The sequence below is a fragment of the Lissotriton helveticus genome, chromosome 4_1 (genome assembly GCF_964261635.1).
Source record: "Lissotriton helveticus chromosome 4_1, aLisHel1.1, whole genome shotgun sequence".
Taxonomy (NCBI): Eukaryota; Metazoa; Chordata; class Amphibia; order Caudata; family Salamandridae; genus Lissotriton; species Lissotriton helveticus.
Window position 1 is genome coordinate 27755476 of NC_136063.1, and position 144179 is coordinate 27899654.

Consider the following 144179-nt stretch of genomic DNA (forward strand, 5'->3'; position numbering starts at 1 on the left):
AGAACGGAGAGTGGTATTCTAAGTGCTGCTTATGCCGTTTGTACTGTGGCAGAAGTGTTGGAAGCATCTTGTCTAAAGGGAATACATTCTGCTCAAGTAGCGGAACTGATTGCTTTGATACGAGCATGCGAATTGGGAAAAGAGGTGAAGGTAACCATAGTGACTGATAGTCAATACGGTTACGGAGTTGTTCATGATTATGGACCGCTTTGGTCCCAAAGAGCCTATTTGACTTCTGCAGGAACACCTATTCGGAATGCTGAATTTGTGAAAACACTAATAGATGTAATTTATTTACGTGAGAAAATAGATGTTGTAAAATGTTCAGCCCATAAAGAGAGTGAGGATTGCATTACTCGTGGAAATAATTATGTGGATGCAATTGCAAAGCATTATGCGAAAAATCAAATTTCAATCAATCGAGAAAAGCTTAAAGAACATGTTCTGAGTAATTTAATGCTAACTACTGTAGTTGAGACTTGGCAGGAAGTGAAACAGATACAGGAGGAGGCAGAAGCAAAAGAAAAATATGTTTGGCTAAGAGCAGGATGCAGACAAAAAGAGGAAGATGAAATTTGGGTTTACAAAGATGAAAGACCAGTAATGCCCCATAGCATGATTTCAGACATGGCACGAATGTACCATGGTCAGGCCCACATTGGTAGAGATGCTATGATTCGTCTCTTTTGACAGACTTGGTACAATCCCAAGTTTAGGATGATTTCTGGGAGCCTATGCCAAAGGTGTTTGGTATGTCAGCAATTCAACCCAAACAGGAGAACTGTTGTAAGTTTGGGAACCATAGGACGGGAGGGTGGTCTGTTTACAAGGGTTCAGATGGATTTTATGGAGTTGCCCCCATGCAACAGGCTTAGGTATATTCTTGTAATAATCTGTTTGTTCTCCCGATGGGTGTAAGCTTTCCCCACGAGGAGGAACGATGGGTTGACTGTTGCTAAACTGTTTTTACATGAGATAATACCACGTTTTGGTTTCCCGGTGTCGATTGAGTCAGACCGTGGACCTCATTTCCAAAACGAACTCATGCAAATGATCTGTGAAGCTCTGGACATTCGCCAGAAGCTACATTGTGCTTACAGACCTGAGGCTTCAGGAGTAGTGGAACAGGTGAATCGAACAATTAAGAACAGAATTGCAAAAATGTGTCTGGCAACTGGACTTAAGTGGCCAGATGCCTTGCCGCTTGTCTTGATGACACTAAGAAGCATACCTGACAGGAAAACTGGACTAAGTCCACATGAGATTTTGATGGGCAGGGTGATGAGGCAGCCCTATGTACCTGTTGATAAGTTGTTGACAATTAATGATGACATCATACTGGATTACTGCAAAAATCTGTCTGATGTGGTAACTTCTGTGCTCCACCAGGTGGGAACTGAGTCAAATTCCAAAGAGAAAAATCCAGCTCATGATCTAGTCCCTGGAGACTGGGTACGAGTGAAAGTGCATCACAGGAGAAATTGCTTGGTACCTCGGTGGCAGAAATCACACCAGGTTATCTTGGTCAGTACGACTGCAGTCAAGTGTGCTGGACTGAAGAGGTGGGTGCATGTGAGCCACACCATTCGTGTGCCTGCACCTGAATACCCATATGACGGTGAAAGTACAACTGACTCTGATTCTGAAGCTGAACCAGAAAAAACTCTAGATACTGAAGATTGACAGGAAAGTCGACATCTGGAAGTATCAGAAGCCAGTTCTGCATCTGATGGTGAAGGTGAAAGGGAAGTTGTGGAGATACCAGATTCTGAAGATCAATCTGAAGATCGAGAATTGGTAGAGACAGACATCAGTAAAGATGCAAAAGAAAGTGAAGACAAAGTTGTTGAAGAAGAGAAAACTGAGGAGCAATCTGAAAACTCTGAAAGCAGGTGCGGAAATCCTGAGACTGGGGGAGAGGAAGTAACTCACGATAAGGATGAGATTCCAAGTACCAGTTATGAAGGTGTTCCTAACAGAGTAACAGAAAAGAAAGCTGGATCCGATGAAGACAAAGACATTGTGAAAAGTATAATCAATGATACAGTTGAAGATACTGAAAGTGAAACTGATGACAGTGCAGATGAAACTGCATTAAGAAAAAGTCCAAGGAAAAGAGCGTGGAGAGTGGAGCATAACACAGTAGAGCCAAAGACAAAGAAAGTCTGTAAACGAGACAATTTGCCTAAGGAAACTGGTGGATTGAAAGTTAAACTAGTGAACAAAACAAAAGAGCCAGAAGAGCAAGTGAATGAGATTTCCAGCCAGAAAGAAACACTGGGAAAGAATATAGAAATTATTCAAAGGCCAAAAAGAGTAAGAAGACCAAACCAGAAGTACACATCACCTGAGTGGACATATATTGTCCTACCACCAATTGTTGAGGTTAATAGCAGCCAAGGAAACCTGTACTACCCAAAGACTATTGGGAAAAGTGAGTAAAGAAGTCAACTTAAGAGAAAAGAAATAGGTGCTCAAAGTATATGATAATAAGTAAAATTCTGAAGTCCTGTGAGACGGATATTTTAAATATAGAAGAGGTCAGAGTTGACATAAGGTTGAAGAAAACCTGTTAGAAAAACTAACTATAGTATAATTTAGAATAGAATTGACATAAGGTCGAAGAAAACTTGTTAGTGAATTGAGTGGTGTATAACTCATAGGTGACGCTAGCTCGAAGAAATTGTGTTAGAGAAATATGGCTATCAGTAACCATAAAACAAAATGTTCTATTTTAGAAAATGGTGTAGATGCTGCTCAATATGCATGGGATTGTTGATAATATTATGGGTATTTTTAGCTATTGTTATTCCTTTCCAAGATAGTTTAAAGAAATTAAAACCAAATGTGAGTTTAAATAAGCCAAGTGAGAAAGAAAAAGTTCATGAGAATCATGTGTACAAACCGGAGGTACATCAGGATAGGTCAATCAGTGACTACACAAAGAATACATTTTCAAAGTTATTACTTGAGTATATTAAAACTATGAATGTTGATGATTGTTATGTTTGTGTAAAATTACCAGCATCAGTGTCAGAAGGGATGACCTATCATCACCTTCCTCTAACATATGGAGTAACTTGTAGTGTAATTGCAAGTTTGTTTTATCAGACTGGGAAATTGGACTTTCATTATTCTAATGTAGATGACTTTTTGCAAAAGTAAAAATTGACAGTGCATTGAACAAAAGGAAACCTGCAAAAGAGATGGGAGAGTATTTTTTAGAATGAGATGAGTTGACACATGAATATGCTTTTAATAATATTTTGACATGTAAAATGAGGATTGGAGAGAAAACATTTCTGAATATGTTGAAGAAAGAAGGGTTGCTTATAAACGAAGTGAGAAAGTAAAACATGTGAAATCTAAATACTGGACATTTAATGATGAGAATCTTGATGATAAAAATGTGAATGTGGCTATGAATTAGATACTCCAATGTTAGGGAAATTTGTATTAGGAGAGACAATACTATGTATGATAAATGTTTTGTGGGTGCAAGTCAATGCAAAGACACCTATAGAATTATAGTGGGTTGGGGATTTAAAGGAGGAAATGATCCTGTTATCCCGGGTATATATTTCATCTGTGGGAATAGAGCTAACTATAGGTTACCAAACCATTGGTATGGGACCTGTTATGTGGGCTTGGTCTTTACTAAAAATTTTCATGTAGATAGAGGTACTAATGGAAAGCATGAGATAGGTAAAGTTTTAAGTCGAAAAAGAAGAGAGAGGTTAATGGAAATCATAGGTGATGTTTTCGAAGCACTGATACCAGCAGTGGGTATTTCGTTTAATGCAAATAGATTTCGAAAATTGTCCACAATAGTTGATAGTTTGTCAACAGACACCGCAGGAGGATTCCTGATGGTTGATACTGAAATGGTTGCTATGAGAGCTATGGTAATGCAAAATCGACTTGCCCTTGATATACTTTTAGCAAAAGAGGGAGGAGTCTGTGGAATATTAAAAGTGCAACATTGGGGGCGTGGCCAAGATGGCGACGGAGTAGGACGTGCTTTGGTCCCCTCCGGCGCCAGGCCCTAAAAATAGCCTTGAATAGCACTGACCCCGGGTGCCCACCTGGGGTTTTGGGCTGCTCCGGAGCCTACTTACTGTGGCGTCCGGCGGAGGTGTGCTCTCCAGCGGTCCCTGGGCTCGCAATAGCGAGACGGAGTCGGCGGCGGTGTCCGGAGCCTGAGTGACGCTGCGGCCTGAGACACGCAGAGGCAGCGTGAAGACCTTGACGGGAGCCCGGCGGACCATACTGGTGGGAGCACCGGGACCCGGTACCACGGAGTGGCGGGGAGCCAGCGGCGACGTGAAGAGGCCTGATCGGCGCTGTGGTCCTGGCGCCGGGGAGGGGGCGGAGCAATCGAGGCCGTGGTCTGCGGCCTAGCTGACGGACGTTCTGCCCTGCTGCCGAGGCCCTCGTCCGGGGCTCCCGACCTGTGGAGAGTGGTGGTGGCGGCCCTGTGGAGACTGTGGTGGGCCCCCCCATGAACACTGGCAGAGTCGGATCCTCTGTCTGGGACCCACGAGGTTTGGCCAGCCGGACCTGTTGATTGAAGGCCACAGCCAGGACGTGGGACGCCGTAGCGCTTGGGCCCCTTAAGGATAGTGGCACAGCAGAGTGGAAGCGGGTGAGCAGTGGGTCCTTAAAACCTGTGGACGCAATCGCTGAGAGCCTTGTGGAGGCTGCTGACCGGCCATTTAGCTCTGGTTTGGTCCCCCCCTACGTCTCGGGGACTGAGTTTATTGGAACGAGACTGGGCCTGTGTGACCGGCAGGGAGGGGAGAGGCTGGACCCCCTGCACGTTCGGCACCGCTGAGGCTGCGGACAGATACTAGTGGGAGCTGGTGCTGCGAGGGCTTTCCCTACTGATCCGGACCTGCTTGCCGAGTGGGCACATTTGGAGGCGTTAGCTGAAGCTGGGGCTTTGGGTGCACGGAGAGGGATCGAGGTAGTGGCACCCTCTAGAGGCTACCCTAGTGTGGAAGGCGCTGCGCGTGGAACCCCCCTGGGAGGCGACAGAGGCTGCAATGTCTACCGTTTCGTGCAAGGGGAAGAATGGTAGGGACGGCCAGCCGAAGACCGGCCAGCATCCGGCATCACCTGGTCCGAGCTCCTCTCCCAAGAGATCTGACGACGAGGCCCCAGCCACCAAAACTTTTAAGACTGACCTCTTCAAATCCATCAAGGAGGATATCTCGGACCTCCGAGTGCAATTGACGTCTGACCTTTGGGAGGTGAGACGAGACGTGGATGGCATTGGGGAAAGAGTGGCCACGTTGGAAGATCACAATATCAGCATGGCGAATGACGTCCACCAACTGCAACAGGACGTGCTGAGGCTTACGGAGCAGAACTTGGACTTGCAGGCCCACGCCGAGGATTTAGAGAACCGCTAGAGAACCGCTCCCGGAGGAATAACATTCGCATACGGGCCGTTCCGTGGGATGGCGAGGCAGGAGACTTACGGGGATACGTGCAGGAGCTCTTTCTACAAATCCTGGCCGAGGATGACGTACAGGAGATTCGGATGGACCGTGTCCATAGAGTTGGACTGCCCCGACGGGGAGGGGGACCGCCTCCGGATATAATGGTCTGTATCTACGATTTTCAGCTAAAGGAGAGGATCCTCAGGAAGGCGCGAGACATTACTAACCTGCAGTTCCGAGAACACCGCCCGCAACTCTATCAGGATCTAGCGGCCACGACTCTTCAGAAACGGCGAGATTTCAGGCCGGTGACGGCGTTTCTTCGGAATCGTAGCATCCCTTACTCCTGGGGCCTCCCTTTCCGCATAGTCTCCCGGTGGCAGAATAAGTTAGTGCAGCTTCGCTCCTTACAGGCTGCAAAGGAGCTACTAGGCATTGAGGATGAAGACCCGGCATCAAGGGCGAGCAGCCCCTCGACGAGGAGACGACGTCAATCCTCCTCTTGGCACAGAGTGGGTTCAGCATCGGAGCGCGGGAGGCCTGATCGAGCTACCAGCCTACAGGAGAGGGGCGATGCGGTAGCTTCCGTCGCCTCCGCGACACTGACGACTTCACAGCAGAGCTCCAGGGCGGCCTGACTTATGGGCTGTTGATCAATGGGCGCCGGAGGGGCTCGTGCACTCAAGTTCCGTGGGTATGAAGGTACTTTGCGAGAAGACACCCCGGACCGAGGCCATGGGAGTCCCACATGGGTTCTCATGCCCACTTCCTGGTGACTGTTCGGTGCGCTGCACTGATCTGGGACGCTTCGTTGAATCTACTAAGTATCTTTGTTTGATTTTGAATTGGGGTTTGGGTTGGGGGGAGTCACTGGGGGTGTTGTGGGAGGTTTGGTGGAGGGGGGAGGGTGGGCAGGGAGGTGGTGGCGCCTGGTATGACTGTGCGGTATGTCCTTGTTGCGCTGTGTGCATGCTCCTGGAGCTCTTGCGTGTTTGGCCTTTGGGAGTGCTTGAAGCTTGGGAGGCCTTTGTTGCTGGCCTTGAGTTGAGGGAGGTGGACAAGGGCTCAGAATTCGGTAGAGATCCTGTACTGAGATTGTCTACGGACTGGATGGGTAGGCTTCTTGCTTGCTGGAGTGAGTGGATGACAATTGCAGTGAATGTGAAGGGGAGGACCCTAACCTTCCGTTATGCCGCTTAGCATTAAGACATGGAATGTCAAGGGACTCAACTCTCCTCAAAAGCGCCAAAAAGTGTGGAAATATATTTCTGACCATCATTTAGATATTGTGGGACTCCAGGAGACCCACCTGGCGCGTAAGGACGAACTCCGCCTGCGCCATAGGCAGTTCCCACTGGTCTATAGGTCATCTGCTTCCACCAAACATAAGGGTGTGGCGCTTCTCTTTCGAGCTTCTATACATTTCCAACCCTTGGGGGTTAGCAGGGACAAGGAGGGGAGGTGGCTTATGGTCAAGGGAGTGCTTGCTGGTGTAACGTGTACGTTTGTGGTGATATATGTCCCCAATACGGGGCAGAATGCCTTTCTCCGTGCTGTGCTTGATAAGGCGGGGGATTTTGCTGACGGCCTTATGGTACTTATGGGGGACTTCAATATGATTTGGGACAGAGACCTGGATGGCTCGGGGACGCAACGGGCGGGTGCTGGGGTCTTTTCCACTGAGAATCAAACTGTAATGGGTGAACTTGGCTTGGTTGATGGCTGGAGGTTTCTGCACCCCCAATCGCGCGACTACATGTTTTTCTCCCATGTTCATCACACTTACTCCAGGCTTGACCATATCTTTGTGAGCCAGGCACTTCAGGGAGCGAGTCGAGACTCTAGCATATTCCCTTTGTCTGTTTCGGACCACAGCCTGCTGGTTGTGGGGTTGCACTGGCCCTCCGGGGGTGACAGGGTGAAGAAATGGTATTTCCCGCCGGCTCTGGTCAGGGATGACGCCTCCTGCAGGGCATTGCGCAAAGCACTAAGGGAGTTCTGGACCCTTAACCCGGCGTCAGACACTTCCCTCTTTAACACCTGGGATGCGTGTAAGGCCTCCATCAGGGGCACATGCCTTCAACTAAATGCTAACCTCAATAAGTTGAGGCGGAAAGAAAGGGAGGAATTAGAGGCGGAATTAGTTACCTTGGAGCAGGCCCACAAGAACAAGCCATCTAGGCTCACGCTAAGGCCACTGTCTGCAGTGCGGGGTAAGCTGAAGGCCCATTACGCCAATCGGGCGGAATTTACCTTGCTTCGGCTTCGGTGCATTTTCTACTCCCAGGGGAATAAGGTAGGCAGACATCTGGCTCGTCAGCTGCGTGATAAGCGGGAAAGGGAGTATATAGGTGGCATACTGGACGCCTCGGGGACGCCCTGCCACGATGATGCGGATAAGGCCCGTCTCTTTGGCCGGTTCTATGAGACATTGTATAAAGGAGATTCCCTTGATCAGGCGGCGCAGGATCGCTTTCTGGCTGCCGTCCCCATTCCACGGGTCTCGAAAGAATGGAATGAACAGCTTATGGCCCCCATCTCTAGAGAGGAGGTATTGGAGACTATCGGAGACCTCAAGCTCCACAAAGCTCCCGGTCCAGATGGGTACACGGCATTGTTCTACAAGACCTTTGCTACGGAACTTTGCGAGTTCCTGGTACCCCTCTTCAACGAAATGGCAGCCTTGGGTTGCACCACAGGCTCCATGTCCGAGGCGGTGATCTCGGTGATCCCTAAACCGGGGAAGGACTTGTCCAAATGCTCGTCTTATCGCCCGATAGCTCTGCTCAATATAGACGCTAAGCTATACTCCGCCATTCTGGCACGTAGACTCTGGGATTTGATGCCGGCCATTATTCACCCGGACCAGTCGGGATTCATCAAGGGGCGTCAAACGCACGACAACTTGCGAAGGGTGATTCACCTCATTGAAAAGGCCTCGAGGTTCCGTCTCCCAGCCGTCCTGGTGGGGCTCGATGCGGAAAAAGCTTTTGACCGGGTGGACTGGAACTTCATGTTCCGCACTCTGGAAGCCTTTGGGTTTTCGCACCAATTCATCACCATGATCCGAGCGAATTACAGCACTCCGTGCTCCAGAGTGATGGTTAATGGGCACCGTTCCGCTAGCTTCGCCCACACCAGGGGCACGAGACAGGGGTGTCCTCTTTCTCCCCTGCTCTTTGCCTTAAGCATCGAACCCCTGGCCATTGCAATGCGTGAACGGGAGCAGATAAAGGGACTCCCCTTTTCAGGAGAACAGCATAAAATCTCCCTTTTTGCGGACGATGTGCTGCTTTCTGTAGGAGACCCGGCGCACTCTCTGCCGCACATTTGTACTCTGCTGTCCGACTATGAGGAGGTGGCCGGATTCAAGGTGAACTTCGACAAATCGTTTACCTTGAACTTAACGCTCCCGACTGCCGAGCTGGAACGCTTGCGACCGCTTACACCACTGGCTTGGGCATCGGCCTCCCTCCTTTACCTGGGGGTTCGATTGACACCTTCTATTGACACCCTGTTCGCTGCGAACTTTCCGCCCATGTTAGCGGCGGTGAGAGTTGACCTGGACCGCTGGAAGCCGAAATACATTACTTGGCTGGGTGGAATCCACGCCGTTAAGATGGTCCTCCTGCCTAAATTTTTATACCTTTTTCAGGCCCTCCCCATTCCGATGGAGTTATATTTCTTTCGACGATTGAAGACCCTCATACTGAAATTCATCTGGCAGGGGGGCCGGGCGCGCCTCGCTTATGCAACTTTGAGGCGCCCGCGGGAGGAGGGTGGAGTGGGCCTCCCAGATATGCACCTGTACAACAAGGCCGCACAATTGAGGGTCATGGTAGAGTGGTCGCAACAGGAATCTGAAAAACACTGGCTACACATGGATAGGAGTGTAGCTGGGAGGTCGATATGGGACCTGGCTTGGAAGCCCAAACCAGACAGACCTAAGAATGCCTACATCAGCACCCCCACTAGCACTGTTCTAAAGGTATGGGACACGGTGTCAGGGGACGAACGCTGGACGTCGTTCCCCTCCCCCTTCACTCCGTTGCACTTCAATCCGGCTTTCCCGCCGGCGCTGCAGGAAGGACAGTTTCGGCCCTGGAGAGAGGGCGGATGTAGGGCCCTTACCCACCTATTTCATGGCACGGAACCCCTCACATTCTCCAACTGTATGAGGGACTATGGTCTGCAGCCCACGGAACGCTTTCGTTATGCCCAACTGATTCACTGGGCGACCTCCCCTGGTCTAAGAGAGGCAGCTACGAGACCGCCCTCGCCCTTTGAGTCCTTCCTTTTACGGACTGCTACAATGAAGGGAACGATCTCCTTTCTGTATAAGCTCCTGATCAGCACGATGGTCTCCCCTCGTCCCCGCTATATGGAACACTGGGAGGGACAGCTGGGTAGGGACGTAGAGGACGGCGAATGGAAGGGACTCTGGAGGGACATTAAGACCCACAATCACTCAGCGGATCTCCGCGATGCCCATTACAAGACTATGTTTGATTGGTACCTTTACCCCTCGAAACTCCACCGCATATTCCCAGCGACCACGGATCGCTGCTGGAGGGGCTGTGGCCTACTAGGAGATTTTCGCCACATCTGGTGGGACTGTCCAATCATTCGACCCTTTTGGACCGAAATTCTGTCACATATCAGAGAAATGTTGGGGTACCCGATTCCGGACTCCTTATCCTTTGTCGTCTTGTGTCTCCGAGATCCACTGCTGGAACATCAAACAAAAGCAGACAAACAGATTATGTGGCTATGTCTCGGAGCGGCCAAACTTACCCTGGCTGCGGCCTGGAAAAAATCAGAGGCCCCGGCTATGTCGCTATGGCACGCAAGACTATGGAGGTTGATGAGCATGGAGAGAATGGCAGATATTTTCTTGGGCAACTTTAAGAACTTTATGTTCCGATGGGGTCCGCTTGTCAGATTCCTATTGAATGGTTTACCTTCTGCTGTTTGCCCGTCAGCTTTGCGAGCGCTCCACCTTTTCCAGGTTTGACTGCATGATTGTTGTGATTGCGTAGGGCAGGGAGATTCTGTTGGCTGGCGCCACCACATGGGGGGGAGGGTGGGACATCGGGGAGGGGGGAAGGGAAGGGTTTTTAGGGGGGTTTTGTTATTGTTGCAGCCTAGCTTGCTGGGGGGGACCCTAGCTTTCCCGGGGGCCATCCCGAGGACCTTAGTAAACTGCGATGATGCCTTCTCGAGAAAACCTCGGCGGAGACGAGGTGGCACTCCGGGTAGTTGGAACCCCTAGCTACCAATGACTCACTTGATCCCGCTCTATGCGGTGAAATGTACCCCGTAGCTCTGACTGGATACGTCGGGAGTATTGCTGGATTATAATGTTTGAAACTGCAATGTTGCCGCCTGTTGTCTCTCTGTCTTTCATTCTTTTTTTTCGACTACAATAAAAAACAACTTTTACAAAAAAAAAAGTGCAACATTGTTGTACTTATATTCCAGATAAAAGTCAAAATCTTGAGAAGTATATAATAATTATTACAGATTTACATAAAGAAATTGAACCACTGGAGGTTGAAGGTGTTCTTGAAAAATTGGGTAAAAGTTTTTCAGCAATTAAGCATTTGTTCCAAGAAATAGGTTGTTCAATTATAGGTAAAATACGAATTCCAATAACAATTTTAGTGATAGTCATTTTCCTGATAAGATTATGCTGTATATGCAAAGGTTGGGGAGATTTTAGAAAAGCAATATAGAAGACAATACAAGAACGAAATGCAAGGGAAAGAGAAAAGAATGACATAGAAATGGAAGAAATAAGAGAGAAAATTTTAAAGATATAAAAGAGAAAGATTCTAGAGCAAAGATTGTACTAATGTGAAGAATTCGAAAAATGTTCTGCTAAATTTTTCAAAATTTTGAGAGATGTTTGGTGATTTACAGCCTGATTCATGTACGGGCCGTTTTGCTTGTCCCTAATAGCGAGTAATAGCGACTCGCTATTGAGGAAACGCAAAACGGCATTCATGTACTTTTCGGTGAAAAAATAGCGACTCGCACGCGGGCGCTAAATCCATTAGCGACCAACTAAAAACGCAGAAAAATCGCTATTCCCGGCTACCTGCGTCGGGATAGCGACTCGCAATCCCGTGCGATCGGGATAGCGACTCGCAATCCCGTGCGATCGGGAATGCGACTCGCATTCTCGCGCGATCGGGAAAACGGGAAGTCGCTTTCCGAGCACAGTGATGACATCACAACCAGGAAGCAGGCAGTTCCCACCCCCAAACACCACAGCGAGGCAAACCTCCGAGGGAGCAAGTCGGAAGCAGACGCTAAACCAGCTATAGCGACTTCTCTACCGACTGAAATAGCGACATATCTCCTGCCATGTCTGAGGAAGCTGTCCCTGGCCCCAGCAACAGCGCAGGATGAAAGCGAAAGCTCAAGTTCTCAGAGCAGGAGCTCGAGAACCTCATTGAAGGGGTGGTGGCCAACCATGACCGGCTCTTTGGTACCAACTCCAGAAAGGTCCCAGAGCAGGACAAGCGGAGGATCTGGCTGGGTATAGCCGCCAGCGTGAACTCGGTGGGTGTGGCCGATAGGTCATTGGAGGAGCTAAAGAAATGCTGGTATGACCTCCGAGGTCGTGCCAAGGAGAGGGTGGCGGAGCGCCTCGGAGAGGCATCGGGCACTGGAGGTGGCGGACCGACAGTCCCACCCAACACACCCTTGGAGGACCAGGTCGAGGACACCCTTGACAGGGAGACGTGCATTGGCGTGACCCCTCTGGACTCCTCCCGCCTCACCCAAGACACCCAAGGTAAGTGGCATGCGACTGCGACCCTGTCCCCTATGACCGTCCCTGACCAAATAGGCTCACTTATTGGCCCTTAGTCATGCCTTTGTTGCGCATCAGGGAATGCCCTGAAGCATTGTGGGAGATGTAGTATGTCCACAATGTAGTAGTACCCCAATGCAGCCAGACAGGTCCCAAAGTACGCAAATCCACAGCCATCCAGGGAATGTCACCCAGCATGCATGTAACATCAGCACGTCTGACAGTCACATGCAACTAATGAGTATCCACTTACCCTCACAGGTGGCGCAGACAGCAGTGACAGCGAGAGGCTGCTGATAGATGAGGAGGCCCAGGAGGAGGAATCACTACCAGAAACCCAGCCACCAGCCCCTGCCGCTGCAACAACACCAGCAGCCAGGCCCCCCACCGTTGTGGCCCCTGCATCTAGCATCCCACCCGCAGCCAAGGCCAGGCCCCCCACCGTTGCTGCATCTGGATCTGCAGCCCCACCCGCAGCCAAGGCCAGGCCCCCCACCGTTGCTGCATCTGGATCTGCAGCCCCACCCGCAGCCAGAGCCAGGCCCCCCACCGTTGCTGCATCTGGATCTGCAGCCCCACCCGCAGCCAGAGCCAGGCACCCCACTAATGTGCCCCCAGTCCCTGCCGCACCAGCAACGCCTGCTGCAACACCACCTGCAGCTGGTGCCAATAGATCTGGGCCTGCGACAGCGGCAACACCGCGGGCAATCAGCAGGAGGGGCAATGGACATCGCTATGCCTGCATGAGCGTTGAGAGACGCATGCTCCGTATCCACCAGCGCCAGTCACAGCAGCAAGGTGCCATCCAGCTCCAGCTGCACAAAATTGGGCGCAATGTGGCGGGAGTTGGAGAGCGCATGGACCGCATGACGGCGGCCATGGGCCGCATGACCGCAGCCATGGAGGAGAACACTGCTGCGCTGCTCAAGCACCGCAGTGTAGCGAGCCGGCGCCACCACCAGCTGATGAGCCGGCTGTCGGCCTATAGCAGGTCGAATTATGTGGCAGCAAATGCCACCACCCAGTTGTCGCGGCGCTCTCTCACCCAGCAGCACCAACTAGTGCAGTGCTGTGAGGACATCACCAGGGTCCTGGAGCACCTAACAACCGCGGTGACGGCACTACACACACCTGCGCTACCGGCCACTGTAGGGGGCGACGATGCCAGTGAGGGTGCCTCCAGCGTGAGCAGCCAGTCGGCCACACTGGTCCCGCCACCTAGGCGCAGCACCAGGGCAACGCCTGGTACAGGTGCCCAAGAAGAGGAAGAGCCTCAGAGGCGCTTGGGCATTACGCGCAGGAGGCGCCATTGACACTGTCTGCATTACACTGGCACAGGCTGACGCTAAGCCTGCCAAGTACATGCAGACTGCAGTATGACGCAATACTGGTATTTGTAAATAGTTGGACTGATTACCTTTTTGTTGTGAATGAAACAAATATATTTATTTTGCTGCACACATTAGCCTTGTGTAATCATTACATTTTGCATGCAATTGTGATATGTGGGGTGGGGGAAGAGGGTGGCCTAGAAATTGTTCGCTGTGATGTGGTTGCGACGTCTGTGGCCTTCAGCTGGGTTCTCCCCGCGTGCATGGTGCACATGTGCTGGTGGCCGGTCGTCCCCTTCAGATTCACTGCCTGAGATGTCAACAGGTATCCGGCGCTTGGTTGCAATGTTATGGAGCATTGCACAGACAGCCACAATGCGGCAGCACGCAGCAGGACTGTAATACATGGCCCCACCTGTCTTGTGCAGTATACGGAACCTGCTCTTGAGCAGGCCAAATGTCCTTTCTATACAGTTCCTTGTCCGGATGTGCGCAACATTGTAGCGCCGTTGCTGAGGTGTGGCAGGGTTGAGGTAAGGGGTCAGGAGGTATTCCCGTAGGGCGTAGCCACTGTCACCTGAATGAGAGGAGCAGATGTTGATTGCCTGTGCAGCTCAGTGACTTCATTGCAATGTGACATTGTCGACAAAGTGTACTTACCAAGTAGGTGTCCTTCCCCAAACTCTCCTCTGAGCAGTCGTGTGTGGAGTCCACTGTGCCTGAAGATAAAGGAATCATGGGTACTCCCTGGGTACTATGCGACAATGTCAGTGATGATGGTCTTGGCATTGCAGACCATCTGTATGTTGAGGGAGTGGTAGGACTTCCGGTTGCGGTACATATACTCCGTGGCAGCTGGTGGGCAGATGGCGACGTGGGTACAGTCGATGCAGCCGAGGACATGGGGAAAATGGGCTACATTGTAAAATTGTAGTTTTGTCAGGTCCAATTCCTGTTGGCTCGTGGGAAATGTGATGTGGCGGTGGAGCTGGGTGAGCATGGCGTCAACAAAAGTGTGTAGGCAGCGTGACATGGTGGGCTGGGATATCCCCCCAGCAGCCGCTACTATGCCCTGGAAACTGCCGGAGGCCAGGAGGTGCAGGCTGCACAATACCTGCACATGTGTAGGCACAGAATTGTTTCGCCTTGTTGGGTGCTGCATGAGGGGGTCAAGTTCTTGTATCAGCCAGGTGATCATTTCCCCATTCAGCCTGTATTTGGCATAAATCTGTTCTCTGGTTTGGCCCAGCAAGGTGACCCCTGCCGGTAGATCCTTTCCTGCCTCATGCGTCTCCTCCGTGCTGCTCGCTGTAGCCTTCGCCGCCTCACCACCATGTACATTCCTGGCATTGTGGAACGCCTACTGCTGTTGCTGAATGTCCTTATGTGTGATTGGTCAGGCCTGGACCTGTTGGTGATTGGCCAACTGTTTTTCAAATTTTACTTAATCATGGCTTTTATGGTTACCACCTGCTTTGAGTTGTCCTTAATTTGCGCAGCGCAAAAATGCGATTTTGGGGTTTTCCGCAATTGTTTATTTTTCATGAATGCCGATTGAGAATAAATTGCGTTTAGCTATTCATTTAGCAGATTCCGTGGTTGGTCGCTATTTCCGTATCGCTAATGCGCGACTACCGGGACTCTGCGACTATTATAGCGTAATCGCTATTTTAATCGCTATTCTGTGTTTGCGAAATCGCTATTTTGTACTTGAATGCCGATTCCGTCTTTTGCACCCGCAATTGCATTTTCGCAGCCATTGCGGGCGCAATTTCGCTTCATGAATCAGGCTGAAAATCACCACATGAGAGAATTGATGGAGCAAAGGGATAAAACAAAATTTTGTGTACCCCTTGTAAAATCAATGTTCCATAACGTTAACATTTACTAATGATGTGTTGTGGTGAAATAATCAATAATAGTATAAGATGCACACACATGCACACGTGGGAATACTAATTGTGCTTGCATGAAGCAATATAATTAACTAATTTGTATTATTATTGTGATGTGAACTAATGCACAGCTTAAATAGAAATAAACGCAATATGAATATGCTTATTGTACATGATATTGTGCCAGAAAGTTGTTGGATATGTAAGTATGAAACTCATTTATGTGGCTTACTTGCTAGGTAATAACTAATAGGGAAACATTAGTATGACGGGAGGTAAACAGAAGGGCTTTAGTTCCATATTTAACATGAATTTGTGTTTGTTTCTATGATAGTTCCAAAAGTGGCCTCTGAGGCCTAGTGAAAACATGGCTGCTCTGGTAAATTGCGAGCAAGTGCTGGACTGCCCATGCGCGCCCAACGCCTGCAAGCGAGAGTGAACTGCCTGTGCTCGGATGGGAAGTTCAAGGCTACTGTGCTCTGGAAGTCAGGATGGTTGCCCAAACATGGACAGTCGAGTGTTCTAAATGTGGGAAAGAAATGTGAAGTTACAAGTCAAGGAAGTGACCAGGCCAAAGACTGTCCTAAACAATACCCCTTTATTAAAATGCTGATTCACCATGAATATGATGTTGTAATGGTGAGGAGATGCTCACCCATCCAAAATGTGTCCAATCAGAACCCGAGTTGGTGATGTTAGATACTTTTTAGATAGATTAAGTTAGGAAATTAGTGTATAAAAACCCCTGATTTTGCTGAGAGAGGGTCGCTCTTTCGATTTCATCTCGAAGTGCTGTCGGTTTGCAGATCGATTCCTGGATGTAAGACTCTTTGATTTATTTCTTGTTTTCTTTGCAGGACTGGAGGATAAGATGAGGGCGTTCGTTAGGGATGCTATGAGAGAATGAATTTGGAACTATCTATTCTATACTAAATTTTCAACTGATCTATAAGATAAATGACTATTTCTTGAGCTCTAAATAAAATGATCATTCTGAAATAAAGTTTTACTGAATAAAGATTTAATTAATGCCTAAATGTCAGACATATTAAAGTTTTGCTTTTAATAAAATTAGGAAAATCGAATATTAAAGCTGGTCTTGCAATTTTTCCTACGCCTGATTTTCTTTCTAGCAGATCCATTGCCACTATGGTGGTGTGTCTGAATAAAATTAATGTTTGTTAAAACCATGGTAAATTGCTTTAAACTATAGATGTAAATAAATGTCTAGTTAAATAGGTTTAGACACTCTGCCAATGTTACAGCATTACTCCTTGTTACTTCACCAATCCCTGGAGTCAAATTAAATGAAAAGAGAAAGTGTGCAGTGTTATGGTCCCCACTGGAGAATAAATGTGTGTTCTGAGGTTTCAGGGAAAGGTGATGCTGATTTAGAATTTATTTTTGGAGTTCCGCTGTAGCAGGCTCAGCATCCCCCAACATCACAAGTAATCTATCATAGCTTCCTCCGAGCAATGGGTGAGCACAGCTCCCTCCGCCATCACCATAACTTATTACAGCATCCTTAGAATACTGGGTGGGCTCAGTATCCCCCACCATCCCCAGTAATTTTCCACAGCTTCCTCCAAGCAATGGGTGAGGCCAGCTCACTCCAGCATCCCCATAACTTATTACAGCATCCTTCGAAGTCCGGGTGGGCTCAGCTCCTTCCACGATCATCAGTAATCTACCATAGCTTCCTCCAAGCAATGGGTGAGCCCTGAACACTGACTGAACCCTTCTCCATTCAAACAATAGCAAACTCACTAATGAATCCTGTGACAGCAGCATCCTGACATTCACTGATTCCATCTCTAATGGTTATTTCTGGTCTCACAACTGCAGCTGTAGCATCCTGTAAACATTTATTGGCCCCAGGGCTAGCAGTCCAACATTTTAATACGCTGTATCCAGACGACAGTCCTGTGACACAACATTGACACTCTACATGTGGCCAACCACACACATGAAGGTTTCTGTCAAAGAAGGACAAATGTGGGGGTCCCGTACCTGTGCCAACCACACGCTGTCAGAGCCCATGAAGGTTTCTATCAAAGCAGGACAAACATGATGGTTCCTTACCTCTGCCAGCTTCACAGCCTTCTCTGGGATTTCAATCTTTGGGAAAGAGTACATCGCTCCCTGGACCGGGTTGCATTGGATTCCGGGTGCCTTATTCAGGATTTCCTCCATCAGAGAGGCCTTCTCTGCGAGGTTACTTAGAACTTTCTTCCTCTCCTGCAGTGTGGAATGACAAAGCACACACTCAATCATGGCGTTATTACATACATCTAGCATCACGCTTCGTTATGTTCATCGCACACTAAGCACTGAAGACAAGATGTTCCTCAGCCCCAGTGGTAGGAGTGATCAGAAGATATGGAGAACCTCGCACTAGAGAGCGGATCTGTAATCAGATTCCTCAAAATTTAGGTTGTGGAGACCAGTTTTTATACAGTAATTTTTAACTTTACTGGTGGAAGAGGAGTCTTTGGAGTCCCAATACACCATTTGCACTATAGAATGGGGGGAGTGTCCTCCAATAAATTTAGAATGTGAGAAATAATGAAAGGGCTATCACTCAATGACTCTGGAATATAAAAATTAACAACAGGAATATCACTCAATGAGAAGTCAATAGAGTTACCTTGGCCTCCTTCTTCGCTCTGTGTTCAGTCAAGAAAATCGCTCAGTTCCTTCCGTTGTTCTATTAAGGACCGTTATTATTGCTCTAATTCTATCTAGAATGAACTATTGTAACGGTCAGTACCAGAATCTACCAAGATAATCATTGAATAAACTTTAAGTCCTACAAAACGCAGTAGCTCGTATGCTGGCAACGGTCCCTAGATACGGATCGGTCTCCAAAGCCCTAAAAAAACTACATTGTCTCCTGGTAGAAAAACAAGACCTCTGCATGACCAATAATGCTCTCCATAACCGTGGCCCTGCTTATTTGAAAAATGGATTTAGATGGTACTGCCACGGAGGACATCTTTGCTGATGCTCAGCAAGATATCTGATAGTTCCCACCACAGACTGGCCACCCGGTGAGCTAGGAGCCTAGTGTGTTGTATTGCCCGGAACTGGAATAAGTTACTGTTGGGGTTACAAATGGCCCCCTCTTTACCAAAGTTTAGGAAGGACTTAAAGACTTGGCTTTTCAGGCATTATTGGTATCCCCATTTTTCTCTCCTGATATTTTTTCATCTCCTTTTTTGAGCAGCACCAAAGCACCCTTGGGCATTTGTTTGCACTTTATAAATAATAACATCAAATTAAAATCAAATCAGAACTCTGGAATAATAGACCTAACGGGATGAATATCATTCAATGACTCTGGGATATAAGAACTAACAGGAGGACTGTCCTTCAATGACTCTAGAATAACAGTGAGTAAATGAAAGGAATATCATTCAATGACTCTAGAATATGAAAACTAACAGGAGGAATATCATTCAATGACTCTAGAATGTGAGAACTAACAGGAGGAATATCATTCAATGACTCTAGAATGTGAGAACTCACAGGAGGAATATCATTCAATGACTCTAGAATGTGAGAAATAACAGGATGAATATAATTCAATGATTCTAGAATGTGAGCACTAACAGGAGGAATATCATTCAATGACTATGGAATGTGAGAACTAACAGGAGGAATATCATTCAATGACTCTAGAATGTGAGAACTAACAGGAGGAATATCATGTGATGACTTTAGAGTAACAGTGAGTAAATGAAAGGAATATCATTCAATGACTCTAGAATAACAGTGAGTCAATAAAAGGAATATCATTCAATGACTCTAGAATAACAGTGAGTAAATGAAAGGAATATCATTCAATGACTCTAGAATAACAGTGAGTCAATAAAAGGAATATCATTCAATGACTCTAGAATAACAGTGAGTAAATGAAAGGAATATAATTCAATGACTTTAGAATAACAGTGAGTCAATGAAAGGAATATCATTCAATGAACTAGAATACCAGTGAGTCAATGAAAGGAATTTCATTCAATGACTCTAGAATAACAGTGAGTAAATGAAAGGAATATCATTCAATGACTCTAGAATACAAGACCTAACAGGAGGAATATCATTCAATGACTCTAGAATATGACAACTAACAGGAGGAATATCATTCAATTACTCTAGAATGTGAGAACTAACAGGAGGAACATCATTCAATGACTCTAGAATGTGAGAGCTAACAGGAGGGATATTATTCAATGACTCTAGAATAGCAGTGAGTAAATGAAAGGAATATAATTCAATGACTCTAGAATAACAGTGAGTAAATGAAAGGAATATCATTCAATGACTCTAGACTATGAAAACTAACAGGAGGAATATCATGCAACGACTCTAGAATATGAAAACTAACAGTAGGAATATCATTCAATGTCTCTAGAATGTGAGAACTAACAGGACGAATATCATTCAATGACTCTCGAATAACAGTGAGTAAATGAAAGGAACATCATTTAATGACTCTAGAATAACAGTGAGTCAATGAAAGGAATATCATTTAATGACTCTGGAACATGAGTGAGCTAATAAAAGATTTACCATTCAATGACTCAGGAACATGAATGAGGTAATGAGAAGAATATCATTTAATGAATGAGAAATATGTGTGAGATAGTTAATTGAATATCATTCAATTACTCTGGCATATGAGTGAGTGAGATAAATATCATTCAATTCCATGGGAATATGAGTGAGCTAATGAGAGGAATATCAGTGAGGGGAAACATCCAGAAATACGCCGCCAGAGCCATGCGTGCCGGAAGCCCGCAAGCGTAACCAAGGTTTTCCGAAAAACGCATTCGCTTAAACCCCCATATGCGTTTTTAAGGCAAATGCCCTCTAGTGTTTGAGATGGGCGGAGACTTGAAACAGGAACAGGAGCATTGGCACAGGAAGTGGACACAGACAGGTAAGTGGGGCTGGGGGTCACTTTCGGGGGGCGATGTCAAGTTTTAAGGGCTCACGGAGGAGGAAGGGGTCAGGTTACTTTTAAGGAGAGGACAAGATTTAAGGGCTTGGGTCTGGTGGTTGGTGGCAAGTTTTTAGGACTCGGGAAGACAAAGGGGTCAGGGTACTTTTAATGAGGGGCAAGTTTTAAGTGCTCAGGGCAGGAGAACTGGGTTGGGTAGTTTTATGGGCTGAGTTTAGAGGAGTATTTAAGGAGTGGGGCATTTTTAGGACTCAGGGCAAGTATGGGATTTGTGCCCACCTACCTGCCCCCCTTTGTGCGGGGGGCAGGTAGGGGGTTTGTAACTTACGGCTTAGGGCGGGGGGCAGGTAGGGGGTTTGTAATTTTGGTATTAGGGAAGGGTTATGCGTGTCAGAGTAGTGGCAAACTTAGCCATGCAAACAGTCTTACCATTCATGCCTTTACCATGAAATTGGGCTGTATAGGCATGTGTCGTAAATGAATGCATGGACAAGATGCACGAGTGGTTCAGACTGCGTAGTTGAGGCACAGTAGTGTGTAGTGTGTGGAGTAGTGTGGCTCACTGGTTAGAGGCAGCAGGCCTGAGAGCAGAAGTCAGCCCGGGACCAGGGTTCAATTCCCGACGCGGCAGGGTCGTGGACCTTGGTCAGCGGACTCGATAATTCTCGCTTCGGTGCTTACTCTAATCAGGGGTTCCACTCGGCAACTCTGGGCATTAGCTTGCCTAATCTCCACAACGGCCCCACCAATTCTGGGGATGCCTGGCTCCACCTTGGGGACTCCCAGCAAGGTACCATCCCACAGGGAAAGCCAGGACGGGTTCCCCAGAGTTATACAGCGCCGGGACGCCCTGTTGCTGGGGCAGCTGTGCGCTTTACAAGTATACTACATTTACATTTACATTTACATTTACATTTACATGTGGTTAAGCTTGCCTGCCTCTATCCTACAACCATTAGTGAAAGACTCAAGAACATGAGTGAGCTAATCTATAACTTAACAATGTAAATTAAGCTAATGAGAGCAACATCATTGAGTGCCAGAGGAGTATAAGGCGAGCTAATGAGCAGTTCATTCGCTTGATGATTCAAGAAGGTGTGTTCAGAGCAGTCATTGGATGGCTGAAGAGTATGAATTGAGAGAGCACCAACGGATGACTAACATGAGATGCTCTATGGAGGGGATGTCACTGATGGAAATATATTGAGGTAACAAGAGGGGCCATTAAGGAATGACTCGAGTTGTAGAGAGGACGTCATTGTAATAGGTAGGATTAGAGGTCTCGAGTAGCAGAGATGACTCAACTCCTGAGGATGCCATTGCGGAGAGGGGTTGCTGAGGTCATCGCAATATAATGGCTTTGCGTGGTACAGTCTGATGACGCAGTCATTCCACAGCCATTCTCATTTTCCACTATTCGCAGCACACCTGAATTAAATTCTGAAATGTAGGTTTTCACTCCATGTACCTCCTTCATTATTTTTAGATGTATAAAGCTAAAGGGATGTGCACTTTACACCTGACCAGTCTTTGCTCGTCTTCCCCTTGAGTCTGACTTTCACATTGACAAATAAACAAGTTCTTCAGAACAGGAACCCGGATTAATCAAACCAAACGCAAATGGCCAACTTACAGCAACAAACTGTTCGTATGAGGGGTCTCCTGGCTGAGGCGGGTTTACGATGGCATCAAGAAGAGCCTGGCCTATGGCTGGGGGGCAGAGGCGCATGGACACCAGGTTAGTGAGCTGTTGCTTCACTTCCGGGTCCATGTTGATGACCTCCATGTAACCCCCACCGACTCCACACCTAAACACACCGAGAGAAAGAGAGACAGGTGTAAGACAAAATCTGTCAGCACTGAAGAGTATAGGCTAAAAAAATCAAGTTATCATAATCCTCACTCATTATATCTTTAGACACCAGGAGGGGACCTGGCCAATGAGTTCTTGATATGTGTAAAGAAATATTAGCACATGCATCAGATATAATCCACTTCAATTTACGGAGGAAAAAGCATCACAACAGGTTTTACCTTCGCAAATTTGAAATGGGGAAAAAGATTGAACGCAAAGCGGTTTCCTGTTAAAATAATTACTCCCTGGAGAATAGCTAGAGTTTTCTTTCACCGAGGAATGTGACAATAAATCATTACAAAATTGATAACCTTTCCTTACCTTTTTTTAAACGCAAAAAACTCAACTTTTACTTTAGAAAAAATATTATTTTTTTATTGAATTTTAACAAATGTAATCAGAAGCATTGTACTTGCAACCATCTTGGTAGTACGCATAATTATTCAAAGCGATACCAAAGGGGATGATGGACGGAGCGTTTGAGCAAAACACTCACCCCCAGTCAACTGATCTGGGTTTAATCCATCACCATTCTTTAGCCCACTCTGCCACCCCAGTTCAGACATGGTCATATGCAAATCAGTCTGACCCTGTACCTCATTGGAACAGTCCAGCCCGAACTGCCAAGCCATGTCTTCCCTGGACGGGAAACAAGCATCCTAGGACTGGTTTCGGATTCATACTCCTCATCAACCAGGCTATCTTGAATCCAGTGGCCAAGTGAGCAAGGGACCCACGTCTGGGCATACCCTGCCAACTTATGGCGAACAAAGAAAAAACAAAGGAAATGATGGACGGAGTGTTGACAATACAAGCACTCACCCCCAGTCAACTGATCTGAGTTTAATCCATCACCGTTCTTTAGCCCACTCTTCCACCCCAGTTGAGACATGGCCATATGCAAATCAGTCTGACCCTGTGCCTCATGGGAACAGTCCAGCCCGAACTGCCAAGCCATGCCTTCCCTGGACCGGAAACAAGCTACAGAGGACCGGTTTCTGGCATTTCAGCCATCTTCAGCCCGGCTTGCTTGAATCCAGTGGCAAAGTGAGCAAGGGACTCACGTCTGAGCATACCCTGCCAACTTAGGTTGAACAAAGAGATACAAAAGGGGATGGTTGACGGAGCGTTGGTATCGCATAATTATTAGGCACAAAGGTTATACATTATTAGGATGTCTTACACCCATATTTTTTTCTGTTCCCTTACACCCAGTCTGAGCACTGCTCTATTCGATGTCCCCACTCTCATCTGTGGCTACGTTAGGTGCCTTGACATTAAGATGTTTCTCTATTCTTTTAATCATTCCACCTCACTTCTACAGGTCTTCATCCACCTTATTATCTTTTTTTGGTCTGTTTCATTTGTTGGCTGTCCACAACAGGCCATTACAATATATCCTTCTTCCACAGCTCCATCTGGGGGGCAGTGGGGCTGTGATGCCACCCAATTATGCATTCAGGCATCGCAAAATCAAGGGCCAACATGCATTTTCCAATTTTTCCTCTTCTATTACTTGAGGATAACTAGCAGGCACATCTGTACCGTCCCTTCCACCATGATCAGCTTGATACCTGTTAATTGCCCCTATACCCAGTGGCTTGCCGTTGGCGCGGCATACCCAGGTCATGTGCAGAAAGTCAGCTGCGTGGATCCCACATCTCCTGCACGCCACCGGTCTGGCAGGGTCGATTCCACTCAGTTTACTCACCATCAGATATGTCAGATTGAATCTTGCGTTAGGTGATATAGTCTTCTCTTCCTCACCGGCCTTTATCCAGTCCTACTCTGACTTTGCCTCGGGGAACGTGACACACAGTCTGTCCTTTGCCCTCTCAGACATGCCTCGCCTCACCTCAATCAGTGCCCTGTGTATGTATGTAGTCAAATGCCTGCTGCCTTCCAGCTCAGTCAGATGTCGCACCACCTTGAGCGCCTGTGGTTGGGCCAGCTCTGACGGCCCACATGGGCCAGTCTTATGTACTGTAGGAATTGGTCTGGTCCCACCCTGAACTGTTCCCATGCCTGCTCAAAAGTGATGAATCTCTTTTTGTAGCAGAGATCCCCCTAGGTCATGAAGCCCCCCTCATGCCACCGGGCACAGGCCTTTGCCCTTTGCCGGGCGGCGATGGGCTGCAACTTCCACAGCAGCAGTGAGTCTGCAAAGAGACTTCTTCGCAGTTTTGCTCACCACTAAGCATGGGCGAATTTTGCGAATTCGCGATCCTCGAATTTGCGGATTTGCGAATTTGCGATCCGCAAAATTGGCGAATTTTTGCTAATTTGCGGATTTTTTTATTTTTGCGTGTCTGCGGGGCTCTTGGTGTGTTCGTGGGGTGCTTTGCGTGTTTGCGGGTTTTTTTTTTGGTTCGAGACCGCGATGCGCCCTCTGGTTCATCACTGCCACCCTCTCGTTTTTTTTTGTGCCCTTCTGCCCTCTGCCCCACTCGTTTTTGTGCCCTTCTGCCCTCTGCCCCACTCGTTTTTGTGCCATTCTGCCCTCTGCCCCACTCGTTGTTGTGCCCGTGTGCCCTCTGCCCCACTCGTTGCTGTGCCCTTCTGCCCTCTGCCCCACTCTGTGACCTTCTGCCCTCTGCCCCACTCGTTGTTGTGCCCTTGTGCCCCTTGCCCCACTCGTTTTTGTGCCATTCTGCCCTCTGCCCCACTCGTTGTTGTGCCCTTGTGCCCCTTGCCCCACTCGTTTTTGTTCCATTCTGCCCTCTTCCCCACTCGTTTTTGTGCCCTTGTGCCCCTAGCCCCACTCGTTTTTGTGCCCTTGTGCCCCTAGCCCCACTCGTTTTTGTGCCATTCTACCCTCTGCCCCACTCGTTGTTGTGCCCTTGTGCCCCTTGCCCCACTTGTTTTTGTGCCATTCTGCCCTCTGCCCCACTCGTTGTTGTGCCCTTGTGCCCCTTGCCCCACTTGTTTTTGTTCCATTCTGCCCTCTTCCCCACTCGTTTTTGTGCCCTTGTGCCCCTAGCCCCACTCGTTTTTGTGCCATTCTACCCTCTGCCCCACTCGTTGTTGTGCCCTTGTGCCCCTTGCCCCACTTGTTTTTGTGCCATTCTGCCCTCTGCCCCACTCGTTGTTGTGTCCTTGTGCCCCTTGCCCCACTCGTTTTTGTGCCATTCTGCCCTCTGTCCCACTCGTTGCTGTGCCCTTCTGCCCTCTGCCCCACTCTGTGACTTTCTGCCCTCTGCCCCACTCCTGTTTTATTTTAGAATGGCGCCGGCAAGCTGCCAGCGCCATTCTAAAATAGTTACTAAGTTAGCTTCATCAGGAAGCACTAATAGATAAAATAAAGCAGGTGCTCGAGCACCTGCATTTTATCTATTAGTGCTTCCTGTTGAAGCTAACTTAGTAACTATTTTAGAATGGTGCTGGCAGCTTGCCGGCGCCGTTCTAAAATAGTTACAAGCTTGAAGCTTGAACTTTTGCCCCCCGGATCCGTTCCGCTTGCGGATTCACGGATTTTCTGCAAATTCGCGGGAATTCGCGGATTGCGAATTTGCCGAAAATCCGCAAGCGGAACGGATTTTGCGCCCATGCTTACTCACCACTTTGTGCCAGGTTCCTGCCAGCTGCCTTCCCAGAGATGGGTGGGCTTGATGGACTCCCTCACCCATTAGGAAGAGCTCCTGCAGCCCACCAGCCCCTGCCAGTAAACTTCGTTCCCAATTGGGTTCCTGCTCAAACCAGCTTACCGCATGTTGCAACTGTGTCACAAAGTAGTATAGGAAGAGATCTGGCATCCAGCCTCGCTCTGCTACTCTTCGGCCCCAGACCAGGCGGCCAAGCTTCGGGTCGAGGCAGCGGAATGCTGCCATGAGGGTTGAGCACATCACGGTTTCCATTATGTACAAGCACCAAGGAAGAGACACCACCTTTAGAATATCCACATGGACCCTAAGGGACACCATCAGCTTAACCCAGAACTCCATGGATTTCCCAAGCCTGCTCAGCAGTGCTCCTACATTTAAATCATAGTGTCACTTGAGAGGGCCCCCCTGCAAAGTACATGGAGCACACCCCTCATAACTCAGTCAAGCTCTCAAGCCAGGGAACTGTACCGAGAGGGCCTCCTGGAGCTCTCCCTTGCACTGTGGGAGCCTTTTTTATGTCACTGCTTAGTGTACAAATAGATGTGTAGAAGATATGAGTCTACCTCATAAGGACTATATGTGACGTTGGATTGAGTTTTTGTAATGTTTTGTATAATGTTTGTTTATTTTTGTATATAGTATAATTTGTATGCTTGCATTATAACTTGCAAAAAACACAGTTGATGGACAGAATGTAGAACAATGTCATACATTCACCCCAGTACAAGGATCTGGGCCTAAATCCATCGTTTTTTTGCACTCCACACCACCCTGGGTTAGACACTGGCTATATGCAAATCAGCTCTGACCCTGTGCCTCATGGGAACAGTCCAGTCCGAACTACCAAGCCATGTCTTTCCCAAAAATGATGGATTTAGGCCCAGATCTCTGTACTGGGGTGAATGTATGACATTGTTCTGCATTCTGTCCATCAACTGTGATTTTTGCAATTTCACCCCGAGTGGGCTGGGGATGCTCAGACGTGAGTCCCAGGCTCTCCACACCACTGGAGTCAAGCTATCCAGGCTGATGAAGGCTGATAGCCAGAAACCGGTCCTTGGATGCTTGTTTCCAGTCCAGGGAGGACCTGGTTTGGCAGTTCGGGCTGGACTGTTCCCATGGGGCACAGGGTCAAGACTGATTTTCATATAGCTGGGTCCAAACTGGAAAGGCATGGTGAGCAAAAAAACAATGGATTTAGGCCCAGATCTCTGTACTGGGGTGAATGTATGACATTGTTCTGCATTCTGTCCATCAGCTGTTGTTTTTGCTTTTGTCACCCTGAGTGGGACGGGTATGCTCAGACGTGAGTCCCGTGCTCTCCATGCCACTGGAATCAAGCTATCCAGGCTGATGAGGGCTGAAAGCCTGAAACCGGTCCTTGGATGCTTGTTTCCAGTCCAGGGAGGACCTGGCTTGGCAGTTCGGGCTGGACTGTTCCCATGGGGCACATGGTCAAGACTGATTTGCATATAGCTGGGTCCAAACTGGAAAGGCATGGTGAGCATAAAAACGATGGATTTAGGCCCAGATCTCTGTACTGGGGTGAATGTATGAGATTGTTCTGCATTCTGTCCATCACCTGTTGTTTTTGCTTTTGTCACCCCGAGTGGGACGGGTATGCTCAGACGTGAGTCCCGTGCTCTCCATGCCACTGGAATCAAGCTATCCAGGCTGATGAGGGCTGAAAGCCCGAAACCGGTCCTTGGATGCTTGTTTCCAGTCCAGGGAGGACCTGGCTTGGCAGTTCGGGCTGGACTGTTCCCATGGGGCACAGGGTCAAGACTGATTTGCATATAGCTGGGTCCAAACTGGAAAGGCATGGTGAGCAAAAAAAAGATGGATTTAGGCCCAGATCTCTGTACTGGGGTGAATGTATGACATTGTTCTGCATTCTGTCCATCACCTGTTGTTTTTGCTTTTGTCACGCCGAGTGGGACGGGTATGCACAGACGTGAGTCCCGTGCTCTCCATGCCACTGGAATCAAGCTATCCAGGCTGATGAGGGCTGAAAGCCCGAAACCGGTCCTTGGATGCTTGTTTCCAGTCCAGGGAGGACCTGGCTTGGCAGTTCGGGCTGGACTGTTCCCATGGGGCACAGGGTCAAGACTGATTTGCATATAGCTGGGTCCAAACTGGAAAGGCATGGTGAGCAAAAAAAACGATGGATTTAGGCCCAGATCTCTGTACTGGGGTGAATGTATGACATTGTTCTGCATTCTGTCCATCACCTGTTGTTTTTGCTTTTGTCACCCCGAGTGGGACGGGTATGCTCAGACGTGAGTCCCGTGCTCTCCATGCCACTGGAATCAAGCTATCCAGGCTGATGAGGGCTGAAAGCCCGAAACCGGTCCTTGGATGCTTGTTTCCAGTCCAGGGAGGACCTGGCTTGGCAGTTCGGGCTGGACTGTTCCCATGGGGCACAGGGTCAAGACTGATTTGCATATAGCTGGGTCCAAACTGGAAAGGCATGGTGAGCAAAAAAACGATGGATTTAGGCCCAGATCTCTGTACTGGGGTGAATGTATGACATTGTTCTGCATTCTGTCCATCACCTGTTGTTTTTGCTTTTGTCACCCAGAGTGGGACGGGTATGCTCAGACGTGAGTCCCGTGCTCTCCATGCCACTGGAATCAAGCTATCCAGGCTGATGAGGGCTGAAAGCCCGAAACCGGTCCTTGGTTGCTTGTTTCCAGTCCAGGGAGGACCTGGCTTGGCAGTTTGGGCTGGACTGTTCCCATGGGGCACAGGGTCAAGACTGATTTGCATATAGCTGGGTCCAAACTGGAAAGGCATGGTGAGCAAAAAAACGATGGATTTAGGCCCAGATCTCTGTACTGGGGTGAATGTATGACATTGTTCTGCATTCTGTCCATCACCTGTTGTTTTTGCTTTTGTCACCCCGAGTGGGACGGGTATGCTCAGACGTGAGTCCCGTGCTCTCCATGCCACTGGAATCAAGCTATCCAGGCTGATGAGGGCTGAAAGCCCGAAACCGGTCCTTGGATGCTTGTTTCCAGTCCAGGGAGGACCAGGCTTGGCAGTTCGGGCTGGACTGTTCCCATGGGGCAGAGGGTCAAGACTGATTTGCATATAGCTGGGTCCAAACTGGAAAGGCATGGTGAGCAAAAAAACGATGGATTTAGGCCCAGATCTCTGTACTGGGGTGAATGTATGACATTGTTCTGCATTCTGTCCATCACCTGTTGTTTTTGCTTTTGTCACCCCGAGTGGGACTGGTATGCTCAGACGTGAGTCCCGTGCTCTCCATGCCACTGGAATCAAGCTATCCAGGCTGATGAGGGCTGAAAGCCCGAAACCGGTCCTTGGATGCTTGTTTCCAGTCCAGGGAGGACCTGGCTTGGCAGTTCGGGCTGGACTGTTCCCATGGGGCACAGGTTCAAGACTGATTTGCATATAGCTGGGTCCAAACTGGAAAGGCATGGTGAGCAAAAAAACGATGGATTTAGGCCCAGATCTCTGTACTGGGGTGAATGTATGACATTGTTCTGCATTCTGTCCATCACCTGTTGTTTTTGCTTTTGTCTACCCGAGTGGGACGGGTATGCTCAGACGGGAGTCCCGTGCTCTCCATTCCACTGGAATCAAGCTATCCAGGCTGATGAGGGCTGAAAGCCCGAAACCGGTCCTTGGATGCTTGTTTCCAGTCCAGGGAGGACCTGGCTTGGCAGTTCGGGCTGGACTGTTCCCATGGGGCACAGGGTCAAGACTGATTTGCATATAGCTGGGTCCAAACTGGAAAGGCATGGTGAGCAAAAACACGATGGATTTAGGCCCAGATCTCTGTACTGGGGTGAATGTATGACATTGTTCTGCATTCTGTCCATCACCTGTTGTTTTTGCTTTTGTCAACCCGAGTGGGACGGGTATGCTCAGACGTGAGTCCCGTGCTCTCCATGCCACTGGAATCAAGCTATCCAGGCTGATGAGGGCTGAAAGCCCGAAACCGGTCCTTGGATGCTTGTTTCCAGTCCAGGGAGGACCTGGCTTGGCAGTTCGGGCTGGACTGTTCCCATGGGGCACAGGGTCAAGACTGATTTGCATATAGCTGGGTCCAAACTGGAAAGGCATGGTGAGCAAAAAAACGATGGATTTAGGCCCAGATCTCTGTACTGGGGTGAATGTATGACATTGTTCTGTATTCTGTCCATCACCTGTTGTTTTTGCTTTTGTCACCCCGAGTGGGACGGGTATGCTCAGACGTGAGTCCCGTGCTCTCCATGCCACTGGAATCAAGCTATCCAGGCTGATGAGGGCTGAATTTTGAATTTTGAATTTAAAAACATTTATATAGCGCGCTTATACCGTGCGGTTTCTTGGCGCTGTTGGATTGCAAGGGGACAAACAGGAGCAGAGGGAGTCTAGACATTATAGGCTAGGGAGAAGAGCAGAGTTTTGAGACCTTTCCGAAACTCGGTATAGGAGGGCGTCATACGGAGTTTCGTAGGGAGGGAGTTCCAGAATACAGGGGCGAGAACTGCAAATTTTGTTCCGCCCGCCTTTTTCTTTCTGAAACGAGGGGTAGTTAGCAGGGACAGATGAGTGGATCGAAGCTCTCTTCCCGGCGTGTAGGAAGTGATGGCGGAGCAAATGAACTCTGGGGCAGTGCCCATTTTGGCCTGAAAGGTGGTACAGCCAAGTTTAAACAGGGCTCGCTCTTTCACCGGCAGCCAGTGCAGGGCCTGCAATAAAGGGGTGACTCGATGGAATTTCGGCAGGCCGTGAATCAGGCAGGCAGCCTGGTTCTGCACTAGCTGCAAACGGTGGATGGCATAGGCTGGGGCGCCATTGTAAATGATGTTGCCATAATCAAGGCGCGAGAGCACCATAGCCATCACTATGATCTTTAAGGCAGGTAGAGAGAAGAAGCGAGAGATCTTCCTAATGGTTCTAAGGGAGAAGAAACAGGAAGAGAGAACCAAATTCACCTGGGAGTGAACAGAAAGTGAGGAGTTCAGGAAAATACCTAGGGTTTTGACTTTGGGGACAGGGAGCGGGGGGACACCAAGTGAAGAAGGCCAATGGGAAGAGGACCAGGGACTGCAACCACCTCCGGTCAAGACAAGCTCCGTCTTGTCCGGATTGAGTTTGAGGTGGTTGCAGTTCATCCAATCCTGGATGAACGACATGACGGATTGGACATTCAGGGAGGACGAGGGGGAGTGGGAAAGGTTGAAAATTAGCTGGAGGTCATCGGCGTAATTAAACACCGTGACCTCGAGCTGCTGTAACATAAAAATAAGGGGGTAGATGTATAAATTAAACAAGAGAGGGGAAAGTGAGGAACCTTGGGGGACTCCGCATACCACCCTACGAGGGGCAGCAGTGAAACCAGCTAGGTGGACTGCCTGAGCCCTACCACTCAGGAAGGACTCCAGCCAGGCGAGGGCCAGACCCTCTATGCCCGCCGCCCTGACACGGGTGAGGAGGATGGAGTGGTCCACCGTGTCAAACGCAGCGGACAGATCTAAAAGGATGAGGGCCTGCGGGATGTTGGTGTCAATGCCCTCGCGTAGGCTGTCCATTACTGAGGACACCACCTTCTCCGTAGAGTGGAGGGGGCGAAAGCCCGCCTGCCGGGGGGAGAGGCAGTGGTTAGTTTCCACATGGGAGCTCAGGGTGCTGGTTACGTAGGTTTCTAGAACCTTGCCCAGGTAGGGCAGAAGGGAGATAGGACGGTAATTGGAAGGGGATGAAGGGTCAGCACCGGGCTTTTTTAGAATAGGAATAACAGCCGCAAGTTTGTGGGCGGTGGGGACCACTCCATTACTGAGTGAGTCGTTCAGGAGTGTGAGGGGGGGAATAGGGCAGTTTAAGAAGATTTCTCTCAAGATATAGGCAGGGGCAAAGTCTAGGGGGGAGCCTGACTTTACCTTTTGAAGCAGGGGAAGGAGTGTGGCCTTGGTGAAGGGGGGAATAGACGTGAGCTTGGAAGTGACAATTGGTGGGGAGGGGTTGGTGAAGGTAGGGGAGGGGAGAGGGATGTTGGACTTAATCTTAGCGACCTTGTCAACAAAAAAGTTGTTGAGTGAGTCGCAAAGCGGTTGGGATGGGGGAATCGAAACCGTGGTTCTATTGGATGAGGCAAGCTCGTGTACTGTCGCGAAGATTTCCTTAGCTTGGGATTCCGCTTCCAATATTCTATTGGAGTAGAACAGGGTCTTAGCATCGAGGATGCCTTGCTTATACGCCTTGAGCACGGACAGATAAGTAGTTTTTTTTTCGGGGCAGTATTGTCTTCTCCATGAGCGCTCTGCTCTGCGTGCAGCCAGTTTCTTCTCCTTGAGGTCAGGGGTGAACCAGCGGTTAGCAGCATGGGCTCGCTTAACCGTTATTCGCCTCAAGGGAGCAAAGTCGTCTCCTGCCTGGGTCAGCCAGCCATCGATAGTGGCCAGTTGGGCCTTGGCAGAGAGGCCTGAAAGGTCGGGGCAGGAATTAACTAAAGATGAGCAGAAAGATGGCATATCTGCCTTACCCCATTTTCTGACCCAGATATTCTTGGGAAGGGGGGGTTTGATAGCTGGAACTAAGGAAAGGGAGAAGGAAATTAAAAAGTGGTCCGACCAGGAGCAGGGGGAAATGGTAAGGGGAGTGGTAGGAACATTCAAAGTCCAAACCTGGTCGAGCAGATGGCCATGCACATGAGTGGGGCTGTGAACATGGGAAATAAAATTAAGGCTGGTCATGAGGTCGGTGAATTCTTTGGATAGGGGACTTTCGGCGGGATCGTTGGGCCAAAAATTAAAGTCGCCCAACACCAACACTGATGAGTTGTTAACGACCAGTGTTGCGAGAACGTCCTGGAGACTGGAAATAAAAGAGGGAGTGTTGTGTGGGGGACGGTAGATGAGGACAGCGGTGAAAGGGGCCGAATAAGAGCTGGCGCGAATTATCAGACAGTCAACCTCGGAGATGGAAGGAGAGGGGAGAATCTGAAAGTGAGCGTCAGCATGAGCTATCAAGGCAACTCCCCCACCTCTAGTGCCCTCAGGTCGATCCGCACAAATGATGGAATATGAGGGAGGAAGTGCGGCTAAGACGTGAGGTAGGGAGTCAGCCTTGTACCAGGTCTCTGTTAAGAACAAGAGGTCTGGATTATAGGTGTCAAGGTAATCGAATAGCTCATGCTGATGGCTGACTGCTGATCTGGTGTTAAGAAGTGCAGCGGCGATGTTAAAGGTCGGCAAAAGGGGGGCAGGGGAAGGGGTGAGTATGGGGGCAGCGGTAGGGAGCAAGGGGGGGTAGGGGGGGGAGCAAGAAATGACGGTAGGTGGAGTAGTCGGAGGACTCGAAAGAAGACTAAGGTTTTGCAGTAGGGTGAACACATGCGGGCTGATGGTACCTGGGAGCCAGTAGGAAAGGAGGCCGGAGGATGAATATGACCGCGATGAGACATAGGGAGGTGCCCCTTGCCCCGGCCTGCCGCGGACGGGCGCAGACGGGCTGGACTCAGGCGTGACTCCGGCGAGCCTACGACGGGCCCGCTGCGCTCGTCCGCTGCGCTGACACATGGGTGGCATTTAAATGGAGGAGCAGCGTGGGGGGAGTGGCGTGGGTGGGGTTGGACGAACCAGCCCGGTCCAAGATGGCGGCCACTAGCGCTGGGAGCCTAAGGTGTTGTGAGCTGCCAGCCAGCCCCGCTGAGCCCCTAGAAGACAAGGTAGGTAGTTAGAGTTACCTGTGAATTTTCAGAGCAGGTTAGGTAAAAAGATCACAATTTTAAAAATTAATGCGTGTCACCGCTTTTCAGTCAGCGTGACAGCGCGCTAAAAGCACAATGCTCAGACACAGCCCTCAGCTCCTGTAAGCAAGCCCACTGCCACCGGGCTGCTCACAATCACTGGGGAAGTGTCAGGGTCACTCCTAAATGGAGGAGCAGCGTGGGGGGAGTGGCGTGGGTGGGGTTGGACGAACCAGCCCGGTCCAAGATGGCGGCCACTAGCGCTGGGAGCCTAAGGTGTTGTGAGCTGCCAGCCAGCCCCGCTGAGCCCCTAGAAGACAAGGTAGGTAGTTAGAGTTACCTGTGAATTTTCAGAGCAGGTTAGGTAAAAAGATCACAATTTTAAAAATTAATGCGTGTCACCGCTTTTCAGTCAGCGTGACAGCGCGCTAAAAGCACAATGCTCAGACACAGCCCTCAGCTCCTGTAAGCAAGCCCACTGCCACCGGGCTGCTCACAATCACTGAGGAAGTGTCAGGGTCACTCCTAAATGGAGGAGCAGCGTGGGGGGAGTGGCGTGGGTGGGGTTGGACGAACCAGCCCGGTCCAAGATGGCGGCCACTAGCGCTGGGAGCCTAAGGTGTTGTGAGCTGCCAGCCAGCCCCGCTGAGCCCCTAGAAGACAAGGTAGGTAGTTAGAGTTACCTGTGAATTTTCAGAGCAGGTTAGGTAAAAAGATCACAATTTTAAAAATTAATGCGTGTCACCGCTTTTCAGTCAGCGTGACAGCGCGCTAAAAGCACAATGCTCAGACACAGCCCTCAGCTCCTGTAAGCAAGCCCACTGCCACCGGGCTGCTCACAATGAAAGCCCGAAACCGGTCCTTGGATGCTTGTTTCCAGTCCAGGGAGGACCTGGCTTGGCAGTTCGGGCTGGACTGTTCCCATGGGGCACAGGGTCAAGACTAATTTGCATATAGCTGGGTCCAAACTGGAAAGGCATGGTGAGCATAAAAACGATGGATTTAGGCCCAGATCTCTGTACTGGGGTGAATGTATGACATTGTTCTGCATTCTGTCCATCACCTGTTGTTTTTGCTTTTGTCACCCCGAGTGGGACGGGTATGCTCAGACGTGAGTCCCGTGCTCTCCATGCCACTGGAATCAAGCTATCCAGGCTGATGAGGGCTGGAAGCCCAAAACCGGTCCTTGGATGCTTGTTTCCAGTCCAGGGAGGACCTGGCTTGGCAGTTCGGGCTGGACTGTTCCCATGGGGCACAGGTTCAAGACTGATTTGCATATAGCTGGGTCCAAACTGGAAAGGCATGGTGAGCAAAAACACGATGGATTTAGGCCCAGATCTCTGTACTGGGGTGAATGTATGACATTGTTCTGCATTCTGTCCATCACCTGTTGTTTTTGCTTTTGTCAACCCGAGTGGGACGGGTATGCTCAGACGTGAGTCCCGTGCTCTCCATGCCACTGGAATCAAGCTATCCAGGCTGATGAGGGCTGAAAGCCCGAAACCGGTCCTTGGATGCTTGTTTCCAGTCCAGGGAGGACCTGGCTTGGCAGTTCGGGCTGGACTGTTCCCATGGGGCACAGGGTCAAGACTGATTTGCATATAGCTGGGTCCAAACTGGAAAGGCATGGTGAGCAAAAAAACGATGGATTTAGGCCCAGATCTCTGTACTGGGGTGAATGTATGACATTGTTCTGCATTCTGTCCATCACCTGTTGTTTTTGCTTTTGTCACCCCGAGTGGGACGGGTATGCTCAGACGTGAGTCCCGTGCTCTCCATGCCACTGGAATCAAGCTATCCAGGCTGATGAGGGCTGAATTTTGAATTTTGAATTTAAAAACATTTATATAGCGCGCTTATACCGTGCGGTTTCTTGGCGCTGTTGGATTGCAAGGGGACAAACAGGAGCAGAGGGAGTCTAGACATTATAGGCTAGGGAGAAGAGCAGAGTTTTGAGACCTTTCCGAAACTCGGTATAGGAGGGCGTCATACGGAGTTTCGTAGGGAGGGAGTTCCAGAATACAGGGGCGAGAACTGCAAATTTTGTTCCGCCCGCCTTTTTCTTTCTGAAACGAGGGGTAGTTAGCAGGGACAGATGAGTGGATCGAAGCTCTCTTCCCGGCGTGTAGGAAGTGATGGCGGAGCAAATGAACTCTGGGGCAGTGCCCATTTTGGCCTGAAAGGTGGTACAGCCAAGTTTAAACAGGGCTCGCTCTTTCACCGGCAGCCAGTGCAGGGCCTGCAATAAAGGGGTGACTCGATGGAATTTCGGCAGGCCGTGAATCAGGCAGGCAGCCTGGTTCTGCACTAGCTGCAAACGGTGGATGGCATAGGCTGGGGCGCCATTGTAAATGATGTTGCCATAATCAAGGCGCGAGAGCACCATAGCCATCACTATGATCTTTAAGGCAGGTAGAGAGAAGAAGCGAGAGATCTTCCTAATGGTTCTAAGGGAGAAGAAACAGGAAGAGAGAACCAAATTCACCTGGGAGTGAACAGAAAGTGAGGAGTTCAGGAAAATACCTAGGGTTTTGACTTTGGGGACAGGGAGCGGGGGGACACCAAGTGAAGAAGGCCAATGGGAAGAGGACCAGGGACTGCAACCACCTCCGGTCAAGACAAGCTCCGTCTTGTCCGGATTGAGTTTGAGGTGGTTGCAGTTCATCCAATCCTGGATGAACGACATGACGGATTGGACATTCAGGGAGGACGAGGGGGAGTGGGAAAGGTTGAAAATTAGCTGGAGGTCATCGGCGTAATTAAACACCGTGACCTCGAGCTGCTGTAACATAAAAATAAGGGGGTAGATGTATAAATTAAACAAGAGAGGGGAAAGTGAGGAACCTTGGGGGACTCCGCATACCACCCTACGAGGGGCAGCAGTGAAACCAGCTAGGTGGACTGCCTGAGCCCTACCACTCAGGAAGGACTCCAGCCAGGCGAGGGCCAGACCCTCTATGCCCGCCGCCCTGACACGGGTGAGGAGGATGGAGTGGTCCACCGTGTCAAACGCGGCGGACAGATCTAAAAGGATGAGGGCCTGCGGGATGTTGGTGTCAATGCCCTCGCGTAGGCTGTCCATCACTGAGGACACCACCTTCTCCGTAGAGTGGAGGGGGCGAAAGCCCGCCTGCCGGGGGGAGAGGCAGTGGTTAGTTTCCACATGGGAGCTCAGGGTGCTGGTTACGTAGGTTTCTAGAACCTTGCCCAGGTAGGGCAGAAGGGAGATAGGACGGTAATTGGAAGGGGATGAAGGGTCAGCACCGGGCTTTTTTAGAATAGGAATAACAGCCGCAAGTTTGTGGGCGGTGGGGACCACTCCATTACTGAGTGAGTCGTTCAGGAGTGTGAGGGGGGGAATAGGGCAGTTTAAGAAGATTTCTCTCAAGATATAGGCAGGGGCAAAGTCTAGGGGGGAGCCTGACTTTACCTTTTGAAGCAGGGGAAGGAGTGTGGCCTTGGTGAAGGGGGGAATAGACGTGAGCTTGGAAGTGACAATTGGTGGGGAGGGGTTGGTGAAGGTAGGGGAGGGGAGAGGGATGTTGGACTTAATCTTAGCGACCTTGTCAACAAAAAAGTTGTTGAGTGAGTCGCAAAGCGGTTGGGATGGGGGAATCGAAACCGTGGTTCTATTGGATGAGGCAAGCTTGTGTACTGTCGCGAAGATTTCCTTAGCTTGGGATTCCGCTTCCAATATTCTATTGGAGTAGAACAGGGTCTTAGCATCGAGGATGCCTTGCTTATACGCCTTGAGCACGGACAGATAAGTAGTTTTTTTTTCGGGGCAGTATTGTCTTCTCCATGAGCGCTCTGCTCTGCGTGCAGCCAGTTTCTTCTCCTTGAGGTCAGGGGTGAACCAGCGGTTAGCAGCATGGGCTCGCTTAACCGTTATTCGCCTCAAGGGAGCAAAGTCGTCTCCTGCCTGGGTCAGCCAGCCATCGATAGTGGCCAGTTGGGCCTTGGCAGAGAGGCCTGAAAGGTCGGGGCAGGAATTAACTAAAGATGAGCAGAAAGATGGCATATCTGCCTTACCCCATTTTCTGACCCAGATATTCTTGGGAAGGGGGGGTTTGATAGCTGGAACTAAGGAAAGGGAGAAGGAAATTAAAAAGTGGTCCGACCAGGAGCAGGGGGAAATGGTAAGGGGAGTGGTAGGAACATTCAAAGTCCAAACCTGGTCGAGCAGATGGCCATGCACATGAGTGGGGCTGTGAACATGGGAAATAAAATTAAGGCTGGTCATGAGGTCGGTGAATTCTTTGGATAGGGGACTTTCGGCGGGATCGTTGGGCCAAAAATTAAAGTCGCCCAACACCAACACTGATGAGTTGTTAACGACCAGTGTTGCGAGAACGTCCTGGAGACTGGAAATAAAAGAGGGAGTGTTGTGTGGGGGACGGTAGATGAGGACAGCGGTGAAAGGGGCCGAATAAGAGCTGGCGCGAATTATCAGACAGTCAACCTCGGAGATGGAAGGAGAGGGGAGAATCTGAAAGTGAGCGTCAGCATGAGCTATCAAGGCAACTCCCCCACCTCTAGTGCCCTCAGGTCGATCCGCACAAATGATGGAATATGAGGGAGGAAGTGCGGCTAAGACGTGAGGTAGGGAGTCAGCCTTGTACCAGGTCTCTGTTAAGAACAAGAGGTCTGGATTATAGGTGTCAAGGTAATCGAATAGCTCATGCTGATGGCTGACTGCTGATCTGGTGTTAAGAAGTGCAGCGGCGATGTTAAAGGTCGGCAAAAGGGGGGCAGGGGAAGGGGTGAGTATGGGGGCAGCGGTAGGGAGCAAGGGGGGGTTGGGGGGGAGCAAGAAATGACGGTAGGTGGAGTAGTCGGAGGACTCGAAAGAAGACTAAGGTTTTGCAGTAGGGTGAACACATGCGGGCTGATGGTACCTGGGAGCCAGTAGGAAAGGAGGCCGGAGGATGAATATGACCGCGATGGGACATAGGGAGGTGCCCCTTGCCACGGCCTGCCGCGGACGGGCGCAGACGGGCTGGACTCAGGCGTGACTCCGGCGAGCCTACGACGGGCCCGCTGCGCTCGTCCGCTGCGCTGACACATGGGTGGCGTTTAAATGGAGGAGCAGCGTGGGGGGAGTGGCGTGGGTGGGGTTGGACGAACCAGCCCGGTCCAAGATGGCGGCCACTAGCGCTGGGAGCCTAAGGTGTTGTGAGCTGCCAGCCAGCCCCGCTGAGCCCCTAGAAGACAAGGTAGGTAGTTAGAGTTACCTGTGAATTTTCAGAGCAGGTTAGGTAAAAAGATCACAATTTTAAAAATTAATGCGTGTCACCGCTTTTCAGTCAGCGTGACAGCGCGCTAAAAGCACAATGCTCAGACACAGCCCTCAGCTCCTGTAAGCAAGCCCACTGCCACCGGGCTGCTCACAATCACTGGGGAAGTGTCAGGGTCACTCCTAAATGGAGGAGCAGCGTGGGGGGAGTGGCGTGGGTGGGGTTGGACGAACCAGCCCGGTCCAAGATGGCGGCCACTAGCGCTGGGAGCCTAAGGTGTTGTGAGCTGCCAGCCAGCCCCGCTGAGCCCCTAGAAGACAAGGTAGGTAGTTAGAGTTACCTGTGAATTTTCAGAGCAGGTTAGGTAAAAAGATCACAATTTAAAAAATTAATGCGTGTCACCGCTTTTCAGTCAGCGTGACAGCGCGCTAAAAGCACAATGCTCAGACACAGCCCTCAGCTCCTGTAAGCAAGCCCACTGCCACCGGGCTGCTCACAATGAAAGCCCGAAACCGGTCCTTGGATGCTTGTTTCCAGTCCAGGGAGGACCTGGCTTGGCAGTTCGGGCTGGACTGTTCCCATGGGGCACAGGGTCAAGACTAATTTGCATATAGCTGGGTCCAAACTGGAAAGGCATGGTGAGCATAAAAACGATGGATTTAGGCCCAGATCTCTGTACTGGGGTGAATGTATGACATTGTTCTGCATTCTGTCCATCACCTGTTGTTTTTGCTTTTGTCACCCCGAGTGGGACGGGTATGCTCAGACGTGAGTCCCGTGCTCTCCATGCCACTGGAATCAAGCTATCCAGGCTGATGAGGGCTGGAAGCCCAAAACAGGTCCTTGGATGCTTGTTTCCAGTCCAGGGAGGACCTGGCTTGGCAGTTCGGGCTGGACTGTTCCCATGGGGCACAGGGTCAAGACTGGTTTGCATATAGCTGGGTCCAAATTGGAAAGGCATGGTGAGCAAAAAACGATGGATTTAGGCCCAGATCTCTGTACTGGGGTGAATGTATGACATTGTTCTGCATTCTGTCCATCACCTGTTGTTTTTGCTTTTGTCACCCCGAGTGGGACGGGTATGCTCAGACGTGAGTCCCGTGCTCTCCATGCCACTGGAATCAAGCTATCCAGGCTGATGAGGGCTGAAAGCCCAAAACCGGTTCTTGGATGCTTGTTTCCAGTTCAGGGAGGACCTGGCTTGGCAGTTCGGGCTGGACTTTCCCATGGGGCACAGGGTCAAGACTGATTTGCATATAGCTGGGTCCAAACTGGAAAGGCATGGTGAGCAAAAAAACGATGGATTTAGGCCCAGATCTCTGTACTGGGGTGAATGTATGGCATTGTTCTGCATTCTGTCCATCACCTGTTGTTTTGCTTTTGCATTATAACTTGCAGCAACTCTATGCCTATCAGGATAACATTTGAATACTTAGAAAGATACACTAATTAAAGATCTTGTAATGTTCAAGCTGTGTTTATGATGAACTGATGCAATTCATAGAAGTAATAATAGCTGTATCTTTTCCTGCTTCACGGTCTTTTTCTGCTTTTGTATACTGCGTAGTGTATTTGTGCGATCCATGTACTGAGTTAATGGAATCGGTTGACTTCCTACCTCCGTCCCGGGCCTTGAAGGGCAATATCTCCCTCCTGCTCCAGCCACCCCAGGGGGAACAGATAACTTTTTGTTTTGGTTGTATGCAGGGCACAAGTCCTAAAAAAAGAAGTGGGGGGGATGCTCCAAGTTAGGTGGTGTCACCGGAAGTGACGTCATGACAGGAAGGGATTTCACAAACGGTAGTCTCCTCTTATTACAGGGAGACCCGGTTCATGTGGGGAGCCATGTTAACACACTGGAATGTAGCATATGAAGGCAGGTATGGACTGATAATTTCTACTTGTAATGTATCCCAATGTGTGTCAACGTGTAATAATAAATCTCAGTTTGTGATACATTTTACACGGATATATTGCCTACTGCGGCATTACGTGAGCAGTGCCTTTGTATCTAGAGTCTGCTGTCTGTCTCTATAGTGTCTGAAGTAATGAGCAGTTCATGCTACCAGTCAGCTGGAAGTGCGAAGAAAGACAAGTGCTGAACTGCTGTCAATATGTTTTTGGTGGGGGCTATTACCAGTGGACTTATTTCCTCCGTACCACCCGCTTCCTGTGCCTCATCGATGCGCAGTTGTGGCTTGGTACGTGCTGTGGCGAGTTCCTTTCAGCAGTCTGCTTGTCGGAATTGGACATGCTCAATACGGCCGGCTTTTGGGCAGGGGGGACGGCGTCCACCCGGTGAAATAAGTGGGGAGACACCGTCCACCCGCGTGGTACCCTGACTCGAGCCCTGGTTGTATGCTGACTGGACACTGCCGCAAAGTCATCCAGGTCCATCAGCAGCAGAGGCATCGCCAGTACCGCATCCCTCAAACAGACTGCCTGATCATCCTTTCAGAGGGACACCACGTATTTCTTTACATTGAGGTCAGGCCCCCGGGAGTCAATTGCATACGCAGCAGGCATGTAAGTGGTTCCATCGCCAGCTCAAATAAGACTGGAGAAGGCGGGCACCGCTGTCTGGTCCCTCTACCCAGCTTCTAGGCTTTAGAGACCACACCTGTTGTGCGGACTCTGACTTCAGGATCCCTAGATACCAGCTGCACATATTTAATATAATTAGGGCCAAAGTCCATGTGCTGTAGGACCAGCTAGAGATATTGCCATCCCACCGAGTCAAATGCCTTTTCCATGTCCAACGCGCCCACTGCCGTGGATAAGAGCCAGTCACTGAGAGCTTCACATGGCTAAGCCTTCTAATGTTACACATTGTACTCCTTCCAGGTATAAAGCCTGTCAGGTCTGGGTAGATGAGGGAACAAATTGGACTTGTTTATCAGAAACGTCTAAAACACTCACACTGGGCATGTTCAAGGGAAAGAGTTGAACTGTTTGCAGAAAAAGTCCTTTAATAATTGGTCCATTTAATAGAAATATTGTGATCATACAGATTCTGTTGAGAGAATTTCTGTCAGTCTGCATTTTGGACCGCCATCATTTTGCCAGTGGAGAAAGGAGCAAATATTTTAAACACTACAGCCTCATAAAAAAGACTTTAATGACACTGAATTTGGCTTGTGGATACAGGATTTGGCAGATCCCTACTTATCGCACTCTTGTTTTAAACTAGATTTTTCCAGATAGGAATGTAGCACGTGGGCATGCAAAGGTGCTTCATGAACACTCATGGAGAGGGACCGCGAGGCAGAATTTGACCAGGAGGACCCGAGGAATGACTTTTGCTTAAAAAGAGATACAGTAATAATTTATCAGAGAAACTTTGGAGCTGCTCCAGGACTCCAGGAGATGGAAGGATCAATGTTGTCACCAAAGGCTTGGTCTGGATTGCTGCTCCCTGGTTATGGTCAATACCTTCTAAAATGGCTGCTTGGATATCGACCATTAAGATTTTCCTGGGTATTTAGATGATGACTTGGTTTAGTTTCCATAATGGCAGTACTTCTCATCCAGATAGCCACTTCCCTGGTGCATCGAGCCGCGCATGTGTGACATCTATCAGCAGCTGACTTGCAGGTTCAGTTCAGTCATTGAAACCAACATTGTTCTAGAACTGGGGCAAATCTTGTTAGATATGTCTGTGGATTAAACTTCAGCGGTCTGAAGTTCTTTAAGAGCTTAGACCAGTCCAGATAAAAAATAATGTGTAAATGTAACCTCTTCAAACTAATTAGATATTAATTTCTCTTATTACCACATAATTTAATTTGCAATGGTTTACCACCAAACAATTCAGTCACATCAGTGCACATGAGAAAGAAAACATTAACCCCCTCCAGACTGTGATTACACCAGAGGGGACCCCTCGAGCTCACGCCGCCTCAAGCGCCTAGACAGCAGTTAGAAACAAAACCGAAACCGCAGGGCGGCGAGCATGGCACATAATTGGAGGAATAGCCCTGGATTAATATCCCATCCACCCAACGCACTCGCTATCACCCGTACGATCGACAAAGCGCTCGAGATCGAGCTTATAACGGTTTAGAACTGAAGAGGCAAAGTCACAGCAGCGCGAGGGGTATGAGATACAAAATGGCGCCCGAAAGAAAGAAACGAAAACAAGACTAAAAATGCGGGAAGAGAGCGCTAACAAACATCAGAACCAACAAGAAAAATCTCTATCCAGCGCCACAAGACAAACAAAATACGCTCCCCAAAGCACGCGCACATAAGCCAACCCAACCACTCGAGGGCAATTCGCAGCAGCATGGAGCGCCAGGGAGGTGTGCAGGGAGGAAGGGACGCAGTGCTCCGACCAAGAGCCACAAGTACCAATGCAAAATGTCGGGGTGGGGTCCCAACAAACGCCTAAGAGTAAGGGCTGTCTCACAAAAGGAAAGAACCACCCAAGAAGAAATAAAGAAGAGGCAGATAAGAGGGAGTTACGTAATTGAACTTAAGCAACATCCAGGACAAACCAAGGAGATAACAACAGCAACAACACTCCCAGAAGAGAGGAGATAAAAGCCTAGGCCACCAGAAGCAAAAACCTGCCAATGCACAATGGTGGAACAATACATAAGAGCACCGGGGGGATAAAGCACATACCAAAGACAGAACACAGCAGACAAAGAGGTGTTTGGGCTCTTAGGCCACACGTGCACAAGGGTAAAATATAAATTGCAACTGGCAACCCCATGTAGGGTGTCGAGCAAAATGGAAACAAGGAAGAGCGGGAGAACGGCATAGACAAAAGGGGCTGAACAAACAAGGCACAGAGGGAAGGGTCAAGAAATCATTAAAGAAGAAGCACCAAAACAAGAAACGACAAGGAACATGGCCAACAGAGAAATGAGACTGCAGCAGCAGCAAATGAAGAAGAGCAAAGGGGAACTGCTGACATCGGACTCGCTGATCAAACAAAAAACGTACTTAAATAGTACCCTAGAAACGATTCTTAAGAAGCTAGCGGAGGTGCATGACCTTGCAAAATCAACAAAGCTCACCACAGAAACAATCCAACTAGAGATTGCAGCAGTCAGAACCAACCTGAATTCAGTAAACATCAGACTGACAGCGGCAGAACAATGGATCAGTGATGCAGAAGACTGGTCACAGCACGAGAAAGGAAGTGAAGGCCCCAACGGAAGTAACTAGCACCCTCCAAAAACAAACAGTGGAGATGGAAGACAGGAACCATAGGGGGAACATACGGATACTCGGGATCCCAGAAGGGGCAGAGGATGCAGGAGGTCATGCTCCACATTTCTTGAAGACCTGATCCCCAAACTCGCCAACCTAAAGTTCACCCGGCAATTCGAGCTGGACAAGGCCTTCAGAGTGCCTGCGGCCAAGTCACAGACATCCCAATACACGGCCTATCATATGCAAACCCTTGAGATCACAATATACCGAGGACATATTTACCTTTGCACGCAGGAATCACCAGATCAACTGGAAAGGGCACAAAATTATCTTAACACAGGACTATTCAAATCCCACGGTGGAAACCCGTAAAGGCTTACTCGCCGTACGCCAGAAACTCAAAAACAGGAACATCCAATTCTCATTTGTAGCGCCAGCAAAATTCAAAATAATGGACAAGGGAAAAAAAGCACTTCTTCACGGATCCTCACTTTCTTCACAGATACCTAGAGGGACCACCGACACGGTCCATGGATACCTCGATTCACTGCACAGCATAGAGAGGCCCCTCGCCCGATCCTAACACTGAGGGGGCAGCTGAGTGAAACAGATCCTTAAGCAACGGGTCAACAAAAGCCTATACAACACCACTAACTCTAATAACCAGAAACAGCTATCTCACAAGCACAGAAGAAGATACAGGAGAACCAGCAGGCCAGACCACAGAGTCAGGGAGGAAGACCGAAGAAGGAAAAGTAAAACTCAGGGATTACAGCGTATCCTTTTATTTGTTGGTGCAGCCACAGTAACTACCGATTGCACCAAGATCAGAGCTAAGTGTTAAAACAAAGGAGAATTTTTTAACTTGACTTTACGAGACTACTAATCTCTGGGAGGTGGAATGGCGATCCTGCCTTCGTACCTTCCGCATTCTAATGAAGAAGGGGAAGGGCTGGAAGGGAGTTCAGAGGGAGAGGGGAGCAGTGTTAGTACATCTCAAGTACCTATTCTCTTTATTTTCCATTCTTTTCTTTTTCCAAACTCTGTATACCAATGCATGGGTCGACTTACCATTCCAGACGTCCATAGACAGGAGACTTAATTCACTTAGATACAGGCATCAGCGCAGAACCTTGAGTGTTGGGCACATAGAACCGCTGCATCACAGCAAAGCAAATGGCTAATAACAAAACCCTCACCCTCGCAGCGGACCTCAAAATAACATCTCTCAATGTCAAGGGCCTAAACCACCCCATTAAATGCAGGAAGATTGTTGATCACATAGCAAAGTCCAAAAGTGACATAGTCCTACAACAAGAAACAAAACTAGACGAGAAGACGCCAAACTAGTTAGAGCCAACTGGCTAGCGCAGATAGTGAGCTCACCAACAGATAAAAAGAGGAGGGGGTTTCTGACCCTAGACTCTAAGAGGTCGAATATAACGATAGACTCCAATATACACGACAAAGAGGGCAGGCTTCTTATAACAAACCTCTCCAGAGGGGAAGAAAGGATTCATGTAGCAAACCTATCTGGCTCCAACACAGACGACCCTACTTTCTGGACAGAGGTGTCTGACTCACTAGACAAAATCCCGCAGGACAAGCTCACTATTGTAGCTGAATACTTCAACATCCCACTAGATCCCCTAATAGACAGAAAGTCCTCCTGCCAAACCACCCCACCATCTCCCACGCAGCACTACAGCACATGTGCTCCAAATTCAATCGCAAGAATGCATGGAGGCTACAACACCCCGTCACACGGAACTATACTTTCTACCTCAACCCTCATAAGTTATACACAAGGATAGACTACATTCTAATCTCAGGGAGTCTCACACACACCTGGTTGAAGAATCTGCGATCAAACCAAGGATAGTCTCCGACCACTCAGCCATCAACCTAAAACTGAGTGGCTGTCACAATGAAGCAATCCCCAGAAGGTGGCACAATTTCGGACCCGTGCAACAAAAAGAAAATTGAGGAAGCCATAGAGGAATACATGGCCAACAATGATAACCGAGAGGTTAGCACTAATGCTCTATGGGAGGCGCTAAAAACAACTATCAGGGGCAAAATAATCAGCATTAAGGCAAGAATAAACAAGAAAATGATCCTCAGGATAACCCATCTAAAGGAGGAGATAAAAAAGTTAGAACTCGAACATATAAACGCCAAACAAGACAATGCAACTCTACTCACTCTGACACAACAAAATACTAATATAATAAAATCATAAGCGAGCGAGCAGGAACGTGGTTCAACACTTCTGGCCTCATACCTGAAGCACAAACGTAACCAGGTAGCGATCTCAACAATCACAAACTCACACAACAAAACACACACAAGACACAAAGAAATACTCGACAAGGAGGAATGCACAAGATATCTAGACGGACTGAGTCTCCCTAAGCTAGACCAAGCAGACACAGCAAGAAAAGGACAAGAAATCAGCTGCACAGAGATAGAAATGGCAGTCAAATGCCTAAAATAAAACAAGGCTCTCGGCCCAGACGGTTACACTGCAGACGTTTATAAAACCTTCCTACCCCAACTAACATCAACCTTGAAAAAGGTATTTAACCAAAAAGCATCCTCAGGGAGGATCCCACTACCTATGACAGAAGCAACAATAATAGTAATCCTGAAAGAAGGCAAAGACCACCAATTACCGAAAAACTATAGACCCATATTGCTCATCAATGTGGATTGTAAAATCTACGCCAAAATCCTGGCAGCCAGATAGAACAAGTTCCTAACCAAACTAATAAGTAATATCCAAGTCGGCTTTATGCAAAACCGATTGGCTAGCAACAATACACGTTTATTCTGCCAAGTACAACAAGTCTCAACGAGACAGACACCAGCAGTAGCCATAGCACTAGACGCAGAGAAGGCCTTCGGTAAAGTATCCTGGGCTTTCCTAGAGCAATGCATCCACACTTTTAACTTAGGGGAGGACTACATCAGAATGACAATGGCCCTGTACCAGACCTCCTCAGCACGCATCATGGTAAATAGGACTCTCTCTGACACATTCACGCTCCAACAAGGAACCAGACAAGGGTGCCCGGTCTCGCCGTCACTCTTTATCCTGGCTCTCGAAACCCTAATTCAATACATAAAACTTAACAACCACATAAAAGAGGTCACCTTTAATGGGTCGGTTGTAAAACTGTCCACCTACAGGGATGATATTCTGCTAATGACAGAGCAGCCAAAGACTTCAATGAAAGCGCTAATGTCCATGATAAAGGGATACTCAGAACTTTCAGGGTACAAGCTTAACAATGAAAAATCAGAATGTAAACCACTAAATATCTACTGCTCTAGGGACGTGCTCGCCGATTCAGGACTGGCCTGGCAGACAAGTCACATCAAATACTTAGGAATATTCTCGGCAGTGACCTGATAACCACAATACGCCACAACAGGAAACTCCTATTAGAAAAGGTAAAGAAACAATGAGAAGCTTGGTCACCTAAATTCATGACATGGTGGGGATGAATTGAAACATTAAAAATGATGATCACGCCTCTGATAAATTATCTGTCAGGCATGCTCCCAATCCTCCTAACAGATGACTTCCACCAAAAGATAGATAAAATGTGCACCAAATTCCTTTGGCGCGACAAGAAAGCGAGGATTAGTATCAAGAAATGAAGACTACCAAAAACGCAAGGGGGGGTGAAACTAGCAGATTTTAAGCTCTTCCAACTAGCCTTCCTAGCTAAACAAGGTACACACTGGGTGGCCCAGACACCAGAATACATATCAGTGTGGATACAAGTGGAAAAAGCCAATCTGAATAACTTGAACTCACTAGCTCTACTAACGTCAAACGCATACCTATACGCGAACAACCCAATCCTTAGGAATACCAAAATAGCGCCATAAAACTGGACAAAAAACTGGAGGTCAGCATAAAGATTCCAAATCAGAAGCAATATGGTTGAATAACAATATCAAATACAAAGGGAAAACTCTCAGATTCGACACATGGATAGTAAAGGGCATTTTACACCCACACCAACTGGAAAAGAAACATCACCAATTACATTCCCTGACCTGAAGACATGCCACCAACTAGAGGACTTAGATCTGTATAGATTTCTAAAGATAGAACCCGCCCTAGCAAAATCAAAAATAGCAGACACCAAACGCTCAATCTTCCAGTATGTAGCAAACATAAATAAAATAGGCCACCAAGCATCGCAACAATATAAAATACTCCGACCGCCAAAAGCCCAAACTCGACAACAAAATGAAGGGATACTAGGATAAACGTATATAGCCCCGCTAAATGAACAGGAGTGGAAAAACCTCTGGTCCTCAGCCACCCATAATAAGATCACCCCAGTCTTAGCTCAAACTAAACTCTAGTTGCTACACAAAACAGTCTGAACCCCAGCCCGCCTCCACATACTAGGCTTCAGAGATAGCCCACTCTGCTGGAACTGCAACACAGGGCAGGGGAGCTGGAACTTTTCATCTTCCAATGTCCAACACTCAAGAGTTTCTGGGGTAGGGTGTTTACTTCATAGACAATGTCTTTAAGTGCAAGATTACAAGACACTTTCCCTCACTCACCACTGCATTTATTCAAACTGACCTCCCCACAGTGGGAGAGAGAGAACTAATGGACCTACTCCTGACAGCAGCGGTCAAACTGGTGCTAACGAACTGGAAGGACAACTACAAAGGCTGGCACAACTGGGTCACCCACCTCAGAGGAACGGGCAGCCTGGCGCTGCAATACTCTTCCTGGAAAGCGTCATCCAGGGGCCTGTGGGAAGTTCTGGACAAATCCCTGGTCCCGTAGGACTCGCCATAAGAAACCGCCCGCACCCACTTACAGGCCGTGGAGTACCTACTGAGCAATGGGCATGTCAGGGACTAGAACATTCAACTCCCAAGTCAGAATGGTATATACAGCTATCTGTCTGTCCTATCCCCCTCCTCCGCTTATTCCTAACTTTCCTGTACTTTCCTGTCTTACAGCTACTTCTCTACAAAAATATAGTCTGCAAAGGGAGACCAGCCAGAAAGGTACTTTATACCATGTTTATGCCAATGGCGGTAAATCCGGATAACAAATGTATGTACTATGTATAGAAAATGTATTTAAAAAAAAAAAGAAAATGACCATACTTTCACGGTTAGTGGGTGGCCTATATCTGCGGCCTCATTTCGATTTTGTCTTTGTCACTCCACCATTTGGGGGAGTTTATGGTCACACTATACAACTAGAGGGCAATAAGGTCAAAGCAATAAATACTTATCAGATACGCCTTCCCAAGCACAGTGGCTTGACTTTGGCTATGCAAAAGCTTTTATTCTCTCTCTCTTTTTTTAATTTTTTTTTACTTTTGCCATGCCTGGGTCTGAATGTTCGGACCCATTGATCTTTAACAGACATAATGTTGATGGTTTCTTTTCTTTTCTGTTGCGTAAACAGCGGAGTAGTATTCATCAATTTTGAATAATAATGAAAGGAATGGGAATTCTTTTGTAATGTTGGGGCACCCAAATATTATTGTTATACTCTTTGTTCTTAGATTTCAAACCACTCAGATTCAAAAAGCTTAAAACGGGTGGTCCTGATGAAGGGAGATACAAGTTAGAATTTCCATTGAAACCTGCGTTGACCTGGCTGCAGTGAAATCCCAGCTGGCAACAGAATCACTAATTTCAATTATGAAATGTTATCTCCGTGATTTCACCAGTGTATGGGGATGTAGGCTGGGAAGTGTGTGCAAGCCATGTGTGTGTGAGTTTTATGCTGTGTGATATGTCAGGATGAGAGTGTGGTTGGATTATGGAGATATACTAATGGTTCTATGTGTATGTAAATTTTATTTATCTATGAGGTTAGCCTTATGCAAATATAATAAGTATATTGAAATTGTACAAATGCATATTTGCACTTTAAAAATGGTTGGTGGTTTTATTAACATGTTTTTAACTTTTGTATAATCAAAGTAAATATTAGAAAACATGTTTTCTCATAGATAACAGCAAACAAAAGAATTAAACAAAACAACAAAATTAAAAATAATACAGACAATGGTTTGATTTTTATGTATAGCAGTGGGTAGCCCATAGAGCTTTCTTTAGCCCATAGTATAGGGATATCGGTGGGAGTTTTTCTCAATATAGTGTGGGGGGCTCAGTGACCCACAAATTAAAGCTTGACTTCTTAGCTGCCTATCATGGGGGTCTCAGTGACCCCACAAATTACTGCTTGCCCCCTTATATGCCCTGCAATGGGGTCTCTGGGACCCCACAAATTAGGGCTGGCCTACTTAGCTGCCCTGTTCTGGGGGTCTCAGTGTCACCCCAATTTACTGTGTGCTCCACTAGTGACCTGTTGGACTTGGCCCTTTTGGCAGGTTCACTCCTGAACATTTTGCCTTTTAACCCCTTGTATGCTCATGACGAGCTGAGCTTGTCATGGCATACAGCGCTCGGGTGCTCATGACGAGCTCAGCTCATCATGAGCCCCACCTGCGGGGGGAGAGCCAGCGCTCCCCCCGCGGGTGCCCGATCTATTTCATTTTCACGGAGGAGGAAGAGGAAGACCTTCCCCTGCCTCCCCCCGCCCCCGGCATCAATGACGTCAGCACGCGAGGCGCGCTGACGTCATTGGAGGTTCCCTTTCTCCACCGACGCGCAGGGAAGCCATTTGCTTCCTGCGTGTCGTTGGAGAAAGAGGTGAGTTTTGGGGCTGGGAAGGGGGGGGATTGAAACGAAAGAGGCATCGGGAGAAAGGAAAGGGTTTTCCTTTCCCTTGATGTCTCTTTCTGCATTCCTGCTGCACGCGATCGTGCAGCAGGAATGCCCACTAGACACCATGGATTATTATTTTTTTTTTACATTGGCAAAGTTTGTTGGCTAGGGGAGCGGCCCCTTGGGCAAGGTCGCTCCCTTATTTGGGGGCACATATTTTCGCTTTCTCTGGCCCCCGGAGGGGGGGGGTGGGGGCAGAAGTTGCGTTCAAAAAAAACCACAGCATTTTGGGGCATTGTCTGTGCATTCGGGGAGTGGCCCCTTGGGCAAGGGTCACTCTCATTATGGGGGCCATTTTGTGCAGCCCTTTAGTTTTTTTTTGTTTTGGGGAGCATCCCCTTGGACAAGGGACGCTCCTGTGTTTGAGGGGCAATATAAATTTTACTTTTTTTTTGTTCCCTGGGGCAAAGAACAGTGGAGTGGCCCCTTGGGCAAGGGCCACTCTTTTTTGGGGGGCTATCTTGTGTGGCCCTATTGTTGTTTTAGTTTTTGGGAGCGACCCCTTGGACAAGGGTTGCTCCTCTTTAGGGGGCAATTACTTTTGCTTTGTCTGCACCCCGGGGGGCATTATTTTAATTTTATTTTTCATAGAATCCATGCATTAGGGCAAACTGGCCCCTTGGGCAAGGGTCACTTTCATTTTGGGGGCCATTTTGAGTAGCCTCAGGGGCATGGTGTAAGCTTATGGCTGCCCCGGTGGGGGGGAGAGCAAACTTTTAGAAAAATAACCATAATGGTCAGTCTGATTTGCATATGGCCATGTCTGAACTGGGTTGGTGTAGTGAGCTAAACAATGATGATGGATTAATTCAAGATCAGTTGCCTGGGGGTGAGTGTTAGATATGCGCTCCGTCTGTCATCCCCTTTGGTATCACCTGGAAGGGCAGTTCTGCTTTTTATTTTTTTTAGGGCCACTAGGGCACCAGAGTTTATTGTTCCCTTCCTTTATGGGAGGATGATTGTGGCCTTTTCTGCCCTCTTTGAGTGGCAGAGTAGCAGTCCCATCTGTTCCCAAGGGGGGCAGAAGGCAGTAGACACCAGAATTTTTGAAAAATTTCTCTTTTTAGGGGTGGCCTCAAGGGCAAGGGTTGCTCCCCTATTGATGTTATACTGTTAGGCCCACCTACCCCTTAACTTGGTATGTTGGACTAGTGTATTTTTTAAATCTAATCTCAAGCTTTAGATTCCTGTTTGCGCTTTCGACAGTGGTTGTTCTGCCGTTTTGTGAATTTGCATTTTTGTAGGTAAGAAATTTTTTGTTGTTGTATGTACTCCAAATGAGTAATATTGTAATGTTTGGATTATTTTTTGTAAGTGGTGTCTTAGTGGCATTTAGTTAGTGTATTGTGCATGAACATTTTTGTGATGTGTTTTGCATTGTCTTATGTCTATTTTTTTTCTCTTTCTTTTTTAGTGGGATATTGTTGATCCATACTGTGTCAGTGCAGACTACGTGGTGGTGAGTTTAGTTGCTTCTGGCAAGTGAGTGGTATTGTTTAGCACTGTGTAGTTTTTTTTGATAAAGGTGAATTTTGTTCATTGTGATTATAGTTGTCAACTTGTGTGTCAAGCTACCTTTGTTAGTAATCATTATGGCTAGCCGTAGAATGACTGCATAGCAGGTGGTAGGTATGCTTCTTGAATCTTCCTCAGAGCCGGATTATGACACTGACAGTGTGTCTGAGGGAGAGGAGGGAGGGGAAGATTCTGGCAGTGAGTTTTCTCTCCACATGGAATCATCGGATGATGATGAAGGTACTCTCAGTGCAGATGAAGGGCCTGTGTTAGAGGAGGACACTGCTGTGCCAATGGTGCAAGAGGCAGCTGGATTTCAGCCTGAGGCTGCTAATCTTCCTACTGGAAGTGTTGGGCTCTGGGTTGATCCGAACATGGTGCAGCCAGTGTTGTCTGCCTTTAGCGGTGATGCAGGGTGTAGAGTGGATTGTGAAAACTTTTGCCTATACAGTATTTTCAGTTATTTATGGATGATGTGTTTTTGGGTGAGATTGTTGAGCAGACTAATTTGTATGCTGAACAGTTTTTGAGGGTCAACAGTGACAAACTTAGGCCCTACTCTAGAGCTACCCGGTGGACTCCCACAAATCTGGAGGAGCTGAAGAAGTTTTTGGGATTGACTTTATTGATGGGTTTGTTAAAGAAGCTGAACCTGGCTTCATATTGGTCTACCAGTCCTTTGTTGGCAACAGCCATATTTCCAGCTGTTATGACTCGTGATCGGTATTTACTTTTGCTACGCATGTTGCATTTTGTGGATAATTCTGAGGCGTTGCCACGTATTCACCCTGACTGTGACCGTCTTTTTAAGATTTGGCCTGTTCTTGATCACTTTGTTGATCGTTTTTCAGAGATTTACATTCCTGGGAAAGACATTTCTATTGATGAGTCTTTGGTTTTGTTCAAGGGTCGTTTGGTTTTTAGGCAGTACATCCCTAGCAAGAGGGCACGCTATGGAATTAAACTGTATATTTTGTCTGAGAGTAAGACAGGGTATGTTTTTAATTTTCGTGTGTACACTGGTTGAGATTCCACTATTGACCCCCCTGGTTGTCCGTCCACTTTTGGAGTGTCAGAGAAAATTGTGTGGGATCTTGCTAGAAGACTGTTCAACCGAGGCCACCATTTGTACCTTGATAACTTCCACACTGCTGTGCAATTGTTTAAAGAATTGTTTAAAGTGGACACTTTTGCATGTGGCACAATCCGCTCTAACCGCAAAGGTTTTCCAAAGGAGCTTGTTTGCAAGAAACTTCAGAGGGGTCAGTGCAGTTCCTTACGTTGTGGCGAACTACAAGCTATGAAATTTGTGGACAGGAGGGATGTGTACATGCTGAGTACCATCCATGATGAGAGTACTTCACCTCTGCCAGTTTGGGGTCAGGTTGCTGAAGTGCACAAACCTGTGCGCATTCAGGAGTACAATAAGTACATGGGTGGTGTTGACAGAGTAGATCAGAGGTTGGAACCTTACACTGCTATTCGGAAGGCTTATGTTTTGTATAAGAAGTTGGCCATTCATTTTTTCAACTTAGCAACTTTCAATGCTTTTATTTTGTTCAAGGCGTGTTCTCCTGGGTCAAAGTTGTCCTTTCTTCAGTTTCAGCACTCTGTGATATCTAGCCTTGTTGTTGTGGAGCAAGTAAGTGTTCCTAGATTTGGAGTGGTGGAGCATGTGGCTCGATTGAAAGATCGCCACTTTCCTGATTACATTCCTCCCACATCTACAAAAGACTTTCCCACTAGGAGATGTAGAGTCTGTTGGCGAAAAGGTTTGCGGAAAGAGACTCGTCTTTACTGCCCTGGGTGTCCTTCTAATGCTGGGCTGTGTGTGCCTGCTTGTTATAGAGCTTACCACACACAAAATCATTTTTGGGAGTATCCATGAGTGGTAAAATGTACTGCCTGGTCTGTGTTTTTTAAATAATTTGTATTCTTTTTTAAGGTTGTCATTTGTGCTATGTTTTTAGTTACAGAATTTGTCTTACTAGATTTTTAACTATTTGCAATTATTTTTTTTTTAAAGTTCAAAATGTGAAGGTGTGCGTAGGCTGGCGGTGTGGGCAGAGTGGTGCTTGGCTGGCGGTGTGTGTGGAGTGGAGCTTGGCTGGATGGTGTGCGTGGAGTGGTACTTGGCTGTCTGTGCACAGAGTGGTGCTTGGCTGGCGGTGTGTGTGGAGTGGCGCTTGGCTGGATGGTGTGCGTGGAGTGGTACTTGGCTGTCTGTGCACGGAGTGGTGCTTGGCTGGCGGTGTGTGTGGAGTGGTGCTTGGCTGGATGGTGTGCATGGAGTGGTGCTTGGCTGGCAGTGTGTGTGGAGTGGCGCTTGGCTGGATGGTGTGCATGGAGTGGTACTTGGCTGTCTGTGCACAGAGTGGTGCTTGGCTGGCGGTGTGTGTGGAGTGGCGCTTGGCTGGATGGTGTGCGTGGAGTGGTACTTGGCTGTCTGTGCACGGAGTGGTGCTTGGCTGGCGGTGTGTGTGGAGTGGCGCTTGGCTGGATGGTGTGCATGGAGGGGTGCTTGGCTGGCGGTGTGTGTGGAGTGGCGCTTGGCAGGATGGTGTGCGTGGAGTGGTACTTGGCTGTCTGTGCACGGAGTGGTGCTTGGCTGGCGGTGTGTGTGGAGTGGCGCTTGGCTGGATGGTGTGCGTGGAGTGGTACTTGGCTGTCTGTGCACGGAGTGGTACTTGGCTGTCGGTGTGCACTTTGTGGTGTTTGGCTGGCGGTGTGCATGGTCTGGTACTTGGATGGTGGTGTGGGTGGACTGGCACTCGGCTGGCGGTGTGTGAGTAGTTACATTCTGTTGGTCACTACACACACTGCTAGTTTAGACGCAGTCCATCATTTTGTGTAGTTGCAGTGTCAGATATGTGGGCGTGAGAAAGTGATGGGCCCTTGAATGGCACTGTCTGCTGGTGTGAGTGTTGTAATGTGATGGGTCCGCAGCTGGCATGTTTTGTATGTGTCACACGTACGAAAGGTGTATGAATGGCCTGTAAAGAGGTTGGTGCCTTGACGTGGCTTTACAGCTCACGAGCTGTGAGTCAGTGGTTCAGTTTATCATACTTTCAATTATACGCAGTGTATTTCATTTTTGTGAAATTACTTGCGAATACAATTGTATGTACTGAATCATCACTCACCCTTGTGCCAAATCCAACCAGTATGTGTGTGTGCTTGCGGTTTAGATGGCTATCCAGTAATATTTGTTTTTTTTCTCTTTCAGAAGTGGGATGTACCTTGTCCCTTTTTGTGAATGTTGTAATATGTTGCTTTTCCTTCCGGATGGTGTCAATGGTCTGGTGTAAATCAGGTATGAAAGGTGCGTGAATGGCCTTTTTTGTGTGGGAAAGCATGGCATCACTGGGCTGACACAAATTTCCTCCCACCCAGCGTTCCCCAAGGTCTCCCGATAAAAATGGTACCTCACTTGCGTGGGTAGGCATAGTGGCTGCAACAGGAAAAGGTCAAAATCGTACGGTGGAGAATTTACAATACCCTATAGCAAAACGACCTTGAATTTTTTTGGGGGGGACACCTGAGTTTTTGGCCCGGGGCTTGGTGGGCATCTTTGGAAACTACTAAACCCAAACAGTACTGAAAACTAGACACCCGGGGGAGTCCAGGGAGGTATGGCATGCGTGGGTCCCCCAATGTTTTCCTACCCAGAAATCCCTGCAAACCTTATATTTAGGTTAAAAAACCACTTTTCCATACATTTCTGGGTGGGATCTCCCTGCCGGCACAAATGATCTACCACCCAGCGTTCCCCTTGATCTCCCGAGTAAAATGATACCTCACTTGTGTGGGTGGGCTATACGATTTGGACCTTTTCCTGTCGCAGGCACTAGGCAGACCCAGGCAAGTGAGATACCATTTTTTTCAGGAGACCCGGGGAAACGCTGGGTGGGTAGAAATTTGTTGATCCATGCAGATTCCAGAACTTTCCACCACAGAAATGTGAGGAAAATGGGTTTCGTTTGTCAATTTCTTAGCTTTGCAAGGGATTCTGGGTAACAGAACCTGGAGGTAGGCAGTCGAGTCACCCCATCCTGAAATCCCCTGGGTGTCTAGTTTTCAAAAAAGTATAGGTTTGCTAGGTTTCCCTAGGTGCCGGCAGAGCTAGGGTTCAAAAACAAAAGGTAGTCTCTTTGCCCAAAAAGGGCCCGATTTCACCGCGAAATTGAGGTGCGACAACGTTGCGTTTTGCGCTGTTTCCTGTCGCAGGCACTAGGCAGACCCAGGCAAGTGAGGTACCATTTTTTTCGGGAGACCCAGGAGAACGCTGGGTGGGTGGAAAATTGTTGATCCACGCAGATTCCAGAACTTTCCACCACAGAAATGTGAGGAAAATGCGTTTTTTTTGTCAATTTCTTAGATTTGCAAGGGATTCTGGGTAACAGAACCTGGTGGTAGGCAGTCGAGTCACCCCATCCTAAATTCCCCTGCGTGTCTAGTTTTCAAACATTTATAGGTTTGCTAGGTTTCCCTAGGTGCCGGCAGAGCTAGGGTTCAAAAACAAAAGGTAGTCTCTTTGCCCAAAAAAGGCACGATTTCACTGCAAAATTGAGGTGCGACCATGTTGCGTTTTGCGCTGTTTCCTTTCGCAGGCACTAGGCAGACCCAGGCAAGTGAGGTACCATTTTTTTCGGGAGACCAGGGGGAACGCTGGGTGGGTGGAAATTTGTTGATCCACGCAGATTCCAGAACTTTCCGCCACAGAAATGTGAGGAAAATGCATTTTTTTTGTCAATTTCTTAGCTTTGCAAGGGATTCTGGGTAACAGAACCTGGTGGTAGGCAGTCGAGTCACCCCATCCTGAATTCCCCTGGGTGTCTAGTTTTCAAAAATGTATAGGTTTGCTAGGTTTCCCTAGGTGCTGGCAGAGCTAGGGTTCAAAAACCAAAGATAGTCTCTTTGCCCAAAAAGGCCCGATTTCACTGCGAAATTGAGGTGCGACCACGCTGCGTTTTGCGCTGTTTCCTTTCGCAGGCACTAGGCAGACCCAGGCAAGTGAGGTACCATTTTTTTTGGGAGACCCGGGGGAACGCTGGGTGGGTGGAAATTTGTTGACCCACGCAGATTCCAGAACTTTCCGCCAAAGAAATGTGAGGAAAATGCATTTTTTTTGTTAATTTCTTAGCTTTGCAAGGGATTCTGGGTAACAGAACCTGGTGGTAGGCAGTCAAGTCACCCCATCCTAAATTCCCCTGGGTGTCTAGTTTTCAAAAAGGTATAGGTTTGGTAGGTTACCCTAGGTGCCGGCAGGGCTAGGGTTCAAAAACAAAAGGTAGTCTCTTTGCCCAAAAAGGGCCCGATTTCACTGCGAAATTGAGGTACGACCACGCTGCGTTTTGCGCTGTTTCCTGTCGCAGGCACTAGGCATACCCAGGCAAGTGAGGTACCATTTTTTTCGGGAGACCCGGGGGAACGCTGGGTAGGTGGAAATTTGTTGATCCATGCAGATTCCAGAACTTTCCGCCACAGAAATGTGAGGAAAATGCATTTTTTTGTCAATTTCTTAGTTTTGCAAGGGATTCTGGGTAACAGAACCTGGTGGTAGGCAGTCGAGTCACCCCATCCTAAATTTCCCTGGGTGTCTAGTTTTCAAAAATCTATAGGTTTGCTAGGTTTCCCTAGGTGCTGGCAGAGCTAGGGTTCAAAAACAAAAGGTAGTCTCTTTGCCCAAAAAGGGCCCGATTTCACCGCGAAATTCAGGTGCGACCACGTTGCGTTTTGCGCTATTTCCTGTCGCAGGCACTAGGCAGACCCAGGCAAGTGAGGTACCATTTTTTTCGAGAGACCCGGGGGAACGCTGGGGGGCTAGAAATCTGTTGATCCACACAGATTCCAGAACTTTCCATCACAGAAATGTGAGGAAAATGCATTTTGTTGTCAATTTCTTAGCTTTGCAAGGGATTCTGGGTAACAGAACCTGGTGGTAGGCAGTCGAGTCACCCCATCCTAAATTTCCCTGGGTGTCTAGTTTTCAAAAATCTATAGGTTTGCTAGGTTTCCCTAGGTGCTGGCAGAGCTAGGGTTCAAAAACAAAAGGTAGTCTCTTTGCCCAAAAAGGGCCCGATTTCACCGCGAAATTCAGGTGCGACCACGTTGCGTTTTGCGCTATTTCCTGTCGCAGGCACTAGGCAGACCCAGGCAAGTGAGGTACCATTTTTTTCGAGAGACCCGGGGGAACGCTGGGGGGCTAGAAATCTGTTGATCCACACAGATTCCAGAACTTTCCATCACAGAAATGTGAGGAAAATGCATTTTGTTGTCAATTTCTTAGTTTTGCAAGGGATTCTGGGTAACAGAACCTGGTGGTAGGCAGTCGAGTCACCCCATCCTAAATTTCCCTGGGTGTCTAGTTTTCAAAAATCTATAGGTTTGCTAGGTTTCCCTAGGTGCTGGCAGAGCTAGGGTTCAAAAACAAAAGGTAGTCTCTTTGCCCAAAAAGGGCCCGATTTCACCGCGAAATTCAGGTGCGACCACGTTGCGTTTTGCGCTATTTCCTGTCGCAGGCACTAGGCAGACCCAGGCAAGTGAGGTACCATTTTTTTCGAGAGACCCGGGGGAACGCTGGGGGGCTAGAAATCTGTTGATCCACACAGATTCCAGAACTTTCCATCACAGAAATGTGAGGAAAATGCATTTTGTTGTCAATTTCTTAGCTTTGCAAGGGATTCTGGGTAACAGAATCTGGTGGTAGGCAGTTGAGTCAACCCATCCTAAATTCCCCTGGGTGTCTAGTTTTCAAAAATGTATAGGTTTGCTAGGTTCCCCTTGATGCAGGCAGAGCTAGGGTTCAAAAACAAAAGGTAGTCTCTTTGCCCAAAAAGGGCCCGATTTAACCGCGAAATTGAGGTGCGACCACGTTGCGTTTTGAGCTGTTTCCTGTCGCAGGCACTAGGCAGACCCAGGCAAGTGAGGTACCATTTTTTTGGGGAGACCGGGGGGAACGTTGTGTGGGTGGAAAATTGTTTATCCACGCAGATTCCAGAACTTTCCAACACAGAAATGTGAGGAAAATGTGTTTTTTTTTGTCAATTTCTTAGATTTGCAAGGGATTCATGGTAACAGAACCTGGTAGTAGGCAGTCGAGTCACCCCATCCTGAATTCCCCTGGGTGTCTAATTTTCAAAAATGTATAGGTTTGCTAGGTTTCCCTTGATGCCGGCAGAGCTAGGGTTCAAAAACAAAAGGTTGTCTCTTTGCCCAAAAAGTCCCGATTTCACTGCGAAATTGAGGTGCAACCACGCTGCGTTTTGCGCTGTTTCCTTTCGCAGGCACTAGGCAGACCCAGGCAAGTGAGGTACCATTTTTTTTGGGAGACCCGGGGGAACGCTGGGTGGGTGGAAATTTGTTGAACCACGCAGATTCCAGAACTTTCCGCCAAAGAAATGTGAGGAAAATGCATTTTTTTTGTTAATTTCTTAGCTTTGCAAGGGATTCTGGGTAACAGAACCTGGTGGTAGGCAGTCGAGTCACCCCATCCTGAATTCCCCTGGGTGTCTAATTTTCAAAAATGTATAGGTTTGCTAGGTTTCCCTTGATGCCGGCAGAGCTAGGGTTCAAAAACAAAAGGTTGTCTCTTTGCCCAAAAAGGCCCGATTTCACTGCGAAATTGAGGTGCAACCACGCTGCGTTTTGCGCTGTTTCCTTTCGCAGGCACTAGGCAGACCCAGGCAAGTGAGGTACCATTTTTTTTGGGAGACCCGGGGGAACGCTGGGTGGGTGGAAATTTGTTGAACCACGCAGATTCCAGAACTTTCCGCCAAAGAAATGTGAGGAAAATGCATTTTTTTTGTTAATTTCTTAGCTTTGCAAGGGATTCTGGGTAACAGAACCTGGTGGTAGGCAGTCAAGTCACCCCATCCTAAATTCCCCTGGGTGTCTAGTTTTCAAAAAGGTATAGGTTTGCTAGGTTACCCTAGGTGCCGGCAGGGCTAGGGTTCAAAAACAAAAGGTAGTCTCTTTGCCCAAAAAGGGCCCGATTTCACTGCGAAATTGAGGTACGACCACGCTGCGTTTTGCGCTGTTTCCTGTCGCAGGCACTAGGCAGACCCAGGCAAGTGAGGTACCATTTTTTTCGGGAGACCCGGGGGAACGCTGGGTGGGTGGAAATTTGTTGACCCATGCAGGTTCCAGAACTTTCCGCCAAAGAAATGTGAGGAAAATGCATTTTTTTTGTTAATTTCTTAGCTTTGCAAGGGATTCTGGGTAACAGAACCTGGTGGTAGGCAGTTGAGTCACCCTATCCTGAATTCCCCTGGGTGTCTAGTTTTCAAAAATGTATAGTTTTGCTAGGTTTCCCTAGGTGCCGGCAGAGCTAGGGTTCAAAAACAAAAGGTAGTCTATTTGCCCAAAAAAAGCACGATTTCACAGCGAAATTGAGGTGCGACCACGTTGCGTATTGCGCTGTTTCCTGTCGCAGGCACTAGACAGACCCAGGCAAGTGAGGTATCATTTTTTTCGGGAGACCTGGGGGAACGCTCGGTGGGTGGAAATTTGTTGATCCACGCAGATTCCAGAACTTTCCAAAACAGAAAAGTGAGGAAAATGCATTTTTTTTAAATTTCTTAGATTTGCAAGGGAATCTGGGTAACATAACCTGGTGGTAGGCAGTCGAGTCACCCCATCCTGAATTCCCCTGGGTGTCTAGTTTTCAAAAATGTATAGTTTTGCTAGGTTTCCCTAGGTGGCGGCAGAGCTAGGGTACAAAACCTACAGCTAGGCACTTTGCCATAAAAGGGTCAATTTTTAACTGCAAAATTGAGGTGTGACCACATTGCATTTTGCGCCGTTTCCTGTCGCAGGCACAAGGCTGACCCACACAAGTGAGGTACCGTTTTTATCGGGAGACTTAGGGTAATTGAGATTTGTAAATCAACTGTTATTACCAATTGAGTTTTCATGCATTTCTCCCTTCCCAATGAAAGACATTGTGTAAAAAAAAAATCTTTTTAAAAATGACCAATAATTCTTATGCTTGTATGAGTATTCCCAATTTTGAAAATGTGCAATTATATACAGTTTCTAAACTCTATAATTTGTACCCAATTCAGAAATACATAGGTGTCTTTCATACAGATTTTTCCATGTATACATTTTCCAAGAAAAAGTGCACTACACCCAGTAAATAAAAAAATACCATTGAAAGTTGCTGCACAGTTTTTGGATCTGGGTTCATCGGGTTCTTGGTGAAACTACAAGTCCTATATATCCCCACAACCAGGAAGGTCTAACGGATGTAACGGTATATTGATTTCCAAGAACTGTCAAAATTACAAGAAGTTATAGGTGAAAACGTTGAGACAAAAGGCTGTTTTTTTCAACAAATTTTCAATTATTCCAATATTTAACTGTTAGTTTCTATAAAGAAACCTTCATGGATTTAGACAAATGACCCCTTTCTGAATTCAGAATTGTGTCTACTTTTCGAAAATGTATAGCTTTCCAGGATCCATTAGCTCTAAAAATAGCAAAAATAGGCTATGTCCCAGAAAAATGCCAAAACTGTGTAAAAAATGTTGGTTCTCTGACAAAAGACTGTCATTCCCTAAAAGCTGAGAAAATGGAGATTACAGCCCCACAAACCCTTTTTTGATACCATTTGCAGGGAAAAACCCAGAGGCTTTCATTTGCAGCCCGTTTTTCCCATTTTTCTGAAAAAAACTAAAATTTCACTATATTTTGGGTAATTTCTGGGACCCCTCCAAGGGAATCCACAAACCCTGGGCACCTTTAGAATCCACATGATGTTGGAAGAAAAGGACGCAAATTTGGCGTGGATACCTTATGTGGTCAAAACGTTACAGGGGCCTAAGCGCGCACTACCCCAAATCGCCAAAAAAAGGCTTAGCACAGGAGGGGAAAAGGCCTAGCAGCGAAGGGGTTAAAATGACATAATGGTAGTGATTTTTGGCCTCCTCGCACTTTAGGACTGTGGCCCAGGGTAAAGTGCTTGCGCTCTCTGAGTGCGCGGGGTGAGATTGGCCTGCCCTCCCATAGGAATGCATGGGGGATATGGGTGTCCTTGGTAATTCCTGATGCGAGAGGAGTACAGGGATGAGTTTGGTATGTGCGAACTTGTGAGAATAAATGCTGCGCAATGGTGTGCGCAGATTTATTGTGACTAGTGGAGACGTGCCACTTTTAGAAGTTGACATTTCTGTGTGCAGTGTCTGCCTGCCTGATGTGACTTGCATGTCTGGCTTGTGAGTGACAGGAGCTGGTTGGTGTGCTGGCTACAGGAGCCAGGATGAGTCTGCCCGGTGGTGAATAGGGAGATCTGCATGTAGATGGGAGGGGGGAGTTTCACCTGGGACCTGACCGAGGCTGGGCCTTCCCTCCACAATGCTGGCTCCACCCCGTGTGGTGCATCTGATGTCCCTGGCCTGTCCTGTGAATAAAGAGGGGAGCTGAGCAAATAAAGTGCTCCAGAACCAGTTGTAACTGGTTCTCCCCTTGCCCTACAGTTTTAGATGAAGGAAATAGTGGTATAAGAAGGGGGGCTGTGACCCCAGGTAAATGTTCTTGCTTGGATCCCGATAAGAGGAGGACTTGCTGCTGGTGGGGCCAAGGAGGAACCACCACGGGGACTGCCTCCTTGCTGGAGTGCCCTGTGTGCTGGCTCCTGGTCCCTACATTGCCCCCTTAATGCCCCAGGACAACCTGGACCTTGTTTTCTTCATTTTGCTTTTGCCAAGGCTTCATACAGCCTGAGAGCCTGGGGGCTGAGCAGCGCAGAGCTGCAGCCCTTGCCAAGGGAATCCCCCTAATAGGGATTCCCCCCTCCTTGTTGGCTTTTGTGGGTGTCCACCCCGCTCATTTCACTTTAATCATACGCAGGTGCTCACCCTTCGTCTTCGTTTTATTTTATTTCCTAGTTAACAAGGGAGCCACCCCACTTATTTGAGCCTCTTTGCGAGTGCCCACCCCGCTGATATATTTTTTATGCAGAGGGAACCTACCCCTCGGTGATTGTGGGTGGGTCGAGTGGACGGAAGCAGGAAGCGAAGTGCAGTCGGAAGTGAATGAGGGGCTCCCGTGAGCCTGGGAGAGCCCCACAGGCATGGTGACGGCAGCGGAGGGAGCCAGAGGGAAATTGCCGGTGCATCAGCCTGGAATCTCACTGGCTCCTCCCTAGAAGTCCCGGTCCCGAGATGGGGGACCGGGTGAAGCATTGTGCCAGGAAGGCATTGTGGGAGTTATGGGCTCCCATACACTGGAGGGTGCCCCGCTGGCAGCCGAGTACCGGCCCAAGTAGAAGTCCCCCTGTGCCGGAGCCCGGTAAGTGAGGGCTGGGCAGGGGGCGTGGCAACCTCATTCCCAGAGTGGCCCCAAATTGTAGAGGGCCCCTCTATCCCTAGGGGACAGTCTCTGCTGAAAGAGCCTGTGTGGCTCTAACCTGGCCATATTGGTTTAAAGGGCCCCAGTGGTTGTCCCCAGGCATGGTGGTGCCCGTTCTTTTTTTAATTGTTTCACAGCGGCGAATTGTTTCACAGCGGCACCGCAGTTGCGGGCCGCTGCAACATCTGTGGCAGATTCCTTTTAAGAGCCAGATGGCTCCAACCCGGGGCAATGTTATTCTGAAGGCCCTATTCCCCGTCACAGCTGCCCCGCATGTTAAAGGACAGCTGCCACGCTTCGGGGGACAGGCTTGGTCCTAGAGCCTAGGTGGCTCCAACACTTTGTAGTTATTTCAGAGCAAGATGGCTCCTACGTGGGGCATAATGTGTTTCAAGGGCAATTGAGAGCCCGTGCCTCATTTCCAGTTTCACAGCTGCCCAGCAAGTAGTGGGCAGCTGCACTGTTTAGGTCTTTCTTTTTAGGGGACATGTTTTTGAATGCAGGAGTGAGACGTACTCCTTCACCCCCATCATGACCTACACAGCTGACTCTTGGGACATAGGGCATTTGAGCCCCTTTTTTGAGATGGCCAGTTGGCCAGGGGGATTGTTACATTCATAGCGCGCCAGGCCCTAATGTGATTTATGTGCTAATGTGATGTGGTGCTAGGAAATCTTATGCATTTTGTATGTTTTACGCACTCTATTTGATATCTCTAAATATGGTTTATGATTATGAGGTTGTTTTGCATATTAAGGTTTGTGTTAATGAGATTATATTTCACTGTGTGATTTACACCCCTATTGTGAGTTATACTTAGGTGGTTAGGGTCTAATGTATTTGGACTTGTGTGATACTGTGCATATTGTAGTTTATGTCACAGGCTGATGCAAAGTACAGTGGTTGTCAGTGTTTACTGGTTGTACGTTTTATGATCTATTTTACTTTTACCAAGTTCACTTTGTGATGGTTCTGACAGTGGTCCATGTGGCCCTGTAAGCTGTACATAAAACCTTGTAAATATTGCCCTCTGCCAGTTGGCACAGTGTACATTATGTGTTTACTATTCTAATGTGTTTTGAGAATACAAAGGATATTTTTGATATACCCTTGTGCAGAGTTCCTTTTGAGGTGTGCCTGGGATGTTGTTCCTGTTGTGTGTGTGCGCAAATGCTTTACACATAGCCTCCGGGATAAGCCTGACTGCTCGTGCCAAGCTACCAAGGGGGTGAACAGGGGTTATCTTTGGCATGTAACTCCCTTGCCCTGACTAGAGTGCTGGTCTCTGCCTGACTTTGGCGCAAGCCTTAGCCAACCAGAGATCCCATTTCTAACATGACCCTATTGCGGGGTCTTGCTGGCCTCATCGGTCACTTATCATTGGAAGGGCTTGCTTTTCACCTGTCCAGGCAGGTGAGTCTTAAATAATTTGCAGTCACACATCATGGTACCCTAGGAACTATAAAACTACCCATTATCAGGGCCAGAGATAAGAATGGGTAGGCTGGGCAGTTGCCCTGGGCCCCGCACCAGTGTGACACAGTTAGGCCATTGTGGCACACACCTCTTCTTGTGCCCCCTGCCAATCCAACTGAAAGAAAGAGGTGTCATTACAATTGGGCCCACAGAGGGGGCCCCTCCCTGAGCCCTGCAGACCTGGTGTAGGGAGGCAAAGCATGGGGTGGGGGCTTCTCTTGTCCCGGGTACTAGGAGCCCTCCTGCCGGCTGCCACCACATGTCCAGCAGCTTAGCTCCATCGCAGATTGAACCCTCTCAGAGGATAAGCAACTTTCCCACCTTCAGCCTTTTCTGATCTGCAAAAGGGGTGCTTGTAGGTGGCTGAGAAAAAGGGTTTACAGCCCATTAGGAGTTTGCACAAACACTTTAAGGAGCAGGGTCATCTACTGAGATGCAAGCAGCCCTGAATGTGTCACCTTGTAAACAAATTAAAGGGACTGCCCTGATTCCCGTTCTCCCCGGGAACGTGTCGTCGAATGGTGCTCGAACCTGGAAGTGCTGTTTTACCAGCAGGCACTTACTCTCCCATGAAGCCCTTGGAGATAGAGTGGAAGGACGCCAGTTCCAGGGCGTTGGAGTACTTGGGGCCCATCTCGAACAGCACCTTCTTGAAGGAGTGGAAGGCACAACCCTGGGCGTAGACATTGTCCTGGTACACCTGGAAGACAAAGACAGGAAGGAGACAATCACCGGATGTGTTATTCCTATGAATACAACTAGGCCTCCGGCCTAATCCCTGCTCTGAGTATAAATCTCTGACGTACCAAAGCCGACTTGGCACTTTCTGCAATACCAAAATGCACCATACAGATTTGTCCTGGGGCAGAGTTCATTTGCATACACATGTCACGCCCACCACCCCCCATCCTACAGTCATGCCAACTGGGAATCTAATGAGCAAGGCTGGACTGGCTGTACCAGGAATCAAGTGTTTCACTGTGAAGCTGAAAGGTTGGGGGGCCTCTTTTGTTACTGGGGGGCGGTTTTGTAGCAGTGCTACAGTTTAAAAGCACAGCAGTATTCTTTGTATATCCAACAGTGTTAAGGCAACAATACAAGTGTCAGGATAACCAGTGATTAATGTACCTGCTGGAGAGAGAGCAGAGTTTTGCCCAGCAGCAGCTTTGCCTCATCTAATGTAGCGCAGAGGGTTAATATGCCTGCTGCAAGGGACTTGCATAGCTCATTGCGTTACTGCTTTTTGCCACACAGATCCTTTTGTCCCTCTGCAGTTCATAAGTTACAATTGTAATCTAGATTAGAAAGTTATATTTTTTGTTCCAATCTTTCAATATCTTAATTTTGCTAAAAAGGGTTTGTTTGGGTAGAAATAAATTCTTATTATCAAAGTCAAACCTAACCACAGTGTTATGTTGTGCAATTCCAAGTTAGTGCTTCTACAGACCAAACCCTCATAAAAAATGCCTACCAGTGTGGATGACATGGGAATCCTGCACCTTGTAGGCCCCTTTCCAATTATGTACCATTTTCTATACACTGATTTACACACATATGATTAATTGTCTATGTATTTGTGAGTGATGTAAAATGCTCTGACGCCCTGCACTGGTTTGAGAGGCCAATCAATCAATCATAAATACTTTTATTTGATTTGTTAAAATCCTAAAAGGGTGGAACTTACCACCATGTGATAAACATCAACATCTTTAAATCAGCGTAAAAAAGCATAAAACACGCCCCGTGCCCTAAGCGACTTTGCACAGATATACGTGATAAGTAAAAACAGGGAGAGCATTTTTAAATGTACAAAGATAAAAAGAAACAGGGGTAGCACTATCGTAAGTCAGTGGCCCTCTCATTAAAATATTGGGGTCAACAAATGACTGTTATAACTGGGGGTGCTGCACACATAAGGGCTTACATTTGATTAGACGTAACTGTCCCCTCTTGCCTCAAATAAAATGCTTGCAGTGTAGTAAAGTAACAGAGAAGGGGAGGGGGAGGAGAGTGACTGTAAAGAGAATGAAAGAGTATCTGGGTCCAGCTGCAGGGAGTCCATATGTCCCAGTTCCTCTTTTGTTGCTGCCTTTTTTTCGAGCACTTGAGCAGTAAATGCCAGGAATGTTATCGTTTTGCAGGAAAGTTGTATCGAAGACCCGCTGAGGCATTTTATCTGCAGGTCCTGACTTGTGTTTCTCTTAGGAATGGCTTCAGGAGGATCTTCCTTAGATTTTGTAAGGTCGGGCAAATACATAATAGATGCTATAACGACTCTACTCCCTTGTCAAGGAGGCGACAATCCAGAGTTGACCATGTCCGTAACTATTTTGGGGTTAGGTCTTTGCTCGGAAACCACCCCAACCTCAGTAAACTTAGTTTCCTCTTGTAGTGATCCCTGAAACATTCTTGTAAATAGTATTGTTGTTTCAGTTGACTGTATGTTGGCATCACGATCCAGGCGTGACTTTTGTCAGCCACTAATGCTTTGTCTATTTGCAACAATGCTTGTTTGACAGCTTTATTGATAGTTTGTTTAAAAGCAGTGTATGACATTGGTGAATGCAAGCTTCTTCCAGATTTAGCGATCAAAGTGATTGCCTAAGAGACTTGCATGTGGAATTTTTCGACCTCTTCCCAACACAGATGGGCAAGCATGTCATCTTCAGCGTCCCTCATACACTAGTAATATTTGGCCAGGACCCCATGTCTGGCCGGGATCTGGTTTGGTAATCCGTATGCCAGGTGTATTTGTGCTTGGGAAATATGTCGCGGAATTGAGAAGAGTTTTTAAAACAATCATGATTGGGCAAGGTTTAGCGTTTTAGAGTCCTTTCTGGCCATCATTTCCGAGCCTTATGTGATTGAAGGCAGAAATTTTGCTGCTACAACCTTTAACAAGTGACCGGTTGAACTTCCGCTTAGTTTTTTTTGTATGGTTTTGAAGGCAAATTGAAGTTGTTTTGATTTTATGTTCCCAAGGTCTAAGTGATGTTTGTACTTTAGTTGGCGATCTAGTAGGATGCCCAAATATTTGTATTCTTCCACCTGGGTTAGAGTACAAGAATTTATCCTCCAAACAAATTTTGGTTGTTTTTTACAAGAGCTTGAGAAGCATAGGACATTAGGTTGTTTTAGGTTTATTGTTATTTGAGCATTAGAGATGTACAGTGCAAGTTGAGAAATCAGTTGTTTTAAACATAGTGGAGATTGTGAGAGAAGCACAATATCATCCGCGTATTGCAGACTCGCTATGGGTGTTTGTCCCAATTTCGGTGGGTCCTCAGAACCTGCTTTGGAGTTATCCGCTCTGTTTCTCCTGTATGCTCCAGAATGGAGGGCTTACAGCTTTCTTTGATTTGGAATTACTTTATTGGGTATGAAAAAAATACATGTGAGACGGGGTTATGGAAAAATTAGAGGGATTGTTGGAGGGGGACAGTGAGAGAATCATTGACGAAACTCTATACAGATTGCCGTATCCTGGTGCACTGTAAGCTCATCATCTACTATGCTTTAAAAACTAATACAATTGAATATATAATGAAAAGTGTGTTGTAGAATGCACCATTGTTTCCCAAATTTTCTTCGGAGGAGAACAATACGAAGGCCCCTTATAGTGGTCACGATCATTTGCAATGCACCTTATCGGTGCTGGTCTGAAAAAATGTGTGTACTGCGTTCTTCACTCGCGGGTCACTAATCAATGTAGTTTAATACCAACTACTACATTCAACACTTCTGCAAACAGAACTTCATTACAACAAGGGGCCAAAAGAAAGGGGCAGTGCCAGCGGTGTACCCAAGAAATCTCGACAACAGTCCGTGCATGAAAGCGTGACCCCAAGGCCCAGATACTCGCCCACTTATATAGCTTGGCTAGAAAACTCTGGGATGGTCCTATATTAAGCACTTCAGTGCCCCATAGTGGGGGTAGTAAAATCGCATGACTCGTTCATACGGTCTGCAGTCTAATTTTGACACAAAACAATACCGAATCATATTTAGCATTCATCACTAACTACTACAGGTGCAAAAAACGTATGTATTCCTCCTTAATTTTCACTCGAAGATGTTATGTTAAGTGTTTTTGTAGAGCGCTCCAATGCCCCCCGGGGCATCTTAGCACTAGCTGATGGAAGGTGAACAGATGAGTCCGATCGTTAGAGTGTAACAAAAAGCCAGGTTTCGAGGGCCTCCTGTCAAAAGGTCAGATTGGGCTTTAATGTAAGAGGGGAGATTGTTCCAGACTTTTTAGGCTCCTAAGCACAAACCTTCTTCATCCCACTTGGAAAGTTTGAATCTAGGGACTGAAGCACGTTTGGGGTATGCAGATCTAAGAGAACAAGTTGGTGAGTAGCAAGTAATGCACTTTCAGAAAGTCAGGACTAGTTCCATGCAGAGTTTTGCACACAATAAACTCAGATGTTAATGTAATCCTCTGTCTCACCGGAAGCCGGTGAAGCTTCACAATGAATTGGGACATGGATTGGCATTTGGGACTTTGCATAGCAGTTGCGCTGCCACATCCTGTAGTCTTTGCAATTTATTCAAGACTTGACTGTGGGCATTAAGATAAAGCCCATTACAGTAGTCTATTTTTGAGAAGACTAAGGAAGTGACCACTGTTTTCTAGAAGTGGCTAGGAAAACAAGCATTGGATAGCCAATAGGTCTCGCCTTTGGGGCCTTATAAGTGTTTGGAGATAGCTATTGACTTTGTTAATGTTTTTAATATGTTTGCTCAACATATCTATAATTACACAGAGGAGGAAAAGAGGATATTGGAAATTATGCACTAAAGAATGGGTAAGGATTAAGTTGGCCACCAAGGGACGGTAGTAGATGAATGTTGTGATAGCAGGCAAAATCAATCAGACAAAAAAAGGCCATCTAAAGTGGTCTACTCTATATCTGTCAGTACACACCTAGGCGACATTCCTGGCAAGTGTGACAAGAATCCTGTGCACACGTTAAGCGAGGTGTATACATGACCCCAGACGCCAGGTCGGAAATATCACCGGCTATACGGACCGTTACCCAATTTGTGCTTACAGCCCTGAAGAGTCACTGGCTCCTTGCCCGCTTCACGAAATACGTGTCTGCTGGTCATTTGCTTTTGAAGTTACCTTTCAACAAAGGAAGATCAAATACAATCCTTTGAAGAACAAAAAGACTTTCTATCGTGTCCACTTTGTTTAATTTACTAATTATTGTTTTCTTTTGATTAAGAATGATACATGCATGCACCTCGCTTAACGTGTTTCCAAGATTCTTGTCATAATTACCAAGTGGGCCCTGGCCACTCTCTGCAGAGGTTTCGGGGTCTCCTCTGACCTTGCTGCACCGTCTTCTTTATTGTTGTTTTTTACCTAACACACACAGCTACCAGTTAAGGTGCCACACTTCCTGTACACATCAAAACCCTCCACAGAACATACAATTCCTGGCAAGTAGATATCCTGCATCTTTGTGAGGCAAAGTCCCATGCAGGTAATGATACACCTTTCAATGCCATCAATGGGTTTATTCTGGCCGAGACCAGGAATAGAATTCTTCCTCCCCAGTGCCCCCCACAAACACTCAAACAGACAGATGTGTAAGTGTGGGTTTCATATAAATATATACTTTGCACACTTTTATACATTTAATTTCATAATCTTGTAGAGCAGTGGTTCCTAAACTGTGGTCCGTGGACCCTTGTGGTCTTGTGAGGCCTACTCAGGGGGTCTGCTTCTGTTTAACTGAATTAAATAATGTTACATTTTTTTATTAAAATGTATAAAGTATGTAACTATTAAAAAAGCAAAATCAGAAATTCCAAAACGGGATCTATATTTTTTGTGAATTAATCAACTGTTGTCAATATTTCAGACTTTGGTCTATACTGGTTTTTGTATTTGTTGTGCATTTTTGTGGCGTCCAAACCTTAGAAATTGCTTAGGCTGGGGGTCCCTGACTTCCAATAAACACTCATTGGGGGTCCCTGAATTAAATTGATGATTGAATGGGGAGTCCACAGAAGTCAAAATGTTAAGAACCCCTGCTGTAGGTCAAACATTTCATCTCATCTCTAACCGTAAAAGAAGCTCATTCCCTTACAAGTGACAGAAATGCTAAGACTGTTTCATCATTTCCTGCCATGTCACTCAGAACCACATCACTGCGCACTGTCTACGTATATTGCCTATGCTAACGAGTCCCCCCACTGTTTTTTTCAGACGCCGGTCTCATAATTAGGTTTTTAGTAGTGCAGTTACATGGTTTGAAGAAGTATGCTGTTGCATACTCTAAATTGTGACGGGCACATTAACAACAATGGCCTGGCCATAGGAGCTTTTAGTACGGTCAGTGCTGTTAAGTCGAGTCTTATTGGCAGCACACTGAGGGCGCTATCGGCAGCCGTTGCTGACCATATGTCTATTAATGCTCAAACTGTATTAAAAGCAAGTAAAAGTTGCGGGAAACCAGCAACAACCCCCTCCACCGTTATGCAGTTCTTGTTTTGCTGCTGTGGCTGCGGGGTGATAAAGGGCAGACAGTTCTTCTTCTAATGTCTCGGTGCAGGGATTTATATTTGACTCTATGGTCACAAGTTCAAATCCACTTAGCCTTTCATCCTTCTGAGGTCCATAAAACGAGAACGATTGAGCTGGGTAGCAATAAACATCTGGTAAATAGCGACATTAAAACCCAATTAGTGAAGGTGCACTTTACAAAAAAAAGGTTAGTGACCTAATCTCGAGGGACATAATATTGAATGCCCAAAATATCGACTCCAAAATATCGAAGTACAGAATATAGAATCCCTACCTACAAACAGGTAAGTACTAAAATATCAAATCCAAAATATAGAATGTTAAAATATAGTAAACTAAAATATCAAATTTTTTAAAGGTATTAAAAATAATATAAAATTAATTAAATATTAAAAACAATTAAATAAAACATACTTAAAATAATGTAGAAAAGCTTAACATGTAAAAATAATAAATGTAATGTAAAATAAAGTAGAGAATTTATTGGATAGTGAGAGGGTAAAAATTACTATTCCCACTCCAGTGAGTGCAATAGTAGGGAAAGCGTTGGATAGCGTGTGTAAAAATTAATATTTCCACTCCAGTGAGTGCAACAGTAGGGAAAACGTTGGATAGCGTAGGGGTAAAAATTACTATTCCCACTCCAAAGATTGCAACAGTTGGGAAAGCGTTGGATAGCAGAGGAGGGGGTAAAAATCACTATTCCCACTCCAGAGAGTGCAACTGTAGGGAAAGCGTTGGATAGTGGAAGGGTAAAAATTACTATTCCCACTCCAGTGATTGCAACAGTAGAGAAAGCGTTGGATAGCGTAAGGGTAAAATTACTATTCACACTCCTGTGAGTGCAACAGTAGGGAAAGCGTTGGATAGCATAGAGGTAAAAATTACTATTCCCACTCCAGAGAGTGCAACAGTAGGGAAAGCGTTGGATAGCGTAGCGATAAAAATTACTATTCCCACTGCAGTGAGTGCAACAGTAGGGAAAGCGTTGGATAGCATAGGGGTAAAAATTACTATTTTCAGAGTGCAACAGTAGGGAAAGTAATGATTTAATATTAAAACATATGAAATTAATTATCAATACCAATAAAAAATGTATTAAAAATAATTACCAAATAAAAAAATTAATTAACAATAAAAAAAGTAATTGCAAATTAATAAAAAGTAATTACCAATGAATAATTATTTATCAATTAATTATCAATACATATAAATAAAACGAAATATTTACTTTATTACAATTAAATTACTTCTCACCCTTTTCCCCTATAAACAGACAAACCGCTCCAAATAATAAATAATACAATTAACATAATTAGCAATTAACCAATGAATACAAATGAATTACCAATTAATAAAAATGAATTACCAATAAATAATTAATTATCAATTAATTATCAATACATATATATAAAAATAAATATTTACTTTATTACAATTAAACTACTTCCCACCCTATTCCCCTATAAACCTACAACCCACTCCAAATAAATAATACAATTAAAATAATTATCAATTAATCAATTAATAAAAATAAATGACCAATTAATAAAAATTAATTATCAAATAATAATTAATTATCAATCAATTAATGATCAATACATATAAATGAAAATTCATATTTAGTTGACTATAATTAATTTACTTCCCACCCTATTCCCCTATAAACCCACAACCCGCTACGGACTTAAATTACACAAACATTTAATTACATAACATTTATTACCTTAAAAAATTAAACATACATTACAAAATTAATACATAATTTTAACACATATACTACCATACATATTACTAAAAAAAAATCGGTATTACGAAAGTCAATATTTTAAATTTGATATTATGGTAATCGATATTGTCTACCCCAAATTTGATATTCTGACTAACTAACTTTTGGTAATTTGATATTCTGTCCTATCTATATTTTTTAGTCAATATTCTGTCCATTTTATATTTTGGATTCTATATTTTGGTTGTTTACCGCAAAAGACACGTGTTGTATTAAAACAGCTCATACCTCATTATGCTCACATTCCACCTGTGCGCTGCCCTTTGCGACAAGAAAGATATCATCAAAATAAGCCATTCAGACCTGAAGCTGTATCTGTACCCCGTGCTGTAAGTTTACTTTTGAAACATGTACAAAATAAAAGAAAAGAAGTGCTTCACCTGACCAAATGACCTTGAACTAAAGCTTTCCGAATAATAATGTGAACATTTAACTTCATTCTCTTTTTAGTTACTAAAATCGTATTGATAACTAAAATAAACAATGTTCAGTATTGTAGCCATGTACTTCTGGCAATAATTGTACCATTAGGTTTATTAAGGATGACATATTCAGTTTGGAAAAGCTTGTGTGGTTCCTAAACCCCACTACAAACATTTAATTCAAGCCATCACAATGCATTTGTCATTCAAGAGTAGGGGTGGCGGCCATCTAACACATTCATTTCAAAGCTCTGCCATTTGTCACATTCATGGGAAGTGCTACTCATAGGTAAAGCGGGGTGTGAGGTGTCATACACTACAGGCTCTGACAGGAAGGCTTGACAGTCCGAGAAGTAAATACAATAAAAGCTTCAATGGTATCAGTGGCTAAAGATTTACAGCACATTTCTAAGGCAGACATCATTAACCGACCGCCTATAAATGCGCCTCAATATGCAACATGCTTTCCAAGGTGACTCTTGCGAGTGTAGGACAAACAACCTTGCATGCTGTGGAGGAGTCTATGTTTATATCACTGCAGATTACCTGTTTGTGGTGGTTAGAAAAGAGTAAGAAGCGTTGGTCACATGCCGCACCCGGCACACATAAAAACAAGTGGGAGGGGTGAGGGGAGTGTGGCTGAGAGCAGGGACACACAGCGTTTACCTTGCAGGAACGAGTGCGATAATTGCTAACAGATGTCGGCAAAGCTCGCTCCCGCAGGGAATCGCCAAACGTGCACGCATTGCCATTGAAAGCAATGCAATAAGTGTAAGTTTTTGGGGAAAAAGCGGATCGATTCCAAGAGGTCCCCCATAATCAGCGCATGAGCAGTGCGTAGGCGATACCTAAAAAGGAAGAATTTTTAAATCATTTTCAAAGTGAAAAAGCATCCGTGGTCCCAGCATTTACTTGATCAGTGTTGGAAAGTGTGTTGTTTTGTAAGATTTGTAAGTTCATAACCAGTGGCGGCTCCTTCACAATGGTGGAGGAGCGTCACCCCAATGGGTGGCTCAGAGCCAACAAATGTAAAATTAAACCATGTTCTTGGATTGCTTTCTTTTTCATCTGCGAGGTCTTAGCCAGTGCTGTCGGGAGGGGCAGGGCCGAGGCATGGGAGGGGTGGGGAGGAGTGCTATGTGCACTCCCCAAGTGCTCATGTGTGTTTGGCTGGCCGTCTCAGTGCGCCCAAACACACATGTGCACTTAGATTTCTACTGCTCGGGTGCATTGAGCAGCCAGGCAGCAGAAACTCCCACAGGCTCCCTGGCCTGAACAGAGCATATTTCTATCCCGCTCAGGCCAATCTCTGCACTGCTAGGCAGCATGATGATTGGATGGGAGTCTGTCTCAGGGGCTGCTCGAACCCAGGAAGAGGCTAGAAGTAAGTTAAAACAAGCATTTGCAATGCAATAGGTCTCGCATTTACGCAAGTTTGAGCTATTGGCATTGTAAATGACAATGCCTTTTATTTATGTTTTGGTTTTTAAAACATAAATAAAAGGCTCTGTTATTTCCAATACCAATAGCTTAAACTTGTGTAAATGCGAGACATATTGCATTGCAAATGCTTGTTTCCTATTGCATTAATTGGCGACGTGACAATAAAATACAGATTTAAATTTAGACACCTCAGATATTTCAAAAGATTCAGTTTGCCACATGTTGCATGACAACAGATAAGGAACCATGCTCACCTCCTTAAGTGCAAAGAATTTGAAGTAACTAAAATAGACGGCTGTGTTAAAGTTAAGGGGTCTGGTAAAAATTAAATGCTGCTGGAGTTGTTGTAAATTGGCAGCTATTAGGTTAGCATTCGCTGACGCAAGGCGAGTTTTCATTGCTATGTTGACCGGTTTTCAGAGGCCATTTCATATTCACGGCCTCCATTTTGAGTATCTACACTACCTTGTGGTCACCATGCTCTTTGTCCTACCTCTTCGCTAGTCGACATGGTCTGCCCAGCAACAGGCTATATTTAGCTTATGGTCAAGGTTCGCGCATGGGCAATCAACCCACATCTGTTACTAATCGATCACTGTTGAAAGATGTTTCCCCAACGGGTCAAGTTGTTGAACTCCTCCCACATGTTGGATGTGTTCCAAAAATGTCCTTATATGTACATGAAATCGTCTTATGTGTGTGCCGCCCACTTTTCAAACCCTTGTATGTGTATAAAAGGACCATGTGCCTTCTGTTCGGGGTGATACTTCTTGCATTACCGAAGGGTGCTGTTTGAATGTACCACCACCCCATGGGGTCTTAATAAACTTATCTTTTGTATTCCAGTTTCCGTGCCAACTTCTATTCTAAGGTATCATGAGTTATTTGCAGTGTATGTAGGTTCGTTAAAACCCGATACAACAGAGTTTTTGCGAAAACAGGACAAGTGCTTACAGCTTTCAAACAAAATATTCTATGCCCCACTCGGTAACCAAGGACATATTTCCATCTGTGGCTGACAGGCCTTTCATTCATCATAGATCGATGAAATTAAAATGACTATTAAAAATAAAAAATCTGTTACTTCTGCGCAAAAATACTTTTTGGGTGGCACATGCCTTATAAATAATAACCGTTGTTATGTATAGCTTGATGTCAGCTTTTAAAGCTAGCTGACAATTGAATATGTGATCAGACATTTTTATTTAATTCAGAATATGTATGATGTACTTCAAAAACACACTTGTAGTGACGTCACGCGAAAGCTACCAGTGCTTTATTTTCCCACTTTTTTTGTTATCATTGTACTGTGCACTGTGTCTGTCAGGAAGCACTGAGCACTGCTCTGGGGGTACAGAAGTGAGTGACTGCATCTGTCACAAGCAGCGCCTCCTGCCAGAGCCACGTGCGGTGGGACTGCTGGGGACCGGCGTCCCCTGAGCTAGCAGTAATGCCGCTGCGTGCAGAGTGTGTGTCAGTGTCCTACGGAGAGCAAAGTCTGCCATGGTGGGGATGCTACTGAGGAGTTGGTAAGGGAGCTGTGTCTCACGCGCAGTGCATGCGCCAGCTGAGCGCAGCGTGTCCTTCAGGGCCCACATACACTATATATTGGGTGTGCTGCGCTTCGGTGCAGTTTGTCTGCCAGGAAGCTGCGTCGACGGCCCACAAGGGATGGCTCAGTTGTGCCATGTGAATCCGAACGTAGCTGCGCTTTTAGAACCAGCCGCTACTCTCTGTACCACTTGCCATGCGTTCGAGTGCTGTACACTTCCAAACTAACAGGGTGCAAATACCATGAGGCAGATTTACAAGCCCCTTGCGCCTCTTTTACGCCACCGTTGTATCACTTTTGTGACGAAGCGGCAGCGCAAAAGATGCGCCATGGTGCGGCGTATTTACAAGGTGGCGCATCTCCCAGATGCGTCACCTTGTAAAGTCCTGCGCCATAAGGAGGCGTTCCGGTGCAGGAGGGAGCGTTCCAGCGCAGGAACGCCTCCTAAAAGTGGCTGAGTGAAATCTACAAAATTTCACTCAGTCACTTTTAGGCCAATGCTGCGTCACTCTAAACCCTGCGGCTGCTTGAAGCAGGCATAAGGCTTGACGCAGCATTGGAAGAATAGGCCCCCAGAGCATTGCTGGAGCTGCGTCGCGCTTGCGACGCAACTCCAGCAATGCGCCGCCTTTCCGGCACAGATGCATGACGCATCTGTCCCGTTTTTGCCACATGGTGCGCCGCAGTGTAAATGCTTGGCAGTTCGGGCTGGACTGTTCCCACGAGGCACAGGGTCAGACTGATTTGCATATAGCCATGTCTGAACTGGGGTGGCTGAGTGAACTAAAGAATGGTGATGGATTAAACCCAGATCAGTTGACTGGGGGTGAGTGTTTGATTTGTTCAAACGCTCCGTCCATCATCCCCTTTTGTATCGCTTTGTTCGCCCTAAGTCTGGCAGGGTATGCTCAGACGTGAGTCCCTTGTTCACTTGGCCACTGGATTCAAGATAGCCTGGCTGATGAGGATTATGAATCCGAAACCGGTCCCAGGATGCTTGTTTCCGGTCCAGGGAAGACATGGCTTGGCAGTTCGGGCTGGACTGTTCCCACGAGGCACAGGGTCAGACTGATTTGCATATAGCCATGTCTGAACTGGGGTGGCTGAGTGAACTAAAGAATGGTGATGGATTAAACCCAGATCAGTTGACTGGGGGTGAGTGTTTGATTTGTTCAAACGCTCCGTCCATCATCCCCTTTTGTTTCGCTTTGTCCGCCCTAAGTGTGGCAGGGTATGCTCAGACGTGAGTCCCTTATTCACTTGGCCACTGGATTCAAGATAGCCTGGCTGATGAGGATTATGAATCCGAAACCGGTCCCAGGATGCTTGTTTCCGGCCCAGGGAAGACATGGCTTGGCAGTTCGGGCTGGACTGTTCCCACGAGGCACAGGGTCAGACTGATTTGCATATAGCCATGTCTGAACTGGGGTGGCTGAGTGAACTAAAGAATGGTGATGGATTAAACCCAGATCAGTTGACTGGGGGTGAGTGTTTGATTTGTTCAAACGCTCCGTCCATCATCCCCTTTTGTATCGCTTTGTTCGCCCTAAGTCTGGCACGGTATGCTCAGACGTGAGTCCCTTGTTCACTTGGCCACGGGATTCAAGATAGCCTGGCTGATGAGGATTATGAATCCGAAACCGGTCCCAGGATGCTTGTTTCCGGTCCAGGGAAGACATGGCTTGGCAGTTCGGGCTGGACTGTTCCCACGAGGCACAGGGTCAGACTGATTTGCATATAGCCACGTCTGAACTGGGGTGGCAGAGTGGGCTAAAGAACGGTGATGGATTAAACCCAGATCTTTTGACTGGGGGTGAGTGTTTGATTTGTTCAAACGCTCCGTCCATCATCCCCTTTAGTATCGCAGTGTAAATGCGGCGCATCATGGGTGGCGGAGCTGCAGCGCACAATTTGCAGGGATGCACCAGTAATTGTAAATCTGCCCCCTCATGCGCATGTCCACCCGGCCTTCTTAGTGCACTTAGAGCTCAGGTCCATACGTTGTGTGTTGGTGCTCAGAGATAAAGTCTCCACTACGCTAAAATTAGCTTACTGTGGAGAAACCCTCAGGGAATAACCCTAGCCTTGGTGCACTTTCTGGGGTACAATCTTTAATTGGGGGCAGGTGTAATATACCCCCAGTGGTGCAACACACGCCTGAGCTATATGCGTGGTTCCCAGTTCACTGCATGTTACAGGGAGTGAGACAGCACGCATGTGCATAGGAGTTAAGTGCCGTTTATATCCCGGTGTGCAGTGGCCTCTGCAGTGCTCTGCAATGGAGTTGAATGCAGAATATCTTCCACGGGGAGGCCTCTGCTATTCATGTGCAGGTTAGTAGAGCGCCTTGATTAGGGGGTCGGTCTTCAATGCGCGTCCGGTCCAGTGCCACTCCATAACTTGAGGGCGCCGGGGGTAGTCCCCGCAGAGGCATCAGTTGCCTGTGCTCTGGCCAAGTGCTAAAAGTGGTAAAAATGTATAGACCATGGATTGCGGGTGGGGGAGGAGGGCGTGAAGCTACCGGCTGATAGGAACAAAGCAAACAAGACTTGCATACCCTTGCAGATTGAAAGCAGCATCGCCTGCATGCCAAGTGTCCTACTAAATTCAACCGTAGTGTAGCGGAGCTTGTCTGAGGTGAGCCGTGGAAGGGGAGGGTGAAAATGTACAAAAGGTACAGACCCCTTTGCAACAAGCTGGCACCATGCACGTACACCTCTCCTATACTAGGAAAGTGAAAGCTTGTTGTGCGAGCTGTACACGTGCCCATCGCCTGTCCGGGCAGAACACCATTAAACTAGGAAAGTGAAAGTTTGCCCTACTGCTGCACATCGCCTGTCCTCCGGGCGCGTGTACATCTCCTGTCCCACTTTGGATGCAAAAGCCACGACAATAGACCTCGCCAACGCGGTCAGCGCATGCGCTGCATCGCTAAGCAAGACCTAAAAAATATATGTATCTTATTTCTAACACCCCAACACCTTCCTCAGTGAACCCCCAGCCCTTCCACCTCACACTCCCTCCACCCGCCCTACCACCTTTTATTTGTGGTGGCTGCCACTGTTCCTAAAACATCAAATGAGAATAGGGGTGTGGCCAAGGTGGACAGCCACTAATCGGGAGCCCAGCATGAAGCAGTGTTGTTTTTTTTTACTGATTAGCCTATGAGAGGTCTGGGACATTATTTCTTGAATCAGTGCCAGGACACCCTGTCCTGGGGGGTGCAAAGAGTGCACTTTAGAATTGAGAAAATAAATATGAAGATTGAGATCAAAATAAAACACCTGATAGGTGCTTTACCTCATCTGCCATCAGGAAAAGGTTTTCTTCGGCAGCAAAGCGAATGACGTCCTCGATGCACTTCCTGCTCTGGACCTGGCCTGGGATCGAAAACAACAACAGAGGTGAATCATGTGCTCCTTGAGGCATCGGTCCTATAGCGCATCGCCATAAAACAGGGCTTACGGGCATGCGGCGCTACATCCGCACAATCCGTGTACTTACGGGAGAAACTTTGCAAACTTGCCAGTTCCCATTGAGAGTGATCGTTCTGACACTTCGGGTTCTTTGTACTACTAGAGGGTCCCACTCTCCTGGTCCGTCAGCCCTTCCGGTCTCCCCCATAATCCACAGCATGGAGAAACTAATAGGAGGAAGGAACGCGCCCTTTACCTTAGGGGCTCCCTGAGCTGATAATGCACACTGGGCCTCTTACTTGTGGGGCTCCCTGGTTGGATGATGCACACTGAGACCCTTACCTTTGGGGTGCGCCTAGATGAGGATGTACTAGGGACCCTTTACATAAGGGGTCCCCTGTGATGCAGAGGCCACTTGTCTGGGTGGGGTCCCGTGGGCTTCTTGTGGTGACGATGTGTACTGGGCCCCGTACCTGTGGGGTTGCTCTGCTGATTATGCACAAAGCTCCTTCACCTGTGGGGCTCCCCTGGGTTGATGACACTGGGTCTCGTAGTTCAATGATACACACTGGGCCACTTCCTTAACTGTGGAGTTCCCCTAGTTTATGCACACTAGGTCCCTTTCTTGTGGGGTTGCTTGCATTGATGATGCACAGGTTGATTCACACTGGGCCCCTTACCTGCAGGGTTCCCACAGTTTATGCACACTGGGCCCCTTACCTGTGGGGTTCCCGCAGTTCATGCACACTGGGCCCCTTACCTACAGAGTTCCCACAGTTTATGCACACTGGGCCCCTTACCTGTGGGGTTCCCGCAGTTCATGCACACTGGGCCCCTTATCTGTGGGGTTCTCACAGTTCATGCACATTGGGACCCTTATCTGTGGGGTTCTCACAGTTCATACACACTGGGCTTCTTACCTACAGAGTTCCCACAGTTTATGCACACTGGGCCCCTTACCTGTGGGGTTCCCACAGTTCATGCACACTGGGCCCCTTTTCCTCTGGAGTTCCCACAAGTCATTTACACTAGGCCCCTTACCTGTGGGGTTCCCGCAGTTCATGCACACTGGGCCCCTTACCTGTGGGATTCCCCTGGTTCATGCACACTGGGCCGCTTACCTGTGGGGTTCCCACAGTTCATTCACACTTGGCCCCTTCCCTGTGGGGTTCCCGCAGTTCATGCACACTGGGCCCCTTACCTGTGGGGTTCCCACAGTTCATTCACACTGGGCCCCTTACCTGTGGGGTTCCCACAGTTCATGCACACTGGGCCCCTTACCTGTGGGATTCCCCTGGTTCATGCACACTGGGCCGCTTAACTGTGGGGTTCCCACAGTTCATTCACACTGGGCCCCTTACCTGTGGGGTTCCCACAGTTCATTCACACTGGGCCCCTTACCTGTGGGGTTCCCACAGTTCATTCACACTGGGCCCCTTACCTGTGGGGTTCCCGCAGTTCATGCACACTGGGCCCCTTACCTGTGGGGTTCCCGCAGTTCATGCACACTGGGCCCCTTACCTGTGGGATTCCCCTGGTTCATGCACACTGGGCCCCTTACCTGTGGGATTCCCCTGGTTCATGCACACTGGGCCCTTTACCTGTTGGGTTCCCACAGTTCATTCACACTGGGCCCCTTACCTGTGGGGTTCCCACAGTTCATTCACACTGGGCCCCTTACCTGTGGGGTTCCCACAGTTCATTCACACTGGGCCCCTTCCCTGTGGGGTTCCCGCAGTTCATGCACACTGGGCCCCTTACCTGTGGGGTTCCCACAGTTCATTCACACTGGGCCCCTTACCTGTGGGGTTCCCACAGTTCATTCACACTGGGCCCCTTACCTGTGGGGTTCCCACAGTTCATTCACACTGGGCCCCTTACCTGTGGGGTTCCCGCAGTTCATTCACACTGGGCCCCTTTCCTGTGGGGTTCCCACAGTTCATTTACACTGGGCCCCTTACCTGTGGGGTTCCCGCAGTTCATGCACACTGGGCCCCTTACCTGTGGGGTTCCCACAGTTCATTCACACTGGGCCCCTTACCTGTGGGGTTCCCGCAGTTCATTCACACTGGGCCCCTTTCCTGTGGGGTTCCCACAGTTCATTTACACTAGGCCCCTTACCTGTGGTGTTCCCGCAGTTCATCCACACTGGGCCCCTTACCTGTGGGGTTCCCACAGTTCATTCACACTGGGCCCCTTACCTGTGGGGTTCCCACAGTTCATTCACACTGGGCCCCTTTCCTGTGGGGTTCCCACAGTTCATTTACACTGGGCCCCTTTCCTGTGGGGTTCCCACAGTTCATTCACACTGGGCCCCTTTCCTGTGGGGTTCCCACAGTTCATTCACACTGGGCCCCTTTCCTGTGGGGTTCCCACAGTTCATGCATACTGGGCCCCTTACCTGTGGGGTTCCCAAAGTTCATGCCCCTTTACCTGTAGTGTTCCCCTGGTTCATTCACACTGGGCCCCTTTACCTGTGGGGTTCCCACAGTTCATGCACATTGGGCCCCTTATCTATGGGGTTCTCACAGTTTATGCACACTGGGCCCCTTACCTACAGAGTTCCCACAGTTCATGCACACTGGGCCCCTTTCCTGTGGGGTTCCCACAGTTCATTTACACTGGGCCCCTTACCTGTGGGGTTCCCGCAGTTCATGCACACTGGGCCCCTTACCTGTGGGGTTCCCACAGTTCATGCACATTGGGCCCCTTATCTGTGGGGTTCTCACAGTTCATGCACATTGGGCCCCTTATCTGTGGGGTTCTCACAGTTCATGCACATTGGGCCCCTTATCTGTGGGGTTCCCACAGTTCATGCACATTGGGCCCCTTATCTGTGGGGTTCTCACAGTTCATGCACACTGGGCCCCTTACCTACAGAGTTCCCACAGTTCATGCACACTGGGCCCCTTACCTGTGGGGTTCCCGCAGTTCATGCACACTGGGCCCCTTACCTGTGGGGTTCCCACAGTTCATGCACATTGGGCCCCTTATCTGTGGGGTTCCCACAGTTCATGCACATTGGGCCCCTTATCTGTGGGGTTCTCACAGTTCATGCACATTGGGCCCCTTATCTGTGGGGTTCTCACAGTTCATGCACATTGGGCCCCTTATCTGTGGGGTTCTCACAGTTCATGCACATTGGGCCCCTTATCTGTGGGGTTCCCACAGTTCATGCACATTGGGCCCCTTATCTGTGGGGTTCTCACAGTTCATGCACACTGGGCCCCTTACCTGTGGGGTTCCCGCAGTTCATGCACATTGGGCCCCTTATCTGTGGGGTTCTCACAGTTCATGCACACTGGGCCCCTTACCTACAGAGTTCCCACAGTTCATGCACACTGGGACCCTTACCTGTGGGGTTCCCACAGTTCATGAACACCGGGCCCCTTACCTGTGGAGTTCCCTTAGTTCATGCACACTGGGCCCTATACCTGTGCGGTTCCCACAGTTCATGCACACTGGGCCCTCTACCTGTTGGGTTCCCCGGGTTGATGATGCACAGAACCTTCGGATCACAGTGTTTCCTGGCCTCATTCAGCTCCTTTCTCAGCTCTGGGAAGTTCAAGGCCCAGCAGTTCTCCTCTTCCAGGTAGCAGTTCACCTGCACGGCATCCAGCTCTGCCAGGGTTGCAGAGTACAGCGGGTACTGAGGGATGGGGATCAGGACTCCAGTCTTGGACTTGCCCTGGCCGGCTACCAGCAGCTTCAGCATTGTCTAAAGCCAGAGAAACAAGAAGAGATGGTGTGAGCCTTAGCCCTCTACTGCTCTGCATGCCTTTCATTTTTGAGGATGTAATAATAATAATATAACAATCCACATTTGTAAAGCGCACAATCACCCATAAGGGTCTCTGGGGGCCGTCGGGAAGATTAAGCAAGCTATTGCCCAGAGTCAAATGGTGCTGGGATAATCTGCCGCCAGTGCAGGGGATCGAACTGTGATCCCCAGATTGCGGACTCAGTCGCCCTAGCCGCGGAGCCACACCTCTTCCGTCATTTCTGTGACGTGCTTGGGTATACAGTCCATGACATCTCATGTGTCATCCATTGGCGACGCTATTTTGATGACATTTTTTTCATTTGGACTGGGACTGAGGACTCTTTAGACAGGTTTTGATTTGGCTTAATTCATGTTCCAATGATCTTAAATTTACTTCCAATTCAAGTAATAGTCATGTGGACTTTTTGGATCTGACCATTTTTCCACACGAAGGGACGCTGTCCACTAGATTGTTTACTAAACCCACTGCCCTCAATACTCTTTTAGAGTACTCTAGTAATCATCCGAGAGGGCTGAGGGATGGGCTTCCCTTCGGACAATTTCTATGTATTCGTAGAAATTGTTTTTTGTAAAGACAACTACTTTCGTAAGGCAGAGACCCTATCCAAAAAATTACAGCAACGTGGCTATCCACGCAAACTGATCAAGCGCTCTATGAAACGAGCATGGTATAATCACCGTGATCTACTGCTGATTCCCAAAACTAGGAAACCAATGACCCGCATACCATGTGTGACTACATTTGGTACTCGCAGTAACCAAATTTCAGGGATCATCAAGAAACACTGGCCGTTAGTTGTGGCTACAGGGATTACGCAAGAGTTGCCATTGTTTTCTTTCAAACGTGGCAAAAATCTTTGTGACCATTTGGTCCGAGCAGCTTTGCCTCAGTTTGATAGTCCAAACTTAACATCGATGTGGGGTTTAAACAAAATTGTGGGACACTACAAGTGTGGCGGCTGCCTCATGTGTGTGTCCAGTATGAACACGAAACAGTTTGTGCACGGCAACATTAAACATGATCTGCGCAATTTTTAAAAATTACAACACGTCTAACGTTGTATACGCAATTTGGTGTCCCTGTGACCTGATTTATATCGATCAAACGACCCAAAAGATCAAGACACGACTTGGGCAACATAAAAGCAGAATACGTTGCCAAACAGAAAATGGTCCCCTGGTGGCACACTATTTACAGCTTAATCATGCCCCCAGAGATATGCGCTGGCAAGTTATCGAAGTGGTAAAAATCCCTGAACGAGGTGGCAGTATTGCCAATATTTTGAGTAAGCCTGCATGTCGCTGGATGCTTCGCTGTAATAGTATCAATCTGGGTCTTAACTCTAGGGAGGAGTGTCACTCTGTTATAACAAGCTGAGTCTTAAGTATGATATTCTGTTTCTGTTAGATTAGATTTCAACATTGTATTTTGGATGCTCCAAAGTAGCCAGCTGTTCATCTTCTGATTACACATTGTGACATTGACATCTTGTCACAACTAGTGGTGTAACTTGTTTTGGATGATGTACATTGCAATTCCATGTACTGGGAATAATGATATTACAATTTAATAACATACTGGATGTTAATTGTTTGATATTATGCTTTGTTCTGTGTATAGGATACATATAATAACTGTTTCTGTATGATGTATATTCTGTTGAACCATGTACTTGTAGTGCTCCTTTGTACCTATATCTGTGTAATGTACATTTTGTCGAACTATGAACTTGGGGAGAAGTGTGGCTCAATGGTTAGAGCGGCAGACCCTGATGCAGAGGTCTGGCCCGGGACCAGGGTTCAATTCCCCGCCTCGGCGGGTCTTGGACTCAAAAATTCCACGAACCTGATAATTCTCGCCTTGGTGCCTATTCAAATCATGGAGTCCCACTCTGCAACTCTGGGCAATAGCTTGCTTAATCTCCACAATGGCCCCCACAACGCTAAGGATGCCTGGCCTCCACCTTGGGGGTGCCCAGGAGTGGACACCTCACAGGGAAAGCCAGGATGGGTTCCACAGTAGGGTGACCAACCGTCCGTAAATTTCACGGACAGTCCGTAATTTCGGCCGTTTGTCCGTGAAGGATTCTTTAACAGGTGCCTTTTGTCCGTCATTTTAACAGGGCACCGGTTGCCCCACCCTAAAGCCGGCACAGCTTGCACCCACCTCCCTTCTTCACTCAGATGCTGCACCAAAGCTCCTCAGATACTTAGCAGCATTGGAGAGGCACAGCGGGATGGCAACCCTCACACCTCCAGCCCTTGATGACCTGTTAAGAGGTGCTTCGAAGGTGACTGAGAGGGAGGGGCTGCAGGTTCAGGAGCAGCGACATCTATTCACATGCAAACAGCCCTGAATGCATCATGTCTCTGCTATTTAGAGGGGGGCTCACACATTCCATTTCTACCGAGGGCCCCAAACATCCTAGACTCGGCCAGATTATACCCCTGATTACACCAAGGCAGCATGTGCTTCTCTTCACCGAGCTTAATCACTGTCACTAAATTGTAAGCAAACCTCGGTTCTTCAAACATGCAGTCTATAATGTAATACAATAAAGAAATGGCACAATCGCACCCACACTGATTAACAAAGTATGGAGGACAATCAGTTCAATCAGTTCTCTTAGAGTATCTCCTGTAAGTACTGTACATCACAGTGGGGGATGGCATTTTGGACAGAGAGCTTAGCCTGTCTTCTCGTTGTCTTGTGCAGGAGGGGGCGAGGAGCCCAAGATGATACTAGAATACTGCATGCCCATCCCTGTGCCCACTCTGGTGGATCCTGTTCCCTCTCCTGTGATGGCTCCTGCCCTCCCCTCAGTGATGGCTCCAGTCCACCCCCCGCCTGTGATGGCTCCTGTCCCCCCATGTTGTGGCTCCAGTCCACCCCCGCCTGTGATGGCTCTTGTCCCCTCATGTTGTGGCTCCAGTCCACCACCGCCTGTGATGGCTCCTGTCCCCCCATGTTGTGGCTCCAGTCCACCCCTGCCTGTGATGGCTCTTGTCCCCCCCTGTGGTGGATCCTGTCCCCCCATGTTGTGGCTCCAGTCCACCCCTGCTTGTGATGGCTCTTGTCCCCCCCTGTGGTGGATCCTGTCCCCCCATGTTGTGGCTCCAGTCCACCCCCGCCTGTGATGGCTCTTGTCCCCCCATGTTGTGGCTCCAGTCCACCCCCGCCTGTGATGGCTCCTATCCCCCCATGTTGTGGCTCCAGTCCACCCCCGCCTGTGATGGCTCTTGTCCCCCCCTGTGGTGGATCCTGTCCCCCCATGTTGTGGCTCCAGTCCACCCCCGCCTGTGATGGCTCTTGTCCCCTCATGTTGTGGCTCCAGTCCACCACCGCCTGTGATGGCTCCTGTCCCCCCATGTTGTGGCTCCAGTCCACCCCTGCCTGTGATGGCTCTTGTCCCCCCCTGTGGTGGATCCTGTCCCCCCATGTTGTGGCTCCAGTCCACCCCTGCTTGTGATGGCTCTTGTCCCCCCCTGTGGTGGATCCTGTCCCCCCATGTTGTGGCTCCAGTCCACCCCCGCCTGTGATGGCTCTTGTCCCCCCATGTTGTGGCTCCAGTCCACCCCCGCCTGTGATGGCTCCTATCCCCCCATGTTGTGGCTCCAGTCCACCCCCGCCTGTGATGGCTCTTGTCCCCCCCTGTGGTGGATCCTGTCCCCCCATGTTGTGGCTCCAGTCCACCCCCGCCTGTGATGGCTCTTGTCCCCCCATGCTGTGGCTCCAGTCCACCCCCGCCTGTGATGGCTCCTATCCCCCCATATTGTGGCTCCAGTCCACCCCCGCCTGTGATGGCTCTTGTCCCCCCCTGTGGTGGATCCTGTCCCCCCATGTTGTGGCTCCAGTCCACCGCTGCCTGTGATGGCTCTTGTCCCCCCCTGTGGTGGATCCTGTCCCCCCATGTTGTGGCTCCAGTCCACCCCTGCCTGTGATGGCTCTTGTCCCCCCCTGTGGTGGATCCTGTCCCCCCATGTTGTGGCTCCAGTCCACCCCCGCCTGTGATGGCTCTTGTCCCCCCATGTTGTGGCTCCAGTCCACCCCCGCCTGTGATGGCTCCTATCCCCCCATGTTGTGGCTCCAGTCCACCCCGCCTGTGATGGCTCTTGTCCCCCCCCTGTGGTGGATCCTGTCTCCGCCCCCTGCCTGTGATGGCTCTTGTCCCCCCCTGTGGTGGATCCTGTCTCCGCCCTGGGTGGCTTCTGTCCCAGTCCTGGAACGGCCCCTGCAGCGAGGGTGAAGTTCTTGATGGGCCTCTTCTCAAAAGGGCTCAGCTCAAAATTAATATGGAAAGGTGGGCGAGTAAGTAAGTGAAGGGATGGGTGAATGGCTGGATGAATTAGTGAAAGGGTGAATGGATGAATGAAAGATTGAATAAATGGATAATGAGAGAGGATGGATGGATTGATGAGTGAGGGGAAGGATGGAGAGAAAATGTAAATAGCCGGATGTATGGGTGGAAGGGTAGCTGTATGATGGATGAGGGGAAAGATGGATGAGGGGAAGAATGGATGATGAGGAGAAGGATGGATGGATGAGGGGAAGGATACATGGATGGGATGGATGGATGGGTGAGGGGAAGGATGGATGATGGATGAAAGGAAGGATGGATGAGGGGAAGGATGGATGGATGAGGGGAAGGATGGATGGATGAGGGGAAGGATGGATGGATGGGGGAAGAATGGATGGATGAGGGGATGGATGGATGAGGGGAAGGATGGATAGATGGATGAGTTGAAGTATGGATGGATGAGGGGATGGATGGAGGGGAAGGATGGATGGATGGGTGGGTGAAAGGAAGGATGGATGGATGATGAGGGAAAGGATGGATGATGAGGGGAAGGATGGATGGATGGATGATGAGGGGAAGGATGGATGATGAGGGGAAGGATGGATGGATGGATGATGAGGGGGGGAAGGATGGATGGATGATGAGGGGAAGGATGGATGGATGGATGATGAGGGGGTGGGTGAAAGGACGGATGGATGGATGATGAAGGGAAGGACGGATGGATGGATGGATGATGGGTGAGTGAAAGGATGGATGGATGGATGGATGATGAGTGGGTGGGTGAAAGGATGGGTGGATGATGAGTGGGTGGGTGAAAGGATGGATGGATGGATGAGTGGATGGTAGGTGGGTGAAAGGATGGATCAGTGGATTGGATGGTAGGTGCGTGAAAGGATGGATGAGTGGGTGGGTGGATGGTGGGTGGGTGGATGGTTGGGTGGATGATGGGTGGGTCCCGCATCGTTGGAGTGTTCGTGTTGCCGCCTGGAGTTTTAAAGGGACAGCTGAGGGAAGTTTGCAACGGGGCTGCGAGCGAGCGCGCCTGCTCCCTGAGGGACTTCATCTCCCAGGAGTGAGCGCCAGCCCGGAGCAGCATCACCTGGGCCGCTCTCCCCGACCCCTCCCACCCTTCCACCGAGCACTCTTAAGCCGCATCTGCTGGGATTGAGAGCGGGACGTCTTTATGTATTTTTAGCATTTTGCTTACTGATTGGGACTGAGTACTTTGCAGCCTACCAGCCTTCCAGCCTTTCTGCCTACCTCTCGCGGAACCCGCTCCGCGGGTCCCGCATCGTTGGAGTGTTCGTGTTGCCGCCTGGAGTTTTAAAGGGACAGCTGAGGGAAGTTTGCAACGGGGCTGCGAGCGAGCGCGCCTGCTCCCTGAGGGACTTCATCTCCCAGGAGTGAGCGCCAGCCCGGAGCAGCATCACCTGGGCCGCTCTCCCCGACCCCTCCCACCCTTCCACCGAGCACTCTTAAGCCGCATCTGCTGGGATTGAGAGCGGGACGTCTTTATGTATTTTTAGCATTTTGCTTACTGATTGGGACTGAGTACTTTGCAGCCTACCAGCCTTCCAGCCTACCTCTCGCGGAACCCGCTCCGCGGGTCCCGCATCGTTGGAGTGTTCGTGTTGCCGCCTGGAGTTTTAAAGGGACAGCTGAGGGAAGTTTGCAACGGGGCTGCGAGCGAGCGCGCCTGCTCCCTGAGGGACTTCATCTCCCAGGAGTGAGCGCCAGCCCGGAGCAGCATCACCTGGGCCGCTCTCCCCGACCCCTCCCACCCTTCCACCGAGCACTCTTAAGCCGCATCTGCTGGGATTGAGAGCGGGACGTCTTTATGTATTTTTAGCATTTTGCTTACTGATTGGGACTGAGTACTTTGCAGCCTACCAGCCTTCCAGCCTTTCTGCCTACCTCTCGCGGAACCCGCTCCGCGGGTCCCGCATCGTTGGAGTGTTCGTGTTGCCGCCTGGAGTTTTAAAGGGACAGCTGAGGGAAGTTTGCAACGGGGCTGCGAGCGAGCGCGCCTGCTCCCTGAGGGACTTCATCTCCCAGGAGTGAGCGCCAGCCCGGAGCAGCATCACCTGGGCCGCTCTCCCCGACCCCTCCCACCCCTTCCACCTCTTGTGTGCAAGTCCTATATTAACTAATTACACTCCCGCAGCGCGGGAGAAGCCCGGGACAAGGGCGGGACCGTCTGTGGCCGTCCGGGGCCGCAGGAGGCCGGGCTGGGCCACCCCCTTAATATCTACAGACTCGTGTTTGGGTATAATTTATTCGTCCAGTGTTCACTAGGATCATTTAATCACTTGAGGATAGCTGGGGGGTGTGCACTATGGCGAACACCTTAAATACTTCTGCCTTACAGACCTCCATGGGTGAGGCTGATACGGCGGTCATGGGGCCCCTAGACTCGTATTTCAAACGTCTGCCCCAAGATATCGATAGGGAGATTGCCCTGGCGGAAAGACGCGCCGGGCGAAGGCTATCGATCGAGCTGATGAAAAATCCCCTCGACAAACACATAGGTCAAAGTTTCCCTGCATTGGTCACCCCGCTATCTTCTACAGTACTGCCACTCACACAAGATACACTGTATGATATATCTGTATCTAATGAGCCACTGGGTACCTCTCCTGTAGACACAGTGGTTACCACCTTATCATCAGAGCATTTAAATGGTTCTAACATAGCACTAAGAGGGCAAAACGCCATACCAAAAGCAGGTGTTCAAGCACATGCTATTAAGCCCAAAACATGCTCAAAGAGGAAGAGGGCCACAACCATAAAAAAATCCTTAGTCCCCAATCCAGCAAGGAAGGTCAGGAAGCTGGCCATTAAAACACCTATAACTAATGTCCCAGCCGAAAATCCTAGTGGGGTAACAATGGGGGAGGAATTGGTTGTCCTAATAGACGCAGAAAACCCAATGATTCCGGCACCATCAGTAATAGAAATAAACCCCATTACCATAGCAGCCCCTGGGCAAATGAGGCTTCATCCGGAATATTTATTGGATCTGGAAAAACTAATACGCTCCCTCTTAAATCCCCTTGAGACTAGACTTGAGAAGTTAGCAAAACAATTAGATCATCTTGAGCAGGCTAGCTTAGATAATTTTTTTTCAGTAAAATCACTAATTAAGTCCCATAATAAATTGGGAGAGAATGGGCTAAAAAATAAGCTAGCCGAGCAGGATTTAGGTGTCACGGTGGCCGAATTGATTCCCCCAATTGTGAGTGGGGCACCTACTCAGCAGAAACAGGGACAGAACAAAAAAAATATAGCAGTACCCCTACCTCCTGTAAACAATAGTTGCTCTGGGCGAACTAACACCAGCTGTATCAGCGCAACGGCCAATAGTACTAAGGATGCCCCCGCGGCTAACAAAAAGAGTTCACTTTTACCATCTACTATGGACCGTGACCAGGGTACACTGATAGATACAGATAAAAATCTAGGTAAGAATGTTGATGGATTAAATGGGCCGCCTGTCTCTCTGACAGTAAACAGGGGCGGTTATGTAAGGAATGGTAACCCCGCAGCCGGTGGAAATAATGCTAGTATGGTTGTGGGAAATAGTGCTCCCTTGAGTCTTGTTGCCCCAGAACGCTGCCCACCAAAACCATATGTTAATAAACCTTTAATTCGGATTCCCCCGGTTCAAGTTACCCCTGATTCTTATCCATATGTGGCCATTCTCACTAACGTCCCACCCCTACCGGATGGCCAAAGGGAAACATATGATATGTTAAAAAATAAAGCCATGCATTGGCTGCGGGTCAATAGACCCCTGCCAGGAGATGTGGACGGCCTGATCATTGGGGTTAGAAGGGTCAATTGGATTGGGAACACTCTGAAAAAGCAGGGGGGTGAGTGTATTATAATTAACTTCCAAGACCCAAGGGTAGTAGGGTTAATCACGAAACCTGGATGGAATATTAGCATTGGTGGGATTGGCGTTGTGGATTTGACCTTTTTCTATCCTAGATCTTTGTCATCTTATCCGGGGGGGAATGAGTCACTGAGAACTAGTCTGCCTCCTTGGGTAGAGGCCAGCTCTTTCCCTGCCCCCTTCTTGCGTTCACATGATGGTTATAACCAGGTTTATAACTTTGATGGTGGAGCAGGGTACATGAGATGGGGATGCTGACGGAATTCAGTTGAACTCTTTGACTCAGTTGTCCAAATGGACAGGGAAATTGTTGTGGAGTCAACTTTGTTATCTAAGGGGGATGCAATGTGTAATTTAGTAGAAGAGGTCCCAGATAGGGATTGTGGAAGTATGAGGGGGGGCAATAGGGACTGTCAGGACGGTTGGGGAGGTGATTCTGGTCCGCATTTCTATTTGGGTACAAATGACGTCAATGTGGCCAAATGTGTAAATATTGCTATGGGAGAGGGCGGTGACTGTGAGATCTTGACTAATTCACCGGTCATGGTAGTTACCGAAAGGGGGACAGGCAAAGACGATACTGCGGGGAGGTTCTTTTCATGGAACATAGCAGGTTTGGCCTCCAGATTGTTGTCTCAAGATTGGTTAGATTTTGTTAATGGGTTTGAAATGTGCCTATTCCAGGAAACATGGGCTTGTGATCCAATCTACCTGCCAGGTTATTTAAATTTCTGTATACCAGCAACTCGGGGTCCTAGGGGCAGGCCTGCGGGAGGCTTAACAGCCTGGGTCAAGCAGAATTCCCAAGTTAAAATAAAAGTTATTGATCTAGGCTGTAAGGATATACAATTACTGAGGTTTACACTAGGACAGGGCGGTGTGATAGATATCTATAACATTTACGCTAGGGGGATAAGTGCTGGGAATTCCCCCACCCTCGATGTTCTATCAACCTCCCTTGAATCCAATTCTCTTGGTAATAGAGTGGTTGTGGCAGGTGACCTGAATAGGACTTTCGAGCCTTTGGAAAATACTGAACATCCTATAGGCCAAGAGGAGGATGCTTTATGGGGCGTACCAACCCTAAACCTACCACCAGTAAAGCGCTGGACCAAGGATGTACTGCTGTTGAATTCGTTATGTCTGGAATATGGCTTGAGGGCCCTTAATGGCAGGACAAAAAGTGACCTAGGAGGAAATTGCTCATTCGACAATGGGCATAGTAAGAGTAGGATCGACTATGTCATTTGTAGTCTTGAGCTATGGTGTGGCCTGGGTGATATGGAGATAGTGGCGAGAATAGAAAGTGATCACAACCCACTCAGTGTTACCCACTCATGGTGGAGGGCTGCACCTGTTGACCTAGTGTCAGGTAGCGAAATTGTACCTGTTATAGCAAACGATTCAAGAAGGGTGAAATGGCCAAATGTGTTGGCCAATTTAGCCACTATAGAGCACATTAATCTGGGGGTGGATAATGCTATTACAGCCATGGAATCAGTATACCCTGTAACACCGGGTTCCTCTTTAATAGCAGACATCCACGACGCATTCTTTCTTTTGATAAGACCGTATTTTATCAAATCTGTTAAGGCAAATAGAAATCCACCTATCAAATTGACAAGGTGGTTTAATAAGCAGTGCAGGGCAACTAGATTGGAGTTGGGCAGGGCAATCAAAAGCAGGGATAAGGCTTTGATTAGTACTGCTAGGAAACAATATAAGGAGAATATTCGTAAGACTAAGAAGCTGTGGGACGAGGAATATTGGGAGGAGTTACTTGAGGCCTCTGGACAAAAAGACTCAAGACTCTTTTGGAAAATTATGAAATGGGGCAGAGGTGGTACGCCAAACAACCCCGATAATAATGTTAACGAAGCCTCATGGGTTGAGTATTTCCAACCCCAGTATGCGGAGAATAGGGATATAACGGACATTGAACCAATCCCTGTGGTATTTTCCAAGGGAGACCTATTCTCATCTAAAGATGCAGAACTCGTAATTTCATTACTGCGGGGGGGGAAAGCTCCAGGGCTGGATGGAATTCCCTCAGACATTTTCAAGCATGATAAGGTTCGGTGGGCAAAATATGCGACTGTGCTCGTAAATGCCCTTGCAAAAGGGGCAAAAATCCCGGATGTCTGGAAGGGGGCAATTATAATTCCGATCTTTAAGAAAGGCGATCGGTCGCTACCGGCAAATTATAGACCCATAAGTTTGCTGGCCACTATCCAGAAAGTGGTGGGTAAGATGGTGGTCGACAAACTTATGTCCTGGGTAGATGAAAACAATGCCTTATCCCCCTACCAGGCAGGATTTAGACGTGCAACCAGCACGGTCGACCAAATCTTTCGCTTCACTATGCTACGGTGGGGGACTGTACTCCTTGGTGAAGGCAGCCTTTATGTAGCATTTGTAGATCTGAGGGCTGCCTTCGATCTGGTGCCCAGGAGCAAGCTGTGGGGTGTTTTGAGCAACATAGGGGTTCCACTCGAACTACTTACATTAATAATGCGTCTCCACGAAAGCAACTTCGCTAAAGTCCAGTGGGGAAGGAACGGGGAATCTTCCATCAATTTCCCCGTTGAGCGGGGGGTACGTCAGGGTTGTGCCATGGCACCCTTGTTGTTCTCCTTGTTCATCAATGGTATTGTCGATAGGATGTTGGATGCGAGGGTCGACGCAGCTTCGCTGGCGGGCATCAGGGTTCCGATCCTGATGTTCGCCGACGATACCCTGATTGTGTCCAAAACCCCGGTAGGACTCCAGCGAGCCTTGAATATATTCGATATGTTTTGTAAAGAACGGGGTCTTGAAGTCAATGTAAACAAAACTAAGCTGATGGTCTTTGGGCAAAAGCGTCAAGTCCAACCTAGAGTATCTCTGAACAGTATTAGACTAGAGGTAGTAAATGTTTTTACTTACCTAGGGGTGGAGATATCAAGTAAACTTGGTTGGACAAGACATATTGAGAAGGCAGTTTTGAAACATCAGCAGATTTTGGGAGCGCTTCGAGTAGAACAAGCAAAATCTAAAACCAGGCCCATTAAACCTGTTCTCATGGTATACGACGCCAAAGCCTTAGGCGCAGCCCTTTACGGAGCTGAAGTCTGGGGCTTTGAGAGGTTTGATACGCTCCAAAGATCGGAGAACAGGTTTTTGAGAGGGATAACTAGTCTTCCCCAAAGTACCCCGCTAATACCACTAGGCCTGGATTTAGGAAGAAGATCGCTCAGTGATCGTGCCCGCTTAAGGCCTATCCTCTACTGGAGACGGTTGTGGACGACCCCAGAAATTAGACACTATGCCGAGGGGTTTTCTGCCCTAGTTAAATCAGATGTTTTCCATAAAATTACATGGCTAAAAAAGCTCAGGGACGTTCTTGCCGAGCTTGGTCTATCCCAACTGTGGGAAAATCCCTCTGGGGAAGTATTCCCTAGCAAAACAACTATAAAAGCTATATATTGGGATCACATTGACCAGAAGTTTTGGAGGAGTGCGACCCCAGAATCTATGGCGGGTAGGTTTATGGAAATTAAAACAAGACCTGCATTAGAACTGTATTGGGACACTTTAACTGTTCCACTAGACAGGAAATTATTTTTCCAGCTAAGGGCAGGTTCACTCCCCCTGAGGTCATTGACGTCTAACTGGGGATCCAATAGTAGTTCGTGTTGCCCGACATGTGGCGCCCCCAATGAAAGTATAGCACATTTTCTATTCTTGTGTGAGGCCTATGTAAATCCAAGAAAACTGTGGCTGGCACCTGTTTGCAGGAACCTTGGTGTCTTAAGTGGTGTCGAGGGGCTGAGAATTATTTGTTCCTCGACCGAATTGCCCATAGTAATAGGAACGGCAAAATACCTGGGGTGGGCCTGGTCCATAAGGCGGAGGTTCCTATCCCTGAATAGGCTTTGAATCTCGTTTTCTTGCTTATATGCTCGTATGAATTGCAATGCTAAATATTTGGAGGGAGATAATTATGAATTTTAGCTATAATATGCTGCTAAATGCACGTAATAACTTTTGATTGTTTAACTTTGGTTATGGTCCACATTGTGGGCGATTCGGTTTTTTAACTTGCATTTAGCTCATGTATCTTATGAGAAAGCTTATATTAACTTTTTTGTGAATATTTTATGTGTTTATACTGTGTATTTTAATCCAGAAATCAAGTGTTAATGTATGTTTAGAGTTTTTTAAATGTGCAATTTTATATGTGTGTGCTTTTATGAGTGTATAACTCGAATAAAGCTTTTTCATCATCATCATCAGCTATGCAAGTATCAATTTACTTGTAGTGATCCTCTGTACCTAGACCTGTTCAAAGGAAAACACTTTTATCACTGCACTTATCTTTTTCTGACATTTCCCTTTATCGATTGGGAACTGTTTGACTTTGATACTGGCATAGGTATTTGTCCCCACTGACTATTGAACCCTTAGTTTAGGTGTCCAATATATCCTTGCTGTGGTTCACAACTCAATGGCGGTAATTATATTTGTGACCCTGTTATCGGTATAGTTCTTTGCTTCTTCATACTCTCGCACACATATACTCTAGCTGTGATTGATTGGCGTTCCATTCTCATTGTAGATAGCTTAGGATTTGGCATCGCTTTGCGAGATTGCCGTTACGGATGTGTGTAATTTTCCCTTTTCAACATAGCGCTCATGCACGCTAGGCACGTTGCTGCTGTGCTTTCTCTATTTCTCGTTTCACTTTCCGACTTGGCGGTTAGCACCTCGTCGAGGCAACCTCCGGTCCCCAGCTGACTGCTGTACCTCGACTCCGGTAAGTTTTCTTTTACTGGTCTTTTGAATTGTGCACAATCCTCTTTTGATAAGGGGAAGTGCTCCATGACAATCGCTTTTCCGACCGAACCGCCCGTGCTACACGGATCAAAAGTTGTTGCATGTGGTATATAAATAAATAATACCGGATCTATTTTTGGATGAATGAATGAATAACAGATAGCTCAATAAAATAAGAGTCAAGATTCGAGGTAGTAGGAGTTTCTGCAGGTTTATTACAGCATAAGGACAGGATCAGGACAACCTGCATAGGATGACCCAGCAGCTGCTGGGGCTAGGTCTGGGATGAGCGCGCTAACTTTTAATAACAAGACATCAACTTATATACATAGCGCAAACACATAGCATTACATTGCAGTAGGCGTAGCAGTGGGTGGAGCAGAAAGGCATGACGCGTAGCAGTCGCGAAAGATAACAGTAAAAAGAGGTGTAACTGGGAGTATACATAGACATGTGATGCAAACGTAACAGAATATGTCATGAATGGGCGGAAACTTTGGAGGGGGCTACCTAAGGAGCCGGGACCTCTAACCTAATGGTGCGCGAAAACTGGCAATGACGTGTTACTAGGAGAAGCTGGGGGCTACGAACTCTGTGCTAGGAGCAGAGACTAGAGTCTGAAGGGTCGGAGCGACATGCACCTAAACCTTATCTGGTATCTAATGTTTAGGGAACATGTTGATATAAACTAGAAGTCATGAGGGGAAAAGCTAACTTGATTCTAAGACTGGACCATGCATTATTCTACATGTAGTGCGTGATGAAGAATATTAAATGACCATTAATACAGTATTTCTCTAACGTGGAGCCGAATAGGCTAGACAATGACGGAAACTATTGATGCAGTTCAGTAGCTTAGGAATGCAGAAGAGGAGGACTGAACTGATAGCTGGAATCATAACATACTCTTGGCAGACTCAGAGGCAGAGCCAAGCTGCACCGGGCACTGCGAGGCAGGAAGTAAGTGAAGGGTCGAGGATACAGGTGGGGGCTGTATCGCTCCTCAGCGAGGCTTTCAGGAGACAGGAGCTGAATCTGTGGTCCGGGCCCTGTTGAGGCCTGAAAACGGGGACTTTATAATGGAATAACGTGCACACTGGGAAACGTGGCAACATAACTTTACATAGGCCTGATATTCGTAGTATTCACGAGGACTGGAAACTAACATACTAGAGGTGGACACAACTGGAATTGCGTCATTAATCGGACATGGGGAATAACATATGCATATTGGTCATGCACACATAACATATGATGGATGAAGCGTAGGGACACAGAACATGGCAAAATTTACTTTTCCACATTCCCTCCTTGTCACTACGTTTCCATCAGGAAACATCAATTTTCATGATACCATCTATCATTTCATACAGTACCATTTGCTCGTCTCGAATTGTCTTGGAACGGGATTTAGAACGGGGCTTGGGACTAGGAATACAAGAGGTAGCACACATGCTGCAAATCGCAGGGCCACATTGTATACAGAGGCAGCAGCTAAATATGATTGCTACTGCAATACCTAGAAAGGACAGGACTTTCCATCCCCATGCGGAAATTATATTCCAGAACCAACCGGACCATGTCCAGGTGCCTGGATCTTGGTGTAACAGATGGGCAATTTTATGGAGTCTGGTTATAGCTGAATAAACAGACGGCGCGTTATTTGGAATGAAAATGCAGCAACTAGATCCGATGACTCTACAGGCCCCGCCCCTATCGGCCAGTATGACGTCAAGGACGAGACGATTTTGCAAAACAACAAATCTCATAGCAGATTGTTCTTCGGTTAGGTTGCCTAGAGCAGAGGCAGTCTCATTTACTACAGCTTCAAGGGTTCTTGTTAACCTACGGATCAGTTTACTATTCTGGACAGGTCCTATAAAGAAGAAGAAACCTTTATTGAAATCTGTATACTGTTCTAGAGTAGTTTCAGTATAATCGACAATTGGGGACTCCCTTCTATGTCTAATGTGTACTAGATGTGTGTTTCTGTGATAATCAGATGGGGCTAGGAAAACAGGTGGCAGTAGGAAAGCAATGTAACAGGTTCCCTCCCAATCGAGGGGCAGACGGACATATGCGGTCTGACCACAAATAAAATAAGAATAACGTGAAGCTTTGAAAACAGATTTCCCACTGTCACTATACTTGACAACAGTAGTACATTCACTATGACCTATATGTACAGAACCATAATTACGGACACATAATTCGCCTTTGACTGGTAGTACTGAGATAGCAGGTAAGTCTGGAGTAGTATCAGACTGAACATTCAGGACCATGAAATTCGACGAATAATTACCTAAATTATATACTTCATTTTCTAGATCTAAACCTGTTCTGTGGGGGAAACCTTGCTTGTCTGGAAAACATGTACTGTTAAGAAAAGACATATCTGTTGAGGATGACGTTAACGTGGACCATGCTCCACACGAACCATTGTGTGAGAATGGATAAGGAAACAGTGGCAGAACTCCCTTCGGTGTCTGAAAAGGGGGGAGTCGACCACACACCCAACAATTAGTGGCATTGCTGGTCTGGTGTGAGTAATGTAACATACGGATAAATGTGTTGTTACGCATAGCGAGGCGGTAAGAATATTCGTGAGGAGGCAGATCACTAAACGTGTGCTCTACTGTAGCATTAGCAGACATATTTACATGAGGAACTGGACAATACAGATAGAACGCATAGCTGGTGCAGGAAATCATTATGCTGATGAATAATATGAAACTCAGAAAAACGATACATTGAAGTGAACTTCGACTGACTCTCTCACTATGGGGGTCTATTTTATACATGTCAGAAACAATCTAACCGTTTCACCTAGGGGAGGACTTATACAATCAAACTGACTGACTTATTTTACTAGACCTGAGCTTTAACTTATACTCCTGTTGCGGAGTTTTCTCTAACAAGGGAGGGGTTGTAATAATGTCTTGTGCGGGACAGTCCTTAAGAGCAATATTCTGGCAGTCCTTCAAATCTTGGGAAATGTTTTTAGAAACGGATTTCAGTCCTTTGAAAAGTTTAACATGAGACAGGTGGATCCATCCTTTTCTGCCTTCTAACTTGACGGCTGTACGGGTGGTGAGGAGGACCTGACGTGGCTCCTTCCAACGTGGTTCCAGCGGACTTGATCTGTCGAAATTTCTGATCATCACCAAGGAGCCTGGAACGATCTCGTGCGGTGCCACCTCGGTATTGTCTGGAAAGGCGGCAGCAACCTGTGAACGACATGAGTTGAGGGCAGACATCAAGGAAGCTAGGTAATCTGTCAGCATATTACATGAAACATCGGTAATACTTCGGGGTCTAGGAGTACCCCACATGTTAGGGGGGCGGCCGAATACGACCTCATACGGGGACAGACCTGATCTGGAATGTGCGACCATGCGCATATAAAACAAAGCGACTGGCAGAGCTACTAGCCAGTCCACACCTTTTTCCTTACAAATTTTTGCAATACGGATTTTCAGGGTCTGATTATGTCTCTCGACCAGACCGGCTGCTTCAGTATGGCGTACACAATGGAACTTCCACTGGTACCCTAACAGAAGGGAAACGTGTTTCATGAGTTCGGATGAGAATGGCTGGCCGTTATCAGAATATACGACTCTAGGGAGTCCATATCTAGGGAAGAATTCACGAACCAACTGCTTAGCAGTGGTCGCGGCTGTGTAATCTGGGACTGGATATGCTTCTGTCCACCTGGATAAAGCGCATACAACTACAAGGACATACTTGAAACCTCGACATCGCTCCATCTGAATATAATCCATCTGGAGGACCTCAAAAGGGTGGTCAGGGGGCTGGAAACCACCTTGTTCCACCGGGACACTTTTACCTGGATTAAACTGACAACATATCATACAGGTACGGACTTTCTGCTTGGCTGCAGCTCGTAAATGCTTGTTGAACCAAATGTTCTGGATACTGTCTAACATAGCTTTTTCTCCTAAATGTGCTGGACTATGTGCGGTATTGATAATGACTTGAACCATAGAGTCGGGGAGAAACCATGTGGCTCTACCCTTCGTTAACCATCCTTGATCTGTCTGGACCCCTCCTTGTTCAGACCATTTCTTGATTTCAGAGGGAGTAGCATGTAACTGGATATCTATGACATCTTGTGTAGGGTCCTTAACTGTCATGCAGGTAGTCAGATCTGGAGTATGTGTCTGATTAACTGGAATGTCTGGAGTCTGTGCTGTAAGCTTGGCTGTGCGATCTGCTAGATCATTACCTTGGGAAATAATGTCTGTAACTTTCGTATGTGCTTTGCATTTCATGATAGCAATGGATGTCGGTAAATGTATGGCATCTAACAGAGCTTGAATAAGGAGACCATGCTGAATCTTGGTTCCATGAGAAGTCATGAAACCTCTCTCCTGCCAGAGCACTCCGAAGTCGTGTACAACTCCGAATGCATAACGTGAATCTGTGTAAACATTAACTTTCAGGTTCTTGGCATGTATACAGGCTTGTGTCAGAGCGACTAGCTCTGCTGCTTGAGCTGACAGGGTATCAATACGGTGTGTTTCAATAACTTCAGTGTCAGTAGTCACTGCATATGCGGCGACTAGTTCTCCTGTACTAGTTCTCATACATGAACCATCCACATAAAGTGTCAGGTCGGGATCTGGTAACGGAATGTCTGTCAGGTCTTGTCTTGGCTTTGTCGTAATGTTAATTACTTCCACACAATCATGTGGGTCTGGATTTGAACCAACTGATGGTAACAGTGTAGCAGGATTCAGAACGTTGCAGCGTCTGATTTCTATGTGTGGCTGGAACAGTGTCAATTCATAACCTGTTAAACGTGCAATTGTCAAGTGCTGTGTTTGTGTTCGGTTTAAAAGAACTTCTACTGAATGTGGGACTTGTACTGTCAGGGAGTGTCCTAAAACTATGGAATCACTTTGTCTGATAGCTAGTGCTGTGGCTGCAACTGACTTGAGGCACGCAGGCAACGCCTGGGCGACTGGATCTAATGTGCTCGAAAAATAAGCACAGGGCTTGTATTGTCCTGCTTGATCTTGTGTGAGAACAGATAATGCTGTACCTTCGCGTTCTGTAACGAAAAGTGTAAAAGGCTTACTGTAGTTCGGTGTAGCTAGAACTGGAGCTTGACATAGGGCTTTCTTTAACTCGTTGAAACTAAGTGTATGGTCAGATGTCCAAGGGAGGACAGTCGATACGGCTGCCTCCTGTGTCGTTAACTGTATCAGTGGCTTGGCTAGAAATGCATACTGGGGAATCCATTGTCTACAATAAGAAGTAAGGCCGATAAAGGCACGTACCTCCTTCTGGGTTCTGGGCTGGGGAAGACTCGCTATTAACTGGATACGGTCGGGTGTCAACTGCCTACCCCTCTTGGACAGCAAGTGTCCTAAGTATACCACTTGCTGGACACAGAATTGAAGCTTCGAAGGTGACACCTTGTGCCCCATCTCGGCTAGAAAATACAGGACTGTAAGGGATGCTCGCTCGCAGTCATGTTCAGAACGGGCTGTGATCAGTAGATCATCGACATACTGGAGCAGGGCAGTGTCAGTTGGCATGTGAATGTTGTCTAGTTGTCTCTTGAGTGCTTGACTGTAAATACTAGGACTTTCTGTGAAACCTTGAGGAGCGCGTGTGAACATATAGCTCCTTCCGTTTAAACAAAATCCGAAAAGAAACTGGCTGTCTGGATGAATTGGAACACTAAAAAATGCATTCTTGAGGTCTATGACAGTGAAAAACATGGCTTCGGAATCAATGGCTGTTAACAGGGAAGAGATGTCTGGGACAACTGGGTACTGCGGAATAATACATTTATTAAGCTCTCGTAAATCAATCACTAATCGATATACTGGGGGTGCATTCGGATCAGTACGTTTCATGACTGGAATGATCGGAGAATTACATACATTGGAGTCAGTTTCTACAACTACTCCTTGAGCCATGAGCTCGTCAATAATTTTGGATAAGGATGCTACGGCCTCAGGTGGCAATCTGTACTGTCTGATTCGGGGTAACACTACACCTGGTTTGAGAGTCACACGATGGGGTGTGATTTGCATGTAACCTACATCAGTTGGACCTTGCGCCCATAAGTGCTGCGGTACTTTAGACAATCTTGAATCAAAATCTCGTAATACATAGTGACCCTTAAAGTCACGTAGGAGCAGACGTATTCCCTCTGGGGAACAGCAAATAACTGCACCTAATTCTTTCAGTGTCTTAATGCCTAATAGATTTTCTGGACATGACTTAGTAAGTAACAGATCAGTAGTGCGGGACAATGGACCTACTTCTAGAGTAACTGGCTTAGAGATCTCATTTATAATGGGTTTTCCTGAAAATCCAAGGGAAACATTTCTTGAGCCTGAGAGCGGAGCCCCTGGAACTTCGGCATGACTAATTGTGGTCCTACTTGCCCCTGTATCGATCAAAAACTTTCTATCTTTCCCTAATACTTGACTGTGAACATAGGGACCTTCTTGATCTACAGGTATCTCGATGAGAGGCAAGCCTACCTCCCTCTCTAGGCTGTTTCATGAATATGACTGGTACTCTGGATACTCAGACTGCGCATACTGATACATCTGTGATGTGACATGCTGTGTTGCAGCAATAGGCTGCGGTGCTGTAACTGTCTGTTGTGCATTCTGTGGCTGAGGAATCTGTGAAACTTGTTCTTGTCTAGGCGGACGTGGTCTTTCTTTAGTCTTACCAGTAGCTATGTTATGTTTCAGAACTGCACACTCGTTTATAAAATGACCTGGCTGTTTACAATAATTGCAGTTCCCTTTAACGGGAGCTGCAGGATGACTGGCTTGATTCGGACCCCTCTTCTGACTGTCTTGAGGAACTGTTTGTGCAACTAGCACTTTCATTTTCGTGTCTTTCATACGTTTTCTTTCGTGTTCTTGCTCTTCTCTGATTCTATTCTGGTGGTACTGGAGCATCTGGAGCATCTGGGACGGAGTATTTGCTTGCCAGGTGCTTTCGACTTTCAAAACTCGATTTTTAATTTGTGGACTTGAATTCTCGACTAATTTAGTAACGAAAAGATGAGGGTATGACTCACTACTTGTCTTGAGACCACTATTAATACTGAAACATTTCTCAAATCTAGAATAAAAATCACTAATATCTTCATCTTGTTTCTGTTTACAGGCTGAGATTGCATCCCAGTCTTCTTTTCTCGTTGTCAATAATCTGGGTAAAACTTGAATCAGTAATTCTGGTAATTCTTTACATTTATCTCCAAGACCGGTACCTGGTACTCGTGCCTTGTCTTCAGCTTCTAGAGCTGCCCAATCGATCTTTTTCTCTCCCACCTCCCATTCTTTTTCTTTTAACTTTTCATACACCCCTGCGGGTAACAGGACTTTTAACATTTTAATGATGTCTGGGTAAGTGTATTCTCCCATACGGAGCATGTCTTTTAATTCTCTATGGAACCCTGCTGGATCTTTGTCATGACAGGGAAGTAATTTCTTCATTTCAAGGAGTTCCATCTTTGAAATCGGAGTGTATACAAACACTCGTTGCATTACGCCACCCGCCCCTTGGACTGGGTGGACTTCTCGTAACGGATTCTGTCTGTCTATGTAAAACGATTTACTTTCTGGGGGTGAGACATGAACAAAATGCGGGTTCAGGAACGTTCTATACTTGTGGCGCTGTTCTAGAATGACACTAATTAAATCGGTACCTAGACCTCTCCATCTATACTGGAGTAACTCGTTCAGGATGTCATGCAACGGACCTGGATCAGAATGTTGACCCTCATACAAAGTAATGAGGTGCTGAATCATATACATACCCACCAGTCGTTGCTCGGCTGGGGGCAATTTCAGAAACATTTGTGCCACTATTTCGTCTGGAAAAGTGGTAGAATCAGTAATCCATCGGACTGCTGATCGGGCTAGTTCTTGTTCATGCATAGTACTTAATTCACTGTACCCGACTCGTGATTTCAGAATGTGATCGGTAGCTTGAAATACTTGTTCTAGGGAACCTTGTTCTGGCGCTGAATGATGAAAAATAGACTTGGGTTCTAGGCGTAAATGGCGATCTGGAAATCTGGATTTTCCTACATACGCTATTCTGGCGGGATTCTCGTTCTCTTCCTCTTCAGGATCAGAGATACTTTCTTTCTCGCTTACTTGTGCTGCTTTACGCTGTTCGTGTAACCTTATTATTTCTTTACGAATTTTCTTGTACATACTCTCCATGGCACCGACGGTCTTGTGCTTACCCTCGGCTATATTATCACTCCACCTTGTCAGGATTCTCATTTCGGCGGGATCTTTAGACGGATAATCTTGTTCTCTTATTAGACAATTGATCAGGAACTTTAATATCATGAGCTGAATCTCGGCTTTCCTTTGAGACATAATCTCGCCAATACTTTCTGGATCATCCCCTGTACGGATGAAACGATATATTCTGTCTAGATCTTCTTTCATATTCGGTAAGGTGACTAGATACTCGGTCACTCTCCTTACACGTACGGAATATAAAACCATATTATACTCGCCTGGGACTGCGTCATAGACACATTCGCCAAGGGCTTGTCTGATTTCTGTGACAGACTTATTACTTTTAGGAGTACGCTGTGATGCTTGAGCATGTAATTCGAGTGCTGATAAACGCTTGTGTGGCGGCGGGGTTTGAGGGAGACCTCCTCCCGCGGCCCCTAAACTGGAATCGTCGACTGACATTCTTCGTCCTGGCAGAGTCGGTAATTGTAACGTGGGCTGGACTTGTATGGCAGACTGGACCGGGGGAGCTGTTAAGGGCACCCCGGTGTCTGGAGGAGCGGGAAGTACCTGATTTGCAGGGACTGGCGGAGCGCGAACAGGATTTGCATATTCGGGGACTGTGTCGTCCAAATAGGACGAAATAAAAATATCAGCTGCGGTCGGTTTGTGACGTAGCTTGGTCGGAACTAATGGTGGCGGGAAATTACTGGATGCCTCTGGGGTCGCTTTTGGCACACCTTCGGCAAGGAGAGGATACATACCCTTAATGAGGGCATGCCTCTGTCTGTCTGACTGTTCGGCTTTGACTTGTTCACCTATCTCGATTAATTCTCTTTCTTGGGCTCGTTCCTGGGATTCTCTACTTAACTCTGACTTTCTGACTTCCTTTTCCGTTCTTCTGTGCGCTTCTTTACGCCATAACTCGATGGCATCTTTCTGTGACTGTCTGGCTTTCTTTTTCCATAATGCTTCTTCTACTCGCATGATACATTCGGCATCCCATGTACCCGATACGGGCCATCTATACTTTTCTTCTAACTGTTTGGTATACTCTACCCATAAATCTAGATACATTATGGCGCTTATGCCATGTTTCTGATACATAAAATGACCTGGACTGTCCCTAGGCGGGACAGGAACCGCTTCCTCTAACAGACCCTTTCTAGTTTTTAACTGACGTAATCTTGAAAAGAGCGGCATTGTAAACTTGAATCGGAACACAATACAATACACGAAGAACAATAACAATTGGGAAAACAATTCAGGCATACCACGACATTGGAATTACATTAAACAGTATCATAACATAACAGTTCGAACAGAATATTACCTGAAAATACTGAAAATAGAAACAGAACAGATTTTCTCGAGAACGGAACAGACTAGAGTTACTGGATGCACTGCTGTAACAGTACGGAACATACCGGTCCCACAAAGGGACGCATCAAGACCCGTATCCACCTAGGTGAACACTTCGTTTGTGAGTCTGGGCACCACCAACCCACGGACCAGGAGTCAATTTAGATTGGTCCTGTCTAGATACTACCCCAGCAATGGTACTCACCGGGCAGCACGGAACGGAAAGCCTCGGACGGGACTGGACTGCTACGACGACGAACTTCGGACTTCAATTACGGGTGGGCCTCCGGATACCTCGGACCTTGGACTCTCGGCTTGGGCTCTGGTCGGGACTCGCCGCGTTCCTCCACCGTCTCGTTCGGATGCTGGACCGCCTCCTCCGTCTCCTCCGTGGGCCTGAGGGATACTTGAAGCAGAAATATCTGCACGTGGCCGGTATGGTTCCGTCACGGCTGCAGAGGGTCAGGGGGTCGGCGTGGCTTCACCGACGCGTGGGGAAAGGGCAAGTCCCTATTCGGGCGCCATTATGTGGTATATAAATAAATAATACCGGATCTATTTTTGGATGAATGAATGAATAACAGATAGCTCAATAAAATAAGAGTCAAGATTCGAGGTAGTAGGAGTTTCTGCAGGTTTATTACAGCATAAGGACAGGATCAGGACAACCTGCATAGGATGACCCAGCAGCTGCTGGGGCTAGGTCTGGGATGAGCGCGCTAACTTTTAATAACAAGACATCAACTTATATACATAGCGCAAACACATAGCATTACATTGCAGTAGGCGTAGCAGTGGGTGGAGCAGAAAGGCATGACGCGTAGCAGTCGCGAAAGATAACAGTAAAAAGAGGTGTAACTGGGAGTATACATAGACATGTGATGCAAACGTAACAGAATATGTCATGAATGGGCGGAAACTTTGGAGGGGGCTACCTAAGGAGCCGGGACCTCTAACCTAATGGTGCGCGAAAACTGGCAATGACGTGTTACTAGGAGAAGCTGGGGGCTACGAACTCTGTGCTAGGAGCAGAGACTAGAGTCTGAAGGGTCGGAGCGACATGCACCTAAACCTTATCTGGTATCTAATGTTTAGGGAACATGTTGATATAAACTAGAAGTCATGAGGGGAAAAGCTAACTTGATTCTAAGACTGGACCATGCATTATTCTACATGTAGTGCGTAATGAAGAATATTAAATGACCATTAATACAGTATTTCTCTAACGTGGAGCCGAATAGGCTAGACAATGACGGAAACTATTGATGCAGTTCAGTAGCTTAGGAATGCAGAAGAGGAGGACTGAACTGATAGCTGGAATCATAACATACTCTTGGCAGACTCAGAGGCAGAGCCAAGCTGCACCGGGCACTGCGAGGCAGGAAGTAAGTGAAGGGTCGAGGATACAGGTGGGGGCTGTATCGCTCCTCAGCGAGGCTTTCAGGAGACAGGAGCTGAATCTGTGGTCCGGGCCCTGTTGAGGCCTGAAAACGGGGACTTTATAATGGAATAACGTGCACACTGGGAAACGTGGCAACATAACTTTACATAGGCCTGATATTCGTAGTATTCACGAGGACTGGAAACTAACATACTAGAGGTGGACACAACTGGAATTGCGTCATTAATCGGACATGGGGAATAACATATGCATATTGGTCATGCACACATAACATATGATGGATGAAGCGTAGGGACACAGAACATGGCAAAATTTACTTTTCCACAGTGCGGACTGTGTCCATTGACTCCGGGCATTCCCTTTGTTACTTGGGCTGATATGATTCCATCATAGTCTTCTGAATGGTCTATTACCGTAACCCTATTCATTATTACACACTGGGTTGACAACTGAAATAACTCCCGATATGTGGTTTGTAGCTCAGTGGCCACCGCGGTGATTAGTGAGTTAATGCTTCGACGGCACATGACTCTGCTTTTTCGCTTTATTCTCGCTGGAACCTGACCTACTCCCCTGTGGGGTATGGTCGGCTATTGTATATCAGTAATTTGTACAATTAATTTTTTGATTAAATCGCTTTCCCGAATCTTGGCGGGAGAATGATTACCTATTTAGTTTCTCCCTCTCTTTTGCAGCCGATTGACTGGGCGTACTCGTGGGTGTATTTTGAATGCCATCCATTGACATAGCTACCAACGTTTCAGATTGCTGTGTGTGACATTTTCATAAAATCAGTGTAATTATGAGTGACATTTCAGCCCCTATGAATGACACTTTTACACGAGCAAAATCCAGCAGTAAAGACGAGGGAAACATATAAATATCAGAATGACACCCATTTAAGCAACAAGAAACTCTAAGAAAATCTTAAACCTGCTGCTAATCACCAGAAATCTAAGGGCATTAGCCTAGTGCCTTGCAAACGGATCGTAGTTTTGGGAATATGCAATGTAACATTCAAATGCTTTCCACAGTGGTAGACTTAATTTAATAATACCTTGTGTCTGCTGCTGTACAGTGGCCAAGTTAGTCTGTCCCCAGTCACAACGCTGGTTTTGAGGAGATCTCTATGCAGAACTGGTTATAGTGGCACTGTTCGGGTAATGTGAGAGGCAGGCAGGCCTGCCCTAAACACCTGCTCAGCCTCTCCTGGACTCAGGAAGTCCTAGTGAAGGAGAGTTCACACCGACCTTTGCCAGCACGGCTACGTCGCCAATTAAGCCGTCATGATTTACAAACCAGGAGGAAGACAGCATTCCGTTTTTCAGCAAAGCACACTCACAGACACAATTTCCATTGCTGCACAGAGTGTCGATAAGCCTTTCTCTAACGACTTCGGAATACAAGGTTTCCATAACGCACGCCTGCTGCCGGATGAGATTGCGCGCTGCTCTGGCATCATCACCGTCTATTACAAACATACTTCCACATTAGTTGTGCCACACTTTTATTTTACTATAATTTAGCATACATGCACGTGCTAAATACTTGACCGTATAATGTGTCACCGACAAAATCACTTACTTAATGTTCAGAGACTGCAGCGGTCAGTGACTGCACTGCTACCCATGGACGGTGCACTCTCTGCAGCCTACCTGTTCTCGGACTGCTGACTGGCCACTCGTCCCGGGACCCCGGCGCCGCTCCCTGGCCAACCTCACTGTGAGCCTGTGTTTTGCGCCGCCGGCCGCCGGCCGCGATGTGATTGTCATGCCTCTTGCGCAGCGGGCGGCCATGAGAGAGAGACTCTGGACGTGACGGCACCCTACCTGCCATCCGGATACTGCCCGGCCGCGGAGCAAACCGTATCATCTCCTCTTCAGGTGTAGAAAGCACTTTCTAAATGCAATTATAATTACACCCGATCAAGCTCCTCGTCTGATCTAGGGTTTCCCCCTATGTCTGGGAATGCCCAGGGCCTGAAGCCTACCATGAAGATTCACAGCTCTCAATTAATTCCGGCCCCCATGGTGTTCCATGACTGACAGCACTCTGTGTAAACGGCCGCGCCACGCTGGCGCCACGGCCGGATATTGCGCATTGTTGCCAGGCAACACAGCAGGCAGCTGGGGCAGAGTGAGTTGTTACAATGTAGCGCTCTCAAAGCTGAGCGCAGATGGTGCTTGAACTCGAGAGAACTGAAGCACAGAGAGCCGGTGAGGGGCCGCTGGTGGCGCAGGTTGGCACGACTGGTGGCAAATGCGTGACAATTCATTTCAGTGCGGCGTTGCGGAACACCGCACTGAAATGCGTGAGCGTCACACCTAATGCGTGATACTGGACAGGACTGCATTGAGTGTACCAAATTTCGAACATTCCGTGTCGCTTTCATAAAATTGGCCTTCCTTAGTAAGTTCATTTTATTTCTTCAGTGGTATTTCCCCTCCATTGTCATTGTATTCCCGCCTCATGCAATTGGCGTAGTATGATTGACTGTCATTTTTGTCCTTAATACAGAGGCTGAATTATTGCGACAGCCATCAAATTTAGAGATTGGCCAGTCCTCTTTTAGAAAGGTGATTTTTACACAGTGTTTTGCTGGTTGATGGAATCACGACAGGTGTGGTGGTAGCTCTATTTCCCTTTTCCCAACTCTTTCTACGTCTTGCCACTGGGTGTTCTTTTCTCCAGTCTTTTCCTTTGAAGAAGCCTACTCCTCTAATGTGACCACTCACTATTTTTAATATCCTTGTTGTACAGCAATGTAACGCTCAAGCAGCCTCAAGTCCTGATGATGACCGCATAGTAACCCAGCGGTTGAAACGCCATTGACGCTTTTTGTGGCCATAATTTTTGAAGGACACACTATTTTGTTTCTGTTGTTCTCTTACATATGTAATGTGTGTTTGTTAGCCACATGTTTGGTCTGTGAGTTGTTTGTTCTTTGTTCACCAACATTTCTGTCTTGAGCGCAATCGTTCCTTTTGAACTTTTAATATATGTAATACATGATAACTGTTTTTGAAATTGTTTTTGAATATATAGGCTTCTTTTTTTCCCTTTTCGCTTTCTTGTTTTGACTGTATGCATGAAGTTAGATTATCTATTTGACTTCTCTACCTGAACCTTTTGTTAGGTGCAATAATCGTCTGTCCCTGGTTCAGGGTTGTTGGACAGCCCCTATAGTTTGTTAATGACAAGCTGTCGGCTGAGTAAAGCTTCAATCTCCTACACACCTATTGCCCTAATAGGGAATGTGGGAGGGGCCTGAGCCTGGTAAGGGACACCCTTTGTCAGTTGTGCTGCAAGGGGATGCACATTCCAGCAGCATACCCAAGCATTACTTTGTGCCAGGTTTTTGCAAAGATTAACTGGACCCCTTTTCAGTCGCTGAATTCTGCATTTAGGTGTTAAACGCGTATTAATCCAGTAGAATGTTTGTCGGCTGTGATGATATGGCGAAGCAATGGCACACAAAACTTGTCGCATTAGGCTGCCTAATTTGCCCTTTTACCACACAATTTAGTCAACACAGCCGCCTACTTTGGAACTCTCTTGTTCCATAGTCTGGGTGAACCACTGGGCATGTCTGTGTACAGCAACCCTCTGCCTGAGCTACCTTCCTTTCTCTTACAGGTTTGGCCTTTCTCCCTGACCAGGTCACTGTAGCTGGATGTCTCTTCTTTGGGGTTGTTAACAATGGGTCTGCTCAGAATAGTGCCTAAAAGGGATTACTATTGGTTTAGCAACCGGGTCCTGTGTGGCCCTTGAAGCACGGTCCTCATGTGCTGCCCATGACGTCACACTCCACTAGCTTTGGTAGGTAACTCGCTCAAGGTGCACTGACTCCCACTCCAGGCGCTACCTCCTTTCACGTCCTAGCAGCCTCACGTTTCACTAGGAGGGGTACAGTTTTGGGATTGGCCTCGTGCCGCCTCCTGACCAACTGGTTCGGCGCAGCTGCATTTTTGACCGTCCTCACGAACATCCGAGGGGAGAAGACGGTGAGGTGCAAGGGCCGGCCTAGTCAAGCTCACCATGGCAGCAAAGGTGCCTCGAGGACTGCGCCTCTGAGGGACTCCTGGGGTCGGTGCTATCGGGGGGCGGGAGCGAGCCCCAGGATGAAGGCACTCCTAGGGACCCTTCTGCTCTTCCTCCCACCCTGTAAGTGGGGTCTCCTTTCATTATTCAGGGGTGTCCACCAATCCACGGCACCCACAGAGTACCCCGAAATGTGAGTGCTGGTGAGACGGAGGCACTTTGAGAATTTACCAATGGGTGGCACGTGGTCTTCCCACACCTTGGGATCCTGGCTTTTGATCTCAGCTTCACGTGTGACTGCAATTGTGTGATTCTGGGCAAATCACTTCATCCCTCTCGCTGCTTTCACTCAGGTATGGTGAGGTTTCTGTTGAATTTCACCAGTATTTATTTGAACACACAGAAAAAAGAAGCATTGGCATAGCTAATAGGTCTCGCCTTTGGGACCTTATAAGTATTTAGCTATGCAGCATAATATCCTTGGTGCAACAACATCAACTGTTGCATGGCTAAACATTTATACGTGTACCTCAAGTCTGACTAAATCTTGCTATTATTGCCTTTGATAAAGTTATATGTGAGAGAAGCTTGCACTGCATACGTCTGTGTTGTATGTGTGAGTGAAGCTTGCCCTATTGATGCCTGTGATGTACTTACTATATACAAGAAACTTGCACTGCAGACGTCTGTGCTGTATGTGTGAGTGAAGCTTGCCCTATTGATGCCTGTGATGCACTTACTATATACAAGACACTTTCTTATCTATCGAAACCTTTCATTTTGTATAGATAAATGCGTATAACCAATATGCAAAAACAGGTACACATGAAAAAGGCTATCGGCCACTTCAATTCGACAAATTGTATTTCCATTTATTTGGGTATAGTAAAAATGCAAAACAATTCCTTTCAATTAAAAAAATATGATGAAGGGGATTCAAGCGCACGATATGCATTTATACATGTACTTGGCGGTTGTCTTTGGCAGGAAAAGAAAAAGGTGTGAGAGAATTGTGCTCTAGTGAAGATAATAGAAGAAAAGAAATGGATTCCACAGGGGAAGAAAAGGGTTCACATAACTTTTGTTGTCACAGTGTAGCCACATATGTGAATTGGGTATGGGGGATCGTGATAGGGTGTAGACCTATTCGGGGGTTCGTCGACGTTTCGTCCATGGCGCAAAAGGGGTTCATGGGATTCTCTGCTACGGGTCTTCATCAGGACGGGGAACATGGGGTATCAAAGGACTCAATGCATGAGGGAACCAGGAGTAAAGTTCAAGGTTTGGTGATCAAGTCATCAATGACCTCAACACCACCTCATTACAAGGCTGCGCGTAGGCATCTGGGCATAAATCAATGGGTATTAACTCTCAAGGGCAGTGAATCAGTTGACACTCCAAGCACGTCGCGCCCGTCTGCATCTATGTCAACAAGTCACTGGAATACTGGAGGTCCGGGGTGTTTAGACATTATTGAGGTCGCTGTGCAGATGCCGCTCGCTGGAGTGGGAGTCTTGTGTAAACCAGTATTTCAATGTACCATACTTGGGGCTGTTTTTAGGCTGTGTTCGTCAGCCATTGAGGACTTCAAAAAATGGTACTAAAGGGAATTTTCTTTTCTTTTTTTCTGCTGTGGTTCCTCAAAGCACAACTAAGCAATGCAGTGAAAATGATGCTCACTTTCTAGACCCAAGGATGGCTCCATACACAAGAATCATAGTTCTCCTCATGAAACCAAGTTGTGAAGTCGACCATGCCTCTGCTTTGGTCTCCACTGTTGGGAATCAAAGTATAAAGGGAGTTTAAATCCATAGTACACAGAGCAGGTTGTTTCCTATCTTTCATTGCATGCTTGAAAGGTAATGAAAGAATCACCAGTATGTATTGAATTGATACATGAAATATCGGCTGTTTGGAAGCACATATATATGATAGGAATTCCTAGAAAACTGTTTACCGAAATTTTTTTTTGTTTTCTGTGATCCAATGCATGTGCTGGCATTTTGAAACTGTTCTTCATTACTGCCCTATTGACATTGGTTGCCTCTCCATCCAATGTCAGAGATGTCTTTGTACCAGTTCATGCTGCTCTTCCTTCATTCTATAAAAGTTTTCATCCATCACCTCAATCAATCAAGGAATTTGTAGAGCGCACTACATACCTGTGAGGGTCTCAAGGTGCTGGGGGGGGGGGGGGTAAGTTGCTACTGATGGAAGAGCCAGGTCTTGAGAACTCTTTTGAAGGCCGGCAGGTCTTGGGTCTGTCGAAGATTGGTGGGGAGGGTGTTCCAGGTCTTGGCGGTGAGGTGGGAGAAGGATCTGCCACCGGAGGTTGTTTTCCAGATGCGTGGGACCATGGCGAGGTTGGCTGAGCAGAGGCTGCGGGTGGGGGTGTAGAAGCTGAGAAACTCTCTGCCTTCCAGTTGGGAATGATCTCATAGGGTGCACTCCAGCAGTTCACGCTCTTCCTTTCTTTACATCTCATATTTGAGAGTTTCCCTTTTAATTTATTGTCCGAGTCAATCTTCTTCAAGTCTAAAAAGAATGCGATGGTCGAAAAATTAAGAAGCCTGTGGCTCGAGGGGGTGGTGGAGCATTAAGATGCGATTCAGGTTTAAATCATGTACAATCCAGTTGAGGTCACCTTCTCTGGACGTATGGGCACAGGTTTTTCTAAAACTCAGACATACCCACGTGCAACGCAGCACTGGAGGAGGCTGGTGTCCAGTATTATGATGAGGATCATTCATAGATTTGCAAGGAGCTGGCTACTGCAAGCTGGACAAGAAGCTAAGAGTGTCTCTTGAAGCTGCCAAGGTGGAATGTTCTTTGAGAGAGGGGTCTACAGCTGTGCTTTGAATTATAGGAAGGTTGGGGCCATTCAGATAGTTATGGAGGTATGGTGGCGGATCATCCTCAGTTTACATCTACGATACAAAACAACAAAACGAGCGCACAGATTGGATGAAATGTGGGATTGGAATTAATAGTGAAGCAGCATGGGAAGACGATGAATGGATTATGTCAGCAAAGCTGCAAACATGGTGTCCAAGAAGAGGAAATTCTGTTTTGCTATGAGCTCTTTCAGTTTCTTCATAATTTTGTTTTTGTGTTTTCTTGATAATGACTGTGAGGCAGGATTCAATTCTCATGAAGACAGTCACCCAAGGGCTTAAGGATTCTAGGGCTGAGGGGAAGTAGACATCTACCTGTAAGTGGCTCACAAACCTAGTGTAATTGTAGTGCCCTTTGAAAACTTCCATGATTAACAATCTGAGCTAAGGTCCAAGGGGTATACAAAGAGTTCTGGGAGGGGGATGGGGTGGGAAGACGTACCACAATGGAGTCGGTGGCTCCAGTGGAGAGGTAGATGTCGTCTGGGTTGGAGGGGATGCCACCATCTCGCCTCTCGATGTACTTTGCCACGTCATTCCGTATGAGCTCAATGCCTTTGGCCTCAGTGTACGCACCTATGAAGAGATAGAGGTTAATGTATTATTGTACCCCCATGCCCCATGGGCCTGATGCTCCAAATGACAAACTGAGCAATGGAGATCAATGCACCAAAATGGCAGGGGTAGCAGAAGTGCCATCACACGCCCTTTGACCTTGAGTTTCACTCACACATGCATGCTTACAAATACACCCACATTCGGACAGACAGACACTCTGACTCACATATACCCACTTTCACCCTGAAGCACGCGAACAACATACTACATGTATAAACATTTTTCTTTTTTACTTACCTGAGTTCCCACGAAAGGGCATGTTTCAGCAAATTGTACTCCATTTTATTTACACTGATAGTGAATATTCTAAAATTGTTCACTATTAGTGTAATGAAAAAAATGACAATAAACAGGTAGGGTAGGGCACAAAGCAGCTACTGTTCTAGGCACTGATTGCGGCACCTCTGAGGCCAGGGGTCGCGAAGGTGATGCCAGTTGACGCAAGGGGCAAGTCAGGGGTCACATCCATGGCGACCCCTAAATTTCATCCATGAATACTGAACAGATGTACATAAAAGAAGAACACATCTAATGGTTAATTTGTTTTGGACGACAGCTTAGATCCCATTTTTGGACACAATGTGGGTGCCCGCTACTTCTGTACACCAGGATGTTGAACAACATCCCCCGTGTCTGCCAGGACTGCCCCCTCCCTGCTCCAGTTCTCCAGTTGTAAAAGAGCTGAGGACACACCTCTGTAAAGAACAGCAAATCACACTGTACCAGCAGTCCACAGTCACAGCCCAGGTCCACCTCCCATCACTCACCGACTGTACCTTTGCCTTTGACCCACTGAGCACTATGCAAACACAACATATATACACACATGCTACCTACTTGCTACGATGAAGCATTTGTCACATAATTCAAGTGAGGCAATCCTCTTCTTACCAATACTGTGCCCCTCACACGCTTCCAGGATCCGCCTGGCCTTCTGCTTGGCATCTTCTGGGAATTTGTTGTCATTCAGCAGCTCAGGGTAGAGACAGAGGGCAGTCACCTGGAAGAGTGGAAGGCAACCACACATATGATCATCACAGTGACAAACAGCAGAACCCAGCACAGCATCACTCAGTGCTGAAGAAACATTAGGTACAACCACAGTGAAGAGCACTCAGGACTCAACACACTATATACAATTACCTGAAAGAAAATAGGGGGGTCGCAACGGACACAAGAGAGTGTGCCTCAGGAAAGATGTGTGTAGATAAGTCACATACTTGGGCTCTGGAAGTATTAGCGCTGCGTGGCCAAATTTTCACCTCCATCTTCTCACACGTTCCTAGACACTCTAAGATATTGGTGTCCAACTTACTGGCTGGCCATTGAGGGCCGCATCCATGCCAGATGTTCAGAATATAAGTAAATGATCATATAATCACTGGAATGGGAAACGTTCACATTGCCAGTTGCTACCCTGGGTGTCTTGCAGATGTCGTCGGGATTTGACTCTCGTGAAGCTACCTTGGACAACCCTGCAAAAAGGAGTTCACATCAGGGGTTGTCACTGCTGCTGATAACAAAGCCTAGTGATTCACTGGTTTTTCAACATCACTGGCAAGAGAGAGGTTGCCCACCTGCCATAGTTATCAGAACCATCAATGAGGTTTGTGAACTACAAGCGGCAGTGAAAAACACAACTACCCGCTTTGCACTTCTGATCTGCAAGGCTGGTGCCCTGCACACCTGAGACATGCTGTACCTGAGGGGTCGTTGCCCTGACAGCCCAAGAGCAAACTTGCCCAACCATCAGTGGTTGCTTCGCAGAGGAGCATCGCCCATTGCTTTCAAGCAGTGTGAGAAGCAGACTCATAAAATGATAATTACTTTCAGTTATTATTATTTTATGTGTTTTGGGCTGCTTTGCTGGTGGGCGGGGCTGCTCTCGGAGCAGGGCACTAGAGGAGTGGTTTGCCCACTCCTAAGTGCGCAATGACTGTTTGGTCAGCTTTCTCGGTCCGCCAGAGCAATAATGCGCACTTTCCCCTACCCCGCGCAGGTTGAATTTCAGCCTTCATGGAGAACCCACCCCTGCATCCCCTGGCTGAGCGCCGTGTCACAATGCTCAGAACAAACACAACGCTGCTTTGCATTGTTGTGATTGGTTTAGGGGAGGCAGCCTGGCTGCCTGCTTCCTGTTCCTGTGTCAGAAGCAGAAAAGCAGTAGCTGCGACGAGGGACCCGGTGGTGGCAAGGTAGGCCATTTTTTCTCTCTCCCCTCCACAATTGCGACCCCCCCGTGACCCCAACATCAGCCCCAATCGCCCGAGAGCCATGCCGGCCATGACTAGTCACCGTACTGCCTTCACCCCTGAAGGAGAGCCCATGCTTCTTCTTTGTTCTCAGAGATCCTTGGTCTTTCTAGTTTACACAAGGGGGTGTCGTCCTGACCTTCTAGAATTACCTGAGAGACAACTTCTACTTTCCCATATTCATGTGGGAATAACATTTAAGGAGAAAAAAAACTGTGGGGAAAGAAAACTTCTCTGCTCCGCTTGTGTGGATACCAGCAGCGCACAGCTAGATGCTCACATTTTGTTCAGTTTCAGCCCAACTCTTCAGTGACCTATGACCCTTGCAAAAATACCTTTTATACGTCTCCAAAAGACGCATCGCCAGTGGGTTGTTTGTTTGGTGGAGAGCCAGCGCACGGGTGTTCACGGCGCCTACAGCTCCCAGGTGTCAGCGTGGGCCACGACCGGACTGCTTGCCCCTCCCCCTTCCACCGGGGGCTTCAAAAACTGCTTGTGCCTCCCGCTTCGCAGGAGACGCTACGCCGGTGGGTTGTTTGTTTGGTGGAGAGCCAGCGCACGGGTGTTCACAGCTCCTACAGCTCCCAGGTGTCAGCGGGGGCCATGACCGGACTGCCTACCCCTCCCCCTTCCACCGGTGGGGATTTAAACAGCTAGCTCTTCCCGCCACGCGGGACGCGCGTGGGCAGGTGCCGGGCTAGGCCCAGGCAAAGGGCAGGCCGTCTGTGGCCGTCAGGGGCCGGAAGAGGCTGGGCCGGGCCACCCCTTTAATCTCTGCAATGGGTAAGCGCAAACAACCGAGTAACGGGGTGCAGGAGGGCAAATAGGCAAAAGTGCCCAGACAATCAGAATCGATAATCTCATACTTGACGTCAGCTGTGGGAGTTTTAAGTAAAGAAATTGCAAACGCTGAAAAGGAACTGTGTTTGGACACCGTTGTGACTGCATGTGAAGATACTGACATTAGCCTGGTTCCTGCGTCTATTGTGCCATTAGAACCGGAGGTGATTATAACAAATTTAAAGTGTCTGGCTAAGCCCAGTAGTGGTATAACAGAAATAACAGCGGAGGCCCATGGGGAGGAGGGGGAACCTCCTGAACCCACTGCACAACAGAAGCTGGGGAGATGAAGAAGCATTAGGAAATGCTCTAAGCGACCAAAACCTGCAGTGGTCTCACAGGCAAGTGACAGTAATATTACCCGAAAACTGGGCGAACTGGTGGAAGAGATGTTTAAATCTTGTCTGGAACCAGCTCTAGTGGGTATAGCCAAGGACATTGTAGACACTCTTAATTCATGTGTTGCAGGCCTCCTAAAAAAATGTAATCATATTGATCAATTTATTAAAGAGTATAAAGGTCAGCAAGTTCTGGATAAACAGGCACGGCAAGTTGGCACTGCTAAATATGGGAATAAGGGGGGGTCATCAGGGCAGTCCCAGCTTATCTTTGATTCAGGACCCTCCTCGTATTACATCCAGAAATAGGGATGGGGGTGTCACTGGTAAAATTTCCCGACAAACCAATGGGAGCCCTAACACAGTTAGTACCCATGTGGTAGGGTCTAACCATATCACAAGTGAAAAAATAACCACAAGGAATACAGGAATCTCTAACAGACATGAGCTACCTGGTTGTAGCAACTTGGATCTGCCACCTGACACAGCCCCTTTAGTAGCAGTATTTATAGGGCTCCCTCCTTGAGGTGACAATGTGGCTGAATCTACCCAGACCTCCTAAGACAGTCCAAAAATTGGTGTATGCAATATAGTAGTCGGGGTTTAGATTTATCATCCAATATTATTATGGCGAGAATGGTAGGATGGATAGGTCACCGCCCCAAATGTATTGTAGGAGACTGTGTGGTCGTTAATTTTAACAGACACAATGTGGCGGATAGATTGTTCTGGGATGCATCTGAGATAGTTACATCTGGCATCAGACCAGTACCGTTGGGTTTTTTCTATCCCCCAGTAATTGGACACCTAAAGGCTCATGTTATCCCCCCATTAGTATTTAACCAGAAGAGGCTCTCACTGGTACCCAATGCTCTGACTGATAACTTGCAATTTAATATAGCAGAGGATCTCCCAAGTACTGCAGATAGTGCCAAAGTAGTCCCATTTTCTATTCATAATTCTCCAAACTCATGTTTTACTGGCATAGCTTTAAGTAACCATTTTGCTCCCTTGTCAAATCTGGAGGATAATGATTGACTACAGGATAATGTCCAGCATCTAGATGAGCGACCCTCTTTACCTAATCAAGTAATAGCGTGCAAAATACTAAAATGGAATATTGCAGGAATTAGGTCCAAAAGACAGGATAATATTTGGCTGGATTATCTAAATAATTATGATATTATAGCCCTGCAGGAAACGTGGGATACCTCTGAGAATTGCTGTTTAGGTGGCTTTACAAGTTTTGTTGTTCCCACCATCTCAGGGGTGGCGGGTAGAGAGCGAAAGCAGGTCTAATCTTCCTCTTCTCGTTGAAACTGAAAGGTCTCTTTACAATGTTGGAGTCTGGTTCCAGCAATATTTTAATTGTTGAATGGGTTTTGCCAAATTTGGCTACCATTTTATTGATACATTTTTATAATGCAAAGGAGAGCGTGTTGGTTAATCAACACTTGGTCTCTCTGGACTGTTTTTTGTCAGATTATAAATTAAAACATAACACTGCATTCGATATCATCTTTATGGGTGATTTTAACATTCATTTGTGTAGCTGGGATAGCCATATAGAGGATCATCAGGGACCTCCTGGGTCTGTGGTCCTTCATTTTGATCACAATAGGCAGGGAGAGGCCTTGGAGGAACTCCTAGCTGAACTGTTATTGATTACATTTTCGTTTCCTCTTTTGTTCTAACTAGGGTTATATCATATAACGCTGTAACCTCTGTGTTTAGTGACCATAACCCGGTTATTTTGGAGGTTGATCTAGGAGAAGCCACTGGAACTAGAGATATTGTGACATTGGATGTTAGCCACCTGATTGTGAAAGATCAAGGAAGGCGGCTGAACTGGTCTAAGGTGGTCCCCGAAGTTTTCTTTGAGGACTTCTTTAGTAAGGCCGATGTGAATCTGGCCATTTGTTTGGACAGCTCTGCCCCGAGTTTGGAGGTAATTGGTGTGTACGTTTCCATTTGTAGTCAGATTGCTATTGACCTACGAGTTAAAACTACAAAAAGATCAACATATGTAGAAAGATGGTTTGACAGTAATTGCTCAAAAGCACCTGGGGCCCTTCTTAAAGCATTAAAAAAAGACCTAGAAATAAGGAGTATGTTGCTATTTTGAGGAGGCAGTATAAAATGGCTATTGATAAGCGTAAAAAAGAGTTAAAAGATGAGGCGTGGAATAATCTTCTTTCAATTGCAGTTCTGCGCGATAGTAGTAAATTTTGGGCTACTATTAATCACCTGGTTTTTTTCAAGGGAAAAGAACTCAACTCTAGATTGCGTTATTCCGGATGACAAGTGGCTCGCACATTTCAGGGAGATTCATGAGAACGAGGGCCCCGCTTCTTCGGAAGATATTGTTAATCAGCCTACTGTCCCTATTATTTTTGAAGTGGCTGAAGTAGAAAGGGCAATTTTGGAAATGTCAAACAATAAAGCCCCTGGCCCAGATGGGGTCCCGGCGGACCTCTATGGTCATTTTACTCAATTTTGGGCGAAGATTCTAACCAATGTCTTTAATGCCTCAAGCCTAAATGGGTTCCCGGCCTCTTGGTCCACATCAGTCACTATCCCGATTTTTAAAAGGGGGCAAGGAGGGGACCCTTCGTGCTATAGGCCAATCTCTCTGATAGACTCAGCGGTTAAGATCTTGGGGAGAGTCATCTTGGATAGATTGAGGGAATGGTTAGATAGCAGAGGGGTCCTCTCTAATCTCCAATATGGCTTCAGGGAAAAGAGAAGTACACTGGACCAATGTCTGAATTTACAGCTCTTGATCAGTAAATACACAATAGCCAAGGAGGGGTCCCTCTTTATGGGTTTCATGGACCTTTCCTCGGCTTTCGATCTGGTTAATCGGGCTAAACTTTGGTCAATCCTAATGGATATTGGTATTGACCCGCCCCTGGTCAATTTTTTAGCTGTGTTACATAGGGATCTATTAGCGAAAGTCAGGGTTACACTGGATGGTAGATGTACGAGTCACTATAGTTCTAAGAGGGGTGTCAGGCAAGGATGCATTCTGGATCCCCTCTTGTTTACTTTATATGTTAATGCTCTGGAGAGGTCCCTGGAGGGGGCATGTTCCGCGTATAGGAAAATCGGTGATCCCGGTTCTCCTTTACGCGGACTATGCGGTATTATTGGCACGTACTGGCCTTGGCCTTCAGAGGTTGCTGGACTCCTTTGGGGACTTCATGGAGTCATTGGACTTAAAAGTAAACACTAAGAAATCACACGTCATGGTAGTGGGGAAACAACGTAGAAATCCCAAGATAAAAACCTTTTTCTATAAGGAAGTGGAGCTAACAAGGGTGCCTGTTTTCACTTACCTAGGGGGCCTCTTCGATGAAAGAGGGACCTGGGGTCCACAACAGATTCTTAAAAGTAATGCTTTAGCCAGGTCGACCTCAGCACTCATGGGGTTTGCCAAGCGGCTGGGGGCGAGACCTATTGAGGCACTTCAGAAAATTCATAAATCTAAGTGTCTGGCTATAGCTACATATGGCTCCTCTTTATGGGGCTACAAAGTGCACGAGAAGATTCAAGTTGGGGAAAATACGTTTTTAAGAGCTCTCCTTGCTGTGCCTCAGTCCGCCATCTTTATCAGTACATACGGAATTAGGGTTAGGGTATGTTACAGATCGGTTGAAGGTTGCTCCCTTGATTTGTTGGGTTAAGACCTGGCTAAATCAAGAAATTACCAGATCATAGGGGATTGCTCATCCATGGATAAAGCTAACAGGATTCCCTGGCTTGTTTATGTAAGATCAATGTTCACACGCTTAGGGTGCCCTGAGATTTACACCTCACTGGACTGCATTAGAAGGGAGGACGTAAGCTGGACGAGGACTAATTTTTTTAACATGTTGGAAATGGAACGTGAGGAGCAGGAACTTAAGAAACCGTGTGTAAAAGCCAATTATGTGCTATTAACTACTCCCTCACTTGAGCCATATCTAAAAAATAGTAACAAGACCTTTTCATCGCCAGCTCCTGATCAGATTCCGTTCAAATTTAATCCATCTAACGCTAGGTGATTTCCCAAAGTGGGGTAAACATGAGAACACTAAACCATGTCAGTGTGATAATTTCTCTACACAGGATACTATACATTTTATTATGTTCGGTGAGTTCTACTCTGGCATCCGGAAAAAGTTTTTATTACCAATTTTAAGAGAGGCAGGCTTCTTACAAGTTAGGCCTGCACTCATATACTTACAGAGGCTAAGTAGTACTCGCAACATTTTCTGTGTTGCTAGTTTTTTGGTGGCTGCAGTTCGGAATAAATCGAAAAGAGAGGCCGTCCTTATTAATCCTGACTGATTCATAGAAATGTTTTTATGGATTTGGATACTCCTTGTATATTGTTGTGTATATATATGAAATGTTTGTAATCGTGTCTTTTATGATTTTAAATAATCGAATAAAGTGTTATGACTGACTGATGTCTCCAAAAGTTAACTTTGATTCCAATCTCGTCTGCCTGTTCCAGTCTCTCTCCTCCTCCACCTTAATAAACTTTTGCTAACATCTAGAACAACGAATTTGCTCCAACCAATAGCAGCTAAACAGGGTTCCCTTGCTGTTCTAGACTACTCAGGATTCGGCCTCTTTGATGCTAACTCCAGTTTGCAGAAATGAGATGGAGTCTGTCAGACAGTGCAGCAAACCTCAGGCCCGGAGAGCGGAACCCAAGCATGCCTTGTGCGCCAAGAATGTTGACCCTGAGACTTCTTAAGGAAAAATCAAACTACCCCTCACTTTCTGGGCACTACGCCACACCATACTGTCCCTTCCCTTTGCAGAGAGATCGTCCTCAACTTCCTTTTTTTCTACATTTTGAAGTTGAAATACGTTGAGCCTTCCATCTAGTGAAAGTACATTTCCTCACTGTTAGATCTGGGGGTCTCTAGTTGGTTTAGTTCACCTTTATCCAAATAGGGACTCTTACTTCTAAGTCGGGATAAGGGAATTACACTCCTTAATAACCCCTGCTCACCCCCTTGGTAGCTTGGCACATGCAGACAGACGTATCTCAGAGGCAATGTGTTAACCATTTGTGAATATACACAGTAATACAGTGAAAACACTACAGATGGACACAACACAGGTTTTATTAAAGTAAGTATTCTTTATATAGACTTAATACAAGAACACAAATGACAAAAATCCACAATTCTACACTTAAGATTGCTTTAAAGATGATCAAAGTTATTTAGTTCAAGTTGATGATAAATGCGACAAAGTTCTCAACAAATTACCTGGATGCATAACGCAAAGTAAACAAAAGGCTCTCAAAAGGGGAGATGTGTTGGTTCCGTGATCCGGGGGAGATGATGTGGCGTGCCTCAATGCTTGCGCAGAGTAGGGGATGCGTCATAATCCTTACCGGTGCGGAGGTGATGTGTAGATTCTGAGCCTGCGGGCCCGTTGCGGTTCACAAGATGGCGCCTTGATGCAATGTGATGATCCGGTTGCGATGAGAGAAGATGATGCCTTGATGCAATGATGATTCGTAGACGCCCTGGCAGTCTTGCAACGACTCTGTACTTTGGAGCCGCGACAGGCCCTGCGACACACTTCTCCGGTGATGCAATGGCAACTCTCTCGATGGCGTCAGGCTTCTCTGGCGATACGACAGCAGGCAGCTTCGGTGAACACACACTTCCAGGGAGATGCGGCGAAGGCTCGCTTCTCCAGCAATGCGACGATTTCAGCTGCGGTGGCGAACGCTTCTTCTTGATGCATCGCGCTTCCAGCTCCCAGCGACACGCAAATGTCTGGAGTTGAGAATTCCCAGCAAGGAAATTCAGAGGAGAGCTGGAGATGAAGTCTTTTGTCCCTGAGACTTCAGTAGGCGGCAAGCACAGTTCAAGCCCTTGGAAAATATTCTGAAGTTGATGAAAGTCCTTAAAAATGTCCTTCTCCTTTCCTTGACAATGAAGCAACTACTGCAGGCCAACCCAGCAAACAGCACACTGGCAGAGGGGCAGTCAAACTCCTGCAGCTTCCGTGGTTCTTCTCCTTGGCAAAATGTTTCTTGTTCCAGAAGTGATCTAAAGTTCTTGGGACTGGGTCCCAATATTTATACACCAAAAATCTTTGTTCTCTGAAAGCAGAGAGGCCTCTGCCTAGTCCAAACCAGTTCCTGAGCACTTTGTTTACATGACTCTCTCCTTCCTTTCACTGTGCAGGGCAGAGACATGAGCCGCCCCACAGGAGGTGGAGCCAGCACAGGGGAGGGAATGCACAGCTTTGGAGCACTTTGTTGACAAGATTCCTTCTCTCCTTTCACAGTACAGGGCAGAGACATCAGACAAGCCACAGGAGGTGGAGCCAGCATTGTAGAGGGAAGGCCCAGCCCTATTCAGGTCCCAGGTGCAACTCCTCCCTCCCATCTAGATGCAGATCTCTCTAATCACCACTGGTTTGCCCCAGCCTGTCTCCTGCAATACCCCAGCCCTGTCACTCACAAACCCAGACAAGGGATACACAACCAAACAGAGGCAGGCCTGGACAGTTAGGCAAGAAAATATCTATTTTCTAAAAGTGGTATTTTCAAACACAGAATATTAAAACCAACTTTACTAAAAGATGTATTGTATCATTTTGAGTTCAGGCATATTAAATTATAATTCCTACCATGTTCCCTGAGTCAGTTAGGATTATAAGAATCTAACTGCCCATTCTAGCCTATGGAGAACAGGTAGCCTTCAATAGTGAAAAACGAAAATGGCTGTAATTCACTATTAGGACATGCTACACACACCAGAGCACGTCCTACCTTATACTTACAATGCACCCTGCCCTTGGGCATACCATAGGGGTGTCTAATATGCAGCAAAGGGAATGTTTAAGGACTGGCAAGTGGGTGCACTTGCCAAGTCGACATGGCAGTACTAGACAGCACACAGGCCTTGCAATGGCAGGCCTGAGACACGTTGTACAAGCTGCTTCTGTGGATGGCACAACCAGTGCTGCAAGCCCACCAGCAGCATTTGATTTACAAGCCCAGGGCACACATGGTGCACTGTACTAGGGGCTGACAGGTAAATCAAATAACCCAATCATGGAATTACCAATTCGTACATCAATTTATCATAGGGAGCACTTGCACTGTGGCACTGAATAGCAGTGGTACAGTGCCCAAAGCGTATAACCAGCACAAACATATCAAAACAGGGGAGGCAATCCATCAAAAATGGAGACTCACGCCAATAATGCCAGGTCTAACATGGTTCCCCTCCAGCTGAAATGTGGGGAGAACTACCCTTCCCCTTGGGAGTTCTCTTCACTAAGGCGGAAAAATCTAGACAGACCATCAGCGTTTGCGTGTTCTGTACCAGGGCGGTATTCCACCGTAAAGTCTATACCCTGTAGGGAAATAGACCACCTCAACAACTTTGGGTTCTCACCCCTCATCTGCATCAGCCATCTGAGGGGCCTGTGGTCGGTCTGAACCAGGAAGTGAGTCCCAAACAAGTAGGGTTTCAACTTCTTCAGTGTCCAGACCAAAGCAAATGCCTCGCGCTCAATTGCACTCCACCGCTGTTCCCATGGAAGTAACCTCCTACTGATAAAGGCTACAGGTTGGTCTAGACCCTCTTCTTTAATCTGTGATAGAACAGCCCCCACACCATGCCCTGAAGCGTCTGTCTGAACAATGAATTCTTTTGAGTAGTTGGGCACCTGAAACACGGGTGATGTGCACATGACAGTCTTCAGGGCGCCAAAAGCCTTCTGACAAGTGTCAGTTCAGTTGACTTTCTTGGGCTGCTTCCTGGAAGTCAGCTCAGTCAAGGGTGCAACAATGTTTCCATACCCCTTGACAAACCTCCTGTAGTACCCCGTGAGTTCTAAAAAGGCTCTCACCTGTGTAGAGGCTTTGGGAGTTCCCATGCCAGGATGGTATCAATCGTGGGTTGTAGGGGCGCCACCTGGCCGCTTCCTACCTGGTGTCCCAAGTACACCACGGAACCCTGCCCGATCTGGCACTTACTTGCCTTGATCATGAGGCCTGCCTTGCGCTGTGCCATCAACACTTTCCAGAGGTGGTGTGGAAGTTCTTCACAACTGGCACTGAACACTGCAATGTCATCCAGGTAGGCAGCACTGAAATCCTCCAGTCCAGCCAACACCTGGTTGACCAACCTCTGAAAGGTGGTAGGGGCGTTCTTCATCCCAAAGGGCATAACCCGAAATTGGTAGTGCCCATCTTGTGTGGAGAATGCTGACCTCTCCTTAGCCCCATCAGTCAAGGCGGTCTGCCAGCACCCAGATGGCAAATCAAACGTGCTGAGGTACCATGCAGTCCCTAACCAATCAATGAGCTCATCAGCTCTGGGGATGGGGTGTGCGCCAGTCCTGGTGACAGAATTGAGCCCTCTGTAGTCCACACAGAACCGGAGTTCAGGTGTGGCAGCCAGTGCGGCAGCCCAGTGGGGCTTCAGGTGGTTAACATGCTGGACCCACAAGAGATTCCTGGGAATGGGAGCTGTGCCAAAGTTGCCTGCATTTAAAAGTCTGCGAAAGAAGTTTTGAAACTTTAATGTTTGGAATGGATACAAGAAAACGATAGACAGGTACAAATGTGAAAATAAAGGCATGAGAAAAGAGTGATATGACTCTGCAAATTCATGAACTGGTTTAAGCAAGGAGGACATGAGGTGATCATCACCACCCCTCTAATGGACCATTGAGAAAAGAGTGTGGGCCCTAATAGTTTCAAATGGGGATAGATACTTAGTAAAAAGGGTGTGAAAGAGTTTGTGCGAAAGAGGGTTATGTTAGTTCAGGAAAATTTTATTTTGCACCACGACATGCTGTTGGTTTGGACAATTTTCATGGCGCAAGAGACTTTGTAATAATTTTGGACTTTAAACTTAATGGGGAAAAGGAACGGGATCTGTCGTGGAGATTCTATGTTGGAAGGGAGACATTGTGGAGGCTAGTTTGGAAACCTGTTTTATGCAGTTCTGTCATCTTCCTATGGCAGATTGGTAATGCGTATTTTTCAATATTCTTTGCTTAAATGTATTAAATGTTGTTTAGAATGTGCTTGGCTAATAAGGCCTTTACCATATAAAATTTTCTCTTAATGAAACTAGATAAAATTCTGTAAAAATATAAACTCACGTCTGTGACTATTAAAATAAAAGTCATGACAATAAAGTGTCAGAAAGTCATGGGAATATAGTGATTGAGCTGGACTTAATCGCCATCAACTGATTCCTACTAGTTGGTCCATTGACCAAACAGTGGAGTACCTTGATGTTTTTTCCTTATGACTGTATGACATTTGAAATTATAATGTATATAATATATAAATTATAGTATAGGTTAATAAGGTACCCCGCATATCTAGCAGCTCGCCTACTTGTCACTGATTCTGGGGCAGGGTTGGTTTGGTGTGTGAGTGTGTCTGACTTGCGGTGTTATGGGGCCCTTCGAAGAGTAAAATATGTTGCTCCTGGATTAGTGAGATGTTTCTGAGGGTTGTTGGAAAGCCGCACTGCCTCATTTGCAACCTTCAATGTTGAACAAACCAAAAAGCTAATACATTGGACTTACGTCCTACTCAGCTATGGCGGATATTTTCCTTTTACCCACTCAAGATGTCTATTGGAGTAGTTATCTTTATTAAGTTGAAAGGCCAATACAAGCCAAAGCCAAGACGACCTTCCTTCCACTCCAACTGCTCAAAGAGTTCTGGCTAAAAGGCCCCAAACACTCAACCAGCAAGAAGATGAATGGAACCAGGGGTTACAAAGAAAAACAAGAGTGACCGCAAGGTCGCTTGGAACAAAATATATAATTCATTAAGCAAAACATAACACCACAGCTCCATCTTTATAGAGGTGTTAGCTGCAAAAATATGAGCCTGTTCCTAAAAAGTAAACACAGGTTCCTCCCAACAGAAAGAGTAGGCAATGGAGTAGGATCCTTCAATGTTGAACAAACCAAAAAGCTAATACATAGGACTTACGTCCTACTCAGCTATGGCGGATATTTTCCTTTTACCCACTCAAGATGTCTATTGGAGTATTTACGGGAAAAAAGGGGTCTCTGAGAAAAGCACGACTGAGTTACTTCAGTATCTAGCATTAAATTAGTGCCTTACCAAATGTTGGGCGCCATGTAGTGTAGTTCCTATATTTCCAATAAGCTCTGCGCATTGGAATAATATATCCTATAGATTTGACGTAGGACTTAAGTCAATAGGGCTCTATCGAATATACTAAACTCAATAGTGATTGCCAGCTAGCTCAGAGGTCACTAGAAACTTTCTTGAATACACAAGAAGGCATTTGTTTCTGACAACCGCATAAACATGACAATTTTGTTTCCCAAGAATAAGAATATATCTCTCAGAGTCGTGGAAACAATAGATAACTAGTTCACTCAGTCAATCGTGCATGCTTCATTTCTACAGAGTTGAAAAGAAATAGAGAGATGGGTGTATTCAATAAAAGGTTTATTGATCAGTCTTCTTTCTCATGCAAGAGAGGTGAACTGCTACAATCGTTAGACAGAATGCAAAATATAATGCGTACAGCGAGAATAGTATTATAAAATAATACTGTTAGAGCATTGTATGGTTTCTAAGCCATATAAAAATACATACATCAATAACATAGACTAAAATACTCAACTGGTGCTTCTTAAAATACGCCTACCCCAATGTACCTAAACTAAGTCTAGTACGAGGAAGGAAGTAAGTATGGTCTTTTGCATAGATTTAGTTTTGCCAAGAATCTATCAAATGTTTCTCTAGGTTCTAATAAGCGCCATACCTTGTTAGAATGAAGGAGGTCTGGCATCTCTTTCTCGGGACTCGATTTCCCAACAACCCGCAAAGAGAGTCAGATACACTGGAGCTGGATTCTCAGCAGAGGAGGGCAGCTTCCTGATCAGTGTGTCAAGTGGAAAGTCGGCTTCCTTCGGCACTTGCTGTAGCGAGCTGCGTCGGGCAAGTGGGTCGTTGAACTGCTCCGAACCACCGTGCTTTGCTATAGCAAGTTAAGGTCTATTTATACCTTGAAGGTGTTTAGGAATGCCATGTTTGACGAAAAGTCAGGCATAGGAACGTCATGGATGAACCCCTGAGGAACAGTTGTTCATTGTCAAGTAACTGAGTTCTTCGAGAAATCAATATTCAAGCAAGGGGAAGTCCCTAACGGCTTAAGCTGGATTTCCAAGAAATTGTTGTGACGTTTGGTGAATGGATGGAAGTAGCCATGCCTGTATTTGGGTAGCATGGGATATGCCTAAATAAGGGCTTGATTTCTATGCCTATATAAGGGCAACGTGAATTGTACCTATATAAGGGCATGAATCGGGAAAATCTATTCCGAATCTAAAGTGCTATACAATACCCACTCCACTTTCTTATGTATGACTTCTACTTAAATCTAAACATGTTAAACATATCTAAACATGATGTGTTAAGAACCCACTCAAAACACCTAAAAATGCATTTGTACTGGGTGTACACAAAAAGAGCATTTGTGCTGTACGCATTTAAAGCAATCTTTCATTCCAAGCATATAGTTGACATTGGTAAATGCTGTCTGAATGAATCACAAAAATACATTTATGAAATGGCTCGTAAATACAGAAGAAAAAATGCGAAACCATTTCATGTCAGATTTACATAAACTGTTTGAATGTGGACATGGTCAAATATTGTCTCTGAAAGTTTTCAAAGAATTCTAGTTCTCTATGAATAGTTCTACTTTAAGCAGATTACTTTGTGCCAAAAAATGAAAAATACAAATTTGGAAAAATTTATAATCATAGAAAAAAAGAGTTCCCAGGTGAGAACTTTGTTTTGAAAAATGACGGTCAAATTCAGAGTCTCTCCGAATACTGTGTACCAAATCAAAAGTCAGTGTTATTGTCTGGAGAAAACATCAAATCTTCAAAGTCTGTAAAGAATGTATCTACCATTGTAGGTAAAAGTTGGATTACCTTGTTAAGAAGATCAATCGCACATAGATGTGAAGCATCGCCATCAGCATTGGTCGCATTAGCAATGTTCGAATGAGATGGTACCTGTGTGCCTGTCATTACTCGTACCTCAGCGGTAGCATTTTGCATCTGTGAGATCTCAATGAATGCCGTCATCAGAATTGGTAGCCGCTGGGGACAACACAGTGCATGGGCCGTTACTGGTTGAAGCAAAGTATCAACATCCGTTGTCATGACTGATGGGAGTGTGAGACAGCTGTCTAACACGCATTCTCCTCCTCATAGCAAGCAGCGTAGAACAAGTACGATGTAATCTTGCCAAATTGGTTTGAATGACAGAAACCATGTGGTATTTAATTCTCTTAAACAAGTTAATCCCAAAATTTGGACGATGGGCTCATGACACTTCATCGCCAGTAGAGTGGTCTCCATGGTGATCTGAGTGTTGCTCGTGGATTGGCTTGCCATATCTAAGCAGTAGGAGCAAAAATAGTATCCCTGCAGTGAGTCCCAAAATGAGAGTCAATCCGCCAAACACAGTGTGCACGAAGTTTGGAAATATTCCTAGGACTGCTTCAAAGGGTGCTAACAGTCCTGAAAAAACTGTCTTAAATATATGTACAATACCACACGTATCAGACATATTTAAGATTCGAATTAACATTTCCGAGAAATGTATAGGGCAATTTGTAGTTAAGAGGGCATGTATCTCTGCAAAAGTCCTTGCGACATGCAGATCATAGGTCTCTTTGGCCGAGGTCAGTGGCACAGATTTCTGTAAAAGAATGGCTTCCCTTCTGCTTAAAGTATCAATTCGTATAGAAGAGATGTTCAGAGAAGGCCATACCGGCGACTCCGGGTCTTTCTTGGTTTTAGGAAACTATACTTGCATACAGCAAGTGAGCCTGACTCACACAGTTACAAGATAGGGTAAACCTGGCAACATGCCACAGCAGCTGTGATCGTTCCACATGAGGTAACTTCGATTAGAAGCTGTCCAAAATTGGATCAATCACTGCAGCTGGTGAACCTTGCGGGTGGCAGGATAAGTTGTTAGAGGAACCATCGCAGGCCCTGTGTAAATTAATACCCTGACAAAGGAGAGAACCGCTTAGTGCGTTTTCACAATTTTTACCACTAAGAAAAAAAATGTCCCCCTCTCCAACATCTGTGCGTGTATCGTAATTCCCAGGATGTCTTGATGTATTCTTTACCCAACCTTTCATATGTGCCTGCTGGTATATGTTTTAGGCAATATTGAAAATGGAAAATTGTAACAGGCAGAGTGATTGTTCCATGTATAATCCATTCAATGGCTGGTTTTTCAGCGACTGTAAATAGCAATCTTTCCAGTTTTTCAATGCTCAGCACCATATAGTCTGCTCCCCTCTGTGCCAGTCTGATCTGTTTATCAGTGAGATTGTATTTTGAAAATAGTGCGTAGTATTGATTAAACGCCAAGCCACATAGCCTGAATGAAGGTTTTGTTACGTCCAGCCTAATGGCATGATAGGACATAATTGCGACGGACCATGTTGCAGAATGACCAAGTCCTGTTCCATTATGTCTATGGCAGAGGATACTATGTTGTCCAAAGAATATATTCTGGACGACAGAGTCGTTAACCCATTGTCAACTACAGAGAGAGATTTCTCTAAATGAATACGACCAATTTCTCGTATTCTTTCTGCAGTCTCTGCTTGTGTAATCTCCCATGCTTCATTATAAGCAGCATAGATATCGACATATATAAAACGTTTATGACGCTGTTTAGTAGATCCTTGCAAGAAGTCCCTTAGATCAGCACCATCTTTAAGTAAAGATAAGTGTTGTTTTACATCCTTGAGTGTAGATCTATGTAACCATTCAAGGCACAGTTTCCCTACAATGTATGTTGTTACTATTCCTGGATGCTGTCTCTGAACATATCTTGGATCTGGCCTAGTGAAGTTGAACCCCCGTGCTTTATTCAGGAATCTATCTTAACAGGTGTTTGTGTCTGTGGGCCAGATTAACCATTTTTTCCAATCTGGAACTGTTCTGTTGTGATGCAAAACAATAGTACATATGTCGACCTCCTCCTCTGAAGTGTTATTGCTATGAGGTGTAGGCGTAGGTATGGACGGATTGTTTAGATCTATTATCTTGGCTAACCCAAGACAAGATGTCTGTTGGACAGTGTCATTCAAAAACATAATTTGCTCTTGGATGATGCAGGCTCTAAATAAGGCTTCTAATCCCTGCACTTGCCTGTCTTTTGTTCTCCAGACAGTTTTTGTCTCAATGTTGTCTTTCCAATAGTCAAAACCGAGTGAAGAGAGCTGAGCATAAAAGGCCGTAGAATAAATTAGTTTGGTATTTGTCAGCATACTTTTCATTCCTGTCTTATTAATATTTTTAAAGTAAAATGATTCTGGATTTGAAATATTAAAACCTGAAAAGTATGGACATTTTCAAAAAAATGTTTTTGAGCTACCCTTTGGTGGCGTAGGACAATGTTCCCATTGGTTATACATCAGTAAATTTCTAGGATTTGTAGATTTGTGCAAGAAATGATGACCATAGTGATTATAACAATACATTTGTTCATAACTTGATGAACCTTCTAAGTATTCATGATTTGAAAACTATGCAGACATTTCTAAGACTGACATCATATTATTAACAGTCTCTAAGTCCCAATCATCAGAAAAGGTACTGGATGAAACAAAGTTATTCAAGGAAATCTTGAACTGGTGTGGAATCTTCAACAGCTCTGTCAGGCCAAAAATGTCATAATCAGTTCTGTCCCAAGCTATACCACCAGGTAAAGGAACGGCTGTGATGTTCACTGATGACAAGTTTCTTTGTTTACAATGAGATGATTTGTGGGTCTTGAGGGGAAAGTTGATTTTCTTACCTGCTGTGTCTTTTTTAATAAATCTTCAATTTATCAGCATTCCCAAAGTTATTACCAGAGTCAACCAAAGTCAAAGAAAAAGCACACCCAGCACAATCCAAAGTTCAATACATTGTGAAACCGGCTAAATCTTTTCCAAGTATTGAAAAAGGCCAGTTGCTTGTTCTTTCAAAGTTTTTTTTACTGTTGTCGTTTCAGGTTCTCTGGGATCCTCAGAAAATATATCAAAGTTAATGAAATAGCCAGAGGCAGTTCTGTCAATGGTCGGGATTATATCCACATTCGTTGAAATCGCTGGAACCACTTGATCACTTGGTACATCTGTGTAGTCTGATGCTACTTTGTTGTAGATAGGTGTTTCTTGACAAACTGTTATTTGAGTCTCAAGAGGTACAAGTTCCATAGCTTTGTTGCATATACCTTCATTTCACACTGCAGATTCTTCAAAGGTGATGAGTCTCTCAGTTTGAACCTATTGGATAGTAGCCAGGTTAGGGCGTCTGCTAAATTGATGGAGTCCACTTGGCCTACTGCTTATGATCAGACACATGATATGGTTTGACCAGGTCGATGGACACAAACCTGTTCTCCTTTTTACCAGGGGCGGCAGTAATACTGTTCTTGATCCGTGTATTGCTAGGACAGGTACTGGTTGTCTGTAAGAAGGCCCAAATTCCTTCTCCTAGCAGAGGAGGGCAGCTTCCTGATCAGTGCGTCAACTGGAGAGTCAGTTCCATTCGGCACATGCTGTAGCAAGCTGCGTCGGGCAAGTAGGTCATCGAACTGCTCCGAACCACCGTGCTTTGCTATAGCAAGTTACGGTATATTTATATCTTGAAATAGTTTAGGAATGCCTTGTTTGGCATAAAAGTCGGGCATATGAACGTCATGATTGAACCCCTGGAGAATAATTGTTCATAGTAAAGTAACTGAGTTCTTGGAGAAATCAATATTCAAGCAAGGGGCTTAACGGCTTAAGCTGTTTTTCCAAGAAATCGTTGTGAGGTTTGGTGAACAGATGGAAGTGGCCCTGCCTGTATTTGGGTAGCATGGGCTACGCCTAAATAAGGGCTTGAGTTCTATGCCTATATAAGGGCAGCATGAATTGTGCCTATGTAAGGGCATGAATCAGGAAAATCCATTCAGAATCTAAAACGCCATACAACAACATGAAAATTAAGAAAGATCACCGCCCTGCAGATTGACAGATAGTGTAATGACCTGGGAACACCGAACCTGTGGTAGACACATTCATTCTGTTCCTTTTGTACCTCGTTGATGCAAACCTCAGACTCCGAGTGCATTATTTGGACGTCTTGGACCTGGTTACGTTGAACTGGAGCGTGCCCCTGCTGGGAAATCAGCTTTGAAGCATCTGTTGTTAACAGAGTCAGGCTCCCCATGACCAGAACACATGCAGAAATACATTTCCACTTGAGGATCATTGATGGGCACCACCCTACTCAGAATCAGAACAAAGCTTTTGTTTCGATTGTGATGAAACAATCATAAAAAGCACAGATAAAATACATAGTTAATACAAGAAATTGTCATCAAAAAGTTTAAATACAATATCCAGAAAAAAAAAGTTTCATCTAAAATGTATCCCATTTTTAAAAGCGAATATGAATTAATGAGAAATGCTTCTAAAAAGGGCCACCTCCTTAGTCCTAAATGACAATACTCTTTCTCTGGTGGAGAGTTTTTTTTTAAAACATGGATATCCTACAGGCAATATGTGCATTTTCTAAAAGCTGGAGCTTAATGAAAGCAGGGCGGCATCATTTCAGTCCCCATTTCTGTAAAATCGGGACTATCCAGATCTTTCTTACCTCGTATAAAATGCACAAAATAAAACAGTGTATAAAGACGATTGAGGCGATGATTTATTACATGAGCATGGTTGTTGCTCATTCAAGATAGGGAAGGAAACAAGTCTATGTATTGTCCCCAATCTAAATCTTAGTAATAGGAACCTATCAAAGCCGCTCAGTACAAATACTAAATGTGGCTGCATACTAAAAGACATAAGAACCATCTGATGCTGCAAAACACTAGGCTTGATGATTTCCCCTGATTGTCTTAGGCTTTCCAGGAAAGAAAGGGCCTTTTTTCTAAGTTTTTTCCTGAAATCCAGGGTGATATTGCTAGGGTTAGTAAAATATTCTGGGTTACCCATATCTTTTGTGAAGTTTTGAATAAACTTAACCCATGGTATCCTTTGCACACCATCCAGCCGGAGACTATCCTGTAGTAAGTCCCTATTAAATGTGGTTTTGTCCCTTGACCAAATCCTGTGCCACAAAATAATTGGCTTTAATTTTATGAGGTTTGATATGTATGGAAGGCCCAATTCGGCATGACTAACATAGAGGATGCTGACACGATATATTTTAAGAAAGAATTTTCAACTCGTTGAATTGAGTTAGTGTCCGCAAAACCCCAAATACCAGCACCATTAGTGACAGTTGTAACACATTTTGCTTTATAAATTGTCAGGAGTTGCAAAGGTGGCGAGTGCGCGATGGTGCAAGTCACCCCAAGGGACCCTAGGGAGTGTAGTTCTTTCTCCGGCTACACTCCCTGGCAGCTCCTTGTTTCCTGCTCTTTGCTGTGGCATATAGTTGTAGAAATGCTGGCTGCAAATGGGAGTCCCACCCTACTCCTGTTCCACCGACCTCTTCAGACAACAACAGAAGTATTCTTTACTTTGAGAACTCTGGCCGGTTCAGAAAGCTAAGACCTGCCTTTCATAGGTCTGAAGGGTGTTTTGATGAGGACCCATCCACCTTTCTCAAAAACTCTTTCACATAGTTTTCTCATCAAAATATGTTGTCTTCCTTGTTTGAGGCCACACTTTATGCAGCCAACAAGTAACCAAGTTAGAACTCATTTTTCTTTCGCTCAACAAGGTAAAAGGATAAGTAGCTATGTGGAGTACATTGGTAATGTCCTACTGCATACCACAGTTCCTCTCTAATAACAGCACCTACAACGTAAAGCGCCCTGGGACTCACCTGCCGCAGGAAAGTGATGGGCTTCTGGCCCATTGCTTGCGCATCGCCAATGTTGGCTCGTATCACCTCTGTAAAAGGCTTCTTCACACCCTGTAAAGAGAAAGAAAAGAGTACATGTTAGGAGGATGAGACTGTAAATGACAACAGGAAAATAAACTCACAGCACTATGATGCTGGTAAACCTAATCTTGTAGAAACTGTAAACGACAACAATAGAGAGGGTGAAGTTTGCTGAAGGTATATTTGTCTGCCTTCTTTCCCAGTTCATGGGGAGAGGTCAGATAAGAGTCAACCAAGTGCTGATGCAACAACTGGTCCTGACAGTTGTTAAGAATCTGTTCTCTCATGATTAGATTATGCAATCCTGTATAGTCACACACTTTACTGCCCAGCAACCAGCTCTCCAGAGTCTTAGTAGCATAATCTACAAAGTCAGTCCAGTCCTGAGTCTGTGTCTTCTGGGTGTCTCTGAACTGCAACCTATACTGTTCAGTGGTTAGGCCAAACCCGTCTATCGGAGCACTCCTCAGGACATTGTAATTGTCAGCATCTTTTTCTCTTACAGTGAGGAGCTTATATCTACCTTTGTCTGCAAAGGAGAGCCACAAGATTGCTGCCCACTGCCCTGTTGATACCTGCTGTATTTTGCAGGTCATTTCCAGTGCAGTTATCCATTTGTGGATGTCATCCCCAGGTTTCTATGGTTATAAGACCTGTCCCTACCACTAGGGATATTGCTGTCACCATGGGGCTCTAGCCACATCTTTTCTCTCTCTCAAGAGCTAGGGTCTCTATTTCTAAGGCTACTATTTTGTCTCCTTATCCTAAGCTTGGATTCTTTCATCCTGGCGTCATGTTCCCTCTTCTCAGGAGAGGTTCCTTTCCTATGAGCAGAATTAGAGGACGCTAAAGATGACCAAGAATGGTTGGATTTCACTGAAGGTGATCTTTCCCTTCTAGGGACACCTACAGGTCTACGTGGGGGGATGGAGGGAGGTCCTTTCTGACCTACCTCCTCTCCTGGTAGCCCTGTGTTTACCAGGTTGAGTCTACTGACATCATCCTGGTCTGCATCATCCTCATCATCATCAGAGTTCTGGTGGGGCACCCCACTAGTATCCTCTTCTGCTGATAGATGCACCCCACTCCCGTTAACTAGTCTATCTGGATCTGATGCTTTTTCCAAGTCATCTGCCACTAAGATATCTATCAGGTGTTGGGTGGTGGGACTTTGACCTTGCTTTAATTTCCTTATGGCACACAGACCCCTAACTCCTGGAAAAAGATTGTGTCATATGTAGATGGCAGCACTGGGCTGTCATCTAGCAGAGTCCCACTAAGTCCTGCTTTTAAAGCCATGACTAGTAAGGTGTGGTGTGTGCACCTGCCTACACTACTTGGTTTCCTACTACACCTCTCTAGTAGTTGTAGTCAGGGTGTGCTAAGCCCTTAACGCCTAAGACTGCTAAGTTCAGTAGAACCTATGTATTTTAAGATTGATTTATATGTACCTACTGGTACCCTTATGTGACTTTCCAAATTATATTCTCAAGATTATTCGGTAAAACAATGCAAGCTCTAATCCCACACGCTGCACACCAATGTTAGAAGTTGGCCTGGCATATGATGTCCACTACTCTAGTGGGAACCTTGCACCAATCCAAATGACCCTTATTGATGGTAGGTTTAAAGTCAACCTTTAAAGAAAGCTATCCTAGTGGTAGCTGTGGAGAGCAGCCTTCAGGCCAAGACTTAGAGGCGAGTTAAGCTAGTTGTTTTACCAATTATAATCTCTTGAATGATCAAACGAAAACACACCACACAAGGTATGTTGGAAAGGCGACCCCAGGGGAGACAGAAGGTGTCTGACTGTTCGCCCCGAGACCCACCTCTCTTTTTGGAACAGGCCGAGTGCCGTAGGGAGGCCTCCTTGGCGAGGCTTCTCTCCTACAATCGTAACAGCAGAGCAATCACACTACTTACAGATAGACGTCACACAGGAAGGATATTCACAAGAATCTTTATATAAGTAATCAAAGCAAGGTCTTGGCAGGATAGCGGGCAAGGATCGAGGGATCCGTAAAGTCGTGGTCTCGGGGAAAGGGGGTAGCGGGACAGTCTTGGCACCCACTGGTGCGTGGATAGTTCAAGGGGTCAGGCCGCGACAGCGTCAGCAGGGCCTCGAAGGTGGTTCAGCTTGGTCAGACCGCGACAGCGTCAGCAGGGCCCCAAAGATAGTTTAGCTTGGTCAGGCCGCGACAGCGTCAGCAGGGCCTCGAAGGTAGTTCCGCTTGGTCACGCCGCGACAGCGTCAGCAGGGCCTCGAAGGTAGTTCAGCTTGGTCAGGCCGCGACAGCGTCAGCAGTGCCTCGAGGCTAGTTCAGCTTGGTCAGGCCGCGACAGCGTCAGCAGGGCCTCGAAGGTGGTTCAGTTTGGTCAGGCCGCGACAGCGTCAGCAGGGCCTCGAAGGTTCCAGGTGCAAGAGTTCGGATCAGGATCAGCCGCTACGAGGTCAGCAGGGCTTCGACTCCAGATACAACTACCGTCCTAATCCATGGCTGGCCCAGATATAGGACTGGAGGGCTTTGATGTCCGGACCCTCGCGCCTGGGGGTCAGAGGGGCCGGGATGAAGGTGTCCAGACACCCAGCAGGGGGGTGGAGCCAGCGCCCAGGGAGGCTGGAGGGCGATTGATACCAGGCGTCCGGGGGCGGCTGGAGGCCCATCGAAACTCTCCTCCTCCGGGATCTTGTCGAGTGGCCACTTTACCACCTAGGAGGATCTTGGTGCCTCAATGTCGGGGCTTTGCTGGGGCCGGGGCCCGGGATGACTGCGGCCACGTGTTCGGGTCGTGATGGCCCCGAGATGGAGCCGGCCGGAAAGGGTGGCCTGGTCAGGTTGCCAGGCTGGCAGCGTTGGCGAGCAGGTTCCGCCGGGGTACCCGGGAGGGGTTGTAGGTGGCCGGGGAGGCTGCTCTCGCCGATGGTTCGTGAATGTGCGTGTCAGGGGGGTATATAGTAGGTAAATGGAGGGCCGATGTCGTCCTGGGCCCTCCATGCGGACGGGGTCGGACCACGCCACGAGGCCGTGTCCAACACACGTCCCCTCCAGCTGAAGGCGGGGAGAGTCACCCATCTTCCTGGGGGCTCTCCTCGTCGAGGCGGAAAAACCGGGACAGGCCATCAGCGTTGGCGTGGTCGCTGCCAGGGCGATGCTCCACAGTGAAATCCATGCCTTGGAGGGAGATGGACCATCGCAACAGTTTCGGATTTTCGCCACGCATCTGCATCAGCCACCTTAAGAGCCGGTGGTCAGTCTGCACCCGGAAGTGGGTGCCGAAGAGGTAGGGCCTGAGTTTCTTGAGGGCCCACACGACAGCGAAGGCCTCTCTCTCGATGGTGCTCCATCGCTGTTCTCGGGCCAGCAGCCGCCGGCTGATGAAGGCCACAGGATGGTCAGTTCCCTCGGAGTCAATTTGCGACAGGACCGCCCCGATGCCGTGTTCCGAGGCGTCGGTCTGGACCACAAACTCTCAGCTGTAGTCGGGGGCCTGGAGCACAGGGGCGGTACACATGGCTGCTTTCAAGGTCTCGAAGGCCACCTGACACGCGGGTGTCCACTGCACTTTCTGGGGCCGGTTCTTCGAGGTCAGTTCCGTGAGGGGCCCCACAATGCTCCCATAGTTCTTGATAAAACGCCGATAGTACCCAGTGAGCCCCAGGAAGGCTCGGACGGCGGTCTGGTTGACCGGGGGCTCCCAGGCTACTATGGCGTCGATCTTGGGTTGGAGGGGAGCCACTTGGCCGCTCCCCACTTGGTGTCCCAGATAGGTCACGGACCCTTGGCCTATCTGGCATTTGCTGGCCTTCACAGTTAGCCCGGCCCGGCGGAGGGCTGTCAGGACTTCCCAGAGGTGTTTCAGGTGCTCGGCCCCGTGGAGGCTGTAGACCGCAATGTCGTCTAGGTAGGCGGCACTGAAGTCTTCTAGCCCCGCCAGTACTTTGTTTACTAGTCTCTGGAAGGTGGCCGGGGCGTTTTTCATGCCGAAGGGAATCACTTTGAACTGGAAGTGGCCGTCGGGTGTGGAGAAGGCTGATCGCTCCTGGGCGCCAGGGGTGAGGCCGATCTGCTAATACCCGGCGGTGAGGTCAAAGGTACTGAGGTACTTGGCGACCCCCAGGCGGTCGATCAGTTCATCGGTCCGGGGGATGGGATGGGCGTCGGTTCTTGTAACAGCATTCAGTCCCCGGTAGTCGACGCAAAACCGGAGTTCTGGCGGGGTGCCAGGTGCGGTGGCCTTGGGGACCAGGACAACTGGGCTGGCCCAGGGACTGTCGGAGGGTTCGACCACCCCCAGGGCCAGCATCTTGGTAACTTCCGTCTGGATGCAGGCCCGAACTCGGTCGGGGACCCGGTAGGCCCGGTGTCGTACTGGCTGATTGTCCCCGGTGTCGACATCGTGGATACACCATTTGTCAGGTTTCACCGCCTTGAGCCTGCCTTGCCCGTTTTCGAACTACATGTCCCATGATCCTCCGGGGTCTTTCCAGGAAGTATTTCAGTGCTGGAAAGACGCTTCCGGGTGCTTGTTATTCTGAGCCCAGATCCCGGCGTGAGAGCGGCTGCTCTGCGCGCCAGTTCCTGTTTGCTGCTTTTCCTCTCTCGTTGGAGCGGTGAGTTGGGTGTCTCCCAGGAGAGATCGAGAGATCGTGTGGGGCATCGCTCAAGGTAAAGCCTCGTCAGTTTCTGTGTCCCCGTTGTACTGCAATTCCTATTGATACACGGAGGAAACGTGTCTGAGCAGTATCTGTTTGCAACCTTGTTCGCTATTGTGGTGAGAGCCTACCAGGGGGTTCCTGGTGCTTCTCACGTTGTTACATTGCTCATTCCATACCGTTCTGAGGTTAAGAACGGAGCCGATTGCACTTTGGAGGCGCTGTAAAGCGGAACACGGTGGCGGTCGAAACCACGTGTTACCGCTATCATTTATTTACGAACTGGCTTAAGAACTAGGAGTGGAGCGCGGTAGTGAGGTTAACTACGCGTTACCGCTTGTATTTACTTACATTTCTGGTATTAGAACACTGTGGTGGTCGCAACTACGTGTTCCTAGATACAGTGTTGGTTTGCTTCTTTAGTTTCTTTTCTCACGACTGTAAAGGAGCGGAGTGTTGTGGTTCTTGCCTCCCACACACTTCCGTATCCTGTTACAGTGGATTGTACCATTATTATGCAACACTTCATGGCTCTGAATGTACAAGGCTTCCTTTAACCTGTCTGGGGGTATGTAGTGTTTGTTGGTTGTTGCCATCCCATTCCCATGAAAAAGGTTATAGAGCACATACTTCATTCACTTGTTTGCTTACTGTTTCCCATAGGATTTCCCCCTGATTGTGTTGGAGGTCTTATTTTGAGTTCATGAATCAGGTCCCAGGTTTTCCTTTCATTTAAATGCAGGTATATACATATGTGCTTTATAGAGAGACTTTATGAGTGTAGCACTGTGGAAAGTACTGCCATTACTGAATACGTCTTGTTTCTTGTTACAGGTATCCTTTCCCTGCAGACCCTTTCCTTTTCCCTTCCCTTGCTTTGTTATTTTAGTTTGTTATTTTTCTCCCTCGCCTAATGGCTCGAACACCCTGTGTTTGTACTTCAGGGTGTTGGTGACATTTGGAGGTGGAACCATTAGTGCAACAACTGGATCCCGTGGAGATAAACCTGACAGAATAACAAGCCCAAGAAAGCTGCTCAGCCCGGTCCAGTTGTTGCAAAATGGCCACCATGGATGATGTAATGCAGGCTTTGCTTTTGGTACAACAGGAGTTGGCAGCTTCCAAGGCTGAAGCCACAGCATTACGAGAGAAAGTAGATAGACTGTCCAGGAATCCCTTTGATGCTTCCTCGACACAGGTACAGGTTACGGTCCCTCCCCCTATTCCTTTAGCTAGTCCGGAGAGGTATTCAGGGGATCCGGCAAAGACTCAGGCATTCCTGACCCAGATTATGCTCCATTTTTCATGCAAGCCCTCCTCTTTTCCCAACAACCATTCCAGAGTGGCATTCGCTATATCATATCTGGTGGGCGATGCAGCTAATTGGGCTGTGCCTCTGGTAAGGAACGACGATCCTCTTCTGTCTGATTGGTCGGCTTTTCGCACTGAATTCGAGAAAGTGTTTGATAGGAGGGCAACTACACTGAGTGCAGATAGAGAACTCCTGGAGTTAAAACAAGGAAGATCTGACCTTGTGACTTATTTAACCAGGTTCAACAGATTGGTGGCCGAAACTGCATGGCCTGAGGAAAAAAGAATGTCCCTGTATTATCAAGGTTTAAGGGATGGGCTTAAAGATGTTATCGCCCAAATAGACCCCCAACCCACCACTTGTGTGGATATGGTGAACTTAACCTTGAGATTAGATGGTAGAATGTCCGATAGAGGAGGGGACAGGAAAAGGTGGGATAGGGGGTCTACTAGAACAGAATGGACTCCTCGCAGGGCCTTGCCTTCAACCGAGTCTACCCCTGAACCCATGGAAATAGGAGCGGTCCGTGCCCCCTTATCCCGAGAGGAAAAAGAGAGCCGTCGTACAGCTGGCCTGTGCATGCACTGCGGCAAGAAAGGACATTATGTCAGGGAATGCCCCTCAAAACCTAGGGTTGCAGGGGGATGGAACAGAACCAAGCGAGTGGCGGTCACTACCGGCAGCACTCAGGAAGAGGAGGGTAGCAGGGTTGAGACTAATCCGGGTGTGGCTCAGCCATGGAAGGTACCCTCGCTGACTGTGTTGGCTTTGCACGACTCTGCATCTCATATCCTGCTCCCAATGAGGTTGGAAAGTCAGTTGCAGGTATACCAGGTGATGGTGATGATCGATTCAGGGGCCACCGGGAATTTCATCAACAGTGGGTTGGTGACCTCCCTATCCTTGACCAGAGTACCCCGAGAACGACCAGAAGAGGTTTTAGCGGTAGACGGGAAACCTTTGATCTCAGGGCTAATAACTGAACAAACGGAAGTGTTGTCTCTGACAGTAGAGGTGAGAGAAGGCAGACATAGGGAAGAGCTGTCTCTTAACATCATTGAAGCTCCTCAGTATGAGGTGATTCTAGGGATGCCCTGGCTCAGTCATCACAATCCCTCCATCGATTGGAAGGAGAAATCATTGCGATTCTTGTC

At 47.2% G+C, this 144179-nt stretch overlaps 1 protein-coding gene across 1 annotated transcript; it reads right to left on the minus strand.

Moving 5' to 3' along the window:
• Positions 1-17237: 17237 nt before the first annotated feature.
• Positions 17238-115933, minus strand: LOC144827829 (alanine aminotransferase 2-like). Its single transcript, XM_078685995.1, has 8 exons — positions 115912-115933; positions 115499-115632; positions 83782-84025; positions 80192-80271; positions 65711-65847; positions 22087-22261; positions 17501-17728; positions 17238-17345 (listed from the first exon to the last, which is right to left on the minus strand). Exons 1-8 carry the CDS (start codon positions 115931-115933, stop codon positions 17238-17240), a joined length of 1128 nt encoding a protein of 375 aa, XP_078542121.1.
• Positions 115934-144179: the final 28246 nt, after the last annotated feature.

What these genes read in the sequence shown, in the direction of transcription:
- LOC144827829 (XM_078685995.1), bottom strand. Translation starts at nt 115,933, where the DNA reads ATGCCCTTTCGTGGGAACTCAG. An exon ending in CAACCCGGGGAACCCAACAG is followed by an intron (nt 80,272 to 83,781) that starts GTAGAGGGCCCA and finishes TTTCGATCCCAG; the next exon opens with GCCAGGTCCAGAGCAGGAAG. An exon ending in TCCAAGGGCTTCATGGGAGA is followed by an intron (nt 22,262 to 65,710) that starts GTAAGTGCCTGC and finishes CGGTGTGTTTAG; the next exon opens with GTGTGGAGTCGGTGGGGGTT.